Below are 144,179 nucleotides of genomic sequence, written 5' to 3'. Positions count from 1 at the left end.
CAGGTAATTTGCGAGGGGAAAGGGATGCTTGCATACTGAAAATGCCCTTATTCTACCTTTATATCTAAGAGATAATTTGGTTGGCTGTATTATTCTGGGTGAAAGTTATTTTCCCTCAGAATTTTGAAGGCTTTACTTCACTTTCTTTAGCTTCTGGTGTTATTGTTGAAAAGTCTCACCATTCTGTCTACAGACTCTTTATATTAATAATTAGTACTGTTATTTCATTCTGAAAACTTTCAGAATAGTTTCTTTATTCTTTATACTCCAAAGTTTCTGGATGATAATATTGGTATTGATCTTTTTTTCATTTATTTTGCTCAGCAATCAGCGATCCTTTACAATCTGGAAATTCATATCTCTCAGTTCTTAAGGCGTTTTAACATTACTCGTTTCATATTTTTTCTCCTGTTAGTTATCTTCCTGGAACTCGTGTTATTTGTATTTGAAATATCTGAAATAAGTCTTTGAAGCTTTTATTCTTACTTTCCTAATTTTCAGTTTTCTTTGCTCTCTTTTCTAGAAGACATTTCAACTTTATCTTTCTTCTCTTCATTCATTCAATGAAAGTATTGGTTTTCAGAACTTTTCTATTCTGTTATCTGTGTTGTGTTATGTGGCATCTTGTTCTCTTTTTACAGATGCAATACTTTTATTGATAGAAAATATTTGATCCCTTGTAAAGAAGAAAACTCCAGACTTCTGAGAGCATAATGGGAGATAAATTACCTGGCAGTGTAAAGTGGGGGAGAATCCTTACAGGCCTGACTAATTCTCAAAAAAAAAACCTTTCACACTGTCTCAGTTTAGCCTGACTCCCCTCCTCCCAGATCCCTCTTTCAGAAAGATACCAGATTCTAACAATCCCTGAGCCTTGAGATCTCTGTGGTGAAAACTGAGTTGTTTTATTGTTAACACCATGGCTTTAGAATTGAGTTTTAGGATTTGGCTTCCTTGGATATGTTACGTTACCATTCATAAATCTGTCTACAGCTCTTAAAATTGTTTTGATGTTTCCTTTCCTGTTATTTTCTTTTAGGTGCTTTGTGACTTTAAAAATTTTTAGTAGTTTTAGGGTGGAACAAATATAAACATATGTCTTCACTTTATGTTCTTTAACTAGACAACCTCATTAAATTATTGATAAAAATTATTGTTGAGTATTTTTTAAAATTTTGGTATTTACTTATTGCTGTTATATGTGAACTGTGGACAAAGTTTTAAAAGACAGAAAATGTTAAATATAAGCAAGCTGTCAAGATAATAAGAGAAGAAAAAGAACCTGCTTAACATGAAATACATGCAAGTTTTCTCATCTTGAAAGTGAGGATTATGTGACTTGGGTTAGTAGTGGCCATAGTAAGATAAACTAAATTCTTTAGGGTCTTATGTATATTTTAGTATAAATATTTAATTGTCTGTTTGAATTAAGCTCAAAGAAGTGGTCTAAACTGTTCTAAATTAAGAAAGATCCCTCATAATCTTAAAAATTTCCAAACGATGCAATAATACTTCATGGGGATAAAAATAACCAGTGTCATTAGTTCACTTGTCTACCCAAGGCTTATGAAAAGCTCAAGAGAAAAGACTCTGAGTTGAGCACAACCTGTTTTGTTTTTCCTCCCCCTCCCCATTCCTCTTTCCCCCTCTCCTCCCTCTCTCAATCTCTCTGTGTCTTTTCTTTCTCAGACACAAATTTTGGCATCTGAATGTGAGAGCAAGTAGAATGTAAGAAGGAAAGAAGAAACTAAATGTTAGGGATTTGAAACTTCTTGACAAAACACAGCTGCTCATGTTGGAGGACATTTTATTGAAAATATAAATTCCCACAAGCAGCACCTGGAGTCCAATAGTTTTCAAGCTGACAAGCCGGTGCTGTGAACATTCTAACTGAATATTTAACAACTGTGGTAAATGTCAATTATGTAAATGGTAAAATGATATACTCTATATTTATGTAGCACAAACTAAGCTCATAGTGGGAAGAACCTTCCCATAAAAATTACTTGAGAAATTTGTGATTTCTCACATGAAATATTCTAAAAAGCTAATAGACATGCATGCAAACCACTATTTTCCATTAGGGAATAATTAATAAATACAAATGGGATAAAAACTGACAATATGATACTGAAGAAGTTAATAATGAAATTGTAATTTTCTTACCATAAAATGATATTACAGCTATGACAGCAGTTTCTGCCTATAAACCACCTGCTCTAACCCTTTACCCCAGACTGAAAGGAGCTGAGAATCTCTGCTTTCTGATGCTAACCATCTGGATGAGAAGTGAAATTTTCAGTTGAAATTCTAAATGTTTACAAGTACTTGAGTGCTTTTTGTTGAGTACACCAAACCTAAAACTTTTAAATTTCTCTTAAAGATTTCAATTTTCATCCAGGTATTGTTCTAAAACATCTCATTACTTTGTTCAAAAGTTAATCATTCAACTGTTTTGTTTTTTGCTGACAAATATACACAACATGGACGAGCCTCCTATTTAGCCTTAGTATTAATCATATCTCCTTAGGGCCCAGGTTCATAGTGGGTATGACTAGGAGTGTTTTCTGAGAATATGTTTGTTTTGGAGGTGAGGCCATTTTCAAAGTACAAATTCACCTACCCCCGACCCTAAGTTTGATAAATTCTTGAAAGTATATAGTCCCCTTTTCCCCAAGTCTCCTAACCTCCCATCTTTTGCAGCACTGCACCAAAAATCAACCGTACATTAGGAAAGTATTCTACACCTGGAAAGAAGGGAAGTTATATATTATTTCTTCAAGGTTAACTTCAATCTTACATATATTATTAGCCATACAACATGATGGCTATGTTCGAAACATCATTAGATTGTTCATACATAATTATTGATTACCAGAAATACAGGGTCGGTAAATGCAAATATCACACATTTTCAACTTTTAACAGTACAAAAACAATTATGAATAATTGTATTTTTAAATCATTAAACAAAGAATTTTAGGCTTTGAGCATTTAGGTAATTGATTGTATCTTTAAAAAGATATAAAGCCTAAAGTTGATGGAACAACAGGAAACAAATCAGAGAACTGCAGAAGAAAAAGAAATAAAGATGAGATAAAGTTAATCATTAGCCTACATAACAGTATTAGCTCAAACTGATCGAGTGTTAGTTATGTACCAGACACGGTTCTAGGTGTTTTATATGAATGAACCAATTTACTTCTTAAAGTGATTCTTTGATAATTTACTTCTCAAAACAACCTTTTGACATTATTATTATTTTCTTCATATTAGTGATGAAATGTATGGCTATGTCAATGTAATGGATGAAGAGTTAGGAGAGCTTGTGTCATATTGTGGTCTTGCTTTTGGTCTAGACACAATGCTCAACTGCTTCTAAAACAAGATTCTGTGCCAAGGAGACTTAAATTCATCTTTCAGTGCTAAAAAGCTACAGATTTTGAGCTTTTCTATCTTATGAATTGAGTGAAAAATAAGTTATCTGATTTAGGTATTTTCTTCTTTTTGATTCAGACTTCATGGATTGTACCTCATTTTTTCTAATCACATAATAATAGTAATAATACCTTTCTCAGAAGGTTGATTGGAAAAGGTAATGAGTTATTATAGTGAGTTAATACAGGTAAATATTTAGCATAGTGCTTGTTCTGCAGTCAACACTCAATAAATTTGAGCTAATATTGTTTTTGACTAAATATCAGGATTTAAAGATTTTTTTTATTATCCTGTAAATTTTTAAACATATTATATGGCATTTATCCAACAAGCCTACTCTTAATGCTTTAGAGTGAAATAATTTAACTACTAACAATAATCGTAAACAACTGTTAATCATAAATTGTTAATACAATCTTAACATCGATATTATATTATCTGTTACCATCACTCAATGATAGTGGATTGCTGGCCTCTTATTTTCCCTAGCACTTAGACTACTGTTTACTCTCAATACCATATCTTTACACAGAGGAGTTTTACTTCTTTTTTCTCCTCAATATTCCTTTGAGATGGCTAATTTAGAATACTCATAAACAACTTTGTTTATAATTAATCTAAAATTCTCTTTCTGATTTTCAAATCTCCCCCCACTCTGATCTCACAATATTTTCATGTTGCTTTTATTCACTTCTGTTGGCATCTGCCTACCCCAACCTTTCACAGCTAGTTCTTGCAACCAAAACTCAATCCTGCCTAATTTTCTAATTCATTTTGGACCAGGTTAGGAAGTTCAGTACATCGATGCCTCAGAGTCCTATGTGACAAGACCAGGCAACTAAATAAACTGCAACTGCCTTATCAATAATGAGATTTGGTAACCAATGAGAATTTTACATTTCTATTTCTCTAAGAAAAAATAATTTAATATTGTTTCTTGTATACCTCCAGAAAGATCTTTTTGAAAAGTTACACACATCCTCACATATTTGTAAATTCATCAAAAGTTTAAGCAGTATAAATGAGAGTAATTTTCACATTATGTGAATTTTGCTATTTAAAACTAAAACTGATAGGTCACTCTTGTAAATGTATCCATTGGACTTGAAAACAATATTGACTTGAAATATAGTATCATTTACTTAAAAATATAAATAAACAAGCAAGAATATGAATTTATCAGTTTTCTTTTCTCTTTCCACTCACATTTCCATTCCATTTCCTGCATTCAAAATTCATGCTTGAAAGTGTTTTATTGATCACCCCATCAAAAATATATACATTATTTAAATTTAATTAATTTAAAATAATTTTTATAAGTTCAGTGTTAAATTTTGGATTCTTTTTATTGTGATTATTATTAAAGCACATTTATTATAACAGCATCAATATACATTGTATTTACATTTATAAGTATTAAAAATAATATAAAAAGAATATGTATCTTGAAATATAAAATATTATGTCTTATTTTTCAATTAGATTATGTATCTGTAGATGAATATTGCCATTAAAATGGGACGTTATGTGGCATTACTTCTATTTCTATTTTTGTTTTACAGGTATAGTTTGAGGGAAAAACAAATTCACATGAATAAGTTGACAAAATTGGAAGAAGTTTTGGTACGGTAATGTTACAGATCCTTTGAACTCCTTCTGAATTATATTCCAAAAGCCATATTGTGATACCATATTTCCATTGACCTATCAACATACAACTCAGTTATTTTTTTTTCTTCATTTTTTTAAAGACTCAGGATCTACTAGTTTGTAGAAGAATGTGTTATTCAGCCCCTTTCTTTGTTATTTAGAAGTATCCAAAATGCTTTATTGAGTGTTACCAAATGATTATTAGCTAATATATTGATTATCATTTTAGTTAGAGTACTGAAAAGGGCTGGGAAAATAAAATTTTATGACTATATTGAGTATAATAGTTTTTGATAAGATGCTTTTATATTAACATATGCTTTAAAAATATTTTTATTAAAGCATTGTACCTGCAGATTACGTTGATCCTATCTGTAAAATTATCTATCTTATAACTTACAGGGTAGAGGCATTTCTCTTTGACAGATAACCTGTATCATCAAACTAAGTTTTTCTCAAGAAAGATACGACTTCTAGCTTCAATACAAACAAATAACCATTTGACTTGTAAATTTTAGTTCTAATATGGGTGGATGAATAGCTAGCTTAATAAAGACATGGAATCTTACCATGAATTTGTTGCCTGGATGAAAAGAGGCAATGCTTTTGTCAGTATTTCTTATCAGGGATTTACTTTGATCTCATAGGTCTCTACCCAGCAACATTTTTTGAAAATAACTGGAGAGAGGCAGTGTGGAGTAAGGAAGCAATATAGATAAATGAAAATGTCCATATCCCTTAATTTCCATTCTACAAAATATCTAAATTCAAAAAATTTCATCACTAGTCACAGTGCACCATTTCTAAAGCCATGTTTAAAGCTAGTAAGATTGACAAAGGTGTGAAGCTCTACCTGACATAGTTGTCTTACTTTGCCTGTAGCAGGTCGTGGTCACACCAATACTTTGAATTCTCCCTATAGTTAGTCAGCCTACCAACTTTGATACCCTGGGGCAATGCAACATAGTAAGGTTTGAAATTAATGAGAGGTAGGTCTGGACAGTTGTGAAAGGAAAGGTTGCTAAGAAAAACAGGCTGATGGCTCCACCAAATATCTTCTCAGGCAGATAAATTCTTAAGAAAGAGTATATGTGGGTGCAAGATTTGAAATTTGATAGTCTTAAAACCATTCATACCCATGTACACATTAGAAAATCTTCGTGAGCTGTAAAGATTGTGTATCTCAGCTTGAAGATCCCAAACGTTGGTATATGTAGGAGCCAGGCAGAAGTCTTCATGATCTTAACAGTATTAAGCAGATAAACTACAGACTCAGGTAGGTTCAAGAGGAGATACCCTAATTGAATAATTCTTATAAATTGCCGTTCAGAAATAAGAAACCAGTTGTGTTTTTCAAGGTCAGAATCCCAGCCTTTTTTCTAATATTAAATACTCCAATTTCTAAATGTTGGGAACTCATTCAATATTTGATTAAAAGACTGAATAGGCTAAATGAAACATATCTGCAGGCAAACTCTATCTCAGGGTTATTTATGTCCTATCCTTTCTCTTCACATTCTCTGCCATTTACTTGAGTTATACTTCAATTTGTTTTTCATCAACATTCCAGTACATTGCTGAGATGAGAAACTGACTTTGCTAGGGCATTAACACCTAGTTTGTTCTTGACATTGTCCCCTGAAGTTGAGGCAGCTTCTCTTTTCCCTTCACCCTAGTCGAAGTGCCACATGAATGGACCGATCACGTGGGATAATGCATTTCTAGGCATTTGTCTTAAAGATAACAGCCTTTGTGAGATCCTCTAGTACTTCCTAACACACATTAAGTTGGAACGTTTATTTCTCTTTAATGACAGACAGAGGCTTTCAAAAATGATGTCTAAAGTTGTTTTGCCTTTGCAAATGCTACGCATTCAACCCTCCAGTGGCTAGAAAATGGTCCAGCCTCTATACACTTTAGCTTTTTTAGTACATTCCCTCAGTAACCACCTTCTCTTTTTTCTTTCTTTCCTCTTTTTTTTTTTTTTTTTTTGTTTCCAGCTGGCCCTCTTGCTGTGAACACCAAAATTTATCTCCTAAATTATTCTCCAGTTCCTTCAGATTTCTCTTGCCTGTGTCCTACGCAAGTTCTCTACCTACTGTCAACTGTGCACTTTGTCATTAACCACTTTGGAGAGGACTCTCCCTTAAAATTCTTCCTGCATTCTTACCACTTGTCAACATTGTACTCATTTTTCAGTACTTAATTCTAGTTTCATATACTCCATTTACTCTGTGCGTGTCTCTTTTTCCTTCTCTGTCTTTTTTTTTTTTTTTTTGCTTGAGTACTTCATCCTAATTCAAGCTCTCTTTTCTGAAAACCTGTATCAAGTTCATGCTACGAAATCAATTACATTGTCTTGAAGTATTATTTATCATTTTTATGTATTTTCACCAATTAAATTTTAAACTTTTAGAAAGCCAGTTATGTAAATTGACTCTAATACATTGCTTTAGAAATTATTTGCAACTGACCTACAATAAGTAGTCAATGGATGCCTATTGTTTAATTCATCCTGGCAATACAAATAGACGCTGAAGAGGCAAACATACATTACGTGGTCGAGTTAGAATTCAATGCCTGTTTTATAAAACTAGTTCAATGCATAAATCTTGTAAAAGTAATTAGAATTGAACTAATTGATTAAAGTTAATGTTTCTGTCTTTTGTAGTCAGTGTTCTCCTCCTGCTTTTCTCTGGGTTCTGTTGGATATGCTATTTTTCCACCACAACATTTAGATACTTTAAATCACATCCTAAATGTCATTTAGCAACTTAGGAGAAATAAAAAAAAGCAAACACTCTTCTCAAGGGAGAGAAGAGCTGTGAAATGGTCAAAAAAGAAAAAAATAGAAATCTTCAAATCTCTAATATTTACCGATTCTATACAAGGCTTCCCAGGAAGGAAGCTTACATAAAAACTGTGTATCAGGAAAGTAAACTTTGGTTCCTTCAGTGTTAGGTAGAGATAAGTTTCAGTATGTTTTGGAATAAATTCAACCTGATCTCTATTCCCTTGTATACTTTTCTCTCTTTTTTTGACCATCAAATACTTCTCTGGCCTCTCACTGGTCTGTTATTCTCACTCTTATAATATCACTGAGATTTGTCTGATTTTTTGTATTCTTCTCATTGAAAAGTTACAGGAAAGAGGCAACGAATATTGAGGGAACAGTGATGACTGACATCCACTTTAAGCTTGTCTTACATGTAATTCACATTTACAAACAAACCCCCTGCTTCCTCTAACTTTAGTGTCCATTCAACTTCACAGCCACGAAGAGCCCCCTGAGGTAACACACAGAATTAGAATTAACCTGTTCTCATATTTGTGCCGTGGTTAAATTCAAGATTATGTATAATGTTCAAATTTGATGGAGAAAACTATTTTAATGTATAAAATCTTGTGAAGGTAATTAGAATTGGAACTTCTTTGAGCTGCGGGGAAGATGACTTTGAGATATATTTTGCCTTTACCAATTCTATACAAGATAACAAGAAATGTATTGATAAGTCTATTAGCATTCTTACCCTCTACGGACCCTTCTATGAATGGCACATTCAATATCTAGGTTCTAACGACCTGGCATCAATGTTCCCACAGAGTTCATTTCTCAATGTATAATTTACTGTCTGTTAAGTGAATGTAGTATTAACTCTAAAATAGATTTCACTATTAATATCAGAATTTTCTTTGGATTTGCATTGTCTTCAGCTCAAATTGCTCTCCCCTGTACACTTACACTTGATATGGTAACCTGTTAAAGGCTAAGATTCTGATTGGTTGAGTTCTGGGTGTCAACATTTTCACTTTCCTTTAATGAAACAAGTTTTATGTTGCAGAAAAATATTTCCCATGTGAAAGCTTACTCAAGCATATTCTGCATCTGTACATCAATAGCTCCTCTGGTTTAAACTGAAAGCACAGATTTTTTTGAAAATGAAATACAAGCTTATGCCATAAAGAAGTTGAATAGCTGGACCATAATGGATCAGTAATGAGTCATTAGTGACTAAGGTGAGTGAAAAATTGCTGTAAAGTAATAAATGGCTTTGCAGCACATGCAACATTCGGCAAGAACCAAATGTCAATGGGAATCCAGGTGTCAAGGCTTCCTGTGAGTTTACAAACTATTCAGAAGAACACAAACAATTTATACCTTATAGCAGAGAATAAAACTGAATGCCTAAAACCCCAATTCTCATTAAGCCTAAGCCACTTGTAGCAGAGAGAACAGTATAAACAGTTAAGAAAATTGTGTAGCATACTGATTACTCACAGCTCTCTAAAGCCAGACATATAATCATTTTCTAAAACAGTTGCCGACAGTGCTCCTTATTTCTTTGAAACTTGTTCTCTTTTCTGAAAGGTTAAACAGAGACCTTAATTCTCTGAGAGGGCCATGTATGTCTCATTCTGAGAGGCACTTAGTATGCTCAAGAAATATCTGTTAAAAGCAAGTGTATTTTAAAAACTAATTTACAACCAGATAGCAAGAATTCTGTTTGGTTAGAAATGATGTAAGCCATGGAACTGGAGCAGGATTCTGGAGGGTCCTGCTGGGCCAGGAACTACCTTTTATTTTCTGCACAGTAGGAAGGTCTACGGGATCTAAGAAGAGGGTAGAAGAGGCAGCCTGGGAAATAGAGAGGTACCCAGGACCCCGAGAAACAAGTATTTACAGTGTAGGAAGTATTTCGATATTTTAATCACTGCTATCGGTTTATCATGAACTCATGGCTGAACATCAGTCCTGATTTGATGAGGACATCTTCAGAAGACTGTCAACATTTGCCCAACAGAGAATTTGCGAATCCCGATATTGCCACATGACGCTGTCACCAGACGTCCTCAGTGAGACTGATACCTTTTATTTCCAGTAGATATTAACTCTTCTGTTCACAGAGAAAAACATAAAGGCTCAGTCAAGTTATGCGGCAATTTAAAGAGCCAGCAAGGGGCAGGAAAGAACTTCAGCACGTAAGATATTTTGCCAGACCCAGTGCTTAATAAACTACCTCGGCTGGAGAATGAAAGTCGCCTCAACAGAACCTAATGTAGTAACTCCAACCCCTAGTGGGAACCTTGGGAAGGAGTGGAGGACCACTCAGGTTTAGGGGGAGGGAAGGGGAAAATGGTGTTCTCAGAAACCCTTGTCACACTTTGTTCTTTATAGTTCTAAAAAATAAAACTTCAAATATTATTCAGTCAAATATATTGCATGAAATATATTTAAATAATGCTTCATTTTGGCAGGTTGTTCAGGGAAAATAGGTGCTCTGACAGTGAGCCCACAGTGAGTTCCCTAGGGAGCTGTATGAAGCCCGCTGCAGAGACAGCCTGCCTGATGGTGAGTCCTAGGTACAGCCGTTACTCGGTGTGGGACATGGGGCACGAGGCTTCATCTCTCTGAACCTCAGTTTCCTCTTCGATAATACAGAAATACTTCTCTTCATGCAATTTCTGTGAAAAAAGAAATATTTCTCTTTATGCAATTGCTGTGAAAATATGGTGAGATGATTTATATTTGGAGGTTGGCACAGTGACTAGCAAAAATGTAAGTACTAAATAAATTAGTCCTTATGGTAAATATTTTTACATAAGGATAAGGAAAAGAGAAAGTCTTATCTGCAGAACCATAGCAGCTGCTATAGAAATATTTGTAGAGTTGATATTTGTTAAATGTTTGTTGAGTGAGTGACCCATGAGTGATATTGTGAAAGTAAAGTCTTTCTTGATATTTTTCTGTTGTATTATGACTTTCCATTCATCCAAATTATTCACTGAGTCAGGATCACATGATTTTTAATTTTTTTTCCTGTTGACCTGTATTTCTAGAGTTCTTTACATAGTAGCCTGGAAGACCACAGGCCTCAAGACTGTGGCAGACCACAAGTTATAATAATGTTATAAAATGGTAAATTCTGAATTTGCTTAATTTTTATAAGTATATTGGTAGGAGTTTATAGAGAAGAAAGTTAAGTCCCTAAATATGTTTCTGGGGTCTAACCAATACATTATGGTAAATGATGTTAAGATAATTGCACGGCAGCTGAAAACAGAAATTGTCCTGGGGAAAACAGGTCTAAAACAGATCCTAAAGAATGATAATGTTTAAGTAGAGGAGAAGGAACAGACCATTTAATACCCTAACCCAGTTGTTTTACGTTCAACTGTTCATTTTGAGTATCCATCTACCAAGTGAGCTATGTGTGTCTTATTTTATGTCATGAATCATATAATCTTTGTGGGAAGGTCTTCAGTGTTATTTGAAAGAACCTGCAGTTACTTATTGTCTTGAAGGTGTGTTGGTCATCTGGTCCCTAACAGGTCTTCCTCCTCCTCCTGTGTGAACACTCCCAGGACTGGGCTGCTAGCTTTCTGATTCTTTTATGTTTGTATTTAGAAAGCGTCTCTTTTCTAGATTCATGTATTTCTTCTAGTTTTCTCTACAGTTTCATGTACTATTTGATACTCTTTTCATTAGACGGTACTTCAAAAGTTATAAATACCACTATTGTATTCATAAAAGTCCTCTCTTTTAAAATCAAGTGTCAACAATTTCTTCAACTATATCCACGTGGGATAGTTCTAGATCTTTGACTATTTGGGGAAGATAAATAAAGGTACTGTTTATACTGTTCTCTAGTAGCCAGGATGGATTTGAGACTCTTAATCAGTCTAGGGTATCTGGCCACATTTTGCTGAAGACTTTCTCTAGAATAAAGTACATGCAGTGCCTTTTGTTCTTAGTTTTTTCCCTTTATTTCCACCATTTTTCATGTTCTCTGTTTCCTGTTATAATTATTTAGCCTCTTAAGGTAAATTGTCAGTCTTTTCTTGTGGTTATGGTGATTTTATTTTTTGGCCATCGTAGTAGGTTTATTAGGAAGAAAGGGGCTTAAACTCAGCTGTGTCCATGTTAATTCACTGGACCTCTTTTTCCTCTTCTGTAAAATGAAGAGCCTTGATTAGACAAATTCTCAAGTCTGCCATAGCTCAAAAATTCTGATTCCATGTGTGTATTATCCCATTGGAACAACTGGAGACATCCGAGGTAGCTATTCCCTTTGCTGACTTTACTGTATCTTCTAATACTGTATATACATACAATATCAATATTATATAACAACAATGAAAATAAAACAACAACAATAAAGATAACTCCTAGTTGCAGCATTTATCTTGATCGTTGTTCCTGGGTGGAATTCAGTACAGTGTGTGTAATTTATAACAGCAGGAAAAAGCAGCAGGGGGAGGAGGAAGGCCACCACGACCTTGTGATGGGAGCACAGCAATTGTTCTTCCCACACAAAAGAGGAAAATAAGGACCAATAAACACCACTTCATAGAGTAATAGACACCAGAGAAAGGAAAGGAAGACCATGGTAAATAATGGGCAATGCTGCTAACTCCTGTCATTCTTTATTCTGTTCATGACATGAATGTAGCCTCATAAATTACTTTCTAAAGCTGCAAGTGTTTTTCTTTGAAAAGAGATTCATCATCTATGATTCTGATTCCCTTTACTGAAATGAATAGAATCAATCGCATACCCTGTAATAATGCTGAATAAAAATTACCTTTTTGAGACCATAACCTTTCCCAAATAGCATAATAATTGAAATGCTATCCTGTACATGACAGTTATGAGAATCTAACTTTCCCTTCTCTTCCATACGAGACCTCAAAATCTCTTAGTGATACAATGAATAAATAAGCTTAATACCTGCAGCTTCACTTTCCTTCCCCTGAGCAGGCTGAGATATCTCAATCTGCACAACCTCAGGAGCAATATGCTGTGATGTTATCTGGTAATTTTAAAAATGCTTAATTATGTATTTCTTTCAAAATTGTTTATATAACTGTTTAAAATATATAAAAATTATAAATATAAGCATATAGGGCAGCAGAACATGACACATGCATGTATGTGTGTGCTTACACACACATGCACATATTAAGAGCAAGTTTATGTTGTGTCCAGTGCTTTTCCAAGTGCTCCAAAACTCATTTAATCTTCACAATTCACAATAAGCCTATGGGGTATTTTTATTGTTATTTCATTGATGAGGACTACAAGGCACTAAGAAGTGAAGTGATTTCCCAAGTTACACAGTAATGTGATGGGGGAAGCAGTCTGATCAAGAGACATTACTCTTATGTCATTGCTTACTTCTATAAAGCCATATAGATATATTCTACAAATCTATATACTGTATAGTATCTACTACATAACTACTATGAAATTAAGAAGGTTAACCAAACCTAATGTTGGCTTAGTAACATTACAATGAATCATTTGAGGTTGGGAAACAGAACCATGTAGATAATGATGGAGGCAACTCATTCCCACCAAAACTTAAAACTTGCTGTTGAAAACTTAAAATTAACCATATCCTGTTTCTTTTCACATCATCACCCCTTTGCTATGCCTTAATGTGAGAGCAGGAGCAAAGTATAATCAGTTACCAAGAAGTTTTTCTATTTAATACTTAATATAAATACTCATTGATATTAATGAAATTTAATACTGTGCATATCTGAGGAGTCCAGTAGAGAATAAAATGCAATTCATATATCCTCTCACAGGCCATAGTCCATCTTACTTAATTTTCTGTAGAAGGAGGTGGAGGGTGTATGTAGAAGGCAGAGACAGAGTGACCTCATTCAAAACCTAGGATAAAAAGGAGGGTGACAAGGAAAGTGGCCTTGCAAGCCTATCCTCATAGACAGTCATCTCAAATGGAAGTAGCCACCTACTTCCTTTCCCTACTAAGAGTACAAGCAGATGCTGGAAAAATTCTAATGTGTTACAGTACAAACAAAAAAACTCAATATTTTATTTCCAATTAATTATTTTTGTTATCTTAACTTATCATCTTCCAGGGCCTAATTGCTAATGAAAACCCTCAAGCATTCAAGAGTACCCTGATATAAGCCTACCTCAATGCTATTCTAGTTCTGCCGACACCAGGAATACAGCTCAGATCAATTAAAACTATACTCTCTAGCAGTGAGGCCCAAGAATGGGAAATTTATGATCTCTCCAGGTGACTGCAGTGTGCACTCAGAGCATTCTGTGCATTCTCACTTTACTTCGATGTTGTAACCCCATTTTAGCAGCTGGAATGCAAAGTCAAGAAACTTGGGTTTACTGTGGGGGGAAACAGAAGACTTTGAAGGAAATGGTGACCATTTGTCACCTACGCAGCCCGTGTGACATGGCAGAACCTCGGCCTGTTCACCTCTTTAATGTCACTCCGTGCTCTTCTCCTGCCTCTTTACTGTTGTCTGCCACTCTCGTTCTCAGTTCCCCGAATATGCCAAACACACTGCTGCTGCAGGGGTTTCACACCCGTTAGTCCCGAAGCCTAGCATGCAGTTTTCCCCACTCCTTACCTGCCTAGCGCCGGAGAATTTTATTATGTCAACTTAGCCAAGTGGGAATCACGTTTCCCTGAGTTCTCTTCTCTGCATAGGTTCCAAATTAGAAGCAAACACAAAGATACTTGACGAGAGATTTAAAAGGCAAAAGAGGAGCAGCAGATATATTCTGTTCACACCCAGTTGGTGCAAAGAAACTGTGTGCAGGTGCTGTTGTAGTTCACGCAGGTTTTCCTCTTCTCAGCGGGCTCCTCTTGTTAGCGAGGAGCAGCAGCAGAGCCTCCGACTCCTCCAGAAACTGCCAGGTCCTCCTCTGGCTTCCTCTACTCCTGTACTAGGTACATATTTAGTTCCACCTAGAGGGTTCCAGCTTTTCCTGAAAGTAACTTGAATCATTAAGGTTGGTAACTTGGAGGTGGGGGGAAATGACGCAGGGTCTGGTCCGTCCTCACCGGTTCCAGTGTGTCCTCACTCTCTCCACTTCACATCCGTCTTCCCAGCTTCCTGCCTGTGGACTTCAGCCTCCAGCACCAGACTGCAAAGATGGAAACCTTACATAGGCTTTGTCAGCTCCCACATCCTGTGAGCTCAAATCCCTATAAGAAATCCCTCATTTATCACTCCCAGTGATTCAGTTCCTGCAGACAAACCTGACTGATAGCTCCAGCTTCTGTTCTCTCTTCAGGCTTCAACTCAAATATCCTCCCTGAGGGGTCTTCCCAGACATCCTTATCCAGACTGTGCCTCTCCTCAATCCTCTAGTTACACTCTGTCTTCTCATTGTGTTCATTTCTTTCCAAGCACTTACTATCATTTATACTTACTTTGTTAAACTTATGTGCTATTTGCCTGCCTCCCCCATTACTAAGTATACTGTATAAGAAGGAGTTAGGTGTGTCCTATTTGTCACTTCATCTCTAATGCCTGTTACAGTGCCTGATATACAGCAAATGTTCATTAAATATTTTGTACATGTGAGTGAATAAAAAAATTAATGGATGGATACTTTTTAGAAAGGTAGCTCTGGGGTCACGTGAACAAAGAATTTAAGAAGAAATTGGTGGCTGGCTGACCAGATAGAGGACTATTGAAATTGATAAAGACCTGAAAAAGGGAAGGATGAACAAGGGGAGGATGAAAAGATGAGACATGGACAAAAACAAAGATGAACCAGGATGATTTATCTCCTCTATGTTGAAGATGGTGAAAAAGAAGGTAGAACCAAGATAAGAGATTCTTCATCCCATTGAAGAAACAGGATAGCCGGGGGTGATATAAGAAAGGGATTTCTTATAAAGATTTTAATTCACACAATGTGGGAGCTGATTAATCCTATGGAAAGCTCCCATCTTTGCATCTGGAGCTGGACGCTGACGTCAGTAACACAGGTAGTTGGGAAGAAGGATGTGAAGTGGGGAAAGTGAGGGCAAACCCAAACGGCTGAGGGTGGATTGGAACCTGCGTCAGTTTCTCATTCCTCATTGCTCATGACCATGAGGATGATGATGCTTCAGCAGATTAAAGATGAAGAAAAGGCCTTAAGGAGTCAGATATTGAGTCTGAGGTTTTCAATTCAAATGGAAATATCTGGATAAAAGTCAGGAATGGTGACACACTAATTTAGATGATATTTAGTGATACTATGTGAACTCATGACAGTAGTTAAAATTATCCAGGTAGAGTGTAGAACTGAGTTAAGAAAAAGTACAAGGACACCTAAATATTTGCAATGTAAGAGGGTGAGGAAAAAAAGATTTTCCATGCTTTGAGAATAAAGTGAAATTGTTTCAGGTCAGAAAACTGCACAAACACGAGGAGCAGAAAAAGCATCACACCCTTCATTCCTCTGCACCAGCAGCCTCAGAAGTCAGCTAGCAACACTGTGAGTATTTCACATTCTCTTTTTGCCTTTTCCTCAGCCCTTCTGCCCAAATACTCATTGTAATGTTCCAAACTCCTTTCAGTAAGTTTACACTTCAGTGGGAAAATTGCACTGTCTATATCAGTCGCTCTCAAACAGGAACAGTTTTGCCCCCAAAAGTGTATTTGGCAATGTCTGGAAATATTTTTTATTGCTCTTGGCATCTAGTGGTTAGAACTCAGGAAGCAGCTAAGCATCTAAAGCATCATACAATGCACAGAACAGCAGCCCCTGCCCCCAAACCTGGACTGCCCATCCCCAATGTCTATAGTGCTCAGGATGAGAATCACTGGTCTAGAGAAACATTTTGCAAATAGCTGCTTTTAGAACACAGTTGGTGCAAGTTCCATGGAATATCAATAGATTTTTGGCATACGCATGTGTTTATGTGTGTATATATATATACACACAAACACGAACAACTATGTGGTCAAATTAGTTGATAAAAAAGATTAAATAGGTTATTTATCTCAGTGTTCTTCAGAGTCTTTTATATATTAATGAGCATTTTAATTCTCTTAAGTGATATTTTGCATGCCTTGTTTCCCAAACTTAATTGACCTTGGAACCTATTTCTGATGAAACATGTTGAGAAATTAATGTTCTGTAAGAAAACTTTGGGAAACACTGTTTTGGAGTGTAGGAATGAAGTCTTAGGATATAAGGGGCACCATAAGATGAGTAACACCTACTTAAAAAGTTCACTAAACGGTGAATGTATAGACCTGCCATCAAATTTCAGATCTGTTTGGTTTGTTAAGCTAAGGCTAAGAAACAGTTAACTGTGTAGGGCTTTAACTTAGGGCCTAGCTACTAACAAGAGTTTGATTCTGGTAATCTACACACACACACACACACACACACACACACACACACACACACACACACATACACACACATATATAAAACTTTAAGAATGTGTTAAAAAACTAAAAACACAATATGTTATACATTTTCACAGAAATTTAAAACAAGAAATATGTAATATAAAAATATAACCAAACCAAAGAATTCAAACCTATCAGAGTGATTATTTCAAAATATGTAAATTAAGTAAACTAATCTTATTTAAAATACAAAGCTTAAGGTTATACTAAAAGATAATATTCAAGTTGCATAGAATAAAAATCATACTTAAACTTGAGTATCTTACATTGACTTGGCGTGTCCATAAACACATGTCAAATTTAATCACTGGACAAAGTCCCTAACCAGATTTCAATATTTTGAATTAACTCTGACATCAGTGGGAAAGCATAAATACGTTCAAATGTGTTTCCATACTGTGATTGCAGCACCATGTTATTGGCACTCTGTTTAAGGCAAGACATCTTATTTGTGAGATAGTACTATCTCTTAGGCCTTATTTCCACTTGGAAAAATAGCATTGGGCCATTGACTGGCGAGTACATCAGTAAACATAGATTTTTTTTTTTTTTTTTGGTATCAAGTTCAGATTATTCTGAGATGTTTATGGTATAAATTTTAAAGAAGAAAAGGAAACTCTGGTAAGAATCCAGAGAGCAGCCATGAGTGAAGATAATACTAAATGGCCTGGCAAATACAATGTATAAAGAAGGCTTAAAAAGATGGTTGGCTTATAAAAGAGAATTCTCAGGTATGAGTTACTGAAAATTCTATTTGAATTAAAAATAGAACATGTAAAAATGTACTTAAGTTGTACTGAGAAAAAAGGTTAAGCATAAAGATGAACTGTGCTGTTACACACTTGAATCATTCCTGAGATTGATTCTTTTATAGCATTTTGAGGGCAAGAGTCTAAACTCCTAAGCATGTTGAATTATATTTAGTGCTACTTGGATAGAAGGAAAATGTTATTTATTTTTATCCCTATACAGCCTTCTATGATTTTAATAAATGTTTTTCTAAGTGCATATTGCAAGAAGTGGTTAAATAAAAATGGCATGCAGCAATGGCAGAGTGAAAGTATATCAAAAGATTTTACTAGGACGGAGGGGAGTGTTTGTGTACACAAGGATAGGGTACCACTCATGGAGGAAGTGCATGGATTTCAGTGCCAGGAACTCAGTATTTTAGGCTATAAACCTTTATTTTTTATGTAGAAGAAATACTTAACTTTGGACAGACTAAAATTAAAATAAGAAGACTGATGCATAAAATCCTACTACCAATACAGTAATTGACAATGGGACATGCACCTGTCACATTTACAAGAATTTTCATTTGGCCTGATCACACATTCTTTTTCAATAATTATGGTTATGTGCAGAGCAAGGCTATATTGTTTACCTGGTGAATGTAAAATTAGAATACAGTGAATTAGTACACTAGACAGATAGGCCAGTTTATACTGTGGTACAGATTTCCCCTGCTATTCGAAAGTAGAGCATTGTTTCGAAAACTTTTGAAGCTGAAATGGCATAAAATGAAGAAACAATCACCTTAGGACACATCTTGCTAATAATGCACGAAATAAATAGAGCTAAATCATAGATGCTCACAGATGCAGTTCAAGGCTATGGCAGCTTGATGCTGAGATGCTGAGTGTAATTCTTGGGGAAGGAGCGTACCACTCTTGTTGCTCATGGTCTGCTCGCTGCCTCTGTAAGGGCTTGCTGCAGAACAAATGCTGAATGTCTTTGGTTTCACTTTTCACCTTTTCTGTAAAAGCAAAACCCCTCTTTGGATTTGTTTAGGTTAGCGAAAACTGGTACTAATGTAGGTATTTCACAAAAGTGAAGCAGCATAAAGCGGACTTTAGACAATCTGGTCAAATCTGTAACGCGTTAAACTCTAAAATCTCGGTGGCTTAATTTAACTAAGATTCATTTCAGTTTGGAAGTGCACACCTCACTTCTGCTCACAAACAGTTGGCCAGAATTAGTCACTTTGCCTAACTGGAAGAGGGCCGAGAAATGTGGAAATGCATACAAATATTTGGTGAGTTGTAATGACTTTGTCCTGCTTAGATCTGTTAATTATTTAAAGACAGAGGAGAAGATAGGCTGCTGCAATTCCCTATGGTTATGTGGAATTTATTCACGATCAAACAGCTTAAAGAGGAAAGCTAATTCTCCTTCTTAAAGCTCTGCGGTGGACATTGTTTACATTTTACTCTGAAATTCTACTTTTTCTGTGATTCAATGTTTGACCATATCACTTTTAACTGGCATAGTCCACTTATTAGGTTTACATTTTAAAACAGTTTACACTAAAGTCAGCTACCTCTTTAAGGAAAATTAACCTATCTTAGATTTTATTCATTATATGTTGATTTTATTTTTGAATTGGATGGGAGAGTGAGGGTGCAGACAGAATAAAAAATTAATTAGAAATCCACTAAATATTTTAATCAAACTTTCAATTAATTAATTACTATTTTGTTATTAAGAAAAAGTACAGGATTTAAAATAGTTATACATATATTGTCTTTAATAATTGAGTCATCTTAATTGAATTGAGTAACTCAATATTTAAAAAATTTTAAACTGTTAAACGGGCAAGCAAATTGATCAGCTGAAGTCATTCTTTCATTGTTTTCAAACTACAGCTTATAAATTCACTATTTTCTAAATAACATGATTTCTATTTTGTTAAAGATACACAAACTTTCACAAAACACTGTCGTTTTGAAAAGATGTCAACAGATGATTTTGTTGATAAAAAAGAAAATACACACACATGCACACACACATCATTTCATGATAAGTAAAAATATATTTTTGAAAAATCTGTAATGTATTTGTAGCTCTAATTTAAAAATTATTTTTGACAGGGCAGAGCAATAGTCTTCACATTTATTGGCCCATGCGTTTTCAGCCAAAGAGCAGTTATATTTCTTAATATCACTAAGCACATTATAATGCTGGAAAGAAACATTGGTGAAAAATTATAATTTAAATTACAATGAACCCTGAAAAGTCAGAACTATTTAAAAAACTGCTGAAAATTCAAAATCTAAGTAGGTGACTAAACACCTGGCTTAGGAGAATAGAATAATGAGCTAAATAAAGAAGACACTGAGTGTTAAGAATTTAATTCTTGAAAGAATAGACTCTGAAATTATTCCAGACATTTCTGAAACAGTGAAAATAAATTGGTGTCTGTTAAGGACATGTCAGATCCAAGTCTCCTAAGGAGTGGATTTGCTCCAGTTGCACAAAGTGGTTTGTGTCTATCCTGTTTGTCAGTGTTCATGCTATACTGCCTATTAAATATTTTAAATATCATATCTGATATTATCTATTAGTTTATATTTAGTCGGATGAGGTTAATTTGCACAGTTTTGTTTCTCTTACACGTTTGATTGAACTTTTTCTTGCATGTCTGTTCAGTCGTTATGATTAAAGATCCAAGCAATATCACCAGTTCTTTTTTATTCTTTTTTATTGACATATAGTTGACTTATAATATTATATTAGTTTCAGGTGTACAACATAGTGATTCAATATTTTTATAGCTTATACTCCATTTAAACTTACTACCAAATAATAGCTATATATCCCTGTACTTTCCAATTCATCCTTGTTGCTTATCTGTTTTATTTATTTATTTATTTACTTGCTTTACCAGAATTTTTATTCATAAGTTTTTACTAGTTTCATTTTTAGATTTTTTAAATTAATTATTGTTGATATACACTATTATATATTTCAGGGGTACAGCATAGTGATTCACAATTTTTAAAGGTGATATTCCATTTATAGTTATTATAAAATATTAGCTGTGTTCCCTGTGTTGTACAGTTTTTCCTTGTAGCTTATTTATTTTATGCACAGTGATCTGTACCTCTTAATCCCCTGTATCTATTTTATCCATAATAATTTGTAACTCTTAATCCCATACCCCAGTATTACCATTTCTTTAACTTAAATTTTAATTTCTTGAAAATTATATTCATTGCAATCAAGGCCTCCTTACTTTTAAATAATTCACAGGCTCATAGACTGTAAGAATCAACTCTCAATAAATGCTTGCGAAATGCAGGACCAGTCCAGCTTCCCAACCCCCATTGCCTCTTTCGGTTTTACTCCGATTTTCCTTGTCTCTGGACAGTTTTGTGATGACTTTCCTAGTACTGATTCTGCTTAATATACCACAGTGTGTGTATAAATGAAAGCTTGGAGTTTAATCCTTCTTTGATTCAAACCTGTTTTTTTCTTTAAATATTTTCATAGCATGAAACTTTTACTCAAATATGTATTACAATGTTTTTCTTTAGTATCTACTTCATTTTAACAGGATTTCCCCCCTTGAGGTATGAACCTAGTCTTTTTCCAGCATACATTTATAACTAAAATGTCATTAACTCACTACAAAAAAATCACGAATCATCTATTAGCTTAAAAGCAGGCCTATGCAGTGGGATGCAAGAGGAACAGAATACAATCCCTGTAGTTTGGAGATCACAGAAACTTTGTCAAAGGAGGCGAATACTAGACTGACTATGACCAAGTTTTAGTACTACAGGCACTGGGAGAGAACAAAGGGACATGGTCTCTGTTAACTCGGACCGGTAATGTCTGAGAGGCCCTCCTGGATGAGGTCAAATGTGAATTGAATTTTAGAAGAGGAATAAGAAATTTCCAGATAGAAAAAAGAGCGGAATTAAGAAAATCATACAGAGTGCTAGCTCTAATAAGCAACCGCCATTAAATAAATTGGATGAACTGCTCCTCTGTGAGTCATCATGACAGAACCCAAAGCAGGCTTGGGGAGGAGACTGCCTTCTGGTGGAGCCCACACGCCTCTCTTCTGTTAGTTGGGTTGGATGCTTATCACACGCTGCACTTATTCTTAAAATTGCTCTGTCAGTTGGATTTTTATTACAATTTTATGATTAGTAAAATATTATATAAACAGATGAAGCAGAATAAAATAAAAGGCATTTATGTAACACATTATTTGAATGTTTTGGAAAAGATTAAGTTGAGTCTCTGAATATATTGCTGTCAATTTAGGTACAGATGGACATTGCTAAAAGATATGGTGAGCATTTTTAGAAGTATTTACTATAAAGAATGTTTTTACTCGTGTTGTTTTAAATTAGATTCTTTCTCCACTTCAAATATACCCAATACAGTTGCTTATGAATCCGGATGTTACAAATCATGCAGTGACAGTGCACAGGCCTACAGTAAAGAAATACACTTAATTCTACATCAGAAGCTCTGTTTTAACTTAGAGCACATTGCTTAAAGTATGGATGCATTTTGTTAATTATTCCTCACCTGTCATATTTTTTAAATAAAGTCACTGCTAATTTTGAATTTTTTAGAAAAGAGGGTTTTTAAAAACCAGAAAAAGTAGCAAAACTATGGCCTAAAGAGCCATTGTTGTAGGAAAAAAATGAGAAAATAATGTTTTTCTGTTCTTCTTAATAATTAATTTACCTTGTCATTAGAACATTAAGCAATGTTTAAATATAAGTTTGAACTAAACATCTATTACCATAAAGGAGAAAAAGTAATACCAAGAGAAGCAAATTTTATTGTTTTTTTCAGAGAGACACCAGCAATGTCTGTAGTGGTCAGAAAAATTACACCAAATGAAACAGTAATAAAAAATTGTGTCACTATGTACAAAAGATTATTCCCTATTCATAAGTTGTTGGAAGAGAATTTATTCTTTCACTCCATCAATTTATATGCCAAGCATTGTGCAGGTTACTCAGGCTGTTGATTCAAGAAGAGTTTCTTTCTTCAGGGAGGGAAGATCTGATAGGAGGCATAGCAAACAGAAAATTATAACTCTGTGCCACAAATAAGTTCTACAGTTATAAATACTGCACCAGTGTATTAGCTTTCTATTGCTGCTTTAACAAATTACCACAAACTTGGTAGCTTAAAGCAACACAAATGTATTATCTTACCATGCTGAAGTTCAGAAATTTGAAATAGTTAGAATAAAGAACCCCTCTACCACTGATATCAATCAATCCATTAATTAGCAAGTATTTTTAAAGGACTTTCTATTTTCAAAACTCAATAAATGACACTATCTCTGTTCTTGTGGCACTTACAGCTCTTTAGCAGATATTAATAAAATGATCACAAACATGTAACATAACAGTCATAGCAATAAGATCTGTTAAGATGAATCACACGGTGCCATGATAGTAGGGGAAAGACCTGCCACTGGGGTCCAGGGAAGAGGAAATTAAATTGTGATATCAAGAAATAATAGGAAATAAACACATAGAAAAGGGGAAAGTGCATTTAAGACAGAAAGGAACAAGTAAATGGCCCAGTGGTGAAGACTGAGGTTCAGGTAAGCGATTGAAAGACCCATGTGGTAGGACCCAGAAACTAGTAATATAAGATCATACTGGGTTTTATTAAACTTTTTGGTTGAAAATTTGAAGCATTTTGAGTAAGGACCTTGAGTTGATCAGCCTTGCTTTGTGAACTGACTGTCTTGGCAGAGATGGGCAAGAGTGAATGCAGAGGGACACGTTCACATAATTGCATTGAAATAGCCCACATAGGAGATTACAGAGGCTTGTTCTGGTCTGGTGAGGAGAATGTGGAGATCAAGAAAGGAGGGTGGATCCGCGAGGCCTGTAAGAGCAGCGATCACAAGGACTGCTAGTGAAAATGGAAGATGAGAGGATATGGAGTGTGAACAGTGATTTTTAATATCCCATCGTGAGGAAGTGAATGTGTGCTGATACTCTTCAGACTTAAGTACCACATAAAGTTCTCTTTGACCTGATTCTTCAGGTTTGTTGGGAGAGGATGAGGAGCTACTTTTTGATTTTCTCTGAATTTTGAAGCATTTCTGGTTCTTGTGGTGAGAGGGTGGTAGCACTCAAATAAGAGACAACAGAAGATTGATAATGACTTAGATTAGAGGATACCCATTTTTTTCAGTACCAAGTGGAATTTTACAGGAGATGAGTTGAAGGATGGTGGGGAGCATTTCACATACAATGGTACTTGGGAATCCTGCACTTACAGAGCGAGAAACAGACAGGTGTAAATCTTTTTCTACTTTCTGGTCTAAAAGCATAAATTTGGAAATGTAAAAGGAAGATACATTATTGAGACAACTAAAAATTAAGAAATTTGGGTCTGGAAGTGGAATGCTAAGTTTAAATGTGCAGAGTGGAGGATGTTAGTGTAATGTCAAGGTTTAAGTGCTTCCCGTGGATATAAATGAATTGCACCTGTCATTTGACACTGGCTCTAACTTTTTCCAGCTGTGTGACTTCAGACACTTGACATAGATTCTTGGCACTTACATTTTCTACCTGTAAGATGGGAATAACAACAATTGCTCTCTCACAGGCTGGCTGTGAGTTTTAAATTAATTAACATGCAAACAGTGTAGGAAACACCTAGAATATGGTGAATTCCCTATAAATGTTATTTTTATTATATGCAATACAAGGATTTCTTTATACTTCAACATACCCTAAGTTCAAAAAATGTTTACCCCAGCACTTCACAGAATAAAATAATACAAAATTTTATGACGTATTTCTTTTGTAAATCTTTCTCTGAAGGATAAGAAAATAGTCATACTGTACTTGTTAACAACTTAATAGCAATTTCTCAATTGGACTAGAATTCTAGTGGCTATAAATAACACAGTGATTGTCTGCCTGTGATAAGCATTTATTCAGTATATTGCTGATGTACCCATGATGGTCTCATAACTGCAGGTTTCTTCTTGTTTATTATGATTATTGTAAGTTAGGTGCCACTTGACATTTTCAGGACTAAAAACTTCTTTTTAAAGCAAGATCACAATTAAGCTGACATTAAGTAGCCTCTCCTCAGATGAACACGGCTCTCTGTAAATAAAACTAAAAAGAATAAATACCACTATTAAACTATGTACTATTCTTTTTTTTCTTTGAGCACACTGATTTTATTTTAAGGAAAATGGGTTGCTAGAAAAATATATCTAGAAATGTAACCATAAGCACAAGGAAGAATACTTCTAGATTTCTAGAATTCTTTGGTCTTCTGGACACACGGCTGAAGTAAAATACAATGCCTTTTATTAATAGGCCCTTACTAAAAGTGAGGTTAATTACTAAACTTTTCTAAGTCAAAAATAAGTGAGCATTTCTTGTTGAATATACGCTCTGGTTGTTGTATCCTTGAGTTCTTACTATGGTTTCTAGTGGGTAGATTTTAAGCAGGCTGCTCCCTTAAACATGGCTGTGAGGTCAGGGAAGGTGTTTTTCACTTGTGGGTATTTTTTTTTTCACTTGTGGGTATTTTTAAATGATCTGCTACTTGTGTTATTGCATATAATCATCCTAAGATTCTGGGAAGTGAGGCATTAAGCAGAGCAAACAAATGGCTGGAGATATAAGGCATTTGTCTGCTGTCACATGGCTACTGAGTAGTAGACAGCATTCAAATCCGGGTGTCTATCTGGTTTCAAACTTTGACTTAATTTTTTACTACATTTGTCTTTATTTCAAGAAGAATTTGAGCTATTTGTAGTGGAGGTTAGGTGTAACTGAGACAAGAGTAAATTTATTTCTTTTTAAGAAAGGTCTTCCAGTAGCATTTAGATAGCATCAGATGTTTTTCAGGGAAATAAAATGCTCTGTTGGAAACACATGGCATATGCATCCATAGACTTGGTAGTAAGTGCAGCAGAAATTAGGGAAGTTGCAAACGACGCTTTTAGAAGTGCACTTGTGATGGATCAAATTCCTAGAGTCTAGAAGGTGGTTGTCGTAACACACTTATCAGAAAAGCATTAAGCAATGACAAGTATAGGAACAGAAAATTGGTTGGCTTAACATAAATTATGGGGGAAAATATATTAGAAAACCAAGTACAAGAAACAAATGCTTACAAAGACATGACACACTTGAAATGAAAATAAAATTTATTTAGTATTGCTTCAATAACTTATTTTGGTTCTCATTTTAAGACACTGCTTTAAAAAACCTGTGAGTTTGAATACACTGGCGTTTATAGTTATACTAGTTTCCTACCTAAAACCATGCATTTGTAGTTTCCCATAGAGCAAAGAGGATTAAAGCCTCTTACTTGTGGTTTTGGTTTTGGTTTTAATAGATATGGTCATTAAACTTGAAAATTTTAATCTTGCATTCACTTTCACTCACTCCTAATGCCTCAAAGTATACCTGAAGGAAATGCTCCAATTGAAAGATAAATTGAGAAAGAGAGAGAGGGAGAAAGGGAGGAAGAGAGAGCGAGCAATTTTTCAAAAATTATGGCTTACATTCTCCAAAGGAGCAAATACACTGCATACCGAAACAAGGATTAAGATATTACAATAAATCACAAAAAATAAACCACTAAATAAACAAACATTTAGAGAACAAGAAAGATCTTAAGAGTTAAAATATTATAGCAGAAATATACAATTCAATAGACTGGGAAAATAATTTGCATGAAGTGTCTGAAAAGTAGAACAGTAAGAAAAAGAGCTGGAAAGTAAGACATTAGAAAAGTTAAAGCATTGACCCAGGATGTCCAATATCTAATATCAATCTATTAAGATTTCCAGAAGGCAGGACCACAAAAACAAGATAAGTCACCATTCAATGAGTAATACAAGAATACTGCTGCTACTCTCTCCGCAAATCCCTGGCACCAAAGAATGTGAATTTTATCAAAATTTTAAGATAAGAATATGCCCATGCTATTTAAAATGTTTCACAATGTAAAAATAGAAAAGAAAATTTAAATCTCTTAAAATAAAACACACACACATCTGTATCTAACCATAATTTTAAATAAAATGAGAAAAAAGGAAAACATTGATTTGCAATTGGCACAATTATGAGTTAATTGAGCGAAGTTTGTGTAGAAGAATAGAATGCTTAAAAGCTCCAAGGTGAAAGGAAGCATGTATTAGAGTGTACATTAAAAACGAGTGTTACTGTAGCAAAGACAGTAAGGATGGATAACTGATGGAGGAATAGGCAGAAAGTAGAAAATGCAAAATCTGGTCTTGTTTAGAAAGTTGTCATTAACTACAATAGGATGGCATTAGAGAGTTGTGAGCAGTGGAAAGAACGGATCAGATGTGTTCAATTATGAAATACATTCAATTATAATAATTTCACCAATTTTGCAATCTTAAAGATTCCTCTTGGTGTCTAATTATGGGTGACAGAGAAAATGTGTACTTGCTCATAATGAGGAATCTGATAATGAACCTTGAGATTTAAGTTACACATGGAACAGGTGATAATTTGTAATGTATAATTTCATAGACAAATAGAAACTACTTACCTAAAGCACATTACTTCATATATTTATCAAAACCTGTGATGTGTTCAGCAAGGCACACATATTAATGATATCCTCTTATTCCTCCAATCCCCCTACCCAATATGGCTTAGAAAAGGCAACATTTGTTTTCAATTTATACTAAAGAGCAGAAGACTATAAAAAGCCTTTAGACTGTTTTATCCAGGTCATTTTTGTAGTTAGTTTTTCAAACTTTTCTTTTAAAGGTCTGATCCTTTCTTACTTTTCCAGGCTTATCTTTTGTCCTTTTATCCTTGATACACCATGGTCTCCTGCTACAGCAATACGACCTTTTTCTCTTCTGCAGGAATTTGCATGTCAATTATACTTTATATATTGTGAGTTGTTTGGAGTCAAGAGATGATAACTTTTTATCCTATGAGTATTTATGAGATATATGTCCAGCATATTTATTTCTCAGAGACTATGCTACATACCAGCAACAAAAAGATATTAAGAGATCGAGTTTTGTCTTGGTTCTAGTAGTATTGTTCTATAGCAAGTGCTAAATACATATTTTTGACTGTGTTGTTAATCACCATATAACTACTTTTTGAGTGAATTTAATCTCAGTTTACTTTTTGATATTTTAAGCTTAAGTTTGAATAAATAGAGCTTTATTCCCAGACAAAAATTCATTTGACATCCCTTTCTTATCAGGAAATATCTCTACCTATAGTAGGCAGAATGTTGTCTTCATGACCTTTGCCCCTGCTGTCACACCAGTGACAATGGTGCATTACGTGGCAAAACAGACACTGAAGACATAATTAAGGTTACTAATCAGTTGACTTCAAGATAGAAAGATTATTTGGGATTATTCAGGTAGCACAATGCAATCACATGAGCCCTTAAATGCAGAAAAGGAAGTCAGATAGATGTGAATAAAGGGTAAATCCGAGATTTGAATCATGAGAAAGACTCCACCTGCTGTGGCTGGCTTGCAGATGGAGGGAACCACATGGTAAACATAAGAAGGAAGTAAATTCTGCCAATAACTGATAATCTTGAAAAGCAACCCCAAACCCTAGATTGAATTGCAGCCCTGCTGACGCTTTGATCTTGGCCTTGTAATACACTGAACAGAAATTCCATCTAGGCCATGCCAGGTTTTTGACTTACCAAAACTGTGAGATGATAAATGAATGGTTATATTTAACCATTATATAACATAAACTGTTGTATTTGTGACTTGTTATGTAAAAATAGAAATCTAATATACTGTCTAAAAGGATGTTCATTACTATTATGGTTTTAATTCCTGAGACAACACTTCAGTGTGAAGAGATTCAACCACATGGAAGAATCATAAATGTAATTAAATGTAATTGTGTTTAATTTGATGAATTATAATTATGACACCATTTTTACTTTTAGCGAAAACATAGTCAATGTATGGACAGTATACAGATTTACATCTGTTTCCATAGAGATTTTGTGTTATAGTAGAAAAAGCCCTGGAAGAGCAATCAAAATAGCTGTTTTCAAATCCAATAGTTTCCGTAATTGCACAGTAATTAGGTTTTATAATCAGTGTAGCTTTCTCAAAAAGGTAAATGGATCAATGGATAGGGAGATTGATAGATAGTGAACAGTCTATGTATTTAGATTTTTGAAAGTTATTGTATCTTAAGGAAGATTTAGAATGTATTTAGAAAACTCTTCTTTCTGCATAAATGATTCCAGAGGGTTAATATCATTACAGGTGTCTCAACTCATTAAATGCCACTGTGTAACTTATATACTTTTTTAAAGCAAACTTGCTCAAGCAGCAAATTCAAAGTGACAAGACTCTTTTTATCATATATGTGGCATTATTAATTTTGCAGCCTCTCCAGGAGATGCAAAAAATAGTATGTCATTAAGTCATAGATGTACACAGTTTTCTAAGGTCTAGATACTCACAAGTCTAAACTCACAAAGAAAAGATAAAGGAATTCAAAAGCTTATTAATATAAATAATGGAATGACCAAAACATATATTGCCTTAGGCAATACAGTTATTGGTTAATAACTCCTTATTACATCATCATCTTTTTATTTTAGCACTTCATTTCTTATCCTTTGATCTGATAACTCCTTTTTACACTCTAGACCCGTGTGTTATTTTTCTGGCCAGAAATCTGACCCAGTAATAATTCAACATAATTAATCTAAACTTAAAGGTCTTCACTAAATCTTTATTAATACTGAATTTTAAAAGTTTAAGATTTTTTTTTCTTTTTCAATGACTTTCAATATATGCCTATGTCTTCAAGCACACCGATCCTTTCTTCTGTGGCATCTAATCTACTATTAATACCAGCCAGTGTGTTATTTATTTTGAATATTGTTTTGCACCTCTAAAGTTTTATGATCTTTTTTTTAAAAAGCTTTGGTCTTTTTTTGCTATTTTCTTGTTCTCTTCTCATCATCTTCGTTGTTTTGTTTATATTCTGAGCATTTGGGACATATACATTAGCTATTATAATACATGTGTCTGCTAATATGCTCATCTCTGTTATTTCTGCATCTTTCTTTTGATTCATTTTTCTGCTGGTTATAGGCCATATTTTTTTCCTGCTTCATTGCATACCTAGTAATTTTGTATTGGATCTAGGAAGTGATGAATTTAACATTGTTGGATGATAGATTTTGTTTTATATAGACTTGGATTTTTCTCTAGCATGCAGGTAAGTTATTTGCAGAAGATTTGAGACTTTGGGGATGGCTATTAAGTGCTGTGAGGGTGAACTCAGAGAAGTCTTTGGTGTGCAGCTGATTCGGCCCAACTTCTAAAGTGATACCTATCCTTGGGACTATCCCTGATGCCGCATATATTTAAATGTTTCTCTGCTTTTGGCATTGTTTGAGCTCTAAGATTTGTTTAGAGTGGTGTTACCCCAACCACCTTATGGAATGTCACCCTACTCAGGTGCAGACTAGTAATAAGGTAAAAATTCAAGAAGACCTCTCTGTAGTCCTCTGAGATTCTCTCTGTGCTGGTCTCCTCTCTGGTTTTCTTCCCAGCACAGTTGATCCTGCTCTGCCTCTTTTCACCCTGACTTCTGGTTCTTCAGCTCATTGAGATTACTTGACGTTGTTTGGTTTCTCTTTCTCTGCACCACATAAACTGACTTCAGGGAGTAACCTATGTCAAGCAGAAGTCTGGCTTATTTGTTTCCTTCCTCTCAAGGATCATAGTCCTCTTCTGGCTGTTTCCTAATGTCTAATGTGTGTGTGTGTGTGTGTGTGTGTGTGTGTTGAGGTATATATGTTTTTCTAGTTGTTTATTGCAGCAGGGCCATTCTCAGAGCGGTGCTTTAACGGCAGGAGTGGAAATACCCTTGAAGTCATTTTAAAATGATATCTTTTTCTATTTCTTTCACCGAAAGTGTTCAGAAATAATGATATATCATGAACACAAAGATACTCGGTACCCAGATCTTTGCTTTAAAATCCTATTAATTGCTGAAATGAACCAAAACCTTTTATGGCTGATTTCCAATTTCCCATTGACTAATTTTAGACATGGGATAGGGAAAGTAAGAGATGAGGCTGGACATTCTTGTTACACTAGAAAGTTTGTAAAAAAAGAAATGCTAAAAAAAGAGGAAAATATGTCAAAAGTTCATAGATACCTGAATAGCTCATATAGACAGCATTTGGGAAACACTTCAGGAATAGCAGTGAAACACAGGTGGGCTAGTGATTTACAGTAAAGGTCTTTCTCAAAATGCAGCGCTCCATTGTAGGACTAATTGAATAAATATAGATTTATCCTAACAAAGCCTAAGACAAAAGCCTTCACAAGATAAAGAAGATCCACCAATAATTTAACCGCCAGGTAGAAAACTTTAATACTCTTCTGATGAAGATAACAAAATCAAGGTTTCCTGCAATATATCGTCTATAATGCTTTGTATATAACTGAAAATTTTTAGCCATGTGAAGAAGCAGGAAAATGGAATCCACAGTCAAGGAGAATGCAAGTGAACAGAAAAAGATACTCAGATGGCACATTTGTTGGAAGTAGCAGACAAGGGTTTCAAAATAACTGTTATATATATATGTTAAATAATTTACAAAAGATGAATAGAATGGTGGAGAGAGAAGGAATTGCAGGACAAATATGAAGTAGCCTTAAAAAGTAACCCCCAAAAATCTTAGAATTAAAAAGATACAATATTTGAAATAAAATTATTGGATGGGAATAATAGCAGGTTGGACACTACAGAGAAAAGAATCGTTGTACTTGAAGACCAGTAAATAGAAACTATCTAATCTCATCTGAAGCACACATAGAAAAAAAAGATTGCAAATTAAGCAGAGCCACAATGCCCTAGGCGAGAGACGATAACAGTCAGTCTAAAATACATGTATTTGGTGTCCCAGGAGGAGAGAAAATGGGAAAGAAAAATATTAACACTGGTTAAAATTTGAAAAGCTTTTTAAAACATCAATCCACAGAGCCAAGAAGAAAGGAAATCCCAAGCTGGAGAAATACAATAAAAACCTTACGAGGTTGCAGCATAGTTGAACTACTAAAAATAAAGAGAACATCTTGAAAGCAACCAGTAAAAAAAAATTAATAGAAAAAAGGGAGAGAGAGAGGAAGAAACAATAAACAGGACAGCTAATTTTCAGCAGAAGTAATGGAGAGCAGAAGGCAATGAAATGACATCTTAAAGGTGCTCAAAAAAACAAAGCACATTTGCCTAGAATTTTATATACAGTGAAGGTGTTCTTCCAAAATGAAGGCAAAATAGAAACACTTTCAGATAAACAAAACTCAAGAGAATCAGTCACCAACAGAGCAGCATTGCCAGCATCACTACAGGAAGTGAATCCATCTGAAGAAAATGCGACTGGAGATGATGCTTGCCTTATGTGAAGTGGTACAGTATCAGTCCAAGGTAGATGAAAAGTCAAGGAAGCATATTATAATCCCTAAAATAACTACTAGAAAACCAACTGAAAGAGTGAATAATAAAATGCTACATAGGAGATAAAATGGAATACTAAAAACAGCCCAATATTTTAATTATTTTAACAGAAGGTAGGAGTAGGGGGCAGAAACTGAGGACTTGAGGGTCTTGACCCAGTGTTCTGCCTCTTTGTTGTGGACTGGACCCTGCTGGCCCCGTGGCAGAAAATCACTAGAGAAATAAATGGCATTCTACAAAAACTGAAGCAGAAGATCAAAATCTGTGTGGTAGGTGGGTTGAACTTTGAGAAAGTGAAGGAGACATTGGGAAATGATGTGGTTAAAAAATATGATTATGTGTTTCCAGGAGATGGCTTGGTAACATACAAAGATGAGAAACTCTCGTGCAAACAGAATATTCAAGGTCATCTTGGTGAGGCCCTAATCCAAGATTCAATCAACTACTGTCTGGGCTGCACTGCAGAAATCAGACCTCTGAAGAAGATGGATGAGTTCTGTCATTGGAATTCTAAATGTTAGGTTAAATATGTCTGCTATTAGAAGAAGCGGCAGCCCAAAAGAACACATGGGGTTCTATGAAGACCATAAGAAAAGACAGAAATGTGTAGGTCTATGGGAAGAGTCTGCAAATAAAGGCCTCACATTTTCTGTAGAAGGCAAGATCAGCTCTAATGTCTTTCCTGATGGATAAGACAAGAGATATTGCCTGGGACATGTGGAAAATTATGGTTATAAGACCATTTCTCACTTTAGAGACAAAACAATGGCTGGTGAGAATGACCATGAGATCCTCACAGACCTGAGACTTGCAGGTCATGCCGAGTCTGTCCCTGAGAACACAGCAAGATCTGTGATGAGCTCTTGTCCTAATAGTCCTTTCCCTGGTGGAAAGGAGAGGGAGTCCCAGCTAGTGAGCCTGACAGGGTCATTCAGTGGCCACGTCCAAGGTTGCTCCTTCACGTGCCCACCCACCCCAGGCCAGGTCAGGTTCTCCACAGGGTTCAATCATAATGTATGGTCCTGACAGTGATACCCTCACTCAGCAGGGAAATCACTGTCTACCCACAAACATGTGATGCCCTCCACCTCCAATGCCAGAAGAATCCAGAAGAGAGAAGGCAGGACTTGTCGAGAATGGCTCAAAGGAATAGCTCCACCAATAAGATTTTATCCCCTAACTCCATATGTGCAATCAGAGTATGCATTTTTTTTTTTGGAAAACTTCCTCTCATTCTAGAAAGATACAGAACAAATGTGCCTGGATCCTCCCTCTTTGTGCCTCTTGTGATAAATGTAACAGATACTTATGTTTAAACCCCCTGCGTCAATAACAAAATGGGGATTTGTGATGAGAAAAAATGGCAGGACTTTTACAGCAATTCAACTTTGGGGCACAAGTTTAAAAATTCCTTCCTGAAATGAAGCTGCACCCTGAGTGTCAGCTTGATGGGACTTTTCAACCAAAGGGACTGTGATCTTGAGGGCAGTATTAAGCTAAATGACTGGGTGCACTCTTTGTTTTCCAATCTTGTCTCCTGTTTGTGAGATGCATACCTCAGCATGCCTGCTGACAGATGACTGGCAAAGTGAAAACTGACCCCAAGCCATTTGCACTTAGCTGTCCTAGAAGGCAAGTCAGCTCTGTATTCACTCTACCTTGAATAGCCTGGTTCGTTCTCTGTAAACATGGAGATGGGAGGAAATAGGAACCAAACCCCTGGTGGAAAATTGGTTCCAGCAGAACTTCCTTTGGATGCATCTTCTGATCCCAAGTCTGGAGAAACTAACTTATAATGTTCAGTTTCACCAAAAGAATCTTCTTATTGGAACTGGCTGCCTTCCCAAAGGCATTTTTGACCTCTACTTTCTCAAGTAAGAGCCTGGATAATTAATAGGAATAGGAGCTGCACTTTATCTCTCTGTAAACCTTTTAATAAAAGGAGTCCACCCAAGCCCTCCCCTAGCCTTTGACGCCAGGGTGCGAGCAGCTCTGGTTGGGACCCTCACTGCTCCCTTACACAATCTGCAAGTTCTCTGTAGAACTGGAAGGAAGCTGAAGGCCCAGGTCTAGAGCACAGTTGAAGAGAGCTTCCTGGGTAATGGTGCACATGTCATTTTTCAGTATTCGGACATGTTGGATCCATAACCCCTTCAAAGATAGGTGCTGGGGTCCAGCTTCAGTCCACAGTGTGGCCTCTGCTCAGGGTAACCTACCTGAATCCTGGACCTGGGGAGACCTGTGCTCTGCACCCCCTGCCTCCCAGACCCTAGCCAGTTTCTTTCATCACAGAAAAAACTGGTTCCCTCCAAACACTCTGGTCACTCAGTCTTCTCTTAGCTCAGGATTGGGTTGGGCGAAGAAGGAAGAAACACCAGCCTATGAAATCTCCCCACTCAACCACTCCGTTTACCACACATGGGATGATTGTTTTGCAGTGATTCTCAGGCAAGACCATCCTGTTGTATCTTTGTGGAATTTTATAAATGATACTGCAATGACACTTCAAAATGAAAAGTAACAAATTAAAGTGATTTTGTTGTTTCCTAAAAAACAAAATAAAATAAAAGAAGGCAGTGAAGGATGAACAATGGGACCAAGAACAGATGATGAAAAATAGAAGACAAATAACAAGAAAGTATAATTAAATGCAAAATATCAATAATTATGTGACATATAACTGGACTTAATGCTCCTACTGAGTCAGAGATTGTCAAATTGGATAAATAAGCAAAACTCGATCTATGTGCAGTTTACAAGGCATGAATTTTAAATATAAGAAAGTTGAAAGTAAAAACATCAGAAGAGATGCTATGTAAACACAGCAAAAGAGAAATGATACGACTGTACTTAAAGTAGACTTCACGACACGTGGTATTTCCAATTATAATGAATATGCATAAAGGTAGGCGATTCAATTTAACAAGAGGATCTAAAAATATTGAATTGTATGTACCTAATAACAGAGCTCAACAAAACATAAATAATAACTGTGAAAACTAAAGAAAGAACTGGAGAAATCCGTCATTACTGTTGCACATACTGTAGGGTTTTTATTTATATGCATTTCTAGAACATAAAGTACTAATCTAAACTAAGGGAAATTTCACTAATGGTTGATTTTGGTGGAGTTTTGATTGTAAAGGGAGTAAAGATATGTTCTCAGGGTGATGAGGACACTTTTTTACTTGTTCAGGCTGGTGGTTTCACAGGCGTACACATTTGTCAAACTCCTCAAGTTAAACACCGAAATCTGTCCATTTTATTGCATGTAAATTCTTTCTCAGCAAAACCTCAAACCACTGCCCACTATTCCTCATAATGCCCTTTTGTCACTTGCCACATTTAATTTTGGATTTTCTACACGTTTGTATGTATTATTTCCCTCGCTGGAATTATAAAGTTCTGCCTGAATTATTTATTTACCTTTGCTATTTTTCAGCATTTTTCCCAATTTGGGTAATCAGTAAATACCAACTGAGCATATGGAAATGAACTGTAAATATTGCATTCAACATTTTAAATAGGATTAAGTTTATTTTATACTGTAGAACACAGGTTGGCAAAGGATGCCCTGTGGGCTAAATTTGGCCCAATGCTTGTTTTTGTGTGGACCACAACCTAGGAATGGTATTTACATTGCAAATGAAAAAAATCAAAAGAAGTAAATACTATGTGACAAATGAAAAAATATATGAAATTCGAACTTCAGAAAACATAAATGAAGTTATTTATTATAACACAGGAGTGTTAAAAAGATGAGAAAAGACATACCACGCAAACACTGAGCATGATAAAGCTGAGACAGTTTTACTAGCATCAGATAAAGGAGGCTTCCAGGGCACAGAGTATTGCCAGATATAACTGAGGAGAATTCACAAAGGTAAAACTTGACATGGACATTTTAACTGGGCTGACAGAGAGCCCAGGAATCTGAATTGCACCAAGCCCTCAGGCCCTTTCTAACAAAACCTGCTGTAGAGTAATTGAGATAACAAAAGAATTCTTAGGTCGTGAGCCATACAAATAATCCGCTATTTCACAAGACACAAAGTAGCAGATGGGGTCACACAACAGGTTTAGTAAGAGGAATATGGGTGATTGTGCAGGCTGCAGGCTGGACGCGATCCGGAAGGCTGTGAGACAAAGAGAGAACTGGTTTCTGCCTGCACGCTTTCAGCAGCTTTGCAAAGATGAGATTTATAAATACTTTATAAATTAAAGAAATTAACTACAGCATCGCTAAACTGAAAGTACCACCTACACGACTTGCACCGTTTTCTATTAATAGTGAGTGAAGCATTAGCTGCCAAGGCCTTGGGATAAATTATTATGGAATTAGAGCTTGCCGAGATGAATTACTGCCTCTCATATGCACATTACTTGTAGCAAGAAAATACCATATTTGGAGTCAATCTCTTGTAGAGTCCAAAAGCTACACACAGTTACAATGACATAAGAGCTTTGACTGACAGCCTTATTAATGTTTTATAGAAACGAGGTGGAGAAGATAAAATGGATAATAATTTAAATGAATATGAGATGGTTCTTCAGTATTTCTTAATCTTTTTTGGCCTCTCAGCTACTTCTAATAGTACAAGAAGGCATTCCTTGTTTTTAAAGAAACACACTATTCTATAGCATTACTTATTAAGGAGGGAATAAATTCAATATTAATCACTGAAAAGATTATAGTTAGAAAATTTTGAGGTCCATGTTTAATCAGTTGTGATATGTCTGTGCAATGTGGATGGAAGGGGGTTTCTGGTCAGGATCATCTACCTATAATTAATATCATAATTATAACTCTTACTGGCAAATACAGACCCATTGGGAATTGCTTAATCAATAAGATTTATTACCAGAATCGAATATAAGGGTAATTCACAGGTCACAAAGGCCTAATGTGGCCAGGCCTCAGGGGAAAAAACTGGAACCGTCAATATGATTGTTATTAGGACTTTGTCTACAATGGTCACTTTGGGCTGTTTCCTTGTTCAGTCTTGCTGCTGACCAGCCTCCTCCCATAGCTGAAAATGGCTGCCCTTCACTTTCCAGTTTAGAATCCGCACTGTAGAGGAATGCCATGAAGGAGATTAAATGCCTGGCTTCCTTGCTAAAAAGCTAGTTGGCCCAGGTGGTGTTAGTAAGTACCTCTCCTAGTCTAACCACAACAGATCCTGCAGCCCCGCGACTGGGTCCAGAGAAAGAGGTCTCACTGTTCTAATCTGACTAGTGCTCACTAGTCAGACCAGAGAATATAGTAATAGGGCCAAGTTGACAAAATATCGTTTGTTTAAAAAACTTCCTCATCCATAAAAACAATGTCTGATTTTCATGTATTGCCCTCAACCCACCAACCTGGGAAAATACTGAGAAAATAACAATAAGAAGTTGAGCTTCAGGAATCCATACCCTTTTAAAATTAACGTCTAAATGCATTTGTCAGAATTCACTGAAAGGACACTAGCGGTTTATGCATATAATTATACATAAATTTTACCTCAGCAATAGCAAAAAACACAGGAAATAAATATTGAACTCCGGTTAATAACATGCATGTTGAGGTATTTGTGGGAATATACTGATGTCTGAAACTTTGTCTGAAATGCATCAAAAATAATACACATGAGGGGGGTGGAGGGTGGGAAGGGATAGACTGGGATTTCAAAATTGTAGAATAGACTACACTGTATATATAGCACAGGGAAATATACACAAAATGTTATGATAACTCACAGAGAAAAAAATGTGACAATGAGTGTGTATATGTCCATGAATAACATAAAAATTGTGCTGAACACTGGAATTTGACACAACATTGTAAAATGATTATAAATCAATAAAAAATGTTAAAAAAAATAATACACATGAATCGATGGTTAAAGGTGTAGATGAACACAGATGATGAGAGATGGGATAAAGCAAATACAGTGAAATGTTAATTGCAGCGCTGATATAGTGTATATATGAGTTTTTTCAGTAAAATTCTTTCTACTTTTTTGCATGTTTGAAAATTATCCCAATGAAATGTTGGGGGGAAAAAACCAAATGAATCAGCACCTCCTCCCATGAAGAATGCATTCTCAGTTAGTATTTCTATGCACTTGAGAAGCTAGAAGAATCTCTATTCCTACCACTTTAGATAGTATTTTACATTGCTTTAAATGATTTACTGATTACAGTGGGTCATCTTAAATATTCTTTTCAAGTTTTTAGTTCCACGATGAATAGTTATACATTATAAAACATAAATTACCCGTATACTCACTACTCACAGACATTTGGTGTATGTTCTTCTAGAATTTGCGTTAATAAATGCTCTTTTAAAAGTTGGAGAGACAAAATCAAACATATGGGAAGCATGTATTATCTTTGTCATTTAATAGATCTGACCAGAAACCTTGCTTCTTAAAATCCAAATTTATCATTTCCCACCTGAACCTTATCATGACAAATATTTGTTTTTATCCTTCAGATTTCTCATTGACCTATTCCATGGGTGTTTTATGTTCTATTGATTTTCTCAGCTAGTACAGTATTATACATGTACTTCACAATACAATATTATTGGATTGTACTGTCTCAATAGGTTAGGGACTGAGATGTTTATCAAGCACTTCCTAATAGGCAGCACTATGAATTGTGACCAGAAAAATAATATGAAAGAAATAAAACTTATTTTACAAAATATTAAACAGAAGATTGCCAACATGGCGGAGTAGAAGGACGCATAGCTCATCCTTTCCCACAAATATATCCAAAATTACAGCTTCAGACCCATCAATTTGCACAGGAAAAAATATTAAACAGGTCATTTTGTTGATGTTTAAGACAGGTAACTAGTCTGAGCCTCAGTTCTAGAAACTTAACAACTTCAAGAGAAGTAACAAGATGCTTGTAGCACTTCATCCAGTACACGTCAGACGCTCAGTAAATCCAAGTCAGGATTGATATTAGTATGTTATTTTTAACTTGCACATTATTAGCATATTGACAGACTAGACTATGCTGAAAACGCCTGTACTTAAAAGAGGTTTCAATAGTTTCCCATAAATACTTTTTATATTATTGACATTTTTATTAAGTTCATTTTCATTGATAATGCAGCCCGACATGAGTTTAGACAAGTTCTGACACCACAAAGTCTAAATTTTTTGAGTCTCAGTAATTGAGATTTTGTTATTTCAGGATCTAAGATAAAAAGCCTCACTTAACGTTTTAGATGCTTTGTTAAGACATCATTCTTTCATCTCTGTCCTGGACTAGTGACTTTTCACTTGTGTGCAATATGTCATTAAAAACAGTAAAGACTTTGTTCCACAAATGATACAATATTATCTTGTTTTTTTAAGTTAATGTTTTTCCCTTTGTCACGAAACAGCCGTTACTAATCTGTTCAAATCATTTGTAAATCTCTGGCTTTCATCAATGCTTGCTACATTTTTTCCATCAAAAAGAAGAACAAATTATATATTAATTTTGCTGTCCCTCCTTCTCTAATGGAATTTCTCTTCCAACTCACCTTTTGTGAGTCAACTGACATGTGGCAAATACCCTCCTCACAGATGGATCCATAATGGCCATCACACAGTTGCTGAGTTTTGCAACACAGGTGCTTACATCGGCCCTGCTTGCCTGCCAGCAATATACAGATTTTTGGCAGACCCCCACAGTTGTAAAAAGAAGCAGAGAGACAGCACATGCTCGTTCAGCTGGCACTCATCCTTCTCTGCAGTGGGGCCCACACTTGAGCCAGGCTCACTGCTATCATCACCTCTTGGTCCCTGAATCACTGTCAGGTTCTTGACCCATATCTGCCACTTGCAAGGAAACTCTTTTGGTTTAATTACAAATGTGCAGATTTACTCTGGAAATAATGTGTTCCTTCGTGCAATATTTGCTACCAAAAAAGGAGTGGAAACTGAGAAACTTGAAGGCAGTCTTTTTTCTTTCTGATACAAAATTAAATGTTTCTACAATAAATATAACAATGCATTCAAAATGAGGTTTCCTTTGTTAAAAAGTCGTATGTTCGCTATCAGTTTTTAAATTAAACCTTTGATTTTCCAAACATACCTTTGTCATTTTTACTCGATGATCTATCTAGAGACAGTGATTGCTATTCATATATGTGGATGGGTCTGAAAATACTGTTTGCGAGCTGTTTTTCAGCATGAGTGCATATTAGTGGGAATTCATGCTCTGGGCTAGTTTCCAGGACTCCTAATGTGACTTAGAGATAGACTCACCCTTGAGGAACTCATGGTAGAGTTGATGGAAATGTCAGTGAGATACCTTCTACTAAATAGAATGAATAAAATGAAGTGATACTGGTGGGAGGAGAGGCCGTTGTGCCTGAGAAGGGTCAAGGAGAGCAATGGAAAGACAATGACATACACTTCCAGCTTACAGGATGTGAAATAGTTCATTAGGAATGTATGTGGATGTAGGTAGTTAGGACAAAGGGAAATGGAACAGCAGGTTTGTTTTGGAAAATGGAGTTCACATATGTTTGTTATGATTAACTAGAGATGTAATTGGAATGATAGTCTTGGATCAGAAATGAAGATCTAATAATTTTTCCTAAGGAAAATGGGATTTATTTAAATGTAGGCAATGTGAAATTTATGTCTACAAAGAACCCTTGAATTACACCATCAACTTACCATCATTTTCAAGTCTTCCTTTTTCTTCATACCCCATATTCGACCTATTAAAGAGCTCTTATTATTTCACCTTCAAAGTGTATTCCACCTTCTTATCCAAACCCTTACAGTTATTATGCACTTCCAAGCCATAATCTTTTCTTGTCAGCACTATTTTAATAGCCTCCTTACTGGTTTCCCTGCTTCTGTTTGAACTACCTATCTGTCCCAAGATCTTTGCCACACAGCAGTTAGAACTATCTTTCAAATTCTAAGTTGGATCATGTCATTCCCCTGCTTATTACCCTGCCAACTGATGTCCACTGAATTTATAATAAAAGTCAAAGTCCTAATGCTCTTATAAGACCCTACATGATTCAACTTCATCTCTTGTGGCTCTTGCTATTCTTTCTAGATTCCAGTCTTTCCCTAAAACACCATAAGGTTATTTTGGCCAGGGGATCTCTGCACTGGCCTGGAATGCTCTTCCTCAGATAGTTTGCATGATGGTGTCATTCTTGTTATCTTCATGTCAGATTTAGATCGGTGACTTGGGGGACCATTTACTACCATTCAACCTAAAGTCATCCTCCAGGCCTACACTATTACAGTGTACCTCTCAGTAAGGCCTTTTGAGTAGTTGGGAATGTAAATAAGGAACTTGCAACAGAACGTAAATCAATGCACTGTTTTCTTCATGGAGAATGTACTGCTGTGTAACAAAAAATGTCGACTATAGTGTCTCATGTGTACAAGTCATACTTGCTTTATTCAGAAACTGCAGAAGCCAGAATGGTGAAAATTTTTTTAAAAATGTAGTTTTATCTTGATCAGAAAATAGACCTGATTATCTGACCAAGAACCTGCCTGGGCATAGTATTAGGACTTTGGGCTTTTTGTTAACCTCCTCTCATATCTTAGCAACAGAAAAAAGGGAGGAAGGGAGTGTGTATGGACAACACGAAAGTCAAAGAAATTCTGTCTGGATGTGGTACTGGTACCCAAATTTTGATGCTTCTTTTCCTTTATTTTATAAGAAGAAGAGATGGCCTGAGTTTTAGGCAAGTCCTCACATCCACTTCATCTGTTCCAAAAACCCAGGATATTGATACATTCTGCTATTGACTGAAGCAAACTGTAAGTGCTCATTTTAACATTTTATCCTGGAAATTAAAGTCTATAAATTGTTTCTTTCATTTCAGAAGTCCTATGGGCTATTTTTTTTTCCTGTAAAAGAATCTATGCCTTGGTTGAGATCCCAGAGTTCTGCACCACAGAGCATGGAAGAGCCATTTTGGCCTGGAACTGTTAAGGACAGGTGTTATCAGTTATCCACCGACATTGAAGAACTTTAGTAAGTCTCTTGCCAAATTTTGAATAGCACTGCCTTCATGGGTCCTCCACCGTTAGTCAGCAGCAAAATGCTGCTCAAAGCAGTTGAAAATATTAACATGTCGGATGGAATTATTTAGCATCATCCATTATATTGCAGAACAAAGCTTGTCAAAAGCAACAGTGTAGGTATTCCATTGTTATTTTTGTTGCTGTATTTTTTTTTTTCCCTGAGAATAATTAAATAGGTTTGGCTGCCTTTTAAAAATTATATGTGATTATTTGTTTTGAAAAGGCAACATATGCACATACTACAAAGTGTAAAAGGCACTCAAAGACAACATGAAAAATAATTCTCAGGCTGACATTTCTATCACAGCCATCTCATTCTCTCCCGGGAGGCATTTACTCTCATATTTTTAAATGTGTTTCCAGAGATAACATAGATTATGTACATTCAAGCATATGTACCAAACATTGATTTTAAATAAAAATCATGATACATCTATAATATTATGTATATTGATTCCTTAGAGATTCTTCCACATCAGCACATAAGGAGTTCCTTCATCTGACTGCTGTATGGAATTCCATCTTTTGAATGAACCAAATTAGCTGTAACACTTTCTTATTAGTGGACATTTACGTAGTTTCCCAGTCTTTCTAATAAAGAATATTTTTAAAGTTTTGTAGACGTCCTAGGGTATGTGCACCACTTGAACACCTTTCCCCCTGAGAAACAGTGCCCTTTTTCAGTTTACAGGCAAAAAACGTTGATCTAACATATTTTTTGCCAAATTACACTGTCAATTCTTTTTGTCCTCCTGCTTCAGTTTTCATACTTAGCAAGCTGATTGTACTGGATCTCCTTTTTCAGTCTTCCCAATTCATCTTTGTCTTATTTTACTCTTTTTTAATTTTTAATTTATTTTGTTTACTTTTCAGTCCTGTCATATTTCCACTGTTTTCAGCTATGATTTTCTTTTCTATGTTGCTCCTAATATGGGCTTTATATCTGAGGTATTTTTTCCTTCTGCTTCTTTCCTGTACTTTACAAACTCATGTGTTGTCTCTGTTAGCTACCACATCTTTCCTGAATTCTTCTATCTTTACTTTGAACTATTGTTTATGTAATTCCTTGTTTTATTTTTAATATTTTTAAATTTTAATGCCAATATGTTTGGTCACAATTTTTATCTGCTCCATGAAATTATTTTTTTCCTAGTGAGTATTTTTTGCCCATCTTTTATTTTCCTGATTTTTTTTTTCTTGTTATTCTTGCATTTTCCTGTAAATCCTGTGCTGGTATCTTAATTTCAAAGAATTGAGTCCTGGGACCAAAAATTTGCAGAAATTTTTTGTAAGGCAAAAATTTTTCTTAAGACTTTATTGAATTTGGCCATTATTTCCTTAGTTTATTATTGAAATAAAGTATTATTTATGTTTAAAATACATTTTGATACTTAATTATGTCACTTAAAATCTCTTAGCTTAGTGGTCTTGACTTGTTTATCTTGATCTTCATCAACCAGTGCTATTTTAAAACAATGCAAAGAAGAGGCATTGGGTGAATTTACTATGCCCAAGCAATGAGTTGATTTATTCTAACTCGGGGTTAGCGGTGTTATGCCTCTTGACGCTTAATTGAAAAAAAAAAAAAAAACAACTCAGTAAAAATAAAAGGAGGCTTTAAATACTGATGAGTATATAAGCAGATTATATAAAGTAAGTCTGAGAGTTATAGAACCTATTATAATGAAAATAAATTATTGGTGGAAGTGCTTCTCAGACTGAAAACTGGAGCACTGTGATTCAGGAAAAATAATTTTCTAGTTCTTGTGACTATTTGATGGTGTTGACATGCACTTTCATTTGTCTTTTCTGTAGAAGAATTAATACCAATATTGTACCAATATTGTAATCACCAGTTGATATCACAACAGCTGAGTTACTTATTCTTGGGTGGCACATCTCTGAGTTTCCGATGAAAGATTTCTGACACCCTGATTTACCTTAAGTTTTTGAGGATGTGCTTTTTTTCTTCTATTTCCAGCACAGAAATTTCTGCACTGATGTCACATGTAATTGCAACCTAAACCCCTTTACCTTTTTAGAATAAAAAAATCTTTAAAAGTGCAGATCAGCAGCATTTGAACTCTACCATTTTAACTAATCATATTTCTGTGCTGAAAACTGAGCCAGACACAGAACAAACAGACCTCTGAGAATGAATCCTGGTGCATCCATAGCCATGCAAGGCTGAAATAACATGAAACAAAACCAACAAGAAAAGTGAAGAATAAACTGAAAGAGAACATTGCTAAGGCAGTTTTCTGTCTACTGCAGCATCTTGTAGTGGAACCCAGATAAGCATCCTTTCTGTAGCAGAGTCCTCCACTAGAATTTCCTCTTAGAACCTAACAGATATTGGATTTCCCCACTGATTAAGTCCAAGTTATATGAAATATAATCTGTCTCCTCTTCCTGTGCCGGTGCCTGAAGGATTAAATCAGGAATCCCCACTTATTTATAACTGCCAAAATTTATTTCAACATTTATATTACATAATACAGTGTTAGATTTACAGGAAAATGACTCATCTGAAAGGAATGTCTATATCTAAAGATAACTTGCTTTTTAAAACTCTGCTAGTACAGAAATAAAAGAAAATTTTAGAATATTTATGAATATATAAAAATTTATTTTTAAAAGATTAAATGAATTTTTTTACTTATGAAGTTGTAACAATGAATTATGAAGAGAAAATAAGTCAAAGTAAGTAAAACTATATGAGATGCAAAAAAATATAAAACTTAGTGAAAATAATGATGGTAATAAAATTAGATATAGAAAACAAACCTGGGAGGAGAAGCAAACACTAGAAGGAAATTTTCTCAAATTAGAGTATTTCTGAGGAAAGGAATAAAAAACAATTAAAGTGAGGCTACAGTGGGACAGATTCAGGTAATCTGACTCATGTGTAATAGGACTACAGGAGGTGAGAAAAAAGTAGACAGAGCACAAATAACAAAAATATATACATGTGAACACTTTCACCAAATAACGATATATACTAACTGGAAGATTGAAAATACCTCTGAAAACCTAGGAAAAATTATGTTAGATAAATAATATTTAGATATAACTTGGTGAAATAATACATATATATGTACATAGATGTAGTAGTTTCTTATGGCTGCTATAATACATTAACACAAACTTGATGGCTTAAACAATGGAAATTGATTCATTCACAATTCTGGACATTAGAAATTTGAAATCCATTTCAATGCATCAAAACCAAGGTGTCAGCAGGGCCATCTTCCCTCCATAGTCTCCAGGGAAGAATTTATTCTTTGTCTCTTCTACTTCAGGTGGCTGCTGGCATTCCTTGGCTTGTGGCCACATCTCTCCAAACTGTCTCCAGTCACATTGCCTTCTCTTCCTTGTCAAATCTCCCTCTGTCTCTCTCTTACAAGGATACTTGTGATTGCATCTGTTGCTCTTGTGGATAATCCAGTAATATCTGCCTCTCTCAAGATCTTCAACTTAATCACTTCTGCAACATTATTTCATGCATTATAAGACAACATTTACAAGTTCCAGAGATTAGGAAGTGGATGTCTTTGGGGGTAGCACTATTTAATCTGTGAATTATATGTATGTATGCATGTACGTGTAAATCTTGCAAGCATCCAAATAGATTGTATGCATGGAAACAAAAATCTAGTTACTCTTAGACTTTCAGTCTGTAGAGAATACTATGGAGTTGAGGAAAATATATTTAAATGGTGATATTATAGATTCAATCAAATTGTCACTTATTTGTGAAGACAATCAAAAGATTTTCTCAGCTATAAAAAGGCTTAGTTTACTTCTCCTGAAGAAAAAATTCTGTTGAATTATAGATGGATGGGAGATGAGTCACGATTAGAAACTTGAGAATAAGGGAGGTTGTTTTACAAAGATCTGGCAAAAAGCACTATAGTTGCACAGAGACTTAAACATCAAATTAAGTCTCAGTGCTAGACTGCTGGCTCTACTCAGTCCAGATTCACACTCAGTCTCTAGGTAATCTTCAGTCCTGTGGCTTCATGTACCATCTTCATGCTGGAGACAGCCTAATCCCCAACTCTGATCTAGACCTCTCCCCTCAACTCTACTTTCACTTAACAGTGTTCTCCTTGTTTCTTCCTTAGATACCTAGTGTGCATCTGAAAGCTAACATGCTCTGAACCAAAGCCTTATTTCTATTTAGACCTGCTGAACCTACAACTTTCCTTGTCTCAGGATATGATAAATCCATTCAGCCAGCTATTTAGACAGAAAATCTTGTATTCAAGGTTTGTTTTTTGGAAAATCCTTTGGCTATTGCTTAGAAATGTAATAAACATGATACCTCTTACTTCTCTACAGCTAATATCTAGCTCAAGGCATTCTTCTCTCTTGCCAGGAGTAAACAACTTCCTCTATGCCCACTCTTGCCTTCTTATAGTCTAGCCTCCAAAGGACCAGGGTGCTGCTTTTGAAATAAAATGTGAGTATGATTATGTAACTCATCTGTTCAAAGCCCTGTAATGGCTTCCGATCTGCCCCTCTCCTCACTTCCTGACCTCATCCCCTACCACTCCCCGATCTCCTCCAGCAGCTTAGGCCTCCTACCTGTTCCTAAACACAGTAAGTGAGATTTCCCCAGGGCTTCTCATATGTTCCTTTTGCCTGAACTTAATTGAGACAATGTCCCAAAACATTCCACTACTGAATTTCTTTAGATGAGATCCAAGCCAGACTCACTTTACTGAAATTGACATGCCTTTGAGTGATGATATAATGTGATAAATCAAACACTTTTCATTAAGGCATGAGCATATAACAGTTCAAATTATTGTTCTTCCAAGGGATAGTGACAGTCAAAAGGAAGTTGAAAAGATGATTGAAAGACATCTTAGAAAAAATTGGAATGTTTTTCAGGCATTGAAAAATGCACGTGAAAAGGTAGAATTCCAGACAGCAGTGCCAACAAATGACCAAGAACTTTAGGTGCTCCAGAATTTAAGGCACTCCTTTGTAGCCTTCGATCTAGTCTAAGTAAATTGCTGCCTCTCTAACTGGCTGTAACACCAGGTGAACTGAGCGTGAGAACGTTGCTCACTCTCTGTCTTTGAAAACTTCAGAAACCTTAGAAGAAAGAAGGAATAGCATTCTGTTAGCCTTCTCACTTAATATTTTGCACATGACTTCAAAGAGACAACTCCAAGGGAGATTATTAAAATTTTATCTTTCATGGTTATGTGAAAATGTTAATTCACTTACCAAAGAGAATATTATACACACATTTGGTTTAAAATTGAAATGCCACAGCAGATGTTAGCATTTGAGTTTTTCACTCACTTATTACCTTGCACAAAGATAGTAACTTCAAAATTAGCATATTACAATGTTGTAAAACAATGATAGCACATTCCAACTAAAGAAAACCAGGGGAATGTCTTACAGGCAGTGGGAGAGGAAGAATCCTCTTGGACTAAAAATGTTATTTTGTGCTTGGGACGATAGACCAAGAGACTCATTTCCATTGATGTGGTGAGAAATAACAGCTAAACCAAATTTTGTGCCTCCTGAAACTCCTCTCTTTCTGGAAATCATCTTTAAGAAAAATAAAATACAGTTGCGTACTGTGCATTCAAGGGGGTCCTTGCAAGGAGGATTCCTAAAGTTTAACTTATTAGCTTCATGATACACTTTTTATCCCCCTGGGAAAATGTTATTTTTTGTTCCCATAGGCCTAAGAGTATAATGAAAATTTGTATCAAAGATGTACATGTAATGCTTTATATCACCAGTAACTCCTAGATCACAGCACATGAATCTCTAGTTATTCCTTTGCATGAGTGAAAAAGAAAAGGAAAGAGGAAAGGATAAAAGAGGGAAAAAAGAAAAAAAAAAAATCCTACATGAGAATGAGAGAATCCATTTGTTCACAGCACTTCTATCAGGAAAACATTATGCCCATGGAAAATTAAATTTAATGTAGAAGGGAAGAAAAAAATACAATAGAACATTAAGAAATGTTAAAAATGAAAAATGTCAAAAACTTGAAGTTAACACCAAAATTCAAATTATCATCTAAGGTCTAAAAAATATTAGAAAAAAATTACTAAAAAATAGGTAGTCAGCGCTTCATAAATTCTAGTTCTGCTGCCCTCTTCACTAGGTAAGAGAAATACTCTTTTGAAGGATGTTTGCTGCACGAAAATATTTGTATTTTCCTGATATAGTAGTAGAAAGTTGGTAGAAATGTGAGTATGCCCTAGACATTTTAAGTGTTGGATTTTGGTTTAGGCTGTTAAAGTGAAAATTGCACTGGACAGTGTTCAACTGTCAAGAAAGACTTTGTTCAAGGCTACTGCAATAGGGGAGAGACTGAATCCAACTTCCTGAAACAGAAGATGTGAGGTTTGTTAAGTGCTGAGGTGTGCTAGTGGAAAAGTACTGGAGGACGTTCAGGGAGGGCTGACCAATGGGATGTGTTCAGCATATAGAGTTATTCCTGAGTTCGCAGTGTTTCCTTCTGGGATTAGGCCATCTGGTAATTGGTTCCCAAAGAAGTTCAGCTCCTCCCTTCCCATAGAGACTGAAAGATGGAAGCACCATCTCTTTTAATGTTTAGTTTTAAAATGATGGTTCCCAGGTCTGTGAGAAAGACATTTTCTGGGTAGTAAAACTGGCAAGAGACTGAGGATTTATTTACATTTCAAAGGGGGCAGAGAAATAATTTACAAATCCAAGATTTTTGAAATAAATTCTCTAAGAAACAAGAGGTTAGAGGCCCGCAGCCAGGAAGAAATCTGTCTAAACTTTAGTCAAGCTGAGAGTAACATTAAGGCTAACTTGGTCAAAGCAATGACTTTGAGTTTATATTCCACATTGTATTAGCTATACTAGTAACATTACTCTGATTTTTATCCCTCTTTGACTAAAACTGGGAGTGGCTATCCTAGGTAGATGATAAATAGATGAGTGATAGATATATAGATAGGTAGATAGATAGATCATTCACTTGGAATATTCATTTCAAGGATTTTAGAATGCTTAACGTTGTTAAATATATTTTCATAGTTTATTCTCCACAGACTTCTTTGGTAAGTTGTTCTTTTTTTTTTTTTTTTTTCCTCCCTTTTTCTTCCTGAACCATTGAAGGGAATCAGAAACAATTAAAACAGAATGGAAGGTCTCACTTCAGAAAAACAAGGTAATTCAGTAATTGCCTCAAGCAAAAGACTTCTGCTAATTCTTCTAAGGAGAAAAACAACTCTGAGTACTAACCTACCTAGTTTAATCATCATTAAGTAATTAATCCTAACAACATCTCTTTATGAGCCTGGCAAGAATGGTTACTTGTGCATATTTTTGAGAGCTCACAAGACAGTCAATTTTTACATAAAAAGTGCAATGGAAAATGCGAATTAAAATTCTGATTCCTTATCTTGAATCTGTATTACTATTATCAATTATTGTCAATTGAGCAAATTCTGGGTTAACTCAAAGCAAACAATGATCTTCTGTAATAACTGAAGTTATATAAACTACTGTAAAACATTATATATATATATTTCATGTACTCTTTCTTATTTTTCAAACATTTTCTCCCAAAGCGTATACTTATGGTAAAAATAATATCCTGAAAAGTTGACCTTCTAGTATGGAGGTCTTTGGGAAAAAGTATGCATGCCAAGTTTATTCTATACATTCAGAAATCTCTGTTTACAGTTCCTTGTTCAGAGAAAAATAATGAGGTCCTCAGATATCAGTAACAAGTACATTTTTTTCTCACATAAAATTGCAAATTTTATAGTTACCTGATTGTAAGTATTAAAACAGTATGAATATCCTCCCAGTTCTTTAACCATCTAGAATGGGTCATTAGTCTCCAAACTTTGCTGTACATTGGTATAATCAGAGATCATTAAGAAATACCCATTCCTGGCTCACACGCTCACACTGTGATTTAGTTGGTATGGGGTGTGGCACGGATGCTGGAATTTTTAATAACTTCCCAGGTAATTCTAATACTTAATCATGTTTGGAAACTATTGATCTACAGTTTCTTCTCTAGGGATAGTATTGTCCTTAAACCTGTGAAGACAAACAGTGCTATCATAGAAAAATGGACCAGTGCATCCCAACTTGTGGAAATCAGAATCACTAGGGAAACTTAAAATTCCTGATGTCCAGGTTCTACTCAAGAGATTCTAATGTGTAGTCAAGGTTGAAAGTTGAGAATCATGGAGCTAAATACCCATATATCAATGTGAAATTTTCTACTACATATATATCTGCAGTTCCCTATCTCATCACCGTTTCTGCCCTGAAACTCTCAAGTACCTAGGATAGCCCATGTGGATAAACTCAATTCCAACTCCACAGGTGGCAGCAGTAGTGGCTCTCCTCCTCCTCCTCACCTCTACTCTTTTTCTTCCATGCTTACACTTCTTTTTTCCACGCTTCTTCCTGGCTCCCTAAAGATTCAGAATGCTATTTTCCAGCTACATAGTGGACCTGAACTCTGCTTCTCTCATCCTCCCTTTCATTCACTCAATCAACAAGCACCTACACCGTGCGATGGCAATGTGCAAGCAGTTCCCACAGGGGATCCAGCGATGAATCTCACAATATCAAGGCATTGACAGTTAATTGCTTTGGAAATTCAGGGGTTTTTTCACCCTTCAAGGTACCATAAAGAATTAAAGTAGGCTAAGAAAATGGGCAATGTCTGGAGAAGAAACCAGCTTTCTTTTGGTGAGATAAATGAGTTTCTGCACTGCATGTGTATGGTTATTTGTGTTAGCAGTCACTTCTAAAACCACTATATCCCTTCTATTTCTCAAGAGCTGATAATTCTAATGGTGAGATTTCAGACCAGGGATGAGACAGAGCAAGGAAAATCAAACTCACGAAACAGGAATAATTGAATAAGGAAATTTCTTCATTTCTCTTTTCCCCTTCCTTCCTTCCTCTGTTCCTTCCTTCCTTCTTTCTTCTTTGCTTTCCAGAAAAGTTGTGAATCTTAGATGTTGTTCACATTTGGATATAGTATTAGACTTGTGGTGTGGCTATATAAAGGTTTTACATTTTCTGTCCCCTGCAAACCTGTAATACTTTTCCCAAATTTTGACTGAAAATATTTCTCACTCAGTTATGACAATATTATGTGTCCCTTCAATTAATTTGTAAATAAAATGTTTTCCAATTACAGCAGAAGCATATCAAAATGACTATTGTGTTTTATCATAACTGATTTAATGTATTAATATATTGTATGTTAGAGGTTTATATATTAATTAAAATTATATCTCTATATTTAATAAAGACATATTCTATTTATATTTATAAAGTACATTTTATCTCTTACATTGCTTTTTAATATTTGATTAGATGACCATTTGATCATCATATGACCATCTTTGAGTGACAGTTTGAGTGAGGATGGCAGACTCATATTGGATCTAACTATAGACATTATGACCAATGAACAATGAGACTTGGTTTAACCAACATTTTACAGACCTGTAGGCTCACTTTAGCCGGTCCTGACTGCTAGTCTTCATTAGCAGAGTCAGCAAATACTGCCCTTTCCTAGAACTTGAAATTCCCTGGTTTCTCCTGTTTAGTGAATGACTTAGTGATTTATTCACTGGGTGTGTTCCCTTGCCATGCAAGGTAGTAAGTGCAACTTTCTAACTTTTTAAATTATTAAAACAATATCATTTGTCCGCAGAAAGTAAAACCTTTTTTTTTTTTACCCTCCTGTTGAACAATTTCTCTAGTAAAATCCTAACATTTCTAGGTCCAGCCTAGGGTTCCCTTATTCCAGATGGTACATGATTTCTGAAATTGTTCAATGTAGACTTCTGCTCATCCACATTTTAAAAAAATTTTTTAGTTACAAGAAGAATAATTTACATATGAACATGTTTGGAGAGAGCTAGTGAGGAAGAAAAGAGTTGAAGAATGAGGAATATAATTTGAGGACTCTAAGCATACATATTTTAAAAAATACAGAACATAACTATTTATATTCTTTTACATTTTGTCTCTTGGTAGTGGCATTTGGTTTCTATCTTAAGGTGTTTCCAAGTGACCTGGCCTCTTATTTTAAGATTCTCTCCTGCCTTTACGTAAAAAAACCAAAGGGACCAAGTATTTTCTGTTTGTGTTAATGTATCATATTGACATTAAATGCATAAATTAATTAAAGAAAATAGTATTAATTACAGCCTCTAATGTTTCAAGACCTTATCCATTTTAAAAAGATGCCTTTTATGAGTGGTTATGAAAATAAACTTGAGACTGAAAACAGAATATACTTTTTAAGGGAAAAGAATTTTTAAAGTTATTCAGGAAAGAGAGTTTGAAGCTGCAAGTTGTTTTAATATCCATATAATTAATTCCTGAACTTTATAATGTAAAATTTAATTAAACTTGTTCTAGCCACTTGAGTTGTGAAATGCTAGGTAAGGTACTAAGTGAAAGATCTGAGGAATCGATACTATCCTTCTGGCATTTTCGTTTCAGCCACATAATAGCTTTCTTACGAGGAGTGTAAGAGAGTCCCTGAAATTTTTCCCTTAATCTACAGGAAAATGAACATTCTAGAAAGGGTAAATCTATTAATTAGAGACCTGCACAGCTTTCTTTCTTGCTAGTGTAATCGTTAAATTGATTTTTCCAGTCCATCATGTAATTGTTCCACCGATGGAATCCTGCTTTCCATTCTTGTTCCACTTCATCAATATTTTCTGTAAAACATGGAATGAATTGTATTAATCTAAATTTTAATCTCTGTTTACATTAATTGAAAAATAATTTTGATTGCAGACATCATTTTCTCCAAGTACACTGCACAGCAATTTTTTATTCTTCATTACTTATTTATCAGCTTCTCTGACTACTTGAAAAGATTTTAGTGCAATTTTATACATTATATGACAATGCAAATAATAGATGTGTACAAAATATACATACCATAAAATGCAAGTTTGTGTATTATATTACATCAAATTGTTACATTACATATATTTGCTTTAGTTTCTAAGATGTATAAATATTATTCTCTTTGCTTGACCCAGCCATGCATAACAAAAAGTTCATTTAATGCATCTCATTTACATATATAATTATAAAGCAGAGTATTATTTCTGATGAAAATACTTATATTTGAATATTTATTAATGCATAGGAGGACTTTTAATTGGCATTCTGTATAGATTTTACACTCATCCCATATCAATATATTTTTAATTCAAAGCAATGCCTGGTTATTGAAAGCATTTTATTGAAACTACTAAATGATAGAAGTTTATTAATTGCTTCACAAATTAGAAACATGACTAAGAAAATCTCTGCTTTCCAGCAGTTTGCAAAGTGTATGTATGTGTCAGGGGAGAGGAGTGTTTATACCAGAAATAATGTGAGGCAATGAACCAAAAAGCATTTATGTGCTACAAGAACCTTGAAATTTTGATATATTTGAAAGTGTATTACATTAAAAAATAAAGTTTGTGAACAATAGAAACTCTTAAATTACAAATGTTTAAAACCATATATTTATGTTCCTAATAGAAATAGACATGATAAAGCTAGAAGACAGTTTAAAGCTAGAAGACAGTTTAAATTATAAGTCATATGCATTTGTAGTTCTCTTACTTTTTAAGTTTTTAGGATACTGAGCTATAGTCACTGGATTAAAAACAAAATTTTAAGTCATTTCAACTGTTGTAAAAATAAGGGCTGACAATTTTTTAAAATATAATTTTCAGTTAGGAATTTTGAAATTAATTATAACTTTGCAAAATGTTAATTTGGAAAAGAAAATTCATGTGCTCTCATACTATGTTATAATGTATGTGTAAAAGTGTTTCTTTTCATTCATATTATTAACAATGGAGCACATTCAGTGATTCATTTTTAATTTATATGAAAATCAAAATATTTAAAACATTTGTACTGCCATTAAAAGATCCCCTGTAATTTAGGATATATTTAGGTTTAAAATGTTCATAATGCTTGGACATTGGACAAATATCTGAGAATTTATACAAAAATATCCTATTTTTATGTAAAATGCTTTTTAAAAGGTCAATGGCTATAATTTTTTGTGAATAAAAGAATTTTTCTAAAGAGTCGAAAAACATTCAATGTGGAAGAAAGATGTTAAATATTATACTAAATAATCCATGCTTGTGTTCTTTTTTATAATAATTAAATGCTGTTTTAAATGTTACTTACACAAAATAAGGACTCTGAAGTTCAGAAATAACAAAATTTTTGATACAGCAATTAAAAGATAGGTAATTTAGCATTTAAACCATGAATATTAATATTTAGAGAAAAGGTCCCAAATCTGATTTTCTTTTCTTCCTCATGGAATGATACCCAATCCATTGATTCATATAAATGTAAATTTATTTCCTCATGTATCATATTCAGACAACTATACAAGTTAGTTATTGAAATAGTTTGCTTTTTAGTGTACGAGTGCTTTGTAAACCTGAGTACATTTTTCCTTTAGAAGTACTGAACATTGATTGAGACAATAAAATATGAAACAGTTAATTATTTTCTAACAGAACCCAAAGGAACTGAATACACCATAATAAGAAGATAATTAAAAAATGAGTCCCATGTCGTAAATCAAAATCAAAACTAGTTGTGTTTCTCCTCTCCCTCGTCTCCTCTTCCCCTCACGCTGGAATACTATGTAAGTGGCTATAGATGCATTGTCATCATCAGTGAGATGTAGGTCTACTTGGTTTGTAGTTAACGTGGTACTGTGGTGTGATATAAAGAAAAGAACATCAGTATAGGCTTTGGAGTGACATGGGCTAAAATTCTAGCTCAGTCATTTACTATCTTAGTGACAGAGAAAAAATTCTTAACTTCTCAAATGAGTTTTCCAAATGTAGGTAGGGTTGGTAATTCCTCTTTTGCAGCATTACCATGAAGGGTAAATGAGATGGTGTGTACACTGTGAAATCAAGCTCTGTGCACCCATTGGGAGCTGTGCAAATGAACTGACTGCCCTTACAAAAATTTATTCCTAATTTTGCTCTCTATTGAATCTGTATACAGCTAGGTCAATACCAGTAGTTCATAAACATATTGACACAACTTTTTCAGGAGTTTTGTGATCTTTGTTTTGCTCATATCGTGTCTCATTTGGGGAGGAAAAAGGTCAGGCTCTCTTCCCTACCAAAAGAGTGATAATAATACAGCTTTTTTTTTTTTTTTTGGCTTGTCAATTAAAAAAGGGTGAGCGATGTTTCACCAGAGCTGAGTCTATTTAGCTAAGTCTGAGGCATTAAGACAGAACACAAGAGAGGTGAGTCAACCCCAAATTATTACTGGAGATGAAGTTAGAAGAGGATGTTACATTGACATTGAATTGCAGTGAGCACTATAATAAAGAAATGACATATTTCCTGTATTCTGAGAGTTCATTAAAAATCTCTTCTGTCCCCTTTATGTGCTTATTTCCCTGTTTGTCAACCAGTTATTCAAATTACCAAAAAATTCGTAATTCTTTACACAGCAATCAAACTTATTAGTTGTCCTGTTGTAATTTGGAGCGTGTGGTTGTGAACTACTAGAAACTCAGGATGAGTTTTGTGAAGACTTCATGGGCTTTTCCAGTGAAACAAATAGATAATTTGATTTGACTGTCAAGTTTCCCAAAGCCTTTTGTTTGTTTTGCTTTGCTTTTAACAAGGAATGGAAAATTCAAACACGAAAACAGCAAAATTAGTCTGATCTTTTTCTTCAAACCACCTTTCCACTATCTCATCTTTGTTTGCCACTCTTGCTAACTGATTTGCAAATAGCAGTAAATGAATCCAAAGTGACGGAATCCAAGAGGTATCTCAGCTCTTAAATTTATATTCGGTCTTCTTTAGTTGTGGCAAGCAACAGTGTTTCATGATTCATTCAAAGGCGAAAGGAGGAACCACTGGATCTGATGTTTTTCTTTACTGGGGAAGATATGAAGGTCAATTTTTTTCCTCTGAATAAATTTACTTTCTCAATTTTAGTGAAAAATACTGATATATGATTGACATTGAATGGGTTGTTCTTCCACTAGCCTTTCTTTTTTCGAATAATTATATTACTGAGTTACATTCCTAGCAAAAAATCTTAATTTGATAACAGTTGAAAAAAAATGTGCATTTTATTTCTTGCAAGTGCATGCAGTAATAGCATAGGCACGTGCTGAAGGACAAGCTGAAAATTAAGTGCTAGAATTTGTGTGTTTAAACAAGTCTTCAGGATTATTATTTTTTTTTTTTGGAAAATATGCATTGCTTAAATGTAAACTACTGCTCATGTGGTACTTCTAATGCTTAAACTCATGGGTTTCCGTGAGTAAGGTAAACATTTCTCCTTTTAAGAAATCCAATCAGTAGTTATTCTTTGAAATTTTCCTTTATTTGTAAAGCTACCTTTTAAAAAAATACTGTTTTCATAAAACCTTCACCTAGGTCATCTAAGTAACCTTAATTTTCAGAACATTAAAGATTAAAATGTTTGAAGTTTTGTGACTTGAAAAATATAAGGTACAGTAAGAACATATTAATCTTTTAAACCCCCCTACATTATTTTTTATAAAGCCTAAAAACATTGCATTTCAAACTGGTTTTGTTTAAATGTAAACATTTTTATTATTAATGAATACCTTGCTGATGTTATGACAATTACATCATACATTTACTAAAAAAAATTTTAAATATACTTAATATAACTCCTTTGGGGGAATTATCTGAAAAAAATAGTGATAAAATTTAAAATTATGTTTTCAAGATTCATTGGAACCATCCGAGAGCAAGGTATGGTATACCCACACAACTCAGCACTGCTTAGAGTAGAGAGTTGTTCAGCCCTGTGTATGCCAGATGCATACCGCAGCATGTAGTCAAAAACTTAGGAGTTTGTTTATTTAACCTGCTTTATAGTAGCAGACAATTAGAGACAGAGATTTTGAAATACATCTTCAAAAACTGCTGATACTGAAATTGTATTTTATCAACAAATACATTGCAATAGACCACATGTGCTTGAACTAGAAAGAGTCAGTTTGGCTTATAATAAATTAGTCATTTAAAACTTGCCCCCATCCCCTGCTTATTTCCCTACAAATTATGATCTTCTCATTTCAAAAGTATTTTAAGTAAAGATTGAGAATATGTAGTTTATGATATGTTAAATGGTACCTCTTCTGGTCTCTTGGCAGATTAAACGCGTTGCCTCATTGTTATTCACACCCAGAGGACACAAGGGCAGCACTGTAGCTCTGCCAAGGGATGCAGAAGCCCATCTCTCATACATACTGTGTCACAGAGCATTTGGTAACACATGGAGCGCTGGTATAGCGGTAATGTTTCCCAGACAGATGGAGTCCACAATTGTAATTTTGGTGAGCAATGTCTGATAATCAAAAGGCATATAAAACAATCGGATACAACTCTGAGATGCCCACAGTTGCCTGAAACTAACCCCTAACCTCTCTAAGCAAGAAGAAACTAAAAACATCCACTATACTGTGATATCTAATATATAACCTGCAAATTGTGGAGTGTTATGATAAACAGGATGGTAAAGTCTAAAGGACCCGGTTAGCAATATGTCTGGTGGTTGAAAGTCAATTACTTTTATTTGAAAAATACAGAAAATAGACTTGAGGAGCCACATGAGTTATAAACAGCTGGACTTTTTTTTAAAAAAGGCAGTGAATTGGAAATGTCTGTAATTTTTCTCACAGAAAATGTGATCATTTAAGTTGATCACTCAAATTTATTTAAATATTCTCTTACTAATGAATTAAGACTATGCTCATCTGAACCATTTTCCTAGTATCTCCTTATATAAATCTAAGTAATCACTTCCTAAAGAGTAGTTGACTAAATTGCTACCTGTTTATTGTAGTATGTAATGTACGTGCATGCTCTTTAAATATCACCAAGCTCAGAATATTCAGAAATATTTGGATTATGCTTATAAGTATTAAATTTTAGGAGTTTTCTCCCCCTTAGAAATCAAGGTTTCTACTCCTTATCAATAAAATTATTTTTGCTTCTTTTTGAATATAAATTAAATTTAGTTCCATAGTATATTTGTTCAGTTATTCAGGTCAATAAATTGTTTATGTTACATATTTATTTTGTTCATTTATCCATTAATTCACTTCACAGAGATGGGCTAAATGGCAAGTAGTGCCCAATTTTAGTTCCACTATTAGTTTTCATGTTCCTCTAGGGGAATTTTCTATTTTTGTTTTCTTTGTTTAACTACTAAGGTGCTGCTTATATAGTAAACCTTCAACACATATCTAAAATTGCTGGAAGAAAGTTGTTAAAATAATGGACACATTGGAATCAGATAATTGTAAAGTCACAGATGAACATTCTCACCATGTCCTGGATAGTCTATCTTTTCTCCCACTTACATAATTCACAGCCAATTATTTAACCAAATACCAAAAAACACACCTGTCATTTCCAAGACTTTGGGAAAAAAGAGTGTCCAGAATCTGCATTGTTGAGCACGTAGTTTAGTGTACACTTTTGGTGACTCTGTATTCAAGGTTAAATATTTCTGTTCAGGGCTTTTGAAGAGAGGCCATCTAGTACTATTGTTCTGGGTCCCATTTGGATTTCTGAAAAATTAAAGAGAGACATTATAGTCCTACTAAAATCACTATTAGATTAAAAAATATTGTTCTCAAAAACCAATAAGACGAGATTGGGCACGTTCAGGGTGGTATGGCCATAGATGGCAGCAGGCGCCAGCTTTATTGTTTTTGTAACTATGTAAGTTTAAAAAGCTAAAGATCCAATCTGTTCTTAGAAACAATAATTAGTACATATATGTAAACTAACTAACTAAATAAATAAAAACCAATAAAAGCTTTTAAAATATCAGAAAACTGTGGACACAGTCAGAAAAATTGTGGGTTTGTTTGATGATGTCAAGTACATATGAATAGGGTTGAATGCTTTCAGTGCCTTGAAGCACTATGTTAGTTTAAATTGTAAAAATTAAAATTTAAAGAACTTTTTATACACATTTCTATTTAACATACAGGGAGAAAAATATATAAATATATTCTATTTTAAAATACTAATATTTTCTTCTCACTTAAACCTGTGCTTAATTACAAATCTCCTTATTATGTAATAACCTCATTACTCGAGGACACTGCCTTCAGTCTCATTTTTTAAGTTGATCCCACCTTCTTATAGATCTGTCCACTGCTTAAAGATCTTTCAGTCATTCCCCAGTGGGCTCAGACAAAGGTCAGTGAACATGGTGCCAATGACATTTCCAAGCTTACTTTCAGGTATTTTCTTCCTGGGCCAGCCAACAGGAATCAGGGACAGTTCCTTGGTCTTCCCTCCTCTATTTCACCTCCTTGCCTTTACCTAATATTTCTTCTGCTGGGAATCCCTCCATTTCTTAACATCAGGAGTCTAAGTCAATCCAGAACCTTCAGATTATCTTTTACTGCTGATGTTTCCCATATCTTTAATTGTTATTTCAAAATCAATAACGCTTGACTTTATTTTTCAGAAATTTACAGTTTGGGACTAACTAGCACCTTTGTAGCACTCAATATATATTATTGCCTAGGTCACACATACAGAAACACAAAGAGTAAACATTCTGGAAGTGACTCTGTCTAGTCAGTCGCTGGCGAGTCTATAGATTTCCAGATTTCCTTTTAATGTATTTGTATGATGTTATTAGGAGTCAGACAATGCTCTAGGCTCTAGAAATACAAGTAAATATGGAAAACATAGTTTTCCCCAAGGAATTTACAAGCAAGAACATCCATGAAAACAAAGAACCAACAATATACGGTAGCCTAAATCAACCATAAACAAAGGGACACGAATTGTCAGAAGAGGGAACAATCGTTATGTGTTTGGAAGGAAATTACCTAAAGCAATCCAGACAGAATTATCTAAAGCAAAGGGACAGAATTATCATAGGTATGTATATAATGAGTGTTCATTTTAGTTCAAGTAACAATGAAAAAAGTAGTTTTCTTGGATTCTAGGATAGTGGAGATCCTGTTAGAGTTATAGCTTTAGGATGTAAGTGTTACAGCAGGAAGATCTAACAGCCTAAGAAAATGGTTTAGACTTTAGCTTGTGGGTTTTTACTATTCTGGAGGGATTCTTGACTAGCTGGCTTATTGTAAATATAACATTTTAGAAATATTGACCTAGAGGTGGTACCTAGGCTAATCAACAAATCTATTAAATAGTCACATATACTTCTATCATAAAAGGAAGACTCACGTGATGAGGATAAATAATTCATTTCTTTTCTTAGATTCATCTAACTTAAGCAAAATCATGTAAGAAAAACTCCAGTTGAACTACTCTAAAAGTTCAGCACACAAAATTCTTTATCATTGATTTGAATGATATATAATCTGTATATTATTAATAGATAGAAATTTGGGAGTCGTGACAGTAGGTACACTTTTTCCCCCCAAAGCTTGTGAATCCCTAGAATTTGGAGAGAGAAGCAGGCATTCAGGCAGCATGGTTATCCAGAGGCAGAGTTTGCCATCAAGAACTTGTGTCGAAAAAGTACAATAAATTCCTATTTTATCATTGATGCAGACATATTCAGCCATGAATTCAGGAGCTGTAGAGATAAATCGCTTCATGATGAACTAGTTGATTTTATATAGGAATTGGATGATTTAATAAGAATTATTAATAACCAGAGCTATTCAAGCTAAACCAATATCATAACAGGATTAAACCCTCTTGCTTTAGGGGATTATTTGAAAGAGGTCATGAAGAAAATTTTTCCAGATCACAGATGGCACACTTGTCTAGGTGAATTATGTAGTCTTTTTCTTTTCTTTTAAAGCTTTAGAAACTAACAAGTACAGCTGCTGGAGGCTGCATATTAAACCAGGAGAACTATTGGTCTGATCCGGTACAGCAATTCTTATGTTCCTAAATTGCCCACTTTCCTTCTAATTCGATTCTAATTAACTTATGGCACCATTTAAACTGCACATTCATTTCTGGCTTCTGCAAACGGTGACTTAAACAGAGCTGACTTGTACTTGAGTTCAAGAGCGAAGCACTAATGGCACTGCCAGTGTTCATTTAACAAACTTTGTCCTATGAAATAACTCATGACATTCCAAATTGTGATTCAGAGGTAATCAAATTCCTTTGCCTATGGATGCAGATACAGTTTTCAAAAAGTGATTGAAATAGCTATTGAAGTGATGAAGCATTTTACTCTATAATTTGAAGAAAGCTCCAAAGACTTGAAAACAACCAGAGATACAATTCTCTGCTTATTGGTATCAATTAAAAACTTTGTGAAATACAATATAATTCCCAGATACAGAATTCTGAAACACTGTATAATTTTAATTCCAAAATTGTAAGATAAATTTAAACATGCTGATTTTGCTATCTTTCAAAAATATTTTCTGTTCTGGTTACAAAATAAAGACCTCAAAGCAACTGTACTTCACACTTTCCATGAGATAGAGAAATCTCTTCTCTTTTTGTTACCAGGCTCTTTTTCTAATTTGTGGTATACAAAATGGTCTAAAAATTATCCTTTTTACTCTTCCTCTAATGTAGGATTGAAAAGCTTTAAGAGACAGATTATTCAACCAAAAAAAGCAGAATATCTTTCTAACAACTGTGTTACAGGAAATTACCTGCTTGCCATTGACATCTGAGCACAAGATTTGATAACTCATTTTTGAATAGATTTTTTTTAAGGCACTAATTGACTCAGGATGGCTGATATGAAGAAGCAGGATGCACTCAAATTTCATATATCATTTTTTGAAGTTATAAATTCCAATATTGCTTACCCAGTCCTAACACAGGATTTAAGCTCTTCTTTGATTAAGAATTCAGAGACAGTTATTTCTAACTAAGATATACAGTGATTTTAAAATGAATATATTTTACTGTGCTTTACAATCTAATCTAATGAAGCCATGATTATTAGTTGTAAATTGAAAGACCATCCAAAATTTTCCACTATCATAAGAGGGCTGAGGGAATACAGCATATACTGGATAATTTCTTAAATAGGCAAATATTCATGGAATTATATTCCATGTTTTGTCATGCTTAAATAAAACTGTATTTTAATTTAAAGAAGAAATGGTTATAAGAGAATCTGAATTTGGAGATCAGATCCATTATTTTATTCAATAAACATTAATTGAGTGCATACTATGTCAGGCTTATTTGAATCACAGAATATTCAACAAAGACAAAACAGAAAAGTTCCTGCCTCTTGCAGTTTCATTCTATAAGAAAGATAAACAATAAGGACAATAAAGGAAATACACAGTATATTACACAGTTATACTGCTAGAAATGTTAATAAAGTGGAGAATGGGGATGATAGGAAATGACAGGTGTGTAATATTTTCTCTGTGTGTGTGTGTGTGTGTGTGTGTGTGTGTGTGGAGAGGCAGTGGTGAGGGAGTGTATAATAATGAATTTGCTTGACTTTTGTTCACATATCCTGGGAGATAACCTCTAAGTGTTTGGAATTTTGCACCATACCTGATAATTTATGCTAACAGGATGACTTAAGTAATGCATCCGATGGTTTTTGCTAATGACGTGACTCAGGATGGGGCTACTCACACTGATAATCTTAGGGAAGGAACTGGGCTCACCAGGAAGACTTACCGAGTGGTCAAAGGTTTGGGACTCAGAACCAAGTGTTACGAGCCTGATCTTCAGGAAGGGGAGGGGCCAGAAGATGGCATTTAACCACATGACCACTAATTCAATCAGCCACGCCTTTATAATGAATCCCCAATAAAACCCTGAACCTCAAGCTCAGGTGAGCTTCCTGGGTTGACAGTTCCCCGTGTGCACACTGCCACCATTGATGCCATGAGGGCACTGCAGCTCTGAGGGCACAGAAGCATTCTGTTGGGATCCTTGTCAGTCCTGTTCTATGTATCTCTTCCTTTGACTGGTTCTGAAATATATTAGAATCTTTTGCTATATTAAAACTGTCATTGTAATTATAGCATTTTTTTCTGAGTTTTGTGAGTCATTCTAGTGGATTATCAAGTCTGAGGGAATACGTGGGGACTCTGAACTTACAACTGATGTCAGCAATCTTGGGCCAACTTGGAAGTCTGAAGGACTGTGCCTTAACTTAGACTTTGGCTAACTCTGGGTAGGGAAACTGCAATATTTGGTAGGAAAGAAACTTTTAAAGAAAGAGTTGACAGAGGAGTGAGCCATGCAGTTTTTTGAAGGAAGACTACTTCAACAAAAGCAATAGAAAGCAAAGACCAAGGGACAGATATGTGCCTGGAATTTTCCAAGAACAGCTTGTAGGAGAGTGTGGCTAGAGTAAAGCCAGCCAGGGAGAGGAGAGTAGGAGGTAACATTATTTAGTGACCTGTATGCTGGTCCTTATCTTTTTACATCTACTCTGAGTGAGAGAGGAAGCGTTTGGAAGATTTGCACAAAGAAAAAACAAGATCTCATATTTTTTAAAAGATCATCTGGGTAAAATTCTGGGAAGGGACTGCAGAGAATCCAAGGCCAGAAGCAGAAACAGAAACAGGAGATCAGTTAAGAGACCACAGGGATAATTTAGGTGAGAGATGATGGTTACTTGAATGCTTGAACCAGGGAAGTCATAGCAGAAACTGAGACATGCTCAGAACTTAAAAATAGTTTGAAGGTAGAGCCCTTGCAATTGACCAATGAATTAGATATGAAGAGAAAGAGCAGTCAAAGATGACTCCAAGGATTCTGGCTTGAGAAATTGGAAGGATGGATGGAGTTGTCATTATTGAGACAAGAAATGCTGCAAGAGGAGGGTACTTGGAGGAAAGTGTCATGAGTTCAGCTTTTCCCACATTTTTAGGAATAACTTCAGCTTTTTCCTTCCTATGTAGGGAGAAGCTCTGTTCTTCCCTACTGTGTATTTCTTCCTTTTCTAATCACACGGAACACTTCTGACACTTCTGGTCACCAAATGTGTGGAGGTTTTTCTCACACAGTAAGCAAGTTTTCAACACCAGCTGGGTGTCCTACAATTTAACTCAGTTCTGACACGATCTACCCAGACAGAGCATCGGCTCTCACAGGTAAGGTCTCAGTCCCACAAGACTGCCCCACCCTCTCAACACACTTCAGACACCAGTGGCGAGCTCAGATCATCCCCTGTGCTGTGTGACCAACCAGCTGTAGACTGAAAGTTCCAATGACCCCCCCCCTCAGGTTTGATAAATTGCAAGAACGGCTCACAGAACTCAGAGAAACATTTATGATTACCAGTTTACTCAAGGATATGATAAAGGATACAGATGAACAGCCAGATGAAGACATACATAGGGTGAGGTCTGGGAGGGCCCAGGGGTCCATGGAGTCGGACTGTTGCCCGCCCCCACCCCAGTGTGGATGTGTTCTCCAGCTTGGAAGCTCTCTAATCCCCACATGACTGGGATTTTATAGAGGCTTCCTCATGAACCATGATCAATTGCTAACTCTTTTTCTATCCCCTCCCCCTATCTACAGGATGAAGGATGAAGCTGAAAATTATCAGCTTCTAATCATGGTGTGGCCTTTCCGGTGACCAGTCCCCATCCAGAGTCTCCTCCTCAGAGCAAAAATTGGCCTGGTGCTCTTATCACTTAGGAATTTACAAAGATTTTAGGACCACTGTGTCAGGGACAGGGTCAAAGACAAAATAACAGACCAAGTGATGCTCCCAGTGTTCTTACCATTTAGGAATGTGTACATTATTAGGAGCTCACCAGGCACAGTGATTGATCTAGATATTTATTATTTCACAACATGTGAAATTTGAGAAAGGAAAATGGTAAGTAAGCAGTTGGAATTTAGTGGTTAATCTTTAATTTATTGAGGGTATCTCTGCTTTCCATCCAAATGGATTCACAAACTATTTAATGTAGTGTTCTCCCAGGAGCACTAAAAATGTGACCAAATTTACAAATTTCAATACATAAATGATATTTTAAAATTTACATGTTACAGTAAATTAATTCACAGGATTTACAGCACCTGCCCCCTCCCAGATCTTTGGCCTAGGTTTGTCCCACCATCTCTTCAGGACTTCCTTTCACTACAGAAAATTTTTAAATTTAAAAACTACCATTGCAGAGAAAACTATATTTCACAGATGATAATTTAATTTCAGAAAAATCAATACTCTGAGCTAAATAAAGTGAAATTCTGTATCGAATACATTTTTACTATGGCTATAAGTTACTATGGGACGGTTTTAATATGTGCTTTACACATGTAAACTATTTTTTACCATGATAGTTTAACATTTAAATAAAAATAATTGATAACATAGCATATAGCCTGTGCCTAAAGGATCCACGTTTAAAAAGTGAGACATGCAGATTCAGTACCTTTAGAAAAAAATCAGGAACCAATTGAGCAAAAAGAAAATACAAATGAAACATTCCGTTAGTACCATGATTAGTGGTGGTAGCAGCAAATGAAACATTTCGCAAGTTGCTTCTGTTATTTTGACATGTTTATATAAAGAGCAGACAAAGCAATTTTCATATAGTAAACATATTTACTCTTTGTATTTAAGCAGATGAAGATGAACAGGACTTCCTCACATAAGCTGTTTTAGCAAAATACGGAGATACAGGTGAATGAGTGATACTAATAAACAGCAAAGGATAAAAACTTATTTCTCTCAGGATCATATTCTCTGCTTCACTTTGCATACAGGGAACTCCTTAGGATAAATATAAGCTTTATATATATTTTGAAGTAGTTTTTGATTCCTTCTAGGGGAATTTCTGTGGCTGTAATATATTTATAAAACTGACCAAATTCCACTACTAATTTTGTTCACATTCCAAAATCTGTACAGTCTTTAAAAAGGACCCAAAGATAGCATTCTTAAATACATTAATTAATTTTAATAATTTTTTGTTATATAACCAAATAAAATTAGTTTAATACCCACTGAATTCTATTAAAAAACGACATTAATTCATAAGTGCATTACCAGTATTTCAAACATCCTGGTTCCATTTTAATCTATAAGGCTACAGCTTAGGCTGATTAGTTGTATAAAACTTATTCTGAACCTCATGGTTTTCTACAAGCTTCCAAGATAAATGTTTAAAGACAAATGGAATAATTTAAATAATTTTTCTTCACAAATACACACACATATACACACAAACACACACATTCCTATTTATCTAGTTCCTTACTCTTATGTATTATGTATATACGTGTGTGTATGTGTATGTGTGTGTGTGTGTATTCCACAACTTAAATACTAGGGATAACAAAAACAACAGAGCAAGTATCATTTATGTAAAACTCTAATCTATATCACAGTATCATACTATTGCAATTCATTGTAACAGTGCCAAAATATATAAATAACAACTATATATTGACCGTTGGAACAAAAAACATCTTATTTAGTTTTGTATGCTTAGTACCAATCACAAATCTGAGCAGGAAATAGATACTTAATAAATGCTTGTTGAAATGGGAACTAAGTGAATAGCCTTCAGAACTTTAGATATATTTTGAATTAATTCAGAATGACATATAAAATGCTTTTCACAGTAATATAAGAAGAGAGAAATTCACTTTATTCTCATGTGTTAAGATGAATAAAAATGTCTTGTAAATATAACTCTTCTAAGATCAAAAACTTGAAAACTCACATTGATTCTTCAAGTGCCTAAAGCAGTAATACATTTGACTTCAAAGTCCTACATGAGCCTATGGAGGGTCACCATGGGCATGAGTTTCTCTTAAGCTTGTTCACATACTGAATCTCAGCTCTTTTCCAAGTTTTCTGTCCTCCATCTAGATGCACTGTATATTTTTAGGAAGAGTTTTATGACTGCACTTTTTTCCCTCTGGATGTAATAAGGGCAAAGAAAACATTAGTTGCTAAAGCAATATGGAGTGTATAATAATGTAGTTTTGCATAGAGGATTTTTTATAAGTGGATTATTTGCAGTTTAGATTATATTTAATACAAATGTCTAAATCGAGTTTACTTTTTGTTACTTGTTTCCTCTGTCTCCTGACATTTCCATTGCAAACTGTGGAAGAAAGAGAATTAATTATTGAAGAACTAGTCCCTAGATTCAGGAGTTTAAGCTTTCTCCTTATTTCAACAAGTTTGCTTTTTTAAGCAGGAATCTGGGCATGGGGTGGGGAGCAGGACTGTATTAGTACACTACAGAAGTTTGCAATAATTCAAAAATTATTCTCTAATAATGATTTCTTGGATCTAAATATACTGTGTAAGTAGAGTCCATGGTCAAGTTGGTTATTAAATTTTTATTATCTCATCATCCCTAACTAGTGGATAGGGATACATTCTCAACTTCACAGAGAAATAGGAGTACAGACTTTTATGAGAGAAAGAAGAGAAGAGAAAAGTGAAGGCAAGGGAAGGGAGGGGAAGAAAGGAAAGAATCCCAAAGGAAATACATAAATGATATAACCTTGTTACCAAATTTGATCAACAGGCAAAACACATCAGTGATCTAAACTTTCTACGGAGGGGAAAAAAAAAAAAAGAGGAAGATTTATTTTCACTCAGCACTAATAAAAAGGACCGAATTACATTTCAGTTAAATAAATGCCATTAGGAAGTTGAGATATATTTAGCTGCACATCATCCCCTAACTTTAAAAATAATTATTAACTGTAGTAACTGGAGGCATGTGGAATATGGGATGAGGTTTCAGCACTAGCAATAAGCAAAGGCCAATTATGATATAATAGAGACAGATATGTGCTATGGAAGTGGATGCCTGGGAACTAAGAAAACAACATCCGGCCTAAAGGGTGATTAAAAATTAAAGCTCAGCATTGCACATAAGATGAGACTTCTTGAGTGTTCCCTGGTGTCGGGAACCTTGTCTAATCTTCTTACTTTTTTATTTTTTACCAGCACTTAACAAAGAATCTGGCCCAGGTTTTCAGTCAGTGTTGTTCAACTCAATCACATTTAAGGAAAACAAAAGGAATTTTTTAAAAAATGTCTTAAACACACACAAACATTTTTCTCCTTTTAATCCAAATCTAAATGTTTCAACACATTTTCAGCTTTGCTGAGATGTAGTTTTTTTTTTCTCTGAATTTGTGACTAAAAACCAGGTGCCCACTTTAAAGCAGATTTTCTATACTTTGTAGGAACATTTAAATTGTAATTAGTATTTAAAAGAGGTTTTGGTACTTACCCCAGTCTCCTAAATACTTCACTAAAATAGTTGGATAGAATCATGCAAGCAAATTGATTCCAGGCACACAGTTTGCATTTAGCAATTAGGACGCACTGCACATCGTCAGTTGTTCATCAGCTGAAAGGGCAAGAGGTTGCCAGACAAAGGATCTTTAAGATCTTCACTAAATGGTTGGTATGATGGATGAACAAAGCTTTCATGGTCAGAAAGATTATCCTTTCTTCTTTCCTCTGCATTGTTTGGACAGAGGGTTGGCTTAATTAGCTGGAGAATTAAAGAGGAATACCAGGCAATGTTTAGCCTCCTCCAGCTTTCCAGAAAAATGAACTGGGTTGAATACTAGATTGATGTAAAGAGAAGCAGAAACGTTTCCTTCCTTCCTTCCTTCCTTCTGTTTTTCCTCCTTCCCTCCCTCCTTTTGTTCTTTACTTCTTTCTTTTCTTTATTAGCTTGGCAGGTGCATCCAGACATCTTGCCAATTTCTAATTGTGAAAATGCATTATATGTGTACCTATTTCTGTTTTCTAGTGATGGTAGAGCAATTGCTATCATTTGGATGCAATCATGTGAATCCCAGAGGGGTTACAGCCGAACAGGCTGTAGAAAGTTCAAATGCTTTCACGTAATGGCACTAGAGCACTTATTTTAATAAGAGTGCAGACTTAGTATTAATTATGGATAAGAAAATAATCCCAAACTTGAAACAAACTGGCTTGTTTTTGAGTCTTCCAAATTCTATCAGTTGTGTTCTTCTTCATGTCAGTTTGCTTTAGTCTGTGGCATAAAACTGATGGCAGGAAGCCCACAGTTTTAGGAATAAGTCTAGGAAATGCCAAGAAAAAGTCCTGGAAACTTAGTTTTGTAGTACCATATGCAAGTCTTAAAGTAGCTTGATTTTAAGGGAACACTGGAACATTAGAAGGGACTTCGGAAACCAAATGCTTAGAGAAAATTATACAAAACCTTAGCTATTGCACTTTTTTTTTCCTTATTGGTTAGTCTATCAAATAATTCTCCTTGAATTCAAACTTGTTTTTCTTTGTATCACTATTTGCTGGTGATCCCTATATTTGAATAATCAATTCCATTAGACTGAAAAGTTCCATGAGCGTAGATAACACATCTGTTTCACTCATTCGTGTAGCCTAGCAGGGTCAGTGCTCAATAAAAGCTACTCAGTAAAGGTTTTTCCTACCAGAGGGCTTGCTTAGGTAAGTAAACCATTAGACTGATTGTATTGAAACCAGGCGTAATTTTATGACTATATATATATCTCCAATGTGCAAAGAAAAGCTTTATGTAGTATAATAAGTATTGCAAACTGAAGTAAAAGATGTCCATATATATTTGATTTTATTGTATGTAACAGGACACTGATTCTAGGGAAAGAAAGGTGAAGGAACCAAATGTGCCATGTTAACGTGCAGACATAGCGATGACACTGTTTTTGAAGAAACAAATATTTTAAGTAAGTTTTATTGCTGTATGCACATGTACAGGATAGAGCCCCAAAGCATGCTGAATGAATTTTCCAAAGTGCGCACTCAAGCATACTGAATTTCTAATCATTAAAATGGTTAGACACACAAAATAATCTTATTTCATTTAATGATAAATTTTTGTATAATTTAACTAATTGGTGAAGTTCTTTGACCCAAGTGATATTAAATCTATATTAACATTGAGGAGGTAACAGCAAACATTTGTTTGCTATCTACTGTATAAAATACCATTGTTGTTTTTTCAACAATTCTATTGTATTTGACCAATAATTTGTAAATTAAAAGTAATCCTATTCATAGTTTCCATTGTTAAGACTTTAATGGTGTCCCATTTCAGACAATTATTTCTCATGAAAGCATTTTATTTTATCAGCATGTAGTTGGAAATATTTTATAATCAAAGATTTTCTATTATTAAATTGTTTCAGTTAATCTTTAGATACATTTCCTAGCTTTTCTATTGCTTAAATAATTATTTTTTTCTCAGAGATAAATATTATGATCTTTAAATAAAGTTTAAGTTTTCCTGAAGTGATGTTGTCTCATCTTCTATTCAGTGTTCCATTCTCTCTAGACTATCTGCTTAAAGCTCTTCTGGCTTCTGTTTGTTCAGTTTGTATAATGAGACGTGTGTCACATTTTGGACAAAGTCATTCCAATTCCTGACAACTTTATTCGTTATTAAGTCTGGTTGATAAAACAGATCTGTATTAAGGCCCTACTGGAATTCCAGGAACTGGGGCTATTTTTTATTCTTACTCAAAGAGAAATAGGTTTTATTATTTATTTATTTTAAATACTAAGCTAACATGATCTCTCTCTCTGAATTTTACCCAAAGGTTCTCTGCTTTGCACCCGCATAGAATATATCCAAACCCACTTTCTGACACAATTTTTGTTGTACTTGAAGCCAGGTATATTCATCCCCTAACACAAACACCTTTTTTGTCTTCCAGATTAAAGATAACCTCTTCATTAATGAGACAATGACATTATTCTTATCTGGAGATGTATCACATGATAGCCAGTGTTCTGCTGATCTTTTTCAATCCACAATAAAATATCAAACTGATTATTTTTCAGGAAGTTGTTTGTTGTTCACTTACTGAATTTTATCGCCTAAAGTGTGCCAGGAACTGCTCTGTGGGCAATGGATATAGCAGTGAACCGAGCTAATGGGGTCCCTGATCACAGAGATCCATCAATGTAATGAGTGGAGACAGACAACAAATAAGAAATAATATTAACACTGAGGTGGTAATATTGCCTAGGAAGAAAAGACAAGCAGTGTAACCAAATATCTTTAAAGAGTATGTCATGACTCAGAACTGGCTATTGAATCATAGAAAGGAGTTGTGAGATGAGCTGAAGGCGGGTGGTGAACGCACCTTTCTTCCCGCACGGCTTCTTGGCTACAGCTTTCTGGCTTTCACCTAGAGAGAGACATGTGAGAAGGAGTGGATTTTTCAGGTCTCCTAGATACTAAATACAGCTCAGGCAATTCCTTCTGGACTCTTCCGTAGTGACAGTGACGAATGTGACTTCCAGATGACTTGTGAATTACAGCTAAGTCAGGCACAGGATTTTGCTTCTTATGTCCAAGGCAGATGTACCATAATAAAAACTGTAATTATTTTACACTGGGAAGTATGATTTAATAACTTGTGAATTTAAAAGCAGTGCCCTTGGGCACTATTTCATGAATTTTATTCAAAAATATTAAGGTAATGTTGAAGAATTTAAAATATCTTTTCTATTAAATTGTATTCTGTTTCATTATGAGAGCTACACATATGTTTATCTTCTGATTAGATAATTTCCAAGATTTTATGTGAATGTAGAATTATAAAATTTGAAATATAAATTATGAAGTATGTATAAAATTAATACTTTTTTTTTGAAATCAGAAATCTTAAAATATCCTTAATGTGAGAGGAGGGATAAAAGTTTATTTTCTACATAAAGAATGGCAACTTTATAAAGAAGATAAGGGGAATTCCTGCCAACAACATATTCATCTTATGTTTCAAAGGTCTGGGTTTTTTTTGGTACCAGGAGATCTAAAATGTTATTGCAGGTGTCATAATTTAAAAACAATTTTAATATTATGAGATGATGTGGGAAAAAGTATTTATTAAAAATTTTATCAGTCATGTGATCTTGGGAAATTTGCCTAAACTCTCCAATCATTAGTTGATTTGTAATATAGTGATATTAAATGTATTTTTCAAAATATATGAAATATCTATATAGGATGTTTAGAGCCATACCTGGATCTTAATGAAATATTTAACGAATGGAAACTATGATGATGAAGAGGAAGACAAAGGTAATAGGACAGAAACGACACTGTCCTGTAACCACCAGAGCAGAGCCACCCTGGCTGTTCTTTGCTGACTTCCACAGTAGGACACATATTACTCACTGCACAAGTTTTGCCAATAAATATATGAGACAGGTTTTATTAGGGAAATAGAGAACAGAGGAATTAGTTACCTTGGCAACTCTGTGGTAAACGTGGGCTTCAAAAAATCCACTTTGGATTTGTCTAATAGCCACGCTCTTTCTGATGCATCATAGTTTGTTAGAAATGTAATTAAAAAAAGCAAAGCTTTATTTGCGGAAGTGAAAGAAAAACCAAGAAATCCTTACTTAAGTATGTGTTTAGATTTTCAACTTCTAACATCATCTCTTTCCATATTTTCAGAATTAAAAAGTAATTAAAATAAAAAAGCACTGCATCTTTTAAACTCATTTGTAATTTTAAATATTATCATCCACACTTTTTTTTTGGAAAATGCATTCCTTTAGACATTCATTTACCAGTAATTCATATTATCCATACAGTCCAGTGATGAGAGTGTTATTCATGAGATAGCTTTTCATTAAAATATGTATTTACTTTTACTCGGTGCCTCTTTTGCTACTACCATCTTTTTGTCTCGTATTGCTAACTTTCTCTTTTGTTGGTGTAGTTTGAAAAAAATATACTCTTGGCGTTTCTGCTTCCCATACTATAAATCAGTGATTCTCAATGGGACGGGAAATAAGAGTAAAAGAAAATGGTGGTGATTCGGAGACACATCCATTAGGGATGGTACCAGACTTCATAGAAATAGATGAGCTTACAAGGAAGCATATAGGAAAAGCAAAGGGAAGAGATCTAAAAACCTAGCTCTGGAAAGCCTTAGAGGTAGAGAAGACAAAAAGAATCCATTCAACTATTCATTTACTCACTTACTGAGCAGTTATCCTTGACTATCTATTATGTGCCCAAATATGTTGTGGGAACTGGATTACACAGTTCTAAACAAACAAGCTCTTGTTCTTCTGGAGCTCATATTTTGGTGAGAGAGAGAGAGAGATGATGAATAAGATCAACCCATTAAATAAGATATGCGAAGGGGACAAAAGAAGCAGAGAAGGAAAATGTTAAGTGTGTAGAAAGTTGAAAAATGTGTGAAGGTAGCCAGCAAATTCTCCACTGGGGAGGTGATTTTTTCAATCGACCTGAAGAAAATGAACAACATCTTCACGTCCTCTTCTAGAGAAGGAGGCAAAGAGACCAGTGAAGAAGATCAGTGCCGAAGGTCCTGGTTATACGTAGCATGGGATGTGCCCAGTCACTTCAAGCAGCAGCAGGGAAACCGGTGTGGCTGGTGTGGAATGGATGCAGCAAAGGCAGAGGAGAAGAAGTCAGGCAAGAGATTGTTGAAGGGGGCCTATAAATCATTGGTAGAGATTTCGTTTTACTCCCAGTGAGATGAAAGCAAAAGAAGCATTTAAACAAAAAAATGACATGACCTGACAAACTTAATAGCTTCTTTTGGCTGGTGTGTTGAGAACAGATGGAAGTTGAACAAACACAGAAAACAGACCCCAGACTGAAGGCTAGTGCAAAAATACATGTGGGAGATGATGCTGGTTTGAACCTAAGTAATAGCAGTGGAAGTAGCCAAGACTGGTTAAATTCTGGGTGTTTTCTAACTCATTTATTTATTTGTTTGTTTTATGCTGTAGTACAGACATCACATTCTTCACCTGAGCAATTCTTCCCCCCAGGCATATTTCTACTTATCCAAAACAATGTCATACCTAGTAACTTTAACAATGATTTCTTAATACCACCTATTGCCCAGACTATATTTATAACTATTTTAGATAAGAATATCTATAATGAACATTCAAAATTATAAGCAATGTGTACTCTTGAAGAGAATTCTAATTGGTTACATTTTTAAAGGTCAAGCTGACAGAATTTACTGATGTACTGGATGTGGGGAATGATAAAACGGGAGACAGCAACATTTATCTTGAGGGTTTTGGCATAAGCAAATGGAGGAATGGAGTTGTTTTTAACTGAGATGGGAAAGCCTGTGAGGAAAATATTAAAAGCAAATGATGGCTATAAAAAGCTTGTGATACTAGATATCGAAGTGGATAGGTACACAGGGTCCAGGGTTTCAGGGAGAGGTCTGGGCTGCAAATATAACTTTGGAAGTCATCAGCATCTAGATGGTAGTTAAAGGTATGAAACTGGGTGGGATCATCCATAGAATAAATATGTTCAGAAAAGAGAACATGTCCAAGAACTGAGTTTTAGAACACCGTGACATTTAGAGATGAGGAAATACCAAGGAGTTTAAAATAGCAGGTTTGGAAAGGTTAGACAAAACCTGGTGGTTGCTGGGTTCCCAAGATCTAACTGAAGAAGACATTTCAAGGAAGAGAGAATGCAAAAGACACTGAACACTGATGATAGGGTAAATAAGAATATTGAGAAATGACTATGATTTGACAATATGCAAGTAAGTGCCAACCATTATGACAGTAATCAACATGAGGTGACTGGGATAGTGACATAGTGTAAATATAGAAAGAGAGGAGAAAAGTAAGCAATTGGTAGCAATAACTCATTTAGAGAGATCTGTTAGATTTAGAGAGCTTTGAAGAGATTGAAGGTATAAATGTTACCTAGAAAAGTTAAGGAAATGAATTGGTGAGGGACATTTAATGCTAAACAACATTAAAGACCTTGAGTGTAAGGTCTTGATTTTAATAGCAAGGTGTGTGTGTGTGTTTGTGTGTGCCTGTGTATATTTCCGGGCACATTAACTATTTGGTTACAATTATATATTTAGACATAAATAAGGTTTTGATTCTTGATGATGAGAAAGTTTGAAAAATAGAAGAAGTCAAAGTATTGGATAGATTATTTGGGGAGGGGTAATTAGATTTTTTAAAATTTATTTTAAGGAGGTACTGGGAATTTAACCCAGGACATTGTGCATGCTAACTAAGTATGCACTCTACCACTGATCTTTACCTTCCCCTCCAGATAGATTGTTAGTATCAGCCCTGAAATAGTTAAAAATGCTTACATGATTTATGATAAAGAGAAGGAAAGAAAGCTAGATGCTAAAAATCTTCAATGAATGAACAGGGTTCACTAGGATTTAGGTAGATGACTACAGCAAAAATAGGCAAATGGGTAGCATAGTCTGACAGAATCTGCATCAAGTGAATTGAAATATTCTGAGGGAGGAGGGAAGAATTATTTTTTGAAAATGATAACCAGCACTCAAGTAGATACATATAAAAATCTGAGGTAAATGAATAGTAGAATAAAAATAGCCATCAGCTGAATGGGCTGAAGGTGAAATACAGTCTTCAGGATCAGCCAGACATGACTTAAAGCCAGAGTTAAGGAAATATTCAAAAGTTGAAACTGCAGTGAATTTTGTTGCCAGCTTTGGAATCCCAGAAGGAACAGTTGATGGGGTTTGTTGGTTTGGAAAAGGTAGAAGTTTGACTAGTGCATATTTCAGCATTGATTATTAAAGGAACACAAATATATTTCCAAAGGGATTTTTAAACTTAAAATTATATTCCTTAGTATCATAGATTTTTATTACATATTTTAAATATTTAACTTAATGCTTGCAAAATTATGTGTATATAGGCAGATGGAGAGATATTTCTCTACCATCATATGATTCTGGAAGATCTAAGATACAGCACAGATGGATGACACCAATGACCTAAATCATCAGCTATAAACGTCATGTTGTTAGTCCTTACTTCACCAAACTTTTACCTTTCTTTCTGACAAACATTCTTCCATTACCTTTACAAACAGCACACATTTCTTGTTCTTTTCATTTTTTTCTTCTAATTTTCTAGTCACTCCTTCTTACCCTAAATTATAGGCACCTTTTCCTTATCTTCATCCAACATTAGGTATTGTCAGGTAGCCTGTGCCTATTCGGCTTATCATCCTATATAAAATACCCTAGAGATCTCAAACAATTTGATTGATTACCATTTATATCCAAGTGCCTACTCAGCCTATCCCCATAGGTGTCTCATATGTACTAACTCAATGTATGAAGGACTGAACTCATCAATTTAACACTAGCCTCCACATGTACCTAGTCAGTAAAAGACCCTGGCTAGTCAAGTCAGAAAATCAGGTAACATTCCTTGATTTCCTTTTCTTCTTACATATTCTCCGCATCTAACTAAGTAATCACCAAACATGATGGCTTATAACCACTGAACCTCTCAAATCCGTCTTCTGCCTGGTCTTTTAATTCCCAACATAACCCTGCTAATCTAGGCCATTATTATTGCTGCCCTGAACCACTGCAACACGTTTCCAAATCGTTCTCCCTTGTCACTTTCCTACTGACTCCACAGCATTTAGCACAGTGTCTGGTTCATAATTGGTCTCAATGAATATTTATTCAGTGAATGAAATTATAAAGTATTATAAGAAATGTGAGATTAAAATTTAATGCAACACATTTGATTTTTTATAATCATCACCTATGTTTATAACATTGGATAAAACAAAAAGGGACTAAAACCAGATGCCCGAATAGTAGTATAATCACATCTTTATAATAATAATTATATAGTTTATTTTAATCTGCCTAAATAGTAGCCAAAATGGATAAAATATTGTCCTTATTATTTTAATGACCAAATTGGGTGCTTTCCATGATGGTGTTGGTTGATTATGCAAAACTCAGTTAGAAAAAATAGCTTGATTAGAATACTGCAGTCTTACAGAAACAATTATAATGATGCTATATCTATGAATAGAAACTATCAATATTATCAAAACTTTAAACAACTATGATGTATCATATTTTCCTAAAGAAGTCATTAATTTTTTGTTGTTGGTTGGTGGAATGGAAATAGAAACTCAAATAGTATATAATTTTCATTTCTTTCTTATTTTTTGGAGTAAATATTACAGAAAACCAAAAAAAATTTTTTCATCAGGTTTCTCACATTAATTTATTAAAATTTTCTATTCTTTTAAAGTAAGTTCAGAGTAAAAATCCTGTAGATTAAGGTAAACTATAGTTGAATTATAATGTTTGTCTACCTTTCTGATATCATTCAAGATTCTTTAAAAAAATTGTTTTTGTTCCAATCTCTCATGGTAAAGGACAGTTTTAAAATAAAGTAATATTTTTAGAAGCTTATTTGTCCAATGCCAAATTTTCCTTAGGAAATAGCATTGAAATTCTCCCTATCTGGAACATAATAATATTTTATTACACTTGTAATAGTTACAGTTGTTTTTAATGACCAGTTATCACTGTAGGAGTACATTAAGATATTCATTTTAAAAATTGAGATCAAAATGGAGAAATTTTAGTAGAATTTTTAAAATAAAATGTATTTTACTCATAGTTAAATTTTTATGATTCAAATAGGTTTTGTTGAGTTGGCTTTCATTAAGAAAAATTGACTGCCTCGTATAGTCTTGCTTATTTTAAATAATGTTAAGTATTCTGACACCAGCTATTGAAAAAGGAGTGATAGAAATGTCAGATGCCATTTATGAATTCATAAATACTGATGAAAAATAGATTTCAAGGAATTTTTCTGGACACATCAAATACATAGCTAGTCTTTGTATACTAGTTGCATACATTGTGAGGAAACCATGAAAAAAGTTTGCATTTTTTAAAGTAGCTTTTGGTATGTTTAATTTCTAATATCCAGTGATATTTTATAAACAAATACTACATAATCAATCCACTGTGAAAAGATTGTATTTAGGAAAAATCTATTTAAATTAAATACCAAGTTTAGTTTTCTTTTGTAAACTTAATAAATAAATATTTAATTTTAAAGGCTATGACTGTATTGTGGTTACCTTATTCCTACTAGAACTCAAGAAGGCCAATTTTGAAAGCATTCAGACTGCTGTGAATATTCCAGAATTCCATTTATATCTACAAAATAGAGGTATATACTACAGAAGAAAGTTGAATATAATGCTACCTGTGGGTAAGTTAAGAAAGTGAAATATAGGAAAAGAGAAAACTGTCATCAATTATGGAGTGATACACTTAACAGTTACTTATTCCTTTTGAATTTATATACATAGTTTCATCACTAAGAAAGCCAAAGTCTATGTTTACCTTTTATATTTAAAAAGCAGATGATCCATATGTATTTCTCAAGATATTATGAAATTATTTCCTTTGGTGATTAGTGGGTGTCCATACATTATTTAGTATTTAGCTTGTGGAAGACAAAACTGTCATGAACTTTCATTTTTCTATATTGTCAAAATATTTATCCTTTATTTTCTGTAGACTATTTGGGAGGTTGGATGGATAACATTAAGCCAATCTAAATGAAAATATTGAAGTCCAGGTACAAAAAAATAGCTAAACCCAATTTCCATGTGGTTTCAATTTAAACATTTTATGAGAGTTTTTTAACTTTAATGTCAAGACATCAAACCATTGCCAAATCACAATATTTGTAGGTGTCTTGTGTGGCATAACAACTTAAATATAGGACACTTTCATTTCATTGCTATATAATAAGAATTTGGGATGAATGAGTAGATTTTAAAGATTCTTTTTGACATTCAAGATGCATAGAAATATGTTACTTGGCATTATGTATGTGTCTATATAATTGCATATGCATAACTATTTAGATTCATTGCTCATATTTAGCATAAGTTTATCGGTAACTTAAAACAAATGTGCTAGGTAACTACTAATTAGATTAATTAGTAACTAACTAATCTCACGCCTATTACTATGCATTTTTATTATCTAAGAGTAGCATATTTTCATATTATAGTACCTTCTAAGGTAAAGTACATAATAGGATAATGTACACAAGTTATCTAAGAGAAGAGGCATTGTTTTTATGATTAAATTTATAATAGTAAAAGTTGACTTTAGGATATTTAGTAGAGCATGGCCATTAGTTAAATTTCCTTCACTATCAAACTTCAAAAAAAGGTATTATCAAGGTAAGAATTATGTTATTATCATAATTTATTGGGAAATGCCCTTATTTCTTTAGTATTTTACAGTAGTCACTAGAGTTCTACACATTCTTAGGATTTTTAATGTTAAGATTATTAAAAATATCATTAAAAATTGCCATTCTTAATCATGCTTACTATATGACAGACATTGTGTTAGATGATTTAAATTCATTCTCTACTTTCACAGTAATTATAGAAGCTGAAATTTATTTTGGAGACAAAAATGTAAGTTTTAGGTAGGCTATATTCTTGCTTACTGAGTTTTTAAAAATATATATCCATTAATGGATAAATGGATAAAGAAGTTGTGGTATGTGTATATATAGATAGATAGATAGATAGATATAGATATAGATATAGATAGATAGATATAGATATTCAGTCGTAAAATAAGAGAAAATTCTACCATCTGCAACAACGTGGACAGAATTTGAAGGCATTATGCTAAATGAAATAATTTAGGCAGAAAGAAAAATACTACTGCATGATCTCACTTATACATAGAATTTAAAAACAAAAACAAAAACACACCAATCTCATAGAAAAAGAGATCAGATTTGTGATTACCAGAGGTTGAGGGTGGGAAAGAGGGATTGGAGGAAACGGTCAAAAGGTACAAACTTTTGTTTATACGATAGATAAGTAGAAGGGATGTAATGTACAACATGACGATGCTGTACAATATACAGTAAAGTTGCTGGTGTAGATCCTAAGAGTTCTCATTACCAGGAGAACTTTTTCTTTTCTTTTTATTGTATCTATATGAGATGATGGATGTTAACAAAATCTTCTGTAATAATTTCACAATACATGTGAATCAGACTCTCATGCTGTACATCTTAAACTTATACAGGGATGTATGTCAATTATTTCTCAATTAAACTGGGGAATAAAAAGAGAATTAGGTTTGTTATTGATGGTTATACTCCATATGAGCTCTGGGAAATATTTTTCTGTTCAATTTGTGATTTTCTAGCAGGAAGTTTAAAATCATAGGCAAAATCTTTATGAAAGTTTTCCATATTTTCTCTACCAGGAAGATTATGCCAATATAAAATATCTTGATATGCACTATATATAGCGCCCTGGAAGGGTGCAGATTCCTGGGACACACACTTCCTTCACTTGTGTGCTCATGTTTTTTAAGGAATTAACTGAATACTCTGTATAGCTTTTATCACTTTAAAACATTTGTTTCCATTTTGTCCTTTGGTGTATTATTTTGTTTCCAGCTTTCCACTCGGAGGCAAAATTGTGAAATCGGGACAAACACCACTAGACCCCGATGCCATTGAGGGTAAGGATGCAAAGTGTTCATCAGCTCTGCCCTGGTGGCCATGTGGACAACCAAGTTCCTCCATTTGAAATTAATAACATGTTATTTGACACTGGTTTCCTTAGCAGTTTTTGAGGCAACATGCTATTTCCTTTTATTTCTTAAAAATTGTTCTTTAGTATACCATTAAATGAAGAGCTGGTGTGGTGCTTTCATCTCAAGGGACGAAGTGTGACAAGATCAGAAGATAAGACTGAGGGGAAACTTCTGAACAAACAGAAACATACGATTCAGGATTAATACATTAAGACTCTGACAAAAACATGAAGTAGAGTAAATTATCCTTTTTTTTTTACATTTTACTTGAGTTATAAAGTTAAATTGACTGAAATTTATTTCACAACGATGATAAAAATGAAGCTGCAGTGCACAACTGATAGCTGAAATAGATACAGTAAATCTTTAACTTTTAAAATCAGCCATGAAAACAATACCAATGTTAAATTTTAATTAGCAGAACGTAACAACCTGAGAAATGAAACAATCTGGCTCAAAAATGGAAGGCTCAAAATGCAAATGATTCTAAAGTGGAGGGATTTAAATCTCTCCATTGAAGAGTCAATTACATACCTCACACAGGAGGTGAAATTAGAAAAATTCTATCCATGCAGGTGGAGGTCTAAATAAATTTCCATTTAATACTGAGACAGGAAGTGGGCAGGTCACAGCCATTCAAGGAATGCTACAGCAATTAACATCAAAATGGTGAAAGATTCAACCCCCAGTACGACGTGAGGCTCAAGATGGTGGGAGATTTGACTTCTAGCAGATCTTGAGCTTCACTATACGCCCAATGTAATATATTAACATGGTGAATAACATGCCCACAGGCACCAGGCTAGCCACAAAAGGTCAAAGAGTGGGAAATGGCCAACTTCCTAGGAATCCCAGCCCCTACCCTAGACTAGCTAGACTGGTCCTTCCACCTATTAGCATATGAAGCCACTGAGCTCATAGAAACTGACAACATGGTGCCTTGCAGTGGCCCTCTCTCTCTCTCCCATTCAGAGATGGCCCATACTCTGTCTATGGAGTGTGTACCTACTTTTACTCTAATCTGAGCACCCAACCCCCACACCTCGTGGCCTTTGTCTTGCTTTTTGATGTAACTCTCTAAATAAATCTACCTTCTCTTAACTGTAGCTCGCTCTTAAATTATTTCCTGTGCGAAGCCAAGGATCCACACTTTGCAGGGTACATCCCAGGGGCTCAACCAAAGCCTGGGACATGGCCCTTCTCATGCCCCATATCCTTTTTTCCTGGATCAATACCAAAGGACAAGAATCTGAAATAGAAGTGAAGACACAGTTACCTATGTATTCATGAACAGATGCCCCACCTGCATGCGGACATGCTTGACAAAAGGGTGTAAAAGTGGAGGGGAATTTAAGAATAAAGAATAAGTGGAAAAGTAAGAAAATTATTTTAAACATAAGAGAGGTTTTGTATGAATAAACAATGGTGATGTTCCAGGGATAAATGAATTATCTACATCTACCAACAAACACAAAATTCAACTGAACAAAAGAAATTAATTTGATTTGCTCTTCAAAAACTCTACTTTTGGATTTCTGTTTTCAGCATTAAAATTTTAATTTGTAAATGCAAAATGAAGGCATTCATCTGATAATTTAGACTTCTTATTTCCTCAGCAAGGTGGTAGGGCACATGGATAACCATTGTTACCTTCCTAGTGCATGGAGTTTCAGCCTAAGCACAGAATTATGAGTAAGCACTGGACACAGTGGGGATTAAGAAATAATAGTAAACATAGCAAACTCTAGATTGGAAAGGTGACAACATGATCTAGTGGGGAAAAAAAGGGCTTTGGTATCAGAAAGACTTGGGTCAGAAGCCCACTTTAAACCATGCCAGCCGCTTGACTTTGCCCAATTTATTTCAATCTATCTCTTCATCTAACTAGTAGAGATAATACCTTCTAAGCCAATTTGTTACGAAAATGAGATGAAATTAAATTAAAATAAGCTGCACAGGTCCACTTACATGCATTTTTTTTTCTGTAATAAATGCTATAGTACATGATCCTCCACTGTTTGAACCTGAGGCTGTCAAACTGCCTCTACAGAGGGCCAACAGTAAATCATACTGGATTTTCAACTTTGCAGGAGGGTGGGCACCCCCAACTCCAGTGTTTGTTCAAGGGTCAACTGTACATTCAGTCAGCCAATCGCCAAATATCAACTCAGGGCTCTACTCTTATTTCCTTGTTATTTAATCTTTCTTAATAAGGTCATAGATGCAACCACAGAACTCATTGCTTCTAAAGTTCAATAACTCACTCTTGCCCAAATATCAAAGAAAGCCCCACTGCCTGTGAGGCACGGTATCCAACCCCCCCACCCCCCACCCTGCCACAGAGCTGCTTTCCCTTGAATAAAGAACACAAAACCCATTACCTGTTTTATTTTTGTCATTTGACAGCAATGAATATAAATTTATGTTTTAAGCAAATTTTCTGTAAAAGTTTCCACATAAGAAAGGGCAATTGCAAAGATGAAGTTTAATTTCTATTTCAAAGTTAATAAATTTTCTCACTTTAATATTACTTTTTCATTACATATAAATGATCTCCATTGTACTAATGGTAGAAAAAAGAATGTAATTAATTAGAGAAAGATATAAACCTTCTAATGTCGCTCTCTACTATAATTTAGGTGGAGATCAAAAAATCTATCTTAATTTACACATAGTCTATTATAAGCCTGGGTACTAATAAAATATCTTCTCCATCAAGTTGATGGAGAAGACAAGATTAGGACTTGTACATCCTTGAATTTTAATTATTTTTTATCATCATTAGGTTTCTTTAACTCCCACAAAGGTTACTTTGTATAAAAAAAAAACTTTTATTACAAAGTCTGAGTAATTCATTTTCTATTAACTCAGATTGGCAAGTAAAACATGGTAAATAGGGGTTTTTTTTGTAATAACTTGAAAATGAAATCTGAGATTGCAAAGTCTAGTGTTATAAATAGAATTAGCTTGAAGAATCTACAAATAATATTTTCTGATTTATGTTATTTTCCCCTCATTCTTTAGTTCAGAGTTCATTAGTACGATTCAAAAGTCTTTATAAATACATTTTATGAAACTTGCATTTCCCAGAGTTTATCTCTTCTAAAGTAGAAAAGATAAGAAAACAAAAATCCAAAAATGAACAACAAAATAAGCTCAAATGCATATTCAGAGCTTTAGAGATTTAGGCTAAGAAAGAAGGAAACCTTATTTCTACTAAAGTGTTAATATTTAGATCAGCTTTTGCCCTTATGATGTTAATCTTTATTTTCCTTGGGTCACTTAACTTTCAATGGAAACACTAAATATGCAAACTGAGAGCTGCCGACAGCCAGTCCTGGAAACACAGCCGGGATCTTAGAAATGCAGCCAAGTCCCTTGAGAGCCCCGTCCATCCCTGCTGGCCTGGTCCTGTTGTGAGAGGAGCTCTCACTTCAGTGTCCTGCTTTCCTTCCATTCTTCCTACCAATCTGCGCGCCCTGCACTGAACTTCCCTCTAACACCTTTCTCAGCTTTTGCTAAACCTTACTGCTAGGGGCTTCTTCCCATTCTCTGCAGGCCATCTGACCTCCAATTAGGGTTACTAGATTTAGCAAAAACAAGACAAAACACCAAATGTGAATTTTAGCTAGACAACAAGTAAATTTTTTTTTAGTATAAGTATGCCTCATGTAGATTTATGAGACATGCTTACACTAAAAAAAAAAAAAAAGAAAGAAAGAAAAGTGTTTGCTGTTCAGCTGACCTTCTAATATAACTGGCTACCCTGTACTTTATCTGTCAACCTGACTCGTAGAGTGTATCTGGAAATATGTTAGGCATTTTACATGTAGTTTCTCCAATTTCCATGACAACCCAGGAAATTAATATTAGTACTCCCTTATTACAGACAAGGAAAATAAGGGCAAAAAAAAAAAAAATTCAATTATTTGTTCTTTCCCTCTCCCACTGGTACGCAAAAATTCTAATTGAGAAGGAGCAAACCCAGGAAAGATGTACCTGAATTCCTCCATGAGACCACAGGGTTCAAATTGGAGCTCTGGTTTTTACTAATAGCTGTGGAATTTTGAGCATCTTAAGCTCTTTAAGCCTCAGTATCCTCTTCACCACCTGCTGATGGTGATCATACTTCCTTAGAGAGTTGGCACAAGGAGAGTGAAGCCCTAAGCAGAGAGCCAGCACATGTCAGCAGCCAATAAATTGTTACTGGTGTTATTATTACTACAAACAATACTGTCGGCTTAACATTGCTCGGCCAAAGGCTTCTCGGTCAGTACCTTCTTAAGACTATTCAGACCACATAATATGCTAATGATTCTTATTTATAGGTCATGTGTGAGGCATATTCCTTAAGGGCTCAGTTATTTTGATTATAACCATGATCATTTTATTTTAACAAATTAATTTTCCTAACAGGTATTGCATAATACTTCCCTGAATGTTAAAGGACCCATGGAAGGCACGATGTAACATGTTTTGTGGTCTCAGGGTCAACATTTTGTCACTACTCACAGGACCTTGCATATCAGAGGTTATTATCCCCCCCCCCCCCGCCTCACCCCTGCCCCATCCCCACAGCTGCTGTCTAGCTGCTAGTCTGTGACCTCTCCGCTCTGTTGCTTCCGGTCTTATGCTCTCAGAAAACTGCTGCTTCTGATTTGTCTCTTGTCTTAAAAAATAAAGGAATAATTCTTTTAGAATTGAGGACACATCATAAGTCCATAGGTTCCAAGGATGAAATACAACCTTTTCTGTGGAATAAAATCAAAGAAGTATTTCATGATAGCTTTTTGCTAATGTTCAGAATATTCAGGTGGTGATTTTGTTTATTTTCCCTTTGCTTCCCATCTCTTGAAGCACCTTAGTTTGTGCTTGGCAAAATCCAAGTTACTGACAGCCTAATTTCTAACCAAAGTGTTTGCATTGTATTTAGATGCATTGTTTTCTGAAAATAAAATAAATAAATAAATGAATAAAATTAGGGAGATGAGTATGATGCTGACTCAAAACCAAATTAGCCACATTAATCATTGTACCATTCCCATCAGCACACAAACATGTTGCAATATCTCCCATTAAAAAAAAAGTAAAAACAAAAAAACCTCCTGCTCTCTCTTGACCCCACTTTCCCTGATTCGATTTTCCTGTTCCATTTAAAAGTAAAGCTCTTTGCAAAAGGTGATTCAAATGGTAATTTCTGATTCTTCTCCTCCCATTCTCTTTTGAATCTCCATTAAGGTTTTCATTCCCACCATTCCATCGAAATATCAGATAATTTTGTCACCAATAACCTCCACAGTTCCAAACCCACAAACCCTTTATGTATAGTTTCATAGAGGTTTCATTATACTTATCCTGTATTTGATACAGATACTCACTCTCTCCTTGAAATGCTTTCTTCCCTTGATCTTGGGGAGATATCTTGTTCTCCTAGTTGCCCTTTCAAATCATTGGCTACTTATTCTCTCTGCTGTTTACTCTTCCGCCTCCAAATCTAACCTTGGAGAGCTCAGGCATCTGCTCTGTCTACAGCCTCTGTAAGTGATCTAATCCTGTCTCGTGGCTCTAAATGCCATCTTCATGTTGTTAGATACCATATTTATATCTCTAGCTTCTACCTCACTCTTGAATTTCAGACTTCAGTGTCAGAATAGCTCTTTTATTGCCCCAAGTGTCCACAAAACAGTCACTTTAACTTAAAATGTTTTAAACTGCACTTTTGACCACACACTCCCAACCACATCCTCCCACAGTCATCCCTATCTCAGAAAATGCCACCTCTGTTCTCCTGATGGCTCAGGTCAAAAACCTTGGGGCATCCTTGTCTCCACTTGTCCTCTCATATCCCACAGACACTCTATCAGCAAACCCTGTCAGAGCTTCTTTCAAAGTATATCCTGAATCTGACTATTCCTTTCCATTTATACCTAATCCAACATGACATCATTTCTCACCTGGATTGCTGTCTGAGCCTCCTAGCTCTTCTCTCTGCTTCGCCCTTATTTACCTCCCAGTCAGAGAGATGCTTATAAAGTTTGGGTCAATTGCCCCAAATATTTCATGGCTTACAGTTCCACTCAGAGTAGATTCTAAAAAACATATCTAAGCTCCAAATTCTATACATCTCGACCCTCTGTACTTCTCTAACTTTCCTTTCTACCACTCAACCCTCACATAGACTAGCTTTCCTGGGGTTCCTGCAACATCCTAAAGCTTTCAGTCTTAGGGCACGTCCTTGCTGCTTTCTCTTCTGAGAACACTTTTTCCCCAAGATATCCACACAGTATTTCTCTCCTGGATAGCCACATGATTCACTCTGTCACTTGGCTCTAATATAACTTTGTGAGAGGCTTTTCATCACAACCCTACAAATAATCTCACATTCCACTCACTTCATGCTCTAAGCCTCTAACTCTGCTTAATATTTCCTCAGAGCTCTGATCACTATGGGACATACTATGTATCTGTTTATTGTCTCTCTCATTCTACTAGATTAGGCCCCTGAAGGTAGAAACTTTCTCTGTGATTTTTTCCCCCCCAACATTTTCCTCTTTGTTCTTTTCTTTCTTTCCCTGGATATTTTTTTATTACTGTTGTATTGACATCACCCAGGTAATATTTGGTGCATATAGACTTCAAATATATCTGTTGAATGACTAGATGGAAGAATGAATAAACAAATCACCATAATCTATGACCCATCTATACAAAAAATTTTAACGTGTGGTTAGGAAGGACTCTGTAAGAGATGTAGATTTCTATTACAAAGAATTTGATAAAACATGTAATTTTTTTCTACTTCCAGAAACATTATCAAACTAATGAAAGCATGATGGGAACTATGGTTTTTAAGAAAAACATGAAATTCTAACACTTGTGGTATCATTGGCTTATAGTGGTTTATCAGATAAGATATATTTTTTGTAATCAATATTTAACTCTAGTCATAAAATAAATATTATTTTGATATCAAGTTTAGAGAATGATACACCTAAAGTGATTCAATTTAATTTGTATGAGACATAGACTTACTTGCTTTTATATAACTGAGGTCTGGAGACAAGTTAATATTCACATTTCAGGTATAATAAACCTATAGATTATCCTGTCAGGTTAATAGTACCTATCATGCTAATGTGAAGGTGTCCAGGCAGGCTATTAACACACAGAAAACTTAAAAGACTAGAATCATGCTTTTTACTACTCTAATCTTGAGTGTTATTGACTGGGAAGGAAAATTGGTGCAAGAATAATTTCTGGGAACTCATCAATCTAACGAAATACATTTAAATCACATTTGATTGTGGAAATCAGAAAAATACAGTATTTTCTACAGCCAAATATTTAAAGTCATATTTTGCTTACTGCATTTTGTTACTGAATGAAATATGAAGTTATTATTTTGTATCTGACATGTATTTGAAGTATTGCATTTATATACGTAGTCCTGAAAATGACTCTGATTTTTCAAAAATAATTGATGGATTAATTCTAATTTGAGATTGAACTTAAAATTTACAAGTGGACTGAATGTTATAATTTTGTTTCCAAATACAAGGAAAACTTTGGGAAAACACAGAGAACAAACCCCACTAAATTATTTCCAAGTAAATGGATCCTACAAGTATGATTTCCCATGTTTTAACGAGACCCTTATACTACAGAAACATTTGTTTTCTCCTTCTTTGCTGTGATAGAGTATTTCAAAACACTTAGCCAACGATATTTTAGTTTTGTAGTTATTTCATAGATGTAGTAGCCCTTTGGGGATTCTGGGTGTTTCTCTTTGTTCCACTGTCACTGAGAGTAAAATATTGCTGCACTGGGAAATGGTTTTGCAAGTGATCATATTCACATTTTAACTTCTCCCATAACATAATTCTACCTTTTCAAATAAGTTACACTAATGCTTGTATTTTTTTCACCTACATTTATATTCTATTTGTTAAACTTAAGGTCATTTATAGGAACACTGCAGCTAACATTTACTGTTTTAGTCCTTACAAATTTCTCACCTAATTCCTAAGTGGGAGGAAAGGATCTGAAGCAATTGAACATTGATGCTGTCATGATAATAATAAAATAAATCCTAGGGGATTTGAACCCTGACCCTTTTGTAAAGTCATCAAAATGTTTCAGTTAGGTTAATTATGATAATGTACCACAAATAATTACAGAATCAGAGGGTAAGGACTTTTTTCTTCAATCTGGAAACCACATGAACTATTATCTGTCAGGAAATCTAATTATAAGCCTGATGATAATTGGACTAGATGGCCAGATGACAGTGTTTCACAAACTTAAACTTGTCTCTGCATGTCAGGATGTCTAATTTTAGTCTGTTCTCTGCCCTGACCTCTGTACCATTAACCAGGCAGGTATCAGTATGCTAACACGTTAAAATTGTAAGTTTGCAACCAAATGCATTTCCTAAGCATATTTAATGACTGCTTTCAATAATTCATGGTGAAGGCAGCCTGGTGAATGGATGATAGGAGGAAATGGAAGCTAATAGTCTGGAGTCTTGGTTAATCTTTGTTCTGTCACCTGTTAGCTCCAATTCACTTTTCTTCCATGGCCCACACTCTTCTCATCAGAAAATGTTAGATAGTGTCATCATTTCAGCAAACTTTCATTCTAATATTAGCATCCATATACTTCACGCTTTGTCAGTGTTCACTTTAAACCTATCTTTAACTGCTACCCTTTTGGTTTATTTAAGACATCACTTATGAAGAGGTGTGTTGTAATTAAGTTTTAGAATACTTATTCTAAGTTGAAAAATATGATTAAAAATAAATTCAAGTGTAATTTGAAAATGAATTTCTTGGTGAAAGGATTTGCACAAACTCTATAAAATGAGAACAGACGCATGCTAGGTTCCTACACAGAGCTGCAGTGTGAAGGAGCAGTGGCCCTCCACTTACCATTTCTTCCACTTTTCTTCAGTTTTTCTATTACCTTTTGAAAACTTAAAATGATCCCAGAAGAAGGAAAAAAAGAGCACACAAAGAAAATACACTTGTCTGAAAAATAAGTGGGGTTGAAATGTTATTTCAATCACTTTATTTCTTGTGTCATTTATAAATAAACACGATCGAAATATACCTATTTAACACCAAATATTATTAAATCAACTTGGCATTATAAATATTAGAAAATGAATTATTATTAAGTCATTCCTACCAGTATAGTGAAGTTAGAGCAATGCATATGAAACACCCTTCCTCTATATTACTGGAATACAGCAATAAAGTTCATTGCTTTAGAAACCTGGCAAATCTGTACTTTCTGATGATTGCATTTACAATTTAGCACTCAGAGGCATGTCTATTTTACATTCTCCCAATTATTCCAAAAAATCTTGTGCACTAAGAAATTATGGCTTAGCATTTCATTTAAGCTCACCTACTTTCAGTACAAATATCAAGAACTGTTCTTATTTCCTTTTTACAGATCAGTGAGCCAAGGGACTGAAAGTTTAGTAATGTATATTTGTTACTATTTAATAAAGCGTTACTTCTGTGATAAAATCCCTTACACTGTAAGGGAATAAATAATAAAGTACATGAGAATGGCAGCAGGTGCACTGCTGTAAAGTTACTTAAAAATACTTTGTTAAGTAACTTATTGGTGTCATGATATCAAAACAGGAAATAATAAAAGGGACTTGTGTCATATAATTTATTTCTGGCTCAAAAAAAAATGAGTTAGGAAACATTAACCAGTTCAGATGGGTCTCTGAATAAATGAATTCTCACCAAAAAGACAGAAGCACATTAATTGCCTCAATTTTGCAGTTTACCTTTATTTATTTGAAAGTGTGCTTGATTAATGTTGAGCCAGGAAATTAAACAATTGTGCATTTTTGGGAGGAAGCCAAGTTTAATCTTAGGTAAGAATAGAGTGAAGTAGTTTATGCCTGGTAGGGAAAAAAATTGAAAATTTTAAAAGAAAATGAGAAATGCAATTTTCTGTTGATATTAAACTTTATTTCAATGTGTCAGTAAGGGAGATATATTTATAGCCCCACTTTACAGATAAGGAAAAACAGTAAGGAATTTTAAATAACTTGCTTAAGGTTATATACAAAGGATCTATAGAAGATGAACACTGGACGCCTCAAGGCTATCACTTAGGATGGGGGAGACTGCGTGACTGCACTGTGAATGGCTCCCCTTGAAGTTGTGCACTCAGGGAGCTCTGAGTGTAGCACCCAGAGAGGATACAGTAAATAAAAGGTGCTCTGCAACAGCAGAGGCAACTGGAGAGGTCCTGGAACCATGATCCTCCTCTCTCTGACATTATGCTACTAAATGCATTTTGGATTATTTTCCTTCTTTAGCTGTTCTCATCTCTCTGACAAATCAAGTTTGATTTCACCAACTTCCTGTATTACTGGGGTAGTGCTGAAAATATGTCATTAAGGGCTGGCTAATTTAATCTACTGGTCATCAAGTTACTGACTGGATAAATAATTGATGGATATATGTTATATTGGTATTTCAACACATAGTCTCCTAGAATACTGGACGTGATGCACATATGGACCTGTCTGCTTTTTGCGTAAGGCTTTAAATTCGTTTTTAGAGATGGGATTGAGGGAAAAGCAGGAGCAAGTAAAGTACATAGAGGTGGTAACTCCAATTAGCAAAGGCATAAATTATACTGTGGCTTCAATTTTGGAAGAAATCTCAAACACTGCAACTAAAGATACCAAATTTGAATACCATTTAGAGCTTTCATATGATAATGTTTTCTTTATTTTTGCCAAGAAGTCAAATTAAAAAGGTTTTTTATATAATCTTAGAAATTGGCAAGATCTTTTAAGATTCTCTTAAAGCACAAATGCAGGGAGGGGTTGGGTTTTCATCTTCATCCATGATGGAGTAATTGAAACTGGATTGACTTCCCCCCCATAAACAATTATTTTCTGGACCAAAACAAACAAAACAAAACAAGAAAAACCAAGGCAATATGTTTCAAGAACTGGATACCACATAGTACAAGTCTATGATGTTTGAGAGAAGGGGAACTTTAAGGTGAGTCCATGTTTACTGTGGTTATTCACGTGAGGACACTTTGTTGTCCAGGATGCAGGGAGCTTGAGCCTAACACTAAGGTTAAAAGACAGAAATAAGAGTTGAGGGATATAGAAGAAACCAGAATCTATGGGACAGGTCTCCCTGTGATTTTAAAAAAGAAAAAAAAATAGTTCAATCGAAGTCAAATAAAGGAAGGTATTTTCAGATAAAAGAAAGGTGAGAGAATTTGAAAGTAGCCAACCTGCACAATGAGAAATCCTACAGGATGTTCTCCAGCACCAAGGGAAATGTTGCCAGATGAAAACTAGAATCCACAGGAAAGAGCAAAGAACATTGGAAATGGTATACACACGGGTAAACATAAAAGATTATTTTTCTTTTCTTTTATGAATGTGCATTAATATAATTGATTGTATAAAGCAAATAACATGTAGGAAGGATTTTATACTATACATTGTATAAACATATGACAACAATATAAAAAAGTTGGAGAATACATGAAACTATATTGTTTGTTACATCTGTGAGTTGTACCAGTGAAATGGAAAATGGGAAACATGAATTGTTCTGAAAGTGGGAAATGTCAGTTGCAAAGCACAAAGTGCTTCAATATTAACTCTAAGTAGACAGTTACAAGTTACAGAAACAATTGTTAGCATTAAAGCAAACCCTGGGGGAAAAAATTAAAGGCAAAACTATATATATATATATAAAACTGAATCACTTTGCTGTACACCTGAGACTAACACAACATTGCAAATAACCCATACTTCAATAAAAATTTTAAAAATTCCGAGATGGTAGATTTAAACAAAACATATTGATAATTACATTAAATGTCAAATAGATTAATCACATCAACTGTAAGATTTTTTTTAAAAATATAGGTGGATTGTAATAAAAGGATGGAACAAAATATATTACTCAAACTTAAGCATGGGAAACTTGATGTATCTATCTTAATATTAGGCAAAGCCAACTTCAGGACAAAGAGAGAGATTTCATAATGATAAAGCAGTCAATCAGAATAAATAATCCTAAATGTGCACAAAATTAATAGTATAGATTTAAAATACTAAAAGGCAAATTAGCAGAACTAAATGGGGAAATAAGTAAAACCACAACTATAGTTGAAGATGTGGAATACCCTTCTCAGTATTTAAAACAAGTAGACAAAAATACTAGGAAGAATAGTAAAAGACCTGAGCCACCATGAACTAATTAATTTACAGAATACACTGCACCAAATAATCAAAGAACACACATCCTTTTCAAGAGCACATAAAATAATCACCTATATGGATCATATGCTGGGTCATAAAATAATTCTCAATATATTTCAAAGTGGAAAATCTTACAGAGTAGAGTCTCCTCTGAGAACCAAATTAAATCATAAATCTACAACAAGATATCTAGTAATTATCCAAATATTTGGAAGTTAAATAAGAGACAACTAAACAATCAATTAACCAAAAAAAAAAAAAACCACAAAGAAAACTTCAAAATTATTTTGAAGTTAATCCTAATGAGAAATACAATATACACTAAACTTATTATTTAAGAAGAAAAATTTATTAAAACAATTTATGACCCATGAACTTGAAAACTCATTTTACTGAATGATAATTGCAACTCTTAGTTCTACTTTTTTATTTTCTCAATGTGTCATTATGGGGTTATGTGGCAGTAAAAACCTGCAGTTTCTCAATCTTGGCGTTACTGACATTTGGAATGAAGAATTCGCTGCTGCTGGGGGCTGTCCTGTGCATTGTAAGATGTTTAGCAGCATCCCTGGCCTCGGTGGCTCCCCAACTCCCAGCAGTGACACACAAATAACTCCAGACATTGTTAAACGTCCCTGGTAAGAGCAGTGGAGGGGAACCAAGAGGAAGAATCGCGCTGGGTTGAGAACCACAGTTAGAACATCATGTTTGTGGTCAAATGTGGGTAGATTTCCAAACCTAACACTTAAACTCCCTGCTTCCATGAAGTTTACTTAATCATTCTAAGTGTCTATATTTATTCTTAGGTCTATTCTGAAAAAAGACAATGCACACCAGGAGATTAACATTATGTTTGCCATCAAGTCAACTCTCAACATACATGACATGCTCTTATTACCTCTGTTCAACTGTGCAAATATGGAGTATAAAGAAACTCACCAACTAAAATGACATCTTGCTATGGCTAAACTACTTTGAAAAGTTTACTTTAATCTTTATGGTTTATAACTTTGTTTATATGCATTTATCATTATAATTAAAATGTGTCAACCTTCATTTATTTCCCATTAAAATATGCTAATCATAGAAGCAGATTAGGATTAAACAATCCATTATCCTATCAAGTGTCAAATATTATCTTCTTTGATCTGTTGCTCTCTGTGTGCCATAAAAATTGCATTTACCACATCTGGTTGTCAGGTTCTCCACCGTGACATGAGAAAATAGAAATTCCTTGATGATTTAAACATGCAAAATATGAAGTCCTTTAAAAATTACAAACATCAATAATTTTAAGAAATACTTCCCCTTAAATTACTGACAATCTCTAGAATTGCAAGAAAGAATTAAAAACATATTCAAATGATTGGCTATGCCTTTAGGGAGAGAACAGAGTAAAATATAAGTAATTCTAACACAGCTCTAGAAATTAGATGATCCTTCTTAAGCAGAAATTTAGGCTGATGTTGAGAAGGGATAAGAATAAGAAATTGCACAGCTGCAAATAATATAATAGCCCTCATATCTTGAAAAAATATTTTTTACTCATACTGGCTTTTACTCATTCAATCATTAACCAAATATTTGTTAAGTGTGACATATACCAATGTCAATACTTTAATGAGTATCCAATAAAACCATAACTTCTTTCTCAAGAAGCCAGTTTCAGAATATAATGAAAGACAGCCTATAGACAAGTGACAGTCAGTGACTTCTGTGAGAGTGAAAAAGAGGTCTGGGGCAATTACAGCTCTAGGAATCAAAGATATGCCATATGAAACATGTAGTTGGTCAAAATCTTAACGAAGTAGTAAAGAGAAGTAAACCTTCTAAGCAGAGCACAGAGCAAGAACAAGGCTCTGAAGTGTAAGCTTGGAATCTTTGGTCTTAATGAGATAGCTGATCTACCAAACAGCTGGGTATGGGGGATTTGAGTTGCAGTAAGATCACAGAGGATCAATGTCAAGATTAATGTCAGGTGGAAGAATTTTAGCTTTACACCCAGCGAATAAGTGTGAAAATTTTTCAGAAGAATTATACCACACAAGTACTTTGTAGAAACATACATACAGTAACATGGAGGACCATGAATTCCAAATGGAAGACAGAAAAGAAAACCAGAAAGCAATATCGTTTTCAACATTCTTTTCAATTATGAAAGACAAGATGATGGATTGGATTAGCACATCAACCAGTTTGTGAGTTTGTGTAACCACTTTTAAAGAAAGAGATGCCCACATTTCTATTTTTTAGTTATTCTCATTGATACAAATTATTCCAATGCATAAAATTCAATTTGGGGTTAGAAGCATAGTGAAAAAAACTTTGTTTTATATACACATAAAATATAAAAAAATAGAAAATATATTCAGAGATTATTTTCTTCTGCCTATTGACAACAGAACATCACAATACTTACAACATATAAGGGAGAATATGTTCTTTTGTAACGTCTCTGATTATATGTCCCCTTAGGACCACTCAAGTAGAAAATAGCTTAGCTAAACAAGAGGAACCTTGTAGCTCTTTTCCAACCCAGGTTACACGAAAGCTCTAAACAAATGTGTTAGGGAATAAAAAAATGATAAAATGGCAACTCTGTATTTTGGGTAATCTGAGGATCAACCTTATCACCATTTGTCGTTTGATTTTCCTGAGCAGGCATGTGCTTCTTTGTGTATCGGGTACCAATGTCCCACTGCGTCAGTGCATGAGAACAAGAGATATATTCCTACTCTTTCCTAAACATGTGAACATTCTCAACTTTCAGGTTAAACAGCATGGTTGCAATTTTAGTTCTCGAGGTAAACATCTATTTTCATATAAATGTTGACTAACATTGTTAAAGTACTTTGCAGTATTTTGGAAATGAAATCAGAAAATATTTTTCATAAGAGTTCTTTGATTATTTCTTTTAAGCACTCTGATGCAAGGAATTGAAATGCACTACATAATAAAAAACAAAACCAGCTTAAGCTATGAAGAGAAGAAATAATCAAAATGTGTGTGTCCCTTTAATGAAGTCTATACTGGAGACCAGGCAAAGCTCAGCAAAACAAAACAAGCAAAACTCAATGAGAACAATTACAAAAATTGGCACTTACCCATATTTTGCAAAATTTGCCCAACGTTTCATAATGGATCTACTCAAAATTTCCTCAGCTTTTGTGTAATTAACTCTTCTTTCCAGAGGTAAACCAAAGACAAATTCAATCTCATAACCATGCATCACTCCCATCCATTCTGGCCAAGGGAGTTTGGAGGATCGGTGTTCAAAATAGTAGAAGAAGGCATTATTCCCCATTTCTGAGAACTTTTTGGTGAACTCCAAGGCAGGGCATATAATGTTATAATCCCCAACAACATCATCCAAGGCTTCACGGTAGTTTTCAGCTCTCTGATCATCTAACCAGTCCATGTAGTGGAAAAGGATTGATTCCTTTCCAAATGCACTCACTCCTGGGAAAAATATTTTTAAACCTTCTTGAAATTCTTTTCTACTTATAATACTGTTGTTATCTTTGCTGAAACCAGGAGCACCATATACTAAAAATGCTGTCCCTTCGTCTTTATTAACACCCACCAAGATCTGGGTTTTTTTGAACTGTCCAAGTTGGAGTAGTGTGCCTGGCATGTCAGTGAGAAAATCACCATCGACAGTTGGACCAAAGTTTACTGACAAGAGCATATCATAGGGAACAACAAATACTTCATTCAGAAGAATATCCTGGGGATCTTTATTTCGAAGACATTTGATAATCTCAGTCTCATTTTCTCTAGAGCAACCAATAAACTTAGCTAAGGTCAATGTTCTGTTCCTAGCTTCATAAGGAGATGTCACTGCCCAAGGGGCGTTAGACGATCCACTTTGCAGGATGGCTCTGCTGAACAGAGGGTGGCTTCTAGGAGAAAGTAAATGAAAGCTAACTGAAGCTGCTCCTGCACTTTCTCCAAAGAGAGTGACACTTTTAGGATTTCCACCAAAGGCTGCTATGTTTTTTTGGACCCACTGAAGTGCCAACTGTTGATCAAATAAGCCCATGTTCCCTGGTGCTTCAGGATTTCCTGGTAAGGCCAAGAAGCCCAGGGCCCCCACCCTGTAGTTCATTGAAACCACGATAACTCTTTCAACCCGCGCCAAAAACTTGCCATCATAAACATGTAAAGATGATGTTCCAGTCTGAAAACTCCCACCGTAGATCCATACCATTACAGTCGCATTTTTTGGTTTAGGTGCTGGAACCCACACATTCAGATATAAACAGTCTTCACTGAGGTCAGTGTTTGGGTTCCACATCTCGGATCCAAGGAAGCCTGGGAAACTTTGATCTGTTTTCTGACAGCAAGAATTTGCGTACTTTGTGGCATTCCAAATATCAGACCATTTGGTCAAGGACTGTGGCTTTCTGAATCGAAGTCTGCCAAGAGGTGGCTGTGCATAGGGGATTCCAAGAAAGGCTGTTACTGTGCCACCAAGAACTGGCAGGTTCATCCCTCTGACTCTTCCATTCTTGGTGGTAATTATGGTGTCTTCTTCAGTATGTGACTTCCCAACAAGGGCCCAGAGCAGAAGAAACCGCAAGAGAAACTGGATGTATCTGATTGTACCCTCGCTCTGCATATTGGTTTCTGAAAAAGAGGTAAGCAGGCAGTTTTAACAGTGTCTGATATTATATTTTATTGATGATAATTAACTAAAATATAGTAGTTCTTATTAATCCTACAAATTACGAAAAATAATAAATCTGCTATTGCTATGAAGGTTTACATAAAGTAGAATATGGTTGGAGATATTTCAGTTTTCAATTTAGAAAAGAAATAAGTGAAAGGGAAAATTAGAAACTATTTTACTTTGGAATGATTTATTTTCAAATTTGTGTAAGATTTAGTATTTCAAGGAGGAAGTTTGTCCCAGGCATAAGTATGTGTGTATACCACACACAGCACCACCGAAGATGGCATTAAGTGGTAGTCTACTTATGATAGATATTAATAGATAAAATTTCTACCATGGTTAGAGCAGGAAATACAGGCTCATGTGTTGTCTGAAATATATACAGTTCTAATCATGGCTGGCTGGCTCTTGACAGAACTGGGAAGTAGGTTAAGAACCTTGGAGGATCCTCTATTATTGTCTTTTTCTGTTTCCACAATCCTTTCTGTGCTCCTTTTTGCTTAGTGGTTTCTTCCTCTAAACAATCGCAGTCTATGGTCAGAAGAGAATTTGGACAAGCTATTCACAGAATATTAAGGAAAAAAAATACACTAGCTGTTATTTATTCTACAAATTGTGAAAACTAACAAATTTGCGATCGCTATAAAGGCCTATGGGTAAAATTGGAAAGGGAAAGCCATGGATGTATACCAGACAATTTCTCTGAAACTAAATAACCATGAAGGGCTTTCCTACCTGAATTATATTGTCAGTGGAGAAACTGGCTGAGAAAGTAATGTGTGGGAGAAGAAGCTGACTTAGAAGAAATTTTACACTCAAGGGGTTACTCTATGCATGTCTGTTAATTTGTTAATTGGAGAAAATCTGTGCAACTAGGGAGGTTAAACATGTTAGCATGGTCAGATTTACCTGTATTTTGATAGTGGACAAAATGAGTGAAATAAAAGGACTAAAACTGAGAATTATTGAGAAAAATGGGGGGAAGCAAAAGTAGTATTTGAGACTTACCCAATCATTACTATTTGACATTTCATCAAATAAATATTATTTGATAATATATAATAATATTTATTTGATGAAATAAAGAGACTATTTGGGGAGATCAGAGTTTATTAAAAAGTCATAATGCACACTTGAGATTCTTTTAAATAAAAAAATTAAATCAGATTCTGAAACTCTAAGTGACAAAGAGGAACAGAAAAATGTAATGAAGGTATAATTTGAAAGAACTAACATCTTCATACAGCTGAAAGAAGAAAGAAAACCTGCTTAAAACTGTCAAATACAAATACTAATTCTCATCCACATAGCAAAGGTCCATAAATGTATAAAATATTTTATTATGTTTTGATACTGTAATTATAAATACAAACTATTTGTCCAAGAAGCTAATACTGTCACCACTGAGAATTTGTATCAGTTTTTTTTTTTCTTTTTTAAATTTAGATTGCCTTCAGAGCACTATCTTGATAATTGTCCCAGATTTAGGGTCTTCATATTCACTGCTCAGGATAGCTGGCAATCAAAAAGTATTTTCTGATTGCCTCCAAATATCTAAATAAATGAATTCATTGTGTACACTATTTTGTTCAGTGTCCAGTACTTATGGATATATCTCTACCTCTACCTCTGTTTCTGTCTCTGTCTCTGTCTATGTCTATGGCTGTGCCTGTATCTATACCCAATTCTATAACTATCCATAGGTTTATGCATATATATACACATATATATCTATACATAATTAGTGTTCCCAATTTTGATACAACTGAATTTGTGCTAATACCAATAAAACGTATTATTGATGTATATAATATTTAACACTATTTATATACTATCATTATAATCACAATAAATGTAATTTGTTATCTTCTAAAAATATTAAATAAATCATCATAATAATATAAAGGTTACTATAAACTTGACACTTACTAATGAAATTTATATTTTGCACAGCAAATATAAAATTAATACCAAAATATTTTGATTTTGTATGTAATTAATATACATAACAGTTTTCACTGTGTATGTTAAAAAGTGGTCCTATAATATCTAAAAGGTTGTGATATCATTCCCATGTCACTTAGTTTGATTTACATAACTACTTGTATGTTTTTATTTATATTTTGTGCTGAGTAGAACTTAATGTTATATAATATGATTTATACGAATAATATTACTTTTTCAGCAATAGTATCTATGAGTCATCACCTTGTTATTAGTAATACAAGTAATTACACCTTGTAATTGTGAAAAATGTAATTAGTAACATTCAAAAAAGCCGTTGTTAGCTTCTGTTCATTTCAAGAATTATGATATAATTCCAACTCACCTTTGTGCTACCTTTTGGAGACTGTTATATAGCATGTTATTAAATCTAGGTTTTAATATGAAAATATGCTTAGGTTCACATACTCATTGCTAGTGTAGGCTAATCTTTTTATATTTAGGTGCAGTACTTTGTTTAAGTAAGCATTGCATTGGTCTTTTCATAATCTGGTATTCTCTAGTCTAATACGTTGCTCTGTAGTTTTAGCTTTTATGTTTTTAATATATATTATCACATGATTAAGTAATTGAATGAAAGATAAATAAAGAACACTAAGAAATGTTATTAGTCTATATCTTTAATCTTTATTAATAATTAAAATATTAGATAAAACTTCATTATTTCCTGCTATAAATTCTGGTGTGAATTGACCACTGGCAGTTAAATAAACAGTTTAAACTCTGAGAATACTAAACATGCTTGTCACAAAAAATGGAGTAAATTTTCACACCAAATACAACTGAGTATCTGAACTTAGATTAATTAACTTATTGTCATGATCTTTAATATTTGATCAAAGGGAGGAGTTTTTGTTTGGAATTACAAAAGAAAATGAATGATGGGGCTAGGAAGATGGAAGAACCTGAAAGCTAATGAATACGGCAGGGTCCAAGTTTATCAAATGCTCTAGGATATCAAAATCTACGGACAATTTTGGGAAAATATTCTAAACATAAAACAAAAACTTAAAAATTAAAAAAGGCAAAAAAATCATTTCCTATCTTTTGCTATCTTTTCCTATTTTTAATTCAGTTTTGAAATTAGTATCGAAATTCCTCAATTGATTTAAAAAATATGTAATGTTATGCTATAAGATATGGGTGTAATACTATTATTGATATAGAGAGTTCTTTATTTGCCATGTACTTCTCATAATTGGATCTCAATCAAATGTTCAAAATAATTGGCTAGCCAAGGACTTCTTAAAGGTTGGTCAAGTCAATATTGACAATATTATTCTCTGAGTGTAATTTTCCTGTCTTTTAAAAAGTTAGAATATATATTTCTATGTTAAATTAAGGACACAACATGGTGGGGAAAGAGCCATCTAGACAATATGATCCAGAACAAGCACAACTAAAATGTATCAAATTAAAACAACTAAGCCTTTATACCAACCTAAAAAGCTTGTTTTGTTGTAGGCTAAGTGAAGTGGGGAAGTGAGGAAGTCTCTTTATAAATAGACTATACCACTGTCTTTCAGGGATCCTCCAGATACCCAATCAGCACTAAAAGGATGTGTACAGACAGAAGACACTATGTTAGGTATGAGAATCAGGTCTGTGTCTGTCCTCATTCAGGAAGAACATTCACAAACTTTTCACTGTGCGATTAATTTGAACATTTAGTATTAGACAGATATCTTGGGTCTTCTTTGAAAGTTCAGTCTGTTCTCTGCTTGACATCTATTCGATTATCATTCTCTAACATTTGAGACAGTCCAGTTTTGATAAAAATGAGCAGATTATGGCATGAAAGGATTAAAGGGAAGCCAACACGCAATTTAAATATATATTATTAATTGTTGCCAAGAAATTTGTAAATAAGATGCCATTTGCTAAGATGTTAGCTTCTATTTTAAAGACTGAAATGTGGAGTAGATCCCAAATATTTTCATCCAATTAAAGAAGCAGGACATTAAAAACAAGCAACAACAGCAACAAATCTAGGAGAATAAAACAGAACTGTGTAAATCCAGTTAGAAATTTAATTTGCATCCAAAAGACCACATTATTTCAAGTTCACAGAGAATTCTAAAGATTGTCATTAAAATGAAAGCCACCCTTTAAAAGCTTATGCTTAACCTTAAAGTAACTACGTATTTATATAAGGGAAATATATTTATCATAGCTATAAGATAGTTTATATTATGGAAAGGATTATACAGACTAGTGAAAATAACTCCCAATTAAGTTTATTATCATGCAATATATTCATTAAAAATTTAAAAATTATAAATAGAAATCAGAAATAATGATATAATTTTGTTCATATTTCAGGTTACTTTTTCATATATTTTATACTCAATGCTTAATCTTCTGGTTAAACAAGAACTAATATCATCAAAACAGAAGTAGATTTACAAAATTAAAGGATAACCAGAAAGTCGATATTTGTTTATTGTTTCTATAATAATACAAATAAGAGCAAATGTAAAATACTTTGCTAATAACACACATATTAAAAGAAAGAGGACAAACAGGGCAAAAGGGACAAAAGTTTATAAATCAAATCAGGAAATAGATTTTCCTTTTAAATAAAAGAAGCAGACCTTTCCTTTGCCAATTGATACTGTTTGTTTCAGATGGCAAAATGCTGATTAAGAAAGTACTGTATAAAGCCAGACAATAAGAGAACTATTCATTTTAAGCCACTTTTAAAAAAGAGAAGAAGAAAAAACACAGAATCAAAAACCACTTTTTTACTCTTTTAGGGAGAAATTCACTAAACAGTGCATTTAAGGGTAAAAAACAGCATATAAAATGTTTTTCCTCAGGGGTTGCATTAGGAACATACATCACAGTGATTCCACAAGTGCTAAGTTCCTTTATACAAAGTTGAATAAATCCATTATTTCCTTAGCAGTTATATGGACCCAGTCTGCGTTCCCCGAATAACAGAAAGATTTGATGCAAGTAGCTGCTCCCTTGCTCCCTCTGTCCCATTTACAATGACTGTCGCCCCCAACAGAGCAGCAAAGGGGCACAGCAAACACGTGAAGTGTTCACATTCCTCCTACAGAATGAGCTTCACAGTAACTTGCATCTCTACACGAGGATGTAAATTAAGAGCAACTTACCCGACTCACTGATGATAAAGTTTGCAGGGAGTGGAAACCATGCAATACTTCAGGGAAATGCAGTAGGCAGCTGCTGCTCCAGGCTGTAAATTGGACCGCACTGACATTACAATCAACTGTTACTGACAAAGCTCGCGAGAGTTGGCAACAGCAACTTGATCTAGAGGCAGCCAATCTTCCGTTTCTGACATCTGTTCAGAGGCTAATAGTATGAATGCAGTGGTAGTTCATTTACAAAAGTATTACCGAGGCAGGCTTATGATTGCCGGCGCTTATCTAAAAGTGGAGGGGAAAAAATACAGAACCTTCTGTAACAGACGTTGAAACTGAACAGAAAATAGTTTTTTTTTTTTTAACATAACCAGAACTTTTACGATTTTTTCCTCTTTTATGGAACATACATCTTTGTTATGCTCTTTTTGATTTAAAGATATACATGTTGTTTTAAAGAAGTGCTGTTGTTGAAATCTTTGTTCCTTCGATCTGTGCCGATTATGTAGTTATAAAGGAGTGTAAAAGATTAAACAGGAAACAAAATAATTACTCTGTAGGTAAAGCTAAGAAAATCAAAGGACTAGTTGTATTAATGAATGAACGTCTTTAATATGTATGTCCTGCCAACCTCCACGCCCCAGCACTCATTTAAATTACACGGAACTCAATGTTGGTGATTCCCCAATCAGCGACCCTGCAGGCAGTCAAGTGTAACGAGAAGCCACGATTTTCTGGTCTAGACAAGGAAAATACACTGAAGAGTCGTCACTAAACTTTACAGAAAAGACATATTTGTCAGCTGAACGTGGTGGAACTCTCCAGGAGGTATTTATGTCTCTCAGGCTTATCTTCCTTGAATTAGGTATTTGGGAAAATGAAAGAACAACAACAACAACAACAACAACAACAACAACAACAACAACAAACAAAAACAAACCCTTTTTTGTTAACTGTTTAATACTTGACTTTTCAACGCCGTTACATTCTTTCTCTCGCAAATGCAAATGATCACTTTCACTTTAAAGTCTCATTTTTGGGCTCACTGTGGACTAACAGGTAGGCATGCAATTGTAGGTAGGGCCATTTTTTGTTTTTAAAGCATACTGTTTTTGTTTTTTTAAACATAGTGTTTAAAATTTCAAACATGCAAATGTAAGATTGCCATTTGTTATTAGTACTATTTTGTGCATGTCATTATAATTGACAGTATATATAAATTATTTTGTTTTATTCTGGCAATATATGAGTTAAATATTACTAACCACATTTTCAGATGAGGACACTAAAGCTTCCTAAAGATCAGAAACTTGGCTGTATATATCTGATTCCTCCTGGAATCAGAATTTTAACCTAGATTTGTCTGGTGTCATTTCATGTCAACTCTTTCCAAGATAGTGAAGGAGTATAAAGCAAACTAACCAACTGACTTCCCTGATGCGAAACTGTTTGCTGAGAATAACTTTAACCCAGAGGTTATGCTCCAGGAAGGAGATAACAGGCTGATAATCTCAGAAGAATGGACAGACCTCCAGAGTTCCTCCTGATGATTCATTAAGGTGAAGAGGAATGTAGTGCTGATTGTTATCACCTTTTCTGTTCCTTCCAGTTTTTCTACAAAAGGGGTTAAGACCCCAACCCCTAGATAATGCCTTTAAGGCATTATCCTGCTGTGACTCCCTTTGCCCGGCAAGGCAATGAAGCTGCTCTTTTCTTTGCTCCCAAAACTCTGCCTCCGAGCTCTAATTCACTTTCCATGGTGCAGAGGCCAATTTTTTGGTAACAATAGTAGCCACTTTGGTCTTTTAAAGTTCTCTTTCCTGGGAAAATTGCTGCTTAGCAGGCATTTATTAAGCAATGACTTTCACAATCACAATGATTCATATTGTGTTTTGAATATAGTTCATTGTAATGACAACCTAGTTACACAAAGTTATAGAATGTATGGTCTATCTAAAAGGAAAAAAAAAGGTTTTTTTTTCAGACATGGTACACTGACAGTTCTGCAGTGGGTACTTAAGTGATGGTATTTCTGTTTAAAATATAGTCACTCTGGTGACCCATGTGAAAGAGAGTTCATTAGTTTAATATATGTTACTTTTTTATCCAAATGTCAAAATTCTTTCCTGCCACACAGCTCCACTAATTGTTTTCTATGTGGGCATGTGGTTGGTCTTATTCCCAAACCCTGCAATTGCTGAGGGATGCTTTTGATGTTACTGAGTTAAGCAGAGCAGTTTCCATGCTCTTAATACCCCTCACCACAATGAAAATATATCACATATATACATACTTGGTTTTCATCTTTAAATGGGAAGCGAAACAATAAAATAATCCATTACAAGAAGATTTTAATCTTTAACACATATTTAAACTAGGTGACTAGCAACAATAACTGATTACAGAATCTGGCAATTTTTCTTCCGTCCGATATCTTTGTTTCAGTGAACCATCTCTAGTTAACTGTCTCTTCAGTTCATTTGTCACCATGATTTCTCAGGTATGTCACATTATTTGATGCATTACTGCAGTGCATTTCTTCTTCCTGTCTTATTGGAGGATTTCTTCCTTTGTGCCTCAACATACAGCTGCTACTTTACTTCTGTGATGTCATTATTTTTTTCACATGGAGCCAGCAGAAGGATGGTCGCAGGCAGTGAGTCTTGTTTCAGGCTTAGTAGACAAGCACTATTCTGTTACCTGACAGCCTTGATGGTTAATGATCATGCTGTTAGATGTTGAGAATGCCCTGTAAGTAACACTCCTGAAATACCACAGATGCATGACACAACATTCATACCGCTGAGGTTTTGCAACCATATAAGCTGAAACTCTGGCAAGGCACCCCTTATGGTCTTGACTGTGAACATTTTCTGTTAGTCTCTTACAGAGGCTTTTTGCTTTTAATGTTTCACTATAACAGTTACCACTGGTCTGGTTGTTTTCTACTTAGCAGCATTGAAGGAGTTTTGAGACAGTTTGGGAAATAATCATCCCGTATTGTATGTTAGTCTTCCTTAGGCATATTCATGGCACAAAAATGCCCTTATGTTTTATAAATACTTCTAATTTTTTATAAGAACAATGCCTTCTATAAAGAAAATATGGTTACAAAAAATACCCAATATTTTACATTTCACAAAGATGGGAAATATCACTTGATGTATTCCATTCTAGCTTTTTAAAACTCAAAATACACAGTTACATTTATAGTTATATATAATAATAGTCAAATTGTTATTATGATTTTCCTATTTTTAAATTTTATTTCATAATATTAATTTTTATTAAAATATTGTAATGACTGAGAGATATATTATCAATGATTACACCATAATTTATTGTACTGTTGTTACTTATATGAAGATAATAATAATTTGCAAACACTTTCCTAAGCACTTTGAATATATTAACTGTTTTAAAACTCAAAACCACCTTTTAAGTAAGTACTATTATTATCCCAATTTTATGGTTCAGGAAATTTAGCCACAAAGGGCTTTAGTAACTTACCAAAAATCACACAAGTAATAAACCATTTTCTAATTTTTTAACGTAAATACTATTACAGTTGGCATTTTTGTAACTTTGGCTTATTTTCTTAGTTTATTTTCCCAGAAGTGGAGTAACTGAATGTAACTAGTAGAATGTAGTTTTGGGGGGAAGTTTTTTGCTTGTTTGTTGTTTGTTTGTTTGTTTTTGCAATTTTCTGAAGTCCTCAATAGACTGTTGAATAAGAATAGGTTTCCAACAATTCTGGCAAAAGGGGAAATATTCTTAATCAGAGTAAATCTGAACAAGTCTCTGGAGCAGAAAGACTAGGCATTCAAACCTGGATGTGGCAGGTGAGGTATTGGGTATTTAGAATTTGAAAAGTGCTCAACCCTACAAGCAACACAATTCTTTAAGAGTATGGCTGCACCTAATACGGAAGCGCCTGCAGGCAGTGACAGGCACTCCTACTTCAGTAGGAGGTAAAACAAAGATTTCTTGGAGTCAAAGGAGAGTGAATGGTGGTGAGACAGGAGGGAAAAGAGGAGGGTACAACCACTGAAAGAATGACATAGCAATTAGCACCAAGATGGTGAAAGATTCACCATCTTGAGCTTCATCATATGCTCATTGTAATACATTAGCTGCTAAATGGGACTCCTGTAGGTGCCATGGCAGTTACAAGGTTGACCATAAAAGGTCAAAAAGTAGGTGATGACCCAATTCCTGGGAATCCCAGACCCTTCCCCCAAAGTAGTTGGAATAATCCCTTTACCTGTTAGCAGATGAAATTACTGAGCCCATAAAAATGTACAAACCCCACACCTCGTGGTTGCTCTCTTTTGCTTTCTGAGGTGGCCTGCACTCCATCTATGGAATGTATTTCTACAAAACACACCCCCTGCCCCAGCCATGCCTCATGGACTCTCTGGCCCCCTGAGACAGCCTGCACTCTGTCTATGGAGTATGTATCTCTCTGAATAAATCTACTTTCATTCTACCAAGGCTCACTCTTGGATTCTTTCCTGTGCAAAGCCAAGGACCCTCATTTGGCAGGGCAGGAACCAGGGATTCAACTGAGACCTGAGACATGGCCACCCTCTCACACACCATTTTTCTGTTTCAGTGTGAAACAGGAGGGAGGGGCCCTGGGCACAATCACTGAAGGAATGACACAGCAATTGAAGACATAACAAACTGGTTAGAACCAAGATGGCAGAAGACTTGATTACCAGTAGACCTTGAGCCTTATGGTGCTCCCACAGGTGCCATGACAGTTCCTAGGCTAACCACAAAAGGTCAAAAAGTAGGTAGGATCAAATTCCTGGAAATCCCCACCCTTTCCCCAGAATAGTTGGAATAATCCTCCTTATTGACAAATGAAATTGTTGAGCCCATAAAAATTAACAGCCCCGCACCTTGTGTTTGCTCTCTCTTGACTTCTGAGACGGCCCATACTCTGTCTTTGGAGTGTGTATCTACTTTTAATTTAAGCCAAATACCCCCACACCTCTTGGCCTCTCCCTCTTGCCTTTTGAGATGGCCCACATTCTGTCTATGGAGTGTATATCTCCCTGAATAAACTAGCTTTCACTTTACTATTCCTTGCTCTGGAATTCTTTCCTGTGTGAGACAAGAACCTATTTTCTGGCAACAGTGGGGAGACTGAAGTAGCCCTGTGCTATTTATACTGGGATACAGGTTGTCTGTGTGAAAAGTTCTGGAAAAAGGTTTATAGGTACCAACAATCTGGTAAAAGTCTGAAACACTAGACTCTAAGGGGATAATTAAAATCAATAAAAAGCCATAGCTTCTGAGGAAATACGGTACTAAGCTCATTTTCATGGAACTGGCAAAGGCCGGAGAATCATAGTAAGGAAGTAAATTCTGAAACTAAATGACACAGGGCTCGAGCAAAGAAAGAAGGAGAAACTCATTTTTTGAACATGAAAAAAGAGAGAATGAGAAGCAGCACCCTTCTTTGTTTATAATCTAACTTATTAAACTGACTTAAATTTACTCTTACCAGGCACTTGATTATCTTAGAGTTCTACTCTCAGAAAAATTGTACATTAGCATTCCACCAGATCAATTAGGTAGTCTTTAAAAATTCTGATTTCTGGGACACATCCTTGGGCTTTGATTTGAGTAGATCTGGGGTGGGATATTTAAAGTAGCCTCCTACATGAGATGGATTCGGGAAGTTCACCGACCTCACTCTGAGAGGCAGGGTCCTAGTGCCTGGCTGCTCAGAGAATTGTTATCTTGTATTACAGTTTTTCTTTTTTCTCCTATTTACTCATGTGCAATTACACCTCTTACTTTAAGCTAATTTATAAATGTACCAAATATAGTATTTTGCAGTCTACTTTCATATAACTGGTGCTATCATATATTTTTCTCCCATTTAATTTTATTGCCTATATCTTAATTGTTTTTATGGGTATACTATCATTTATCTAACTCATCTTTTGTTGTAAAGGTAGATTGCTTTGCATTTATCATGGAAATAGTGGTATAAAAATGGCCATAATAATTATAAATATTTTTACATATTTCTTATTTTTCATGGAATAATTATTTAAATCAGAATTGTTCAAAAGGTATGTACATTTTTATGACTAAAACACACACCACCAACTACCTCTACAAAATATTATCAATTTATACTCCCATAGGCGATTTAGAATGTGTTCCCTTTATGTTCAAAAGACAATTACATATTTTCCTATTTTTCCTTTTTCACTTGATAAAATATGGCTTTATGTTTAATTCATTTTTATTACTGTGATCAGCCATATTTTCATGTCTTTATTAGTTTCCTGAAATGTAACTTTTTAATTTAGATGTTACTATTTTAGCACATTTTCAATATCATGTTCTCTTTCTTCATATAAATGTATATGATAACATATGTATGTACATATATGTGACTATTATTTTCCTCAATTATTTCATTATTATTTGGAGGCTTCACACTTCTTTATCCCTAAATACCTCTGTAAGATCTATGGAAATCCACCTGCTATAAGTGAAATCAATCAGTAATCTGATAAACAGAATACAAAACTAAATAGCTCTGTTACTGGGAGATAACTCTAATTTAGACAAGGACAACTAACACATGAAGAAGGAATACTATGTTACAAACAAAAATTTCACAAAACCTGATGAAAATTGGGTCAGGCAGGATTAAATATTGGTATTAAAACCATTAGATATATGATTGATGGAGAACTGAATGTTTGATATTCCTTAGAAATCACTCAGATTATATCCAGAATTTTGTAACTTAAACAGAGGGTGAAATTCAGCATCATGGATGGTGGGACCTATGGAATACTAGAAACACAACAGGGCATTAAAATTTTTTAAATGAGTTTTTTATCATCAAGTTCTAAGGTATGGTTTATACTTCATATGAAAAAAGAAAATAAGTGAACAAAATAAAATAAGCTTCTTAATGAAGCAATTTTGATCATTCTGTGAGCACATTTTGGAGTCATCCAGTGACTTCTGAGACAAGCATTAAAAAAGAGTAACAGGTGGCCCCTTCCCCAGCAGGGTCTTAGTCTTGGCTTGCCTTCATTCTCAGAGTAATCTCTCCTGTTTTTCTTTTCTTTTCTTTTTCTCCCCTGCAAGCTCTGTCTTCAATGTCTTCTTTCCCTTTATTCTCTTTGCAATATTTCCAGATACCTCTCCTTTAGTTTTTTTCTCTGAAACCTTATTTTTATTACCCCATAGTGACATTGCAAATGCCAAAATTCAAACCTGATTTTGGGGGAGAATGGGAAGAAATAGAGTGAAAAGCCACAATGTAGACATTGTGATCTGCTGGGATTCACCTCTGTTTTGCAACTGGATTATGAGTGTAATGCTAAATAGTATGACTAAGTTTAAGCACTGGATTGCCGGGGCATTATTGCAGTTACTAAATATAATTAGGCAACTAACAATTAATCTTGCTATGTCTTAGCACAATCTGTATCTTAACATTATTTTTTTGTCTGTTTATGTTTACCAATCACATTCACAGAATGATTTTACCATACAAAGAAATTTTATTCAGAGTATATGCCCAAGTATGGAGAAGCTTGTTTTGCTGGCCATGAGAAAATTTATGTTAAGATAATTTGCTGACTCCAAGTAATGGTTGGTTCTATCTTTGATTTCCTCCTTAAGCCTGCCAGATGACTTTTTAGTCCTCTATATAAATCTGTTGTCAGTTGTCTGGCTCTGTTTAAAAGATTAACATGGCATAAAATATAGATTAGTGCCACAAATCCCAAGAAACATGACTTGAAAGGCAACCTATTTGTAGACCTTAGAAAGTATTCCCCTACAAATAGATATACACATCTGACTTATTTTTATCCTGTAATTGTTAAAATTATGAATGCATAAGCTTATTTAAACCTAAATCGGTGGACATAGAAAAGACATTAGGAGCCCTAAAAAGAGAATATGTGTTTCTATCCTGTGTATTTCATTAAATTTGGGGGAAGATCTCATGAAGTAATATATGGAAAAGCATGTAATAAATTATAATATCATTGCATAGCTCTATTTTATATTTTATAAATATAAATAACTAGAAAAATGTTGGTTTCTATTGTTCATCACACTCGGTTTCCCAAAGCACAATAAGATTGTAGGACCAACAGTGATAAGGGTCCCACTCTTCTCACTTGGTCTTAGAGAGATAAGAAATGTCCCTGTGTGTGTTATCATAGATTTCAAAAGCAGCAACATCAAAGTATAAGGGCAAATAAAAGTACATTTAAAGGCAGTCACCATCATCCTGAGGAAGGATGGCCATCTTCCAAGAATATGAAAATTTAGAAGCAAAGATGTGAAAATAGAAGGATGGAGGACTAGTCCTATTTTTATCGCTCCTTCTTTTGATCTGCATCATTCAAATAAATAGTCATTTTTAAGTGAATGTTATACTGTGATTACTTCCGTTAAAACACGTGAATAGGCCATGGTAAGTGGTTAAAGAAAAAGAGACGGGGTGCCTTTAGAGTAAATGCTGTAGTTCCTTACATGTTGATTTTCTCGTGTCACTCTCTTGTATCTGAGTTCATAAAATGGACATCATTTTGTACATCTTTGTATTCCTAGCACATTGCAAATTCTTTAGTATACAGTAGACAGTGTCTAAAAACTTGGTAGTTGCTTGAATGTATAAATACATGTCTAAAGCATGTAGATCACTTTTCTAGAAACTTTTAAACGTACAGTGTGCTTATTTCTCCAAGAGTTTCGCTGTTAGAAAGAGGAAGTACACTTTTGTAAAGAAGAAATGTCTCATCATTGGGGATATCTTCAGAAATGATTCATGTGTTATTAGGTGTTTATCTGCTGCAGGGATGTGCCCATAACTTTCCCCATGGTATGTTCTGAATCAGTTCTGTGCCAGCTGGATACACACAATGAAGCAATTTATTGGAAAGTTAGACGTGTCTCTTTTGTCTACAGAATGCAGTAGAAGATCTGGAATATCAAATTCAAGGTGATATTTTTGAACAAGTCACACACATTCCCATGGCGGTTAATGCTGACTGTGGGAGTCATGAAATATAATGGCAAAGAAAGACTTCCTGGAATGTATAGGTTCACCACGATTATAGTTCATATGCATTAGTGATTTTTTTAAACAAAATCAACACCTTACTATTCTTGCATCAAGGAAGATTTGTGTAACTTTTACCACCCCCGAGCTTAACAACAGCTGATTATTTATGATGTTTTGAAAGTAATCCATTAGTAGTATTTTGGGAACATTTTGATAAGAACTAAAGTTTTTACTTGAATTTCATAATAGCTAATGGGACTCAGCTTTCTCAAATTGTAGACTGGTACTTTATTTTTCTGAGACACTCCTGGTATATGCTTGTTTTTGCTGCATAATTATGAATAGTGTAGCCTTTAACACTCAAGACATTTGAAGACCCTACTGATAGGTGACAGTGAGTCCGTAAGAAACATTACTCATATACCTAAGTGATAAAGAACAGATATGAACTCAAGAGTTTTCAGTAACATTTTATGTAATGACACAGCTGTTAATGACATTGATATTCCATCCCAGTAAAGAACAGTATCCTTTCTTATGAGGTCATTCTATCAACAAAGCAAGATTTCCAAAATCTTATTGGAGTTATTACTTGGCATCAGGTTTTCTTTGCTGCATTGCCAAGGCATTTCTTCACCATTAGGATGAGCCTGGCATATGAAGGATTTATTGACTGTGTGGTCTGGACTGTGACATCGTGATGAACACAAACCCGGCTTCTTGCCACTCACACTTCACCTTACGGGGCGGCTGCTGTGCTCAGCAACAGGATGCCAGATGGCATGGAGACATCAATTGATTACTGCTCCAGAACAATGTCATTTACCAGAACAGACGACAGACAAATTGACAAAGACAATGCTATGTTTGCAGGTCTGAATGAAGAAGCTCTTTAAATAGATTTATGGCTGCATTTTTGAAATGTGTACTGTTTGGAAACTTTTGTTTGTAGTATCAGGCTACAATCTTACTTATATAACCAGACATGCCTTGCTGGAATCTTTCCTTTGTGCTTCATCCTTTTAACTTGTCGACATCTCTAGAAAGATAATATAACATAACATATTAAAGCTCTTTAGTGTCTGCCATTACAAATCCCAAATTATCTAAACTCTCTTTTTAAAATGTATCCTTAGCCACCTTTTTTTCATGATAATCAGTTAACATTATAAACTTGGGCCAGAGAGAATGGTCAATAGAAGAATTGCCTAAAGAATTCTGAAATTCACCAGCTGTCAGTGTGAGTTATCTGTCTACAGAGAATGTCTTTTATGAGTAAGTTTGTTTTTATAGAAGGCATTTATTATCTCATTTGGCATCATTTTATGTAGCATATCTTGAGTTGTTTGCACTCAAATCCTGGCTACAAGCTGTATCTTATGGCCTTAGAAGTGGATGTCAATATTTGAGAAACACACATGCCAGGTTACTCAGCTTAGCTTTGGTGAATAAGTCATTTTGATTTTTCACAAATATTCCCGGGAAACTTTTTGATTGTTGTAGCTTCCTCTCATATTTATTTGAAAAGATGCTAGTATGATAGTGAACATCCTACTTCAACAAATGCAGTTTATTGCTGCTTTTCTACATGCCTGGATTGCCTGTAACTATAGTTTTAGGTAAAGAGTGTGCATTTACTTAACTGCCAGTATAATATCTCTTTGGACACAAATTGATCTCCTTATCTGAGATGTTCCCAAAGTACCTCACTTGCTGTGAGGGAGGGCTTTTGTTGGACGATCTAAGATTTTTGGAAAAGAAAAACCTGTGGATTCTGAGTCCTTCTGTATTTAGTTATGGATTTTAACTGACAATATAACTTGATTATCTATAGCTGACATTGAGTCTTGGAGTATACATTCCTGCTAATGGTAGGGACAGAGGAGTGGACCTTCCATTTGTTTATTGAATATAATTTGATCTCTTCTGGTTTAAAACAGTAACTTTCATTTAAATAGTCAATATAAAGATTAAGAGTACTATCAGGGCTACTTTCTGCTTCTGAGGGGCTTGCCATGACTTTCCAGTTTAATACCTTGGTTCAAAGTGAAATGTTTTAATCTCCATGGAAGGCATTGTCCATAACCATCTTCTTGTCCTTACTGAACTCCATTGTCTGACTGTCTCTCCTGAACTGATGTCTGCTCAGGAGCACGTGATCTGCCTGCTTTTAGACGATCAGGCTGGTATCCTCTCAGGATAAGTGGGTAGCTCCCATGACCTCAGATCATAGTGTTACCAGATTCTGCTGCTGCCTTATTCCAACTTGTGGCACCTGCAGGTCCCAGGTGCTCAGCACGACCACATGCTTGGAGAATGATGAAGAGCTTCTGTAGCTCTTGGATGCTTCAAGCAAGCTTGGAGGTAGATCCCCGGACACCGCCTTCAGTTCTCCTTCCATCTGGAAATGTCAAGCTGTTACTTCTCCTCTTCTGTGGTTATAATGTGCCTCAGGCACCAGATCTTCTCTCTCGGCTTGTTCTGTGCCCTATCTTGCCCCACCCCAAGGGGTGTTTCGTCCCTTATCAGACCCCTGCTGAATATGTCAACAAGTCTTCTATTCTATAGATTTATGTTTCTCTCACTGCTCACACATTTATTTCCTTTCTAAGTCACAGTAAAGCTGTCTTTGTATCATTTATATACTATGTCTTTACACTTGGCTTTTGCAAAAATCTCTACTCAGATCTCTTAATTTTACCTTGATATTTGTAAAGAAGTGTCTAAAATACAGAAAAAAAGAACAGTAAAGTCAATCTAGTATCTTCCATTAGACTAAAAAATTGTTTAATTTGAAACCCAAAATTGATCAATAAATTCTTTACACTATATTTGAACTTTCTCTAATATGAAATATACTATTATTTCCATAAGTATGGAAGCCAGTGTACAACAGATTACTAGGAATAGAATTTTGTTGCTTTTGTCTGAAAAAAAAAAAAAAAAGAATTCCATCTCGATTTCATCCTACCCGAGTACAACATTGTTTCCTGAAAAAGACATTTATTCTTAGGCAAGAATGCCATTTTGCCCTAGAATTTGAAAGCTGAATATTCTCAAACTTGATTTTTCTATCACTTGCCATCTTTCCAACATCTGAGCACTAGAGGACGCTGTGTCTTACCGCAGAACAATGCTTCTCAAAGTAACTGTGTATCAGAATCACCTGAACGGTTTGTTAAAGCACCACACCCAGATTTTTCGGTTCAGAAGGTCTACGGTGGATCCAAGAACGTTCATGCCCTCCACTCGTAGCTTTGCCACCAGCAGAGGCAAGGCTTTCTTTGAGCATTTAGTTGTGCATCGTTATCCAGTTGAGTCAAAATTGCATCTGATTCAAGAGGGGTGCAGCTGTTCTCACACCCTAAAGAATGATGCGTCTCCTTCTTGGCTTCTCAAGACATCTCTAAAGTGACTTAGTGTCCATGTTATCAGCTGCATATTTTCCTTCTGGCTTGGATGCAGAAACCAGAATACATCTACAAATTCCAACCTTTTCAAATATTCTCTCAGCCACAACACTTCGGGATGAGCTGTAGAAATTTGTGTTCTGTACTTGAAAAGAGGTTCCATATTTTGAAAGTCCAAAATCCAAGAAAGAAGACTTAAAGGTTATTTTCCATGTTCTTCCTTTTTTCTTTTCCTTTTTTTCCCCCCTTGAAAAACTTATTTCTTCCTTGTTATGATAGTTTTTCCCTAAAGGGTCACGACCTTGGGTTCAAATGACTAGACATCTCTCTCTCTGTTTTGTTTTGTTTTTTCCCTAAAGGTTGGTAATGACTCTGGGGTATGGACATAAATCCCTGAGTAACAGGTCTGATATCCACCTCCATAGTCCAGTAGCTTAGGTCTTTGCCAGATGTCATTCTAATTTCGTAAATTCTCCGGTGTTATTTGAAGGGCTTACAAGAAGTCTGGATGTAAATGCTGAGCACCTGTGTTGGGTATTTTGAATGGAGTTCTGAGGAATCTTGCAGCATAGGTGAGAATCACTTCTGTGTGCAGAAAATGATCCAGGAACACCCTTACCAGGAGTGATGAGAAGCGTAACCAACATGACTCAGCCCAGCACAGGTGCTGCGCACACTCACTGGGGAACTGCGGTGCCTCCGCCGCACAGCTCTGTGGTGGTGGGACCCGTGCTGGCCGGGCTTATGATGCTTTGTTAGCTTCTCCATCCATGACCTTCCTAAGTCTCCTCTCTCACTGCAGGTTTCAGTATCTTCTTCTAAACCCCATGCCAGATGAGCTACATCTTCCTGGGGCCAAGTCCCATGTTTTCCTCTCTAATCAGCCCAATTCTTGTTGTGACATAGGCTGATGTTCTGCTCTAAATGCCTTCAACGTTTGCCTTTCAAGAATCTTTTATTCTCTTAAAAAAGCCCAACTTTAGTAAATCAAAAGCTTTGACTTTAAAATAGACTCTCAAAAGCCTATATTATAAGGATTTTTTTCTTTTTTTCTTTTTATATTCCTGCCATAATAAAAAATTTTGAGGCAGTGGGCATAGCCCAGGTGTACTCTGGGCCTTGTATAAAGAAAGGCACCATGACCTTAGGAGTAGGAAGGCAGTCACCTTGATTCATTGTTATAAATGCAGATAAAGAATAGCTAAGGCATAGTAATTAGTATAAAAATGCGAAAGGCAGTGTTCAGTAGACAACACTCTGTATCAGATATATGCTGCAATTTCTCAAGCGGATACCATCCTCATAGTTGCAAGAACGTGCTAATTCAGAACACTGCTTCCTGTGGTGATAGACACAGGGTCTCCTTCATCATTCTAGTCCCAGGGCTTAGCACAGTGATTTGAATATCAAATATCTTACTGTACTTTAACTGCATAGGTTAACAGAAAAGGGAGATGTATACACTAGGGCACTCCGGTCACTTTCGGTTTTTACATTTATGTGGAAAGTGGCAATAATCTCAGGTATTGAGGGTTAATTTATGGCAGAGCATCTTCAGGTTTTAGGACTTTGGATTCTTTCATCCACCTAAAAATTACTGAGAATTCCAAGTAGCTTTTTAATGAGTTGTATCTATTAATATTTACATTGTTAAATTTTAAAACAAAAATTAATAAGTATTTATTTATTAATTTATTTAAAATGGTAGTAAAGCCATTATATGCTTTTTAATTTAATTTTTATTGAAGTATAGTTGATTGACAATATTGTATTAGTTTCTGGTGCACAGCATAGTGATTCAGTTATACATTATATATATATATATACACACATTCTTTTTTATATTCTTTTTCATTATAGGTTATTATAAGCTATTGAATATAGTCCTGTGCTATACAGTAGGACCTTGTTGTTTATCTGTTCTATATATAGTAGTATGTATCTGCTAATCCCAAACTCCTTATTTATCCCTCTCCCCTACTTCCCCTTTGGGAACAATAAGTTTGTTTTCTATGTCTGTGATTCTGTTTCGGTAATGTAAATAAGCTCATTTGTGTCATTTTTTTAGATTCCACCTATAAGTGATACCATGTGATATTTGTCTTTCTCTATATGACTTACTTCACTTAGTATGATAATCTCTAGGTCTATCCATGTTGCTGCAAATGGCATTAATTTCATTCCTTTTTATGGCTGAGTAATATTCCATTATATATATATATATATATATATATATAATCATCTGTTGATGGACATTTAGGTTGTGTCTGTGTCTTGGCTATTATAAACAGTTCTGCTATGAACATTAGGATAATTTTAAAACATTTTTAAGGAAAATAATAACTTGATTTTTTAAATCACAAAATAATTTAGTCAGAAGAGTGGCATTAACACACACACACACACAACTTTTTAGTGTCTGTCTTAATAGAATATAATTGGATTCTCATGTCTGTTTCCACATCCTATCTGTTGTGATGTCACATGTCATGTAGTCTCTGGAAAACTCCATGAGATGAGTGTGAAAAATACATATGAGGCCTTGATATTATGGAAATAGTTTTGACTTTGTGGACCCCCTAAAAAGTCCCATAGAGATGCAGGAATTCCCTAGTCCATGTTTTGAAAACTGTTGGCCTGAGTATTTCTTGATAGTTTTCTTATTTTGTTATAATCATTAAACACAACACCTCAACATAAGAAAAATAAGTAAAAGCAAATTAGAGTGAAGAGAGAAAAATTAAGGGAAATACAGGGGAAAACTGATCTTTCTCTTTGTATCTACTTAATCTATCCCCTCATAAATTTTTATTTATATTTAAATTTTTTATTAACCAAAGTATATTTAACATGATATATAAACTGAAAGAAGAAAAAAATAGCTCCCACATTTTTATATTGACTCAGTAAGGGATTGTTATACTCCTCTTAATCAGAAAATAACAATTTGTAGCTCACTTAAGAAGAATCAAAATATTGGGGGGATTTCTAAGTTCCTGTTTTAATACTGACTACTAGTTTGTTTCAACAAAAGTCCCTGATAATACTTAAATTTTTTATCATAGAGACATAAAATGTATTGTACATCAATTAAATTTAGACTTTGTTTAAGGAACTCTCAAATGTGCCTAGGCAAAATCTGTTCATAATTCAGTTTAGAAATATAAAACTGAAAGACAAGTGTCGCAAGATTGGACTTTGAATTCATCACCATTGGCTTATAGACTTAAAGTTCGATAATGACTGCCCATATAATACACATGGAGGTGGATGAGAATGGCTTATGTATAATTTAGAAGAGCTAATCCAAATGAAGTTAAAATAATTAGTAATATTTGTGCATATTCCTTATGGTCCCATATATGTTCCACTGAATTTTTTAAAGCAAGTTTATATGTGTGTAGTGATATGTATGTGAGAGACACATGTGAAGACAGACACAGAGAGTAAAAAAGAAATAAATTGTGTGCTCCAGTTCCTTCCTAGAATTCACTAGGACTTATGTATTTTCTCCATATGTAAGCCAGAGAAACAGAATTTGTGTTGGAGGTTGAGTCTCAGATTTTGGAATATTAGAGACTTACATATTTCAGTATTAAAGAACCAAGAAAGAGGTTGTTATCATCCATGTTTCTACCAGTTATTTGTGTTAGTATTATGTCAAATGATTTATCTGCCTTCCTTGGGAATCATCCCTCAACATTTCAAGTCACTAGTTTCCTATTAATATCATCTTAAAGTCCTTTACAACTCAAATTGATTAGCTTTGTGCCTTTGGAATTAAAGATTTTTTTCCTGAATGGTCCATTTTACCTGGTATTCCGTAGCTTGCACTTCAAGGAGAATTAACATAGCATCACAAGGCATATATCTTGATATCAACAGTTTATTTTTCACTTGAAATGATATTTTCTCCATATAATACAATGAAGTTTTTCTCCTGATATCGTGGAGAACACTGGGGTTGAAAGTTAAAATTGTTTTGAGGTCTGGAAAGCTAGTTTTGTAAACACCTTTAAGTCCAGAGTATTTTCAACTCCTTTTATTAAAATGATAAAGAAAAAAAAAACCCTCTAAATCTATCTTTCCCATCCCAAATTTTCCTTAGAAATATGTTACCTTAAATAAATATAAATAAATACATTTAATTCCTGGGGAATACATCACCCTTAAAAAACGCAGCACCACAAAACATTACTAAAAGAAACCTCACCATATAAATGTCTTTCACAACAGAAGGCTCTGTCATTCTCTGAATATGCAAGTGTTATGTGATCATGAACATTTCATTATAAGCATCTGTGCAAAGTTTCCAGATTCATGCCATGATTCCTGTGTATTGGGTAATTTATCATAGTGCCATCTGTTTAAAAAACATAGTTGCCAACGTGGATGGATTATCAAGAAAATAAATTATTTTGTGTGTTTATGTAAACGCTTTTGATGGTATATGCATATGAATTCTGCACAGATCGTTAGCTTTTAAAGGCAAAATAACATTGCAAAGATGACTCACCATTGAAAATAAATATAATTTCAATCAAAGCAATAACTCTTAAATAAAATGATAAGCAAATATTAGTTGTTCTGGTCAGTTCATGAAAAAAAAAGATTCAGTGGTTAGTTTGGGGGGAAAAATCTGTGTATGTAGATTTTTTTCTCTCTCTTTTGCCATTTGTGCTGGTATCATATGGACTTAAACTGATTTCCTTAGAAACAGAGTGATTATACATGGTTATGAATTTGTATATAACTACAACTATTGCCTCTTAGTGCTTACTAAAGATTACACTATAAGTGATCAACAATGGAAATAGAATGCAGCTCAGTCAAGTTCTTATTTCTTATAATTCTTTGAGAAAATGAACTTAAATTGTAGCTCATAGAAATTCTGGCTACAAAATATTCTGAAGTTATGTGGTGCAGTTCCTTCATTTTGTGGGTAGGAATAATGTTATTCAGAGTGTTTAAGAGTGTCTCATTGTGACAGAGTGTCATTATTATCAAGGTTCTCCAGAAAAGAGAACCACCAGGAGATTATGTGTGTATAGATTATTTATTTATTTATTTATTTATTTATTTATTTATTTATTTATTTATTTATTTAAACAAATGGGCTCCAGTGAGTGTGGAGGTGCAAGTGTCAAGCCCGCAGGAGAGGAGGGCAGGCTGGAGACCCAGGGATGAATTGCAACCTGACTTCAAAGGCTGTCTGCTGACAGAATTCCTTTTCGCTTAGGGGAGGTCAGTCTTTGTTCCTTTAAGGCCGTCAACTGTTGAATGAAGCTCACCCACATCATAAGGGGAATCTGCTTTACTTAAAGCCCAATGATTTAAATGTTAATCTCATCCAAAAAAACACCTAAAAAATATCCAGAATAATATTTGACCAAATATCCAGGCACAATGGGCCGGCTAAGTTGACACATGAAAGTTAACCTTCAAATTAGTGTACATGCTGCACCTTCATTGTTCTGTTAACAACGGCTGGAGAACTATTTGGGTATTTACTTGTTTCCTCTCCCAAGTGTTTCTTATACACCACCATCCCTTTGAGGAATTCAGCATGAAATTACCATTACAAAGTACATTTCTAAATAATGCAAAAAGTTCATGATGTTCCTATCGACTGAACTAAGATGACTAGATTACACAACCAGTTTTAGAATATTATTTAAATACTAGAAAATATATTTGTCTAGAATTTTTTACACTGTTGATAAAATTTATATGTGATCTTAACTCTAGATCTATTTTGTTGTTTTGTTGTTTGTTTCTTTGTTTTTTGGGGGGAAGGCAATTAGGTTGGTTTGTTTGTTTATTTGTTTGTTTGTTTTTAATGGCGGTACTGAGGGTTGAACCCAGGACCTCGTGCATGCTAAGCATGTGTTCTCCCACTGAGCTGTAGCCTGCCTCCAGATCTATTTTGAAATAAAAAATCGTTTATTAGAGAAAGATTAATACTAAAACATTTGTATCACAAATCACAAATGTTGAAAGGAAGCTTCTTGAGTAGATGTGACAATAAAACATTTAAATTAAAGGTACGTGTCAGCCCTCAATATACTATTCTTTCGTATTTATGTGTCTTTAATTCTGCCATCTTGCCTCTGCTTTTCAACTAATGCTTATTCTCCAAAACAAAACTGAACAATCTCCTGCTCTTCTAATTATTTTCTCATGGCTCCCTTTTTCCATGCTCCCAGAGCAACTTGTATGTATTCCAATCTTGCCAACCTCCTGCGACATAGTTTGCAATTAAAGTAAGTCAATATTTATTGTCTACAACAAATAGTTTAACAGTATCAGTTCCTTGTAAAAAAATGTTTATTGTATTCAAGTACTAAATCAAAAATTTCTGGGACTATGATAGGAAAACACTCAATCTTTTAGGACTGATACTTGGAAATTTTATTAACTGAAATAGAATTCAGTTAAGAATTCAGATAAGAATAAGTATAGATTTCACTATGACAATTATATTCGTTAATGTTTCTTTTCTTTCTCTATTAAAAAAGTAATGTCTATCTAATGTTATACTTTAAGATCTAAGATCAAAATTTCTTTCAAGGGTTTCTCATTTACTGATAGTTGAAGCATGTGGCTATTGTTTTCAACATTAACTTTAAGCAGGTCTGAATCAAAAGCAGGTCTGGGCTATGTAATATTTATTCCTCTAGTTGTGAAATATTTGATGAAAGATATTGTGTCTTATTCATATCTTTGTCAGAGGTACTTGTCATTGGCTATCTCAGGTACTACTCAATCCTTGTTATCTTTAAAACACTAAATATATCATATACACTATATGACTGCTACTAAGGAAATTTGATTTTGGATTTCTACCAAGGATAACCCTAATAAAATTACAAATTTATTTTTCTGTGTACCATTTTTAAACACCAATTTTGCTGCTAACATGTTTTTATACTTCACCATAATCAGGGACCCTATGCTGTCTTTATTTCTTCTTATTCAGAAGAGTTCAGATTTAAATATCTTTCACTAGAGAGTGTTTAATAACATAAGTGGATTAATCACCAACATTTTTGGGGGTTTTTTTGAATATGCATGACATAGAAATAGCAATACAACTTGGTAGGAATAAATGTAAATTCATACTGATTGTAAACAGTTACACTTAACATTTAGCTACATTTTATTTTGAAAATTATATTGTTAAAAATAAAATATTAATACCACATATATAGATAGAGTTGAATATTATAGTGAACACATCCACTTTTGCTCTTGAACTTGATCCTCTTCCCAGAATTTGTGAGACATTTAAGGCACTACTTAGTGTTAACAGCATGAACAAAATCTAACTGGCCAGGATCAATTTTCAAGCAAGATCACCAAGGTCACAACATCTCTTAGTTTAGGAACTGGCATTTCTCCAGTCTTGGAAAGCAGAGGAAATAGCCTTTGATAAAAATCACAGGTGGGGCTGTTGACCTGACAGCATCCTTTAGGTGTTTTGGCATTGGAGAAACCATTAGGAATTGCAAATTCCTATTCATTATCTATTAGTATTAGTTATCTATTGCTGTGTAGCAAAATACCACAAACTTAGAGGCTTAAAATAACACAAAATTATTAGCTCGAAGTTTCTGTGGGTCCATCTTAGCTGCCTTATTTGCTTATAATAATATAATAATTTAAAACTGCAGCCTCATGAAGCTGCAGTAAAGATCAACTGAGGCTGTGTTCTTATCTGGAAGCTTGACTGGGGAATAAACTGTTTCCAAGTTCACTCAGGTTTTTGGCAGAATTCATATCTTTGCAGCTGGAGGATCGAGTGCCCAGATTCTGTCTGACTAGAAGCTGGGTTTCGTTCTCAGCTGCTGGAGGCTGACGCAGTTCTAGAGGCCGTTGCAGTTCTTAGTCACGTTGGCTTTCCCAGCATGTCACTGTACTTCATCAAAATGGCAAAGAGTCTCCCAAGCAAGTCTGCCAGCAAGATGGAGTTCTATTTAATGTAACATAACCACAGGAGTGGCATCCATCACCTACCTGTGCCAAATTCTACTGATCAGAAGGAGGTCACCCCATCTATCTACACACGTGGGAGAGTCCCACACAAAAGCCTGGCCCTCAGTTTGCTGGGATCATGACATGGGAGCAGAGGGACCTTTAAGTCTGCCAGCCCTACTCAGTACAGACAGCTTTTACCGGCCCCAGATGGAAACAACAGAAGTAAAATTTTCTCTCAAGTCTTACACCACCAGCACACAATGAAATTAAGAATTAAAAATAAACCTTTCTTGTTCCCAGAAATTAAAATCTCAATATGATGAAAAGTCTGTATCTGGCTCTTTTCCTTGGCTCCCTAAAGTCTATACCACGTCTCAGCATCACGAGCCAGTTCGACCCTGGCTCCGGTCCCCACCCCAGCTCCATCCCTGGCCTCCACTCGGTGTTCACTGCTGCACCTTTTTGGCAGATGATGTGTTTCAGATGCCTGCACCCCACACTTGCTTCTGAAATTTAACATGCAGAGACACCAGGCATGAGAAATAGGCCCCTAGGATGCTGTCTGGAAAGAGACTCCCCAAGGCAAGCAGCAAATAAAATAACTCAATAGAGAGTAGAGGAAATCAACTGAGAAGCAGAAAATAATATGATTAAAATGAAGAAAAATGAAAAAAAATCCTTTCCTTTTTGTGTTCTGCACATTCTATCTCGGATTTTTAAAATGGCAGGCATAGCTATACATACAAAATTGTAGGTGGCAAATTACTCCCCTGAGGGCTGCGTATTTTAATAATGTAAAAGTGAAGCAGGCAGCTATTTCCCCTCCTTTGGGCAGGAGGACAGAGGTGATTCTGGATGGACAGTGGGCAAGGATGGAATATAGAGCCTTAGATGGAAGGGCAAAAAGTCCATCTGAAGGCCAAATCACTTATCAAATGAAGGGACCAGAAACTGAAGTCAGGGACCAGAGAGACAGCGAAGCAGTAAGGTGTTTGGAGTGGTCTCCCGGAACAACACCTAACAACAAGGCTGTGCTTGAGGATGGTTCCTTGCGGCTCAGCTGGCTGGCGGTGTGTGTCAGGAGGATAACAGACTGCGGCAGACAGAAGATATGCATCTCGCAGCATCAGGAAATCCTGAATGCCCTTTGCTTTAGTCTTCCTACGTGAGGCTACTCATTCATGCATCAGATACAGCAGGAGAGACAAAAATACCTTCTCTTATGGAGTTAATATTCCAGGCAGGGGAATCAAACTCTAACATAATAAATATGCATATTAAGCAGCCATAGGTGTTAAGTCCCAGGGAAAACAAGTAACAGGGCAAGGAGGTCCAGAGGAGTTGAGTTAATTATTGGATAGTCTTCACTGAGACAAGGTGACATTTAAAAACCTCTTGAAGGAAGTAAAGGTATGAGCTAAACAGATACAGTCTGAGATGGGGTCCTGAGGAAAATCAAAGAGGCAGGTGCACTTGGAGTGGAAGGAACAAAGAGGTAGGTAGCTGTAGGTGAGGGCACAAAGGTATGGGAGTTCTTATCACATAGAACCTCGTAGGCCATTAGCAGGGTTTGGGTTTTACCCTGAGTGAAGTGAGAAGCCATTGGAGAGTTTAGACAGGCAACTAGACCCCCAGAGGTTTCATTAGTCCAATGTTACACCTACACGCAGGCTTCCGTGTCCTCCCCTGTGACTAATTTTTCTCTCTACACCTTCCTCCCTCCAAGTATAATAATCCTATCAGACTTACAGAAGTCCTTGCATTTACCCTTAACTCCAGCAGCAGATAGCCACGTGAGCTCTTTTAACACGGTTTGGGAAATAATACCCAGAGATTGACAAATACCCTTTTAACCAAGCAGTACCTGATGGATGCCCTTTATAATTTTATTGATTTTTCATGTTGATGTTTTTGTACTGTAGTGACACCTTAAAAAGTCTATCTATGTCTGCAAAGGATCCTTTGGATGAATTTATGAATCACCAAAATCCAATGATAGTGATCTACATTACCTCAGGTCCAGAACAGCGGCGGGAGATGCCTACAGTTCATCCTGACTTCTCACATTTTCTGTGAATGTCTTTAAGCTCTTTGTTAAATAGGAAATGATCCTCCTTCACACTCCTGGTTTTAATATTCTCAAAGCACTTCTTTTCTCTTCCTTCACCCTTTACTACTACTCTCACAGGAGTAGCCAGTTATCTGGTTGCTGGGTAAAAGCCATTGTTACGCATTTTTCTGTTTGAGCTAATCTACCAAAAGGTGTAAACACGGGATTTTGTCTCCTCTTCCTCCTCCATCAGGGAACAAATGAGTACTTGCTCTGCAGGCTTAACCCCTTCCTCAGCTGGGCTTCCCCAGGCCGGGACTGAGGGCCAGTCCATGTGACTATTAGTTAAACTGTATCCACCAATGTACCTGGAGAAGTTGACATTTTGTCCTTTTTTGTCCTTTTTTTTTTTTTTTTGCAATCCGTTAGGAATTTTGAGAGTGGTGAAAGATGTTTCAATTCCTTGATACTCTTCATAGATTAAAACCCTGCATTGGTCTCAAGATGCAACAAATTTGGAACTATGGTAACTAAAAGTAGGGGTACCATCGAGAAGCTGTGATTTTTCCATTGCTTTCAATTAAGTATTGCAATTTTCCTAGTAAATCTCATTCTTAGATTGGTAATATTCTGCTACTAGGTGACAATGTTGCCACACATTCTAGACTCCAAGGTTAATCCTTTTTGATTGAACTAGAAGGGGTAGACATAGAATTTATATCTCCGTGTTAAGGAAAAAGAAATGACCAGTGTAAAACTCTATCTTCAAATGCAAGTGAAATATACCGATAGAGTTCATTCTATTTTTACTTGAGGAAAATGTATGCATAGAGATCTTAGGCATAGATTTTAACCATATAGTTAGATAAATTTTATCCAGCACATACACCATAAGACAACACCTCAATTGAGATAGAGAACACTTTCATCACCTTAGGAAGCTTCAGATAACTGTTATAGAATATGGCGCGCAAGAGGGACAAGAGGGTAGGGACAAAAGTGAGGGAAGACCCAATTTAGAAAATATCAGAATATCCAGGCTTAAGCGTAGGTCTAAAAGGATCCCTTGTCACAAATCATGTGGGGGTGTTGGTGGTGGGAGTGTGTGTCCTGCCTCTGCCTTTGGAGTGTTATTTGTGAGAGTGTGTTGTGCAAGTGAACGCTCTCAGAGTAGAAAAACTGGGTGAAAAGCCTAGAACATTTAATGAAACAAGCCCCTAGAAACAGTATGACACTTAGTTGCATGTTATGTGATCAATATCCCTGTGGAGCATTCATCTTGAACACAGCTTCACCCTCTTGTTGATTTGAAGGCAGACATCTTTCCCTGGGACCGATAGCCTTAATGGCAGACCAGCCTGCTGGACAGATGCTGTTCGGCTAAGTGATGAGGTGTCTCTCCTATTAACAGTTGCCTCTCATGTGTGGTGTGACAGGTGAGTAAAGAGCTGTCTATTGGGTCCTCTCTGTAGAAATGGCTCTACCACTCTTGGGATACTTGGAATGTTTGCTTTTCCCCCCAACTTAATGGAGATAGAACTGAAATATGACACTGTAAGTTAAAGGTGAACAGCATGGTGATTTGATACAAGTATAGATTGTGAAATAATTACCAAAAAATTAGTTAACACTTTCCATCACATAGTTACCACTTTTGTGTGTATGCATGGTGAGAACATTTAAGATCTATTTTCTAAGCAACTTTCAAGTACATAATACAATATTGTTAACTCTAATCACCATTCTGTTCCTTAATTCACTGGAACTTATTCACCTTAGAATCAGAAGTTTGTACCTTTGGACCAACATCTCCCCATTTTTGCCAGTGCCAGCCCCTGGCAACTACCATTCTCCTCTCTGTTTCTATGAATTTAGCTTTTCAGACTCCACATATTAGTGAAACCATACAGTGTTTAACTTTTTCTGTCTGACGTATGTCACTTAGCATAGTGTTGGGATGTTTGCTTTTATCATAAGAAGGGAAATATAAATTCACTTCTGAAAATTAACAAATTACTCAGTCTTTCTAGACATCAGCTGGATTTTCCAGCTGGGTATAATTTGATATTTCATTTTTTGCCCACCTAAAATGACTTGACAACCTGCAACATTTACAAAAATGCAAATTGCTTTAGAAAAATAGCTATAAAGATTTTATGTCTTTGGAAAACAAAACCATCAACCCAAAACCAAAACAAAACTCAAACAAAACATGAAAGCAAATTAAATGACATTCTGAATAATACATTATTAAAAGAAATGGTAAGCATTAAGGGAAGCTTCCTCTGAGTTGGTTAGTACCGAGTGCTATACTCCATCTGGGAGATGATGATGATGATGATGACGATGATGAAGGGGAGAGCAGAACTTAATTGCTCTCTCCTAGTGTCAGCCTCTGAGCTAAATGCTTTGCACGTGTCACTTCATTACATCTTCACCACACTCCAAGAGATAAGCATCGTCATTGTCCCTTGTTTGCAGGTAAGAAAAGGGAGACTTAGCTACAATAAGTAGTGTCTAAGGGGCCCAACCAAAAAATGGCAAACCCAGGGTTCAAAATTAGATGGTACGACTCTGAAGACCTTGAACTCAACCCCCATGGTGATGTTTCTCCAAGTTGGAGCCATGAACCATTTACATCAGTGTCAGTGGAAAATGCAGGGTCATTGGCCTCACACCAACCCTTCTATGTTTATGTCCAACCCTAGTAATTAAAATTGACCAAGCTCACAGTAAATCTTAAAACACGATTCCAGTGTATATCCTCTTCTAACAGCCAACATCTGCCAGGACAAAGGGTGAGTACAAATACAAATACATTTTATCTATAAAATCAGTTTCTGGAATGAGATAGAAATAATTTTTGTCTACTTTCATTGTCTATGAAAAGTGCCTAAATATGATGACATCAAAAAGAATGACTTGTTTTTACTAAATATGAAATTCTTTTTAATGTATTAGAATGGTTCTCAACTGCTTGGCTGCCCCTCCACAAACTTAAGTAACCAAATGTGCTCCTGTCACTAAGAGTGGTGACTAAAACAGTGACTGAAAAGGGACAAGGAATAGAGTGTGTGTGTAAAAAACAAAAAAACAAAAAACACTGTTGGATGGGGAAATAGTCAGTTAAAATAATCTCCTTAGATCATTCTGACATAACCTCTAGTTTATTTTTTTATTTTTTGCTGACTATAGTTGATATACAGTATTGGTTTCATGTATACAACATGGTTCAACATTTATATACTTTATGAAATAATTACCACAATAAGCCTGGCAACCATCTGTCACATGTAAACCTATTACAATATTGTTGACTATGTTCCTTTCACTCCACATGACATCCCTGTGACTTACTTATTTTATGACTGGAAATTTTAACCCCTAGTTTAGTTGAGACTCCTTGATGTCATTTTTGTTAACCACTCCTACTGCTAATTTCAATAATGTGCTATTTTGAATCTTGGTAAAAAAAAAATCACAGACTACATTACTGTCAATAGTCATAAAAATATTTACTTGTAGATCAAACATCACATATTATAGTAACTGAACCACAAAATGTTCAGAAACTAGCCAAAAGGAGCGTCCATTTTATCTTGTTTCATTAAAAGAGAATCAAAAAGTTACTTGCTATTCAAAGAGAGGAAAAGTGTGTTCTTTTAACACAGCATGCTGGTTAATACATTTTATTATGTAGTCAACATAAATAAGAAAAAAAGATTTATAATATACTATCCATGCTGACATAGTATATTCTTTTTGGTATGAATATATAATGTACAGAAAACTGTTCAAGTATTTCAGAGATTATTTTACATTCTATCACTATAAGTTCTAAATATTTTGATGCCGAAAAATCAATGATCAGATCTAGTTTCAACTGACAGATGTCTCCAAATTAAGATGTCAGATATTTGAGTTATTCATTCTGAATAAAACCACAATGCCAAATGTCACTACAGAGTGTAAAGGAAATTGTCATATCAATTAAGATGAAATCAGTCATGATCCATATGTTAAAAAGCCATAATTGTGAAGGCTGAGCCATTACTTAGGAACTTGAGTTTTATATGTTCATAAATACACCAGTGACATAGTAACTCTTTTCCTCTGTTTGAATCTATAGTAAATAGTGATATAAAAGGCAAAAAACCCTACTTTTGTCACCAAATTTCAAGCATTATTTTGAATTTAAAAAGGGACAACACTTCTTGCAAATGGATACACTCTACATGTCTCTGTCATCATAACATGCCATCCCCACGGGAATGTAAAATTGTCACAATAGGGTGTTGGAAACCATCATTTTCTTTGTAATACTGATACAGCTTATCACCTCCGGAAATTTTGTGTGCACTGAAGCTGTCTTTTATCAATCCTACTGAACTATAAGCTCTTTGAAGGTGGAGACATAGTGTTCACCTTTGTTTCCACACTTGTAGCACAGAGTTGACAGTGGTAGATTTTGAGTAAAAAAATTGTACTTTCCTGTGCCTGCCCTTCCCAGGAATGATCTGAGCAGAGAGGTTATGAGAACAGGTATCCCATTTCCATGAGGTAAACCATGGGAGAGCCAGGACCTGTGGTTTCTACAAGCCTTTATCACAAAACTAGGCTATTACAGTTGTCGTAAATATTCATCTTCACAAAAATTTTTAAAGCATTTTCTCAGGTGGATGTAACTGCATTAAGATTCCCCAGGTTTCTTCTCTCCACTATGCTGTGGGAATCATTTAACATTCTTAGTCATCACCGACTACATGCAAGGCACTAGGGAAAGAGGAGAGCGAAATGTAAGCATGTCCCTGGCAGCACGCACAGACCTTATTGAGCGAGCATCTCGGAACTAAGGCAATCAGGTTACCAAGTGAAGAAGGGAGCCCTGTAATTTAGGATAGAGGGAGTAAGAGGCGGGGTCAGGAATAGTAGGTATTGTTCTGGGTGCACTACTAGAGCGGTTCTCGAATTCTGCTGTAACACAGAATTGTAAGTGTATTGGTTCAAAGTATGTTGCCAACCTAAGATTTGGACCGTGTATTTTGATATGAAGTCAGCTCTCCTGGAACATTTTTGAATAAGATGTAAATGAAATTTTATTTTTTATTAAGGATCTTGTAGCGGAGATTTTATAATAAAGTACTAGTGTCGATGTTGGGGGCATGTGGAACCGGAAGGGGAGGAAGCAGAAGCAGTGAACTTTCTGTTGTCTCATCTGGCCATGCTTCTGCGTGTCTGGAATCAGGTTACCAAGCCGAAGGCAGGAAATCTGGGGAGAATTCATATCTGTAAACCTAGGTCAGAGACAAAGGATAAATACTTTCAAAGATGGACTCTGTAGATAACCTAAATTACATAAATATCTTCAAATTTATTAATTTGGCTTTATTGCTTCATTTATCAAACCCAAATAAGACTAACATCTTACATATCAGTGATCTCAAATTATGCTTCTATCTATGGAAAAAATTGATAACACACAAGTACTATCATCTTATATTAATTAAAAATTGTGAATCAAGTTATATCTTACATTTCTGTTAGCATTAATATTTTGAATATTAAACCTGAACAACTAGACCTTTCAGTCTAACAAAATTTTCTTTCTTCTACTAAAAAAGAGCTGTCAAGGAAACAAATGAATTTTTATTTCCAAACTACAGAATATTTTTGTAGTCAGCCAATCTAGTAAACAATACAGAGTGTGATCCTGAATGACTGTTCACAAATGTGAACCTAAGACACTTATATAAAATGAATTATATTATACTAATAAACTTTTTTACCTATAAAGAGGTAAATGTGGTTTGACATAATTTAGAAATAAGTTCTATGAGTGCTAAAATAATAAAGAAAAAATTCTATTTAAACATAAGTGCTTCCAGAGAAAAAAGCAAGGATTATTTCTTTTATCAAGAGAAACCAAAGCGAAAGAATTTTCTAGTGCTGGTCCTTAGGCAGGAGCTCACCTCACTTGTACCAATAGCTTTCTGTGTTAGTTTTCATTGTATACATTCTTTCTGAATACAAGAAAAGAGAGGCATACTGTGGAATGGCTAAATAAAATAATCATTGTTAAAGTTTCCCACACACCTTAATTATAATTATTATAATTTACCTTTTTTTTTCTCCCAGGACAGTTAACTCATTCAACACTTTGATACTTTTACTTCAATAAATTGTTCTCCTATTTCCCATTTTCCTTTCAACATTAGCATATAAATATAATTATCAATTTACCATATAAAAGTCAGATTTAAGAGTCCATCTTACTCCTCCTTATATTTCCTATATAGCTTATTTTGGGCTTATGATTATGATATAATTATTAACACTAACTGAATGAATTCCCAATAGTTGGCTAGTGTGGGGACAAGATAGAGAAAGGAATGCTCTCCTGCATTGAAAATTGTAATTATCTGAGGATAGCGATATTATCATTTGAAATGATCCTCCAGTGCTCAAAGAACTAAGGATGAAATAGTTACCAATAAAAAGAAATTGAATATAATTTTCTCCTTACTCAGAAACAGAACCTTAGAATCAACTAAATAGAACCTCCTAATTTTTTAAATCTTGGATTAATCAGCAGGGTTGCATTAGAGAAAAGTCACTGTGACTAGTGGTAAATTAGGCAATTTTCCCAGTAAGGATTTAGTCATGCTTTGGACTTTAAAGTATTTGTATTGTAGACATATTTATTCACCCCAAGTTGTACAATATCCATCCAGAAGGCTAGAGTGAAGAAAATGTATTGAAGCTTTTAGTCACACTGAAAAAGGCCACTTAAATGTGTAGATGATAGAACCAGCTTGCATTAGGTATCTACCTTCCAAATGACTGATATGGCTGTTTTCATAAACCTAGACATTGAAAACAAAGTTACCTGCTACAATAAAATGGTAGACTGTTAATATATAAAATCAAAGCAGAGTTATGCTGAGTCATCTTAAAAGGGATGGTTGTGTCAAGGTCTAGTTGACCAGATTTAGCTCCTTTAATAAAGAATGAAGTGGAAGGTGAGCTAAACAAATAGCAGAATATCAGCAAGGGCTGTGCTAATTTCTGAAAATATAGCAGTAAATCCTAATTTTTGACAGTTCATAGTCATAAAATTGAATGAACAAGCATATAATAAAAAATATATTCATAGGTAAGCATATACATGTAAATATAACATGTTGTATATCCATGTATGCCTGTGTGTGCATACGTGTGCATATACTTGAAGGCAAAGGAGGTGAGAGTAACAGATAACAGACTGGTCAACTGAGCCGTCAGGAAACAGCTCTTGGGAGTTAATATTCATGCTAATAATTGAAGAGTGAGCAAAAATTGGTCAAAGGAAGTGGGGGAAAACTTCAGGCAGATGAGAAAGCCTTAAGTGAGACAGATTCACCTGTTGGAAAAAAGGAAAGCAGGTGGATGTGACTGGACCCTAAGAAGGGAGAGACCAGTGGAAGAGAATTTTGTGATTTTTGTGAAGGCTGGTTGGTTTTTCCCTGTCCATCTCACACTTCTGCTCTCTTCTCTGTTGCTTTCACTTCCAGGAAGCTTTCTCCAATTTGCAGCAAACATTAGCAGCTCCAGTCTTTAGGGCTCGGAACTTCAGACACAGTCATGTCTTCACACTGTTTCTTTGGCTGTCTTTCCCTAGTTTAAAGGCAATTCCATCCTTCCATATTTGAGGGCAAAAATAGTTATCGTTGACCCTTCTCTCACACTCCAAATATAAGTTATAAGTAATCCTTGTAGGAAACAAGTTCAAAGCATTTCCTCCAGTGTCTGCTCACTTTTATCACGTGTCCCTGCAATCATCATCTTTCACTTGGATCATGTCAAGAGCCTTCTCTGTGATCTTTCTACTTCACTCTTGTTCAGACTTGGCTGTTTCTAAGGCAGCAGCCACTCCTCTGACCTCATCTCTACCTCATCTGCTCTCCTTTCTCTTTGCTCACACAGATTCAATCACATAAGACACCATAATTGCACATAAATGTTTGCAGGCTTTAATTTATTGGATTTATCTCATGAATTTATTTAAAGAATTAAATGACAACATGCATGTACATGTTTACTATCATGGTTCCCAATAAATAATAGCAGCTATTGATGATGATTATTGGCAATTAAAAAATTGATTAGTCGATAGAGACAGAATATATGATTCATAAAGACTTTTATTCTTTGATTTATAGTTGTCTCCCTAAATTAATAGAATACCATTAGAATTTAAACAAGGCATTTTTGTGAGGTGACCAGTTTAAAAAGTTATGAATTTTGTATTAATTTTGGAGTAAATCTGGATGAAGTAGATGAACGATATTGAAACTCATGATTTAGACTTTAGGCAGCTGAAAAGTTACTAATACAGCATCCCTCAAGGAAAGCTGCACAATAAGCTATAGTTGTGACATAGTGTGTGACTCCTAGAGGTTTATGGAATGAGTGCCCAGTGACATGGGGCCCTTAACCTCCACAAGCACTGCAGCTGGAGGGGGAATCAAGAGGAGGTCCTCCTTGGTTACTTATTTGCAATTTCTCATTTTGAGTCTCTTACTATTGTATCTGGAAGTAAAAAAGGGACTTGAAGAAAACAGCTTGCTGCAGAGTGACTCTCCACTTTTTATTTTAAGACTGTTTACTGCTCTCTAGTTTTCCTTTTTAATGATTTTTTAATTCTCATTGCTTAAACAATAGATAGGAGGAAGTTCATGACAGGGACTGATCACATTAAACAAAGAAAAGTTCTTTGCGCAGGAGTGAGAACACTGCTGACTTCACTTCCTGCACTACTTACTGCTACTTGAAAGACGTATTACGGGATTAGTGCCTCGTCTAGTTCACTTTAAAGTTGGTGAAATATTTCTAGTCTCTAAGCACTTAAAAAAAGGAGTCATCTAATATACCGTACTTTCTAATTACTCAATTATATATAAAATGACAGCATAATGGCTGGAGAAAGAAAATGTGCATAACAAGGTATCTAAACCCCTTTCAGGAAGAATCTCCTGCCACGAAAGAACTGAACCACACATATATTACTATGAAATATGCTTTTCTGTACTGGAATTTGAGTTCTACAAGAGGAAAGGCATATTCCTGATAAACAGAAATAGAAAAATATACTTATTTAAGACTCTCCATTATAAGGCATTCATAATCTGAGAGCTTTATGTGAAATAATGCTCCTTTTCTGGCAAAAAATGTAATTTGGTAGACAAAAAGTTTTGTTACACATGAATATAAAATATTATCTATTGTAAAGCAGGTTATTTTTATAAAATTTACCATGGCAAAAGTACAAATCTTAGTTCATCCTGGAGTCTGTTTCTCTTTTCTTAGTAAAACTTAAATGTTAAATATAAATTAACTAAATTAAACTAGAATTGAAGGCTATATTTGTATAGTAAACATTATTAAATTATTATGTAATGAGACCTTATAGATCATGAGTTATGAAAATATAGAATAAAAATAATTAATGTCAATATTTATATCAGTTTATGTTACATGCCTTTCTACAGTGTTTCAACATGTCATTAATTTAAAAGAGATATGACTATAGGACAAAATGTAAACTTAATTAGGGATAAATTCTTGTATTCTACAGGAAGATTGCAGAAAGTGCCTATCTTTTAATAATACGGCTACTTTAAAGTTAAAATTCTTAGTGAATCATTAACTGATTAGTTTAACTGGGAAATCAGTGAGAATCTACACCTTTGTTCAGCTTGAAACACTAGAAACTATAGAACATTCTGTCATTTATATACATATACGAATGTATACATTTTCATATATAATAAGAAATTTATTACATTTCATTTTAATAAGAACATCATTAAAAACAGTGAGAAAATAATGTTTCTCTCTGCTTGGCCATGCCACAATATTTATTGCTGTTAGGGTAAATTATTGGGTTAAGAATGAATTCTTCAGTGGATGGATAACCATCGTAGGCATTTCAGAACATGAGAAGTTCTTACTGCAGCCCAAAGGAAAGCTCTGGGGTCATACGCTAACTAAGTATGAATATTTTTTATGAAGGTCATAAGACACCACTGCCACTTAAATAATGTGTTTTTTTTTAATTTCACAAATATCTCTTTAAGTTTTGCTTAATTTTTTTTCTCATATCAGTAGATGAAAGTATTTCCAAATTACAAATGTCAAAATGGGCAACACTGAACACATTGTAGCTTGTTGGCTCTTTTTTAAAAGGTGAGAGGCCTGAGGGAAGGAACAGTGCAAGGAACTTTTGCTTTGTTACAATGATCTACAGTTATGGAAGGGTATGTCTGGGTTGTGCTAAGATGGCTTTTTATTTTTATTTGGTCCTTGCAGGCTTCTCAAAATGTTGTTAGTCATCCTGTGAAATAAATAGATCAAGGCAAAGCCCCAAAGAACTGGTTCCTTCTAGAGTGTTCACTTGGGTTTGGGGGTTATAATTTAAATGTAAACATTACTGTTGTGACAAACTTTTGTAAAAACCTATAAAGAAACACTGAAGTCACTGCAGCATGTGTATGGTTTCTCCCACAGGCCAACATGTCCAAATCTGTGATTTGTATTTGGGAATTGAGAAGCTCTTGTGGTTAACACACGTAGATGGGTGATGTACAATCAAACAAATCATTGTTCCATGTTTAGGACTACCATCTACTGCATCAGGGAAGAAAGCAGGATAATGCTTTCTTTTGGAAAAAAAAAAAGGAATCTGGAAAGCATATGTTTTGAATGATTATATTGGGTAAATAAGAGTATATTTTGTGAGTTACATGTGATGTTAATTGTTTGGTTTTGAATTGTTTATGTTTTGATTCTACATAAAATAGGATTTAGAAAGCTAGTAGTTTTAATTTGCTTTTCTCCATGATTTAAATAGTATTTTAAAGCATGCTTAAGAAGAAATACCTCACGAATTTTATCTTCTGGGGGAGGGACCCTTAGGAACAAAAGTTGTCAGATCAGTAGGTTAGTTCTCTTGTTCTCTTCTCTTTCATCATTTCAGCACCGAAAACTATCAGCCTGTAGGTGGGATTCAACTAATCTCCTGACCCACAGCTGTGCCCTCGCTATTGAGCCTGTCTGAAAGGAGGACACACTGGCACTCACTGTTGTTCCCAGTGCTTTTTGTCAGTTTAACATTTGATATCGCGTTGTAAGCTCACAAGCCCAACCTTTATAATTATTTCAGCTTTTCTCCTTTATCCTTAAACTGGCTTCACCTCACTCATCCATTTCAGCAATTGACCTTGCTGTGCGATTGAATTTTCCATACTCATCTATCCACATTTTGTTTTCATTTTTTCCCCAACCTATTATAATGAAAAGGTGTGGTTCACCCTCAGGGCCATTCTTACCTCTGGGCTCGGATTCTCTATCATCACACAAAAGACCTTGTGTAATGTCAGTGTGTATGTTGACTGGCCCAAGGGCCTCTTTGACAGAGAACACAGGGTCCTTTACATTCAATACAGGGAATCAACTTGCATGAGGGTGTTGATAAGAAGGGATGACTTTACTAAGGTTTTTGGGGGGAATTCAAGAGTAGCTTTATGTCCAACACTGAGCAGAATTTCACTCAGAGACCCAAGTTAAAATCTGTTCCTCAATCCCTTTAGATGGTTGCCAGCATTAAGTTTCTTTTCTTTCCTTTTTACAGAAAGAGCCCAGCAGTTCTGGTCCTACTTTTTCCACTCTCATTTGTTTCCTATTGTGTATCAATTGCTCTTCTTTTTTTATTTTGCTTTATTTTGTTTTGTTTTTCCATGCAGGTAAAGTGAGCTAAGTCAGATATCTCTTAAATGCATACTTGCTTTAGCTCTTAAAACTTCTCAGCTACATGAAAAGCCACTCTATCGACAGTAACAACTTGTACTCAATAGATGAAAGACCCCCCACTTAACCAAAACCATGCTCCTCAGAAGGAGTGAGTAGCTGCAGATGCTTAAACAATTATTTAGCTACAAAATTACTCCTTTTCAGTCCTGGACTGAATTCTTTCCTTCACTGGTTCTATCCCAGACACATTTAAACATGCTTTAACTGCTTCTGCATCAAAGTACAAAACAAACAATCAAGCATTTGAATGCACACTCACGTGCATGAATGCAACCGAAGGTTTCAATTACCATCTATAAACAGATAATTCCCTAATCCTATCCTCTGTATACCTAATGGACAGCTCATTTATCTCAAACTCAGAATGTAGCTCTGTTTTTCTCACAAATTTGTCCCTTCTCCAGGTCTCTGTAGCTCATTAAATAATCTGCAATTATTCAACCTTGGAAATATCTTTGATCTTTTATTCTATCCCCCACTATATTTATCAGTCTCCAAATCCAGTTGATTAACTCTACCTATCCAATATCTCTTTTAACAATATTTATTTATTTATTTATTTATTTATTTATTTATTTATTTATTTATTTATAATTGAAGTATAGTCGGTTTACCATGCTGCGTTAATTTCTGGTGTACAGCAGAGTGATTCAGTCACATGTATTTTCATATTCTTTTTCATTATAGGCCATTATAAGGTACTGAATATAGTTCCCTGTGCCATACAGTAGGCCTTGCTGTTTATCTATTTTATATATAATAGTCAGTGTCTGCAAATCCCAAATGTCTCTTAAACTGTATGTTGACATCTCGGCATATTGCCACTAGAGTGGGTCACCACATCTTTGTCCTAGCCACTGCAATAATCTCCTGTTGGCTTCCCTGCATCCATTTGCCCTCCTCCAAATCAGTATTTTCAAATAAGAACTCATCTGTGTCAGTCATTTTATAAAGAATTCCCACTGCTCCTCTTACAGAATCTGAAACATTTAATGAAGCTTTTAAGGATCTCGACATAAAGCCTTAACTTCCCAGACCCCTTGGACTATGTTGTGTACCCAGACAGTCCAAACTTCTTTACAGTGGGTGCCTCAAATATACCTCATTCGAATTCTAGTCCAGTGCTTTACAAATGACGTATCCTCTGTGCAGACTGAGCCGAACCATTCATTTCAGTAGTTTTGTTAGGCAGTTAGAGAAGCTGGGGGCACCGGGCAGATAGGGGAGGAGAGGAATGTCCTGCAGATGACGTTGTGCCCACCTCCAGCATAAAGGGACTTCACTTCTTCTACAGGAATGCCAGCAAGAAATCAGTTAGAGCCCTACAGCCATGAGTGCCCGGTAGCAGAAAGGGCTTAACCAGATACAACCCGGTGTTCACTGCATTCTAATTAACATTGCAGTTTCAGCCCGCCACCTCCTCCCATGGGCTTTTCTATAAACACCTTGGCAAGGACATGCGCAAAAGGGGCCAAACATGACTAAACATTCCAGGGACAAGAGCCGTCAATCAAAAGACCACCTCTAAGTGAGGGTATGAGAGAAAGGGGAGACAAAAAGCCCTGGCCTTTCCTCCCTTGCATCAGCCCACTTCCTGTTCTTGGATGTGTACTTCTCCTTGTCCAAATAAATCTTTTAAAATCTTTTGCTACACAATGCACCCTCTCCTGACTGTAAATTTCTCTTTTGGGACTGACAAGAACTGGGCTCTTTACCTTTTGGGGTAACAGTTTCACTTCCATAATGTCTACTTTTCCTTATAACCTGAGCATAATGTCATTTTATCAGAAAGTCTTCCATAACTGCATAGGCTAGGTTGAAGTCCCCCAATGTATGCTCTTGTATCACAGTGTTCCCCTCTGCGCATCACACGCACACTTACTCTGTCTAGATAATCTACTCCAGGGGGACAGCCACTCTTTTCATTCCAGCTGCGCTCCAGTGCACAGCGTAAGTTTTCATCAATGCATGTTCTAAAGAATAAATTATATAGTTAGTCATAAGGCCTAGACACATTGTTATCATTTATGGGTTTTTTTTTTTGTGGGGGAGGGCAGTTGCGGAGTTTTTTTTATTTGTTTTTGTTTTTGTTTTTACAGATCAACTTCCTTCAGTAGTGTACTAAAGCACATGATTATTTAATGAAAATCAGGGACACAAATCATCTGAAGCCACCCAGGGGCTGGAGGGAACTTAGTGTTAATTCATTGTGTTTATTGCAGTTTTCCACATTGCGTGGTGTTATGCATTGATAATAATAGGCAACATATTGAATACATGGTGTAATGTCTTTGGCCACTTCATGTATTATAATGTAATAGTGGTCAATTGTTAGCTAGATTGCCTTATGTTTTCAGACTATGGCCATGCTGTAGAATAGACATTCTGAGCTGAAAATCATACTCTTGCTTATAGTCTTCACCTGAACGAACAGTGGTTCACTGCTGTTTTTCACCATAATAAACTTTCAGGACTGAGCGCTGGTAAGAGTGGTCTGCTTGGATGAAAAGATCAGTGAGGTATAAAGACAGGAAGGTAAGGATTTGACAAGTTGCTTCTTGAATAAAAGAGGAGTACAAGAGGGAGTTCTGGCTTCCAGACAGCACCCAAGAAAAAGTATTAAGAAGTATATGGAGAGGAATGCCTTCCTAGAGATCACATTTATGTTTCTTTCTTTTTTCTCCCAAGCCATACTGAGAAGGGATTTGCTTTCTAGCCAGAGGTCCATTTGAAGTGATTCTCAAATGTAGTTTTTTGTTGGTAGTGGTGATGGTGGTTTTTCTGTTTGTTTGTTTGTTGTTTTTTGTAGCTTGTACCTCATCCTGAAGTTTGTAACAAAGGAAGAAGAGGAAAGAGTAATGAGTCACTTTAGAGATTGAATGAGCCACAATAATTGCTCTTCCCAAGATACTGACAGTCACTGTAGAGAAAACAATGATAATAATTGCAATTGAAAGCTTAGTTTAAATAGAGAGGATGGAAGCAACTGCACAGTTCTATAACCCCTGAGAGTGTTTTGCTTTGACATTTGGCTCCAGTAAAGTAACGCTTGATTCGTTTAATGAAAATGTTAGACATGGTTATCTTGCATAAATGCGAGTATGTATGATATGAAAGATATTTGGGTGCTGGAGGGTGTCTCAAAGGCAAGTCACAAATGTCAGAGAGGTCCCAGCTGTGCATTGCTCCTGGGTCCCACCTGAGTAAAGCATCTGCTAAATTTGCTCCAGAGATCCCAACCCCCAGAACAGGGGAGGCCACAGTGATAGAAGTGGTGCACATGGAAGCACTAGGGGTCTACTGGCAATGAGGAGTGGGCGGCAGCAGTCATATGTTCAAATTATTTTATGAAAAACATTTTCCATGGCAGTTATTGATTGGATTATTCTTATGAAGCTCAAATACTGAAGCCTATCCTCATCTCAGGTACACGGCAGCTCTGAGAAAAGTCAGTTCCTGCCGTTAGTATGTCCAAAAGGCTCATGCAGAGAAGGCTACACATGATTAGGACATGTGCCAACTTTTAAGAAGTACCGTCCACGAACTTCAGGCAGCGATGGATTTTGAATTCCTGGAGGTCATTCTCATCTACATTCTATGGATAGAACATAGCAGAGAGCAAAAATGTAGCAAAGAAAAATGACACTATTCTTGCCCTTCTTCTAGCTTTCCACCGAATGAACATCCCCAAAGTCCCCAACTCAGAGAAATTTTATTTCTAAGATACTCTGAGAGGGAGAGGTCACAGAAGGTTTTGTCGTATCTTAGATTGTGCTCAAAGCAAGTGACATAAAATAAGGCTGCAAGGTATTTGACCCTTTAGGGAAATATTGTGCTTTTTAAAATCAATAATTTGTGAGAACACAGAAAACATGCTGATATACTGCGTATTCCCCGAGTTCCACGTCCTGTAGCATGGAAGTGCATTAAAAACAGTAAAAAAGAAAAAAAAAGACTGCGGGTGGACCATGGTAGTCCAAAGACGCTCATTATTGATAAATTGTCACAATATATCCTGAATTCACAATGCTCTGGGATGTTTACAAGGAAGCTGCTGGTTTTCAATTCAGGATTTGAAGGGCAGATAGAATTCAGTAAGTATGGCTAATGAGAATAAAGAAAAGTGCCTTTGTTTTCTCAAAGGATTTTATTATTTTGTCAGGATACTCAAAGGCAATGCTTCCCAATCTTCTTCATGATATGATATGCATAGGAAATAATAACACTGGTAGGGGACACCAGAGAAACTGAGAAGAATGCTTAAGGACAAGAAGGTTGCCAGACCAGGTGACTCCAGAAGTCACAGGCTCACTACTCACCAGTGATGAGAATGAATACAGTAGCACTTAAAAAACAAACAAACAAACAAACAAACAAAGCACCATTTTATTGAGGTAAGATTGACATACAAAAAACTAGACATTTGATGGGGAGGGTATAGCTAAGTGGTAGAGTGCATGCTTGCCGTGCATGACATCCTGGGTTCAATCCCCAGTACCTCCATTAAAAAACAAACAAACAAATAAATAAATAAATAAATAAGGCTGATTACCGCCCCCCCATAAATAAGTAAATAAAAAGAAACTGCCACTTAAAAAAAAAAGAAAGAAGCAAAACAAACAAAAACAAAAAAAGAGCTGTACATATTTAAAGCATATGACTTGATGAGTTTGGCAATAAGTAGACACTCATGAAACTGTCACTATATTCAAGGTCATAAATGTATCCATCATCTTGAAAAATTTCCTCTTGCCATTCTTTATATTTTTTTCTTTAATTAAAAAAAATGTCTTTTGTGATAAGAGTGCTTAACATAAGCTACCCTCAGAGCAATTTTTTAAGCAGAGGATACAGTATTGTTAGCTATAAGCCCTATATTTACAGTAGGTCTCTGGAACTTATTATCTTACATAGCTGAAACTTTTCATCCTCTGACTGACACCTTCCAATTTCCCCTCCACATAGACCCTGATAAATACGACTCTACATTCTGGTTCTATGAGTTTGACCATTTTAAGTTCCTCATAAAGTGGACTCATGCAGTACCTGCCCTGTGTCTGGCTAATTGCAGAGTATCATGTGCTCCAGTGCTTCTTAACCCTTCACTGTACATCACCCTGCATTGGCACACTGATTGGGGAGCTCCATCCTCAGGTATTTCAGGGATGCTGCTGCTTTATCTTGATAGAAAAGCTCATTGGGGACATAATTTACCTGGAAGCCTAGGTCATGTAGGTTTTCATTGTAATGCTCTCTATTGGGATATGCCTGGGAAGATAATGCCTTCAGCACAAATGCCGCAGTGAATCCCAAAGGCACTGAGTTGGAGACACCCAGCTAACTTCACACCTTATGGCAAGTTCCTTCCTGAAGAGAGATCTGAGTGGCATATTTCCATGATGCCACAGTCTATGACGTGCTAAAGACATCCATTTCTTCATCCTTAAGAAAGCAGTGCATCTATCATTCTCAGGAGCCTCTTTCTTTTAAAGGGAGATTGAGAAGAAAAAGGTTGGGGGTTCACAAAACAGCCTAGGGCCATGACTTGTGTTAATCCTTTCCCTCCATCACCATTTATTCTAAATCTCCCTCACCCTTATTGATCTCACCTTTACAAGTCTTGGTATTTACCTGCTGATGTGACTTAAATCTTTATTCTTGAGAAATCTGAGCCCCTGGTATCTACATGCACTCAAGCTAGGTTTGCTGCATTTATCCATTTACAGTTATAACTGGGCAGGGACATACCAAGAGGAACCCAATGAAGTATTTGAGTTTTCTGCATACTTTTCCTGCCCCAGTGGTGTAACAGCAGCTATTTGTCTCCTCTTGCTGATCAGTTTCTGCTGTGTCTGCCTGGATGGGAACTCCTCTATCATCAATCTTTGGGCAGATCTTTTCTTTGAACTCACCAATACTTTCTTAGAGCTAAGTCACAGTCAGACATTTTTTCCACCCAGTCTTCCTTTTCCTCCATCTCCTCTCACAGGTTTCAGATCTGCATCATGGTCTGAATGCTTTCTTATTCTACTCTTGTTCCCTCTCCCTTCATCTTTTATAGTCATTAACCCCTAATAAATATTTTGCACTATTACCTCTGTCCAGGTGCTCACTTCCCAGAGTACACAGACCGACACAACGAGCAAGTGTGAGAAGCGAAACTAAGTAAGTCAGGCTGGAAATTTTTGCCTGAGGCAAACAATTAACACCCAAATGAGGTTAAGTAATGGAGTAAGATTTTCTTTTAGCAGTAGAGTGAAATAATTGTTTTCAAAATATTATCTGTCAGTAGTATAAGATAAATATAATTTTTTGGTATTTTTATTGTATCTTTCTTCACTGTTTATAGTCAAGGGATTGGCAGTTAAAAAAGCTTAAATATTGCAATCATATACCTTTTTATTGTTTTCTCTATTGTTCTTTCCTTATTTCTGATACATAACTTTTCCTCTATTTATGTATTAATTTCTACCTAACATTTTTTTGATGCTAAAGAATATTGAAAAATCATTCATTTCTAAGTACATCTTCATTCATTTGACTATAACAACATCTCAGAATTACTTTTATTTCAACTGTAAAATATAAATCTCAATTGTATTTAATAAATATGTATTCTAAGTTTATTTTCAATACCAGTCTTTTTTTCTTTCTTCCTTAAAAAGATGCCAACTAAGTTCTTTGTTTGAGCCAGAAAATTATTCAAATACACTATTTACATGATAAATAAAATTC

The 144,179-nt window shown here is 35.1% G+C and overlaps 1 protein-coding gene, 1 non-coding gene and 1 pseudogene across 2 annotated transcripts; 2 read left to right on the top strand and 1 right to left on the bottom strand.

Annotated features, from left to right (window-relative positions):
* Positions 1 to 23,803: 23,803 nt before the first annotated feature.
* Positions 23,804 to 33,581, top strand: LOC102503672 (annotated as a pseudogene).
* An 11,477-nt stretch (positions 33,582 to 45,058) lies between these two features.
* Positions 45,059 to 103,284, bottom strand: BCHE (butyrylcholinesterase). The gene is made up of 4 exons (XM_006183823.2): positions 103,103 to 103,284; positions 96,406 to 97,930; positions 59,074 to 59,240; positions 45,059 to 53,334 (listed from the first exon to the last, which is right to left on the bottom strand). Exons 2-4 carry the CDS (start codon positions 97,920 to 97,922, stop codon positions 53,210 to 53,212), a joined length of 1,809 nt encoding a protein of 602 aa, XP_006183885.1. The 5' UTR covers positions 97,923 to 97,930; positions 103,103 to 103,284; the 3' UTR covers positions 45,059 to 53,209.
* A 38,591-nt stretch (positions 103,285 to 141,875) lies between these two features.
* TRNAG-GCC lies at positions 141,876 to 141,947 on the top strand. Its single transcript has one exon. It is a non-coding gene; the product is annotated as a tRNA-Gly (tRNA).
* The last annotated feature ends 2,232 nt before the right edge of the window (positions 141,948 to 144,179 follow it).

This window comes from Camelus ferus, chromosome 1, assembly GCF_009834535.1.
Source record: "Camelus ferus isolate YT-003-E chromosome 1, BCGSAC_Cfer_1.0, whole genome shotgun sequence".
NCBI classification, from domain to species: Eukaryota; Metazoa; Chordata; class Mammalia; order Artiodactyla; family Camelidae; genus Camelus; species Camelus ferus.
Note: the sequence above shows the minus strand (reverse complement) of the source record. Positions and strands in the feature narration are given on the sequence as shown.

Excerpts from the sequence above, each read along its gene's own strand:
- BCHE (XM_006183823.2), bottom strand. The coding sequence starts at position 97,922 with ATGCAGAGCGAGGGTACAATCAGATACATCCAGTTTCTCTTGCGGTTT. Across the intron at positions 59,241-96,405 it reads GCAAATTTTGCAAAATATGG|AAATCCAAATGGGACCCAGA; the intron begins GTAAGTGCCAAT and ends TTAATTTTTCAG. Across the intron at positions 53,335-59,073 it reads CAAAGTCTTGGAAATGACAG|AAAATATTGATGAAGTGGAA; the intron begins GTGTGTTTTTTG and ends CATGTTTTACAG.